General features: G+C 54.3%; 7 protein-coding genes across 11 annotated transcripts in view; 5 read left to right on the top strand and 2 right to left on the bottom strand.

Annotated features, from left to right (window-relative positions):
• Window positions 1-2,702: 2,702 nt before the first annotated feature.
• TM6SF2 (transmembrane 6 superfamily member 2) lies at window positions 2,703-10,783 on the top strand (the record flags this gene model as incomplete). Its single annotated transcript, XM_079917220.1, has 10 exons — window positions 2,703-2,901; window positions 4,533-4,636; window positions 5,044-5,141; window positions 5,211-5,314; window positions 5,718-5,800; window positions 6,443-6,567; window positions 6,750-6,851; window positions 7,182-7,274; window positions 7,927-8,046; window positions 10,577-10,783. The coding sequence occupies exons 1-10, from the start codon at window positions 2,807-2,809 to the stop codon at window positions 10,781-10,783; spliced, it is 1,131 nt and encodes a 376-aa protein (XP_079773346.1). The 5' UTR covers window positions 2,703-2,806.
• Window positions 10,784-12,329: 1,546 nt separating this feature from the next.
• On the top strand, window positions 12,330-16,796 carry HAPLN4 (hyaluronan and proteoglycan link protein 4; the record flags this gene model as incomplete). The annotated part of the gene is made up of 5 exons (XM_079918697.1): window positions 12,330-12,353; window positions 13,340-13,460; window positions 13,738-14,100; window positions 15,682-16,014; window positions 16,405-16,796. The coding sequence occupies 5 exons, from the start codon at window positions 12,330-12,332 to the stop codon at window positions 16,794-16,796; spliced, it is 1,233 nt and encodes a 410-aa protein (XP_079774823.1).
• A 7,790-nt stretch (window positions 16,797-24,586) lies between these two features.
• NCAN (neurocan) lies at window positions 24,587-43,167 on the bottom strand (the record flags this gene model as incomplete). Its single annotated transcript, XM_079919010.1, has 14 exons — window positions 24,587-24,844; window positions 25,097-25,279; window positions 26,029-26,173; window positions 26,901-26,983; window positions 28,115-28,273; window positions 29,612-29,725; window positions 30,735-30,851; window positions 34,885-36,345; window positions 36,543-37,139; window positions 38,046-38,339; window positions 38,890-39,017; window positions 39,128-39,302; window positions 41,805-42,212; window positions 43,095-43,167. 14 exons carry the CDS (start codon window positions 43,165-43,167, stop codon window positions 24,699-24,701), a joined length of 4,083 nt encoding a protein of 1,360 aa, XP_079775136.1. The 3' UTR covers window positions 24,587-24,698.
• Window positions 43,168-52,877: 9,710 nt separating this feature from the next.
• NR2C2AP (nuclear receptor 2C2 associated protein) lies at window positions 52,878-54,510 on the top strand. The gene is made up of 5 exons (XM_079919042.1): window positions 52,878-53,381; window positions 53,575-53,665; window positions 53,889-53,994; window positions 54,067-54,135; window positions 54,390-54,510. The coding sequence occupies exons 1-5, from the start codon at window positions 53,344-53,346 to the stop codon at window positions 54,506-54,508; spliced, it is 423 nt and encodes a 140-aa protein (XP_079775168.1). The 5' UTR covers window positions 52,878-53,343; the 3' UTR covers window positions 54,509-54,510.
• A 140-nt stretch (window positions 54,511-54,650) lies between these two features.
• RFXANK (regulatory factor X associated ankyrin containing protein) lies at window positions 54,651-59,408 on the bottom strand. 3 transcript variants are annotated; one of them, XM_079919034.1, is made up of 9 exons: window positions 59,275-59,408; window positions 58,569-58,762; window positions 57,250-57,333; window positions 57,044-57,109; window positions 56,685-56,785; window positions 56,379-56,504; window positions 55,916-55,982; window positions 55,424-55,504; window positions 54,651-54,788 (listed from the first exon to the last, which is right to left on the bottom strand). In XM_079919034.1, exons 2-9 carry the CDS (start codon window positions 58,753-58,755, stop codon window positions 54,718-54,720), a joined length of 783 nt encoding a protein of 260 aa, XP_079775160.1. In that variant the 5' UTR covers window positions 58,756-58,762; window positions 59,275-59,408; the 3' UTR covers window positions 54,651-54,717. The 3 variants fall into 3 exon arrangements, with proteins under 3 accessions (XP_079775160.1, XP_079775161.1, XP_079775162.1); XM_079919035.1 differs by having other exon boundaries at window positions 57,250-57,330; XM_079919036.1 differs by lacking the exon at window positions 55,424-55,504 and having other exon boundaries at window positions 54,672-54,788.
• A 370-nt stretch (window positions 59,409-59,778) lies between these two features.
• On the top strand, window positions 59,779-94,140 carry LOC307185163 (BLOC-1-related complex subunit 8). Of its 3 annotated transcripts, XM_079919019.1 has the most exons (15): window positions 59,779-59,812; window positions 60,057-60,230; window positions 63,720-63,832; window positions 67,084-67,194; window positions 68,681-68,756; window positions 83,353-83,452; window positions 84,895-84,995; window positions 89,658-89,740; window positions 90,268-90,471; window positions 91,684-91,818; window positions 92,610-92,757; window positions 92,929-93,062; window positions 93,151-93,244; window positions 93,403-93,514; window positions 93,810-94,140. In XM_079919019.1, exons 2-15 carry the CDS (start codon window positions 60,194-60,196, stop codon window positions 94,033-94,035), a joined length of 1,674 nt encoding a protein of 557 aa, XP_079775145.1. In that variant the 5' UTR covers window positions 59,779-59,812; window positions 60,057-60,193; the 3' UTR covers window positions 94,036-94,140. The 3 variants fall into 3 exon arrangements, with proteins under 3 accessions (XP_079775145.1, XP_079775147.1, XP_079775146.1); XM_079919021.1 differs by lacking the exons at window positions 83,353-83,452; window positions 84,895-84,995; window positions 89,658-89,740; ... (5 more) ...; window positions 93,403-93,514; window positions 93,810-94,140 and adding exons at window positions 64,295-64,359; window positions 70,657-70,786; XM_079919020.1 differs by lacking the exons at window positions 83,353-83,452; window positions 84,895-84,995; window positions 89,658-89,740; ... (5 more) ...; window positions 93,403-93,514; window positions 93,810-94,140 and adding exons at window positions 64,295-64,359; window positions 70,530-70,620.
• A 9,536-nt stretch (window positions 94,141-103,676) lies between these two features.
• The window catches only part of TMEM161A (transmembrane protein 161A), a 9,347-nt gene continuing 4,195 nt past the window's right edge, over window positions 103,677-108,828 (top strand). The window contains exons 1-6 of the mRNA XM_079919022.1: window positions 103,677-103,735; window positions 106,586-106,689; window positions 107,116-107,196; window positions 107,584-107,681; window positions 107,794-107,950; window positions 108,802-108,828. The exon at window positions 108,802-108,828 is cut by the window's right edge and continues 125 nt beyond it. Coding sequence (XP_079775148.1) covers window positions 103,733-103,735; window positions 106,586-106,689; window positions 107,116-107,196; window positions 107,584-107,681; window positions 107,794-107,950; window positions 108,802-108,828 — 470 coding nt within the window. The 5' untranslated portion in view covers window positions 103,677-103,732. The remainder of the gene's footprint in view (window positions 103,736-106,585; window positions 106,690-107,115; window positions 107,197-107,583; window positions 107,682-107,793; window positions 107,951-108,801) is intronic.

Below are 108,828 nucleotides of genomic sequence, written 5' to 3'. Positions count from 1 at the left end.
AGACCTGGCTGCACCTGGGCCAGGGGCATCAGGGACTCCCCTCCTAGCCTAGCGCACTGCACTGCAGAAGGAGGCTGGGGAGGGGTCTCCAGGCAGGGCCCATTCCTCCCTCAGACCCACAAAGCAGGTGGACCCAGGCACACCTGTGTCCCTCAACCTCTCTTGACAGGTGGCATTGACAGGGCCCCCCCCACACACACACGCACAACAAACCTGGCTAGTGATGGCTGCAGCCCAGGCTACCCTAGCTGCCCTGGGTCCTACAGCTATAGTGGACACACGAGTCCCTAGGGCTCGTGCCTTTGGGGGACAGCTTCATGGACGGATACACCGTACTAAGACATCACACATCTCCTGGAGGAGGGGAGGCTAGTGGGTAGCCCAGACCAAGGAGAGCTTGCCACGTCTCCAGCGCCTGTGCGTCACACTTGTGCAGAAACCACCTGGGGATCTTGTGCAATTGCAGCTGCTGAGTGAGCAGATTGGGCAGGGTCTCGGAAATCTGTGAGCCATGCTTGGAGTATCAGAGCCTGGCAAACTGAGGAGCCCCTACCTCTCATCCCCCTGCCTCATACAGGTACCCAGTAGGTCCTGCTCAACCCCTGTGAGCTTATGGGGTCTGAGGACTCAAGCTGGCGTCAGGCTCCTGGGCCAGCCTGCAGTTCACACAGTCATTCAGCAAACACTGAGCACTGACTGTGAATCACATGGATGGGATTTGCCCCTGGGCACCCACAGTCTGCTGGGGCTGTGGCCATTAACCTCTAACACAATCTGAGACTGATAAATGCCATAAAGAGGAAGTGGGAACTATGGTGGAGGTGGCCTGGGGGGTGTCTCAGTGAGGGAGTTCAGGGTCTGGAAGTCTCAGCAGCAAACCCCTGGCTGCCATGACACGTACTACCCTGTTTCCCCACCATGGACGCTGTGCCCAGGGCAGGGCAAGGGGGTGTGGTGGAGCCTGCCCTGGGGAGCCAGAGTCCTGAGCACAAGCGTATAGGTCTGGGCAGCCAGAGGTCCCAGTGATGGGGACCCTGGGCCTCGGTCCCAAACACCTCACTAAGTCAAGGTCACCCCTCCATTTAATTCTCAGTGACCAGAAGGCTCGCCAGACTCAGACCACGGACTTTAGCCCCAGCCACGGGGACAGTTGGAAGAGGAGGCTTCCAAATGCTGTGTGGGTGTGCAGGTATCTCCCAGATACAGGATGCGAGGCCAGACCCGTAGACAGAGCTGCACCAGACACCCCTGGCCCTCCAGGGGGAGAAGTGGGGCTGGAGTGGCAGGGAGACCTCCCTGGAGGAGGGGACACCGGGGCCTGCTTTAAGGGGTGAGGAAATACGAGAGGGTCCATATTGCAGATAGGAGAGAGGCATGTAGCATATTGGCACCACAAGAATTAAGAAAAGTCAAGAAATGAGGCTGGAGATTCAGATCAGCCCAGAGAAACCCGAGCTTCACGCATGAGCAACAGGCACCTGGGGAAGGAGGCTCTCAGGTCAGTGGCCAGAAGATCATCTTGTCACCCAGGCTCAGAGATGGGACCCAACTGCCCCATGGAGAAGGCGGGGGCTGGGCCTGGTGGGAGTTGCGGGGATGTGAGGGTTAGAATTTCCCCCCAGGGGATTCCCTGGTGGTCCAGTGCTGTGGCCCAGGTTCAATCCCTGGAACTAAGGTCGCGCAAGCCACATGGCACGGCCAGAAAAAAAAACTGGGCCCCCTAGGGCAGGAAACAGGTGGGCACCGCTCACCCTGTTTCCTGCACCCACAAGTACCACGTGGGCAAGAGTCCGAGGCTCCTTGGAGGGGTTGACAAAAAGTTGCCTCCTAATTCTCCACCCTGCAGCCCCCTCCCTGGTCCAGCCCTGCCCCCTTACATATGCCCCCGAATGGAGCCCAGCCTCCTCCAGGCTGTTCAGAACGCTCCCAAGCCCACCCCACCTTGCTCCATGACCCCACCACCAACCCCAGCCTTCAGTGCTTCCTTTCTGCAGCTCATCCCCAAGCCTGAGCTATTTTTTCCTGCCGGGAGCACCATTACGGAACTCCTCACCAAACTGACTCCATCCCCACTTTATAATCTCAGCCACCCCTTGGACCCCATCCCTTGGACCTCGCCCACATGAGCAGGGGTTCAGGCTACACGGAAGGAACACAGCAGAGAATCATGGAGTCCTTCAAGGTGTCCCCAACCCTGGTCCCTGACCGTCTGCCTTGAGTTGGCCCCCGGGACCAATTAAAACTTCACACCTGGACACATTTAAATTTGTCTGTGGCCACCGCATGAAAACTCAAATCTAAGGGCACTGAAGGGAGCTCTGCACCCAAGCGGATGAGGTTCCTCTGTCAGCGCGCACATACAATGCCCACTTGATCCTGGGCTGGAGGGAGGTCTGCGGAATGTGAAGAGTTAAAAGGGTCCCCCTTCGGGGTCGAGGTCGAGGCTAGGATGCCTGTGCCTTAGGGTGAAGAAAGAAGTGCAGAACGAGGTCCGGGGAACGAATTCCCTTAGACCGAAGTGGCCTCCAGGACGCAGAAGCGGAAGCATCCTGAGGCATCGTATTCTAGCATTAGTAGAGAGGGAAACCGGTTGGGCGACGGGGACTGCCACTGGGGACAGCGCAGAGTCCGGCGAGGCTATCAAGGCGGGGTGGGGCCACTGCGGGAGGGAGGGGCCTCGCAGGGCAGTCACAGCGCGGGGGCGACCTTTGCGCAAGGCGGGGCCGAGCCGGGCTGGGTCCCTGGCAGCTCCGCGCCCAGAGGCACCGCCGCGCAGAAACCAAGCCGGGGTCCCGGCACCGCCGCTATGGACATCCCGCCGCTGGCGGGCAAGGTCGCAGTTCTGTCGCTGGGCGCTCTCCCGTTGTCCTACGTGCTCAACCACGTCTCGGCGCTCTCGTAGTGCGTGCGGGGAGGGGCCGGGGCGGCCTCCTCGGGGGCTGCGGGGCTGGGCTGGGGTGTGGAGGGGGCGGGATGGAGGATGCGCGGGCTCCCCCGAGCCCAGCGGCCCCGCGCCGCTCCGGCCCGCGAGGACAGGGGCTGGGTCAGAAGAACCCCCCCAACCTCCGACCGGAAATCGCCTTCCAGCAGGCCCGGAGCTGTGTGGTGGAGCTGGGGGCGCTCCTGGGACGTTTGGGGCCTGGGGAGGAGGGACTTTGAGAAGCAGAGCCCCTAACAAGGCAGGGTTTTGGAGGGTTTCTGGTGTTTTCCCAGGGATGTGCCCAGCACAGGTTCCAGAGTCCCCAAGGGTCAAAGTATTGCCCCAGATAATGCCCCAGTGACCCGGCTCTTGCCACACACACGCTCTGCTGCACCACCCCTACCAGACTGTCACTCCATTGCCTGTCTCAGACCTGGGACTTTCTTCTCTTCAGAGCTGGCCCACCCTGTCCCTAGCCTCAGTTTCCCCTACATACCTCGACCTCCCCTGTCCCTATCTCCTAACCCTAGGCCTCAACCCTGTGGATCCAGCTACTGGGTACCAGGCAACCACAAGCCCCTCACACTCCCAAACCCAGTGCAACCCAAGACATGGGGTAGGGGGAGTCTTGACTGTGGAGTTGGTTCCTTGGGTACAAATTCCTGGCTCCATCCTCCTGGACCCTGAGTGAGACAGGTTGCCCCGGGAGCCTCAGTTTCTTCCCTGTGTAATGAACATAATTCTAGAGCTCATCCCATAGTTACAGTTTGGGATTACAAATTGTGTGCCAAGATGCTGGTGTGGTCTCATGTGATTACTATAATTGTCATGTTGGTTAGATGGGGCTAGGAATGGGGATCCTAGGGGTTAGAGGGGTTCAGGAGAAGGTTGGGGCCTGGAGAGAGTGTGGGGGGGAATGTGTGACCTTGGATATGTCTCCCACCCTCCCACCCTTGGCCTTGGTTTGCCAAGAGTTGGGGGCTGCCCAGAGACCTGGCTTCTGTTACCTCTGCAGCTGGTTGACTTGCCTTATCAGGTTGATGGGAACAGATCAGGGCAGGGGTGGGGTGGAGTTGATGGAAATATTTGCACTTTACCTGAGGAGTCAGGAGCTTCAGACCATGAGGTGTACAGAGCTGAGCACTAGAGACCCTCTGGCAGGTGTGGGCACTGGGACTGGCCACAGAGGGTCTTGGAGCTGTTGAATGACAGAGCAAGCAAACTGTCACACACATCAGCAAGTGACTGGATAAATCATATAGTCAGAAGTGTTGACAGATGCTCTCTCTATGCCTGGCCCAAGTCAGGCAATGATCCTTTCTGAGGAGTCAGGGAGGGCTTCCCTGGAGGAGGAGCAATGTAGATGGGCCATGAAGGATGAGTAGGAGTTTGCCAAGTGGAAAGGAGACTTTTGGAAGGAGTTTCCAGAAGAGGGAAACAGCTGGGGCAAGAGCCTGGTGCTAGGAAAGGGGAGTTTCAGGGAATGGCTTTCCTGGATGGACAGATGCTTCAGCCTCCTCACCTGGAGCTTCCTGGAGTCTGCTCTTGCCCTAGGGTGGGGCAGGACCTCAGAATGAGCCTGGCCTCCCTGACTTGGTTTTCCTCTCCACAGCCCCCTGGGGGTGGTGTGGATGAGCGCCCTGATCCTGGGTCTGCTCTTCTTGGCTATATACAGCTTGTCCCGAAGTGACATCTACTATGACCCACTCTATGCCGGTGAGTTGGTGGGAGGGTCTTAGGGAAGAGAACTGTCTGGGCAAGGGCCTCCTCCATCAGACTGGCAGCCCTTGAAGGGCCTTCATCAGACTGGAGAACCTCAGAGACTGGAGAACCCCTACTGATTGGGGAACCTCAAGGGGCCTCCCCCTTCTGACTTGGGACTCCTGAGTGCAGGGACAGTGCCTTTCCCATCAGCCTGGGGACCCCTAAAGGCAGGGACTGTGCCTCCCTCTGAGGTGGGCTGTGGGTCATGTGACTTGTGGGGTGGGGCCTGGGAGCAGGTTTGTGCAGAGGCTTTGCCCAGAAACTGGGTGGCCGGTCACCGACCTGCAGTCTCAGGCCCCGCCCACACGTGGTCTGTGCCCCGCCCACACCCTGCCCATGCCCTGCTACTCTCCCCGTAGTGTTCGCGGTCTTCTCTTTCACCTCCGTGGTGGACCTCCTTATCGCTCTCGAGGAAGATGGCTACATGGGGAGCTTCATGGCGTTCTACACCAAGGAGGTATGTAGGGAGCTGTCTGGGATGCCCGCAGCCCTACTGCCCGTCTGAGCCCTGCCCCTGCCCCTGTAGGGTGAGCCGTACCTGCGCACGGCACACGGGGTCTTCATCTGCTACTGGGATGGCACTGTTCACTACCTCCTCTACCTGGCCATGGCTGGTGCCATCCGTAAAAGGTGCGTGGGGTGGGCAGCGTGGCACCTGGACCCTGGGAAGGAGGTGGAGTCCTTAGGTGGGAGGTCCCAGGTTAGGATGAAGCCAGAAGTATCTGTAGGGGAAATCAGGAAGCCTCTCTAGGGCTCTAGACAGGAGTGGCCAGGAGAAGGATCCAGGGAACATCACAGGTGTCAGTGATGGTCGGTTCTCTTCTCTACCACCCTGTGCCTGGGCAGACACTACTGTCCTTGGACAGAGCATCTGACTGTTCATTCCCTCATTCAACTTCCTGTTGTCCCTTCTGTTCTGGGTGACACTGAAGGGATCCAGAGCTGGGGATCCCAGATTGGTCTCTGGACCCTGTCGGGGGCTCTGAGACTGGGGGACAGGGATCTACTGGTCACCCCTCCATCCCCTGCCCAGGAAGAGGTACCGGAACCTTGCACTCTACTGGCTGGGATCCTTCGTCATGAGCATCCTGGTGTTCCTTCCAGGAAACATCCTTGGTAAGGACTTGGCTCTGAGGAGTCGTGTCTCCCTGGGCTGGGTCACTGCCCTGTGTCTGGAAGTTCCCAGTGGATCCTGCATACCCTCTCCAATGTCTGCAGAGGGCAACCTCCTCCCCACCACATGCCTCTCCATTCAGAGCCTAAGCCAGCAGCCTTTCCCCACCTCCCCCCCATTTTCCTCTTGGAGGAGTGGAAGCACATTCCATTTCCTCCCCAGCTAGCTGGTTCCTGACCCCAGGGGCTTGGCCCAGAATGCTCTTGACACAAGAAGGGAATTTTAAGGTGGATCCAGAGGGCAGAGTGAAACCTTTGTAGGTAGGTCTTAGGAGGCGGAGCAGAGAAGGCAACCAGGGATGTGGGGATGGCTGTGCAAGAGGAATATCCAGGGTGTTTCTAGGGGGAGCAAAGAACAGCTGAAGTGTAAGAGCCATGTCCAGAAGGTAAATTGAGGCAGGCCAGGCTGAGGAGCATGGACATCATCTTATGGGCACTCGGGAGTCAGACGTGTTAGGGCTGAGCTAGGATGGCATTTGTGAATCACAACTTCCAGCCAGGTGCTCTGACATGGCCCAGCTAAAGGGTCCGGCCGGGCCTGGGGGATCCTCACTGCGTGACACCCTGTCTCTCCTACCATGGCAGGCAAATACAACTCAGAGATCAGGCCTTCCTTTTTCCTCACCATCCCCTACTTGCTGGTCCCCTGCTGGGCTGGCTTGAGGGTCTTCAACCAGACCCAGGCACCAAGCTGCTGCACTCCCAACATGGTGAGTCCCTTGCCCCTAGATAGGCCTTGTGCCAAATGCCTGAATGTCCCCCATTTGAGTTGCTTCTGGTCAAAGACGTTATCTCCTTGGAAAGATCTCCTTGGTAATTAGGGAAGAAGGGATGAGCCTTCATTGAGTGCCTGTTGGATACCAGACTTCTCATGCTGTTTCTCATGGGGCAGGTGGAGGAGGAACAAAGAAAGGGCCTTCTGCGGCGCCCAGTTGACCTGGCCCTCATCATCTACCTCATCTTTGCTGCGTTCTTCACCCTCTTTCGGGGCCTGGTGAGTCTGCACTGGCCAGCCTACCTGCCTCCAACTCCCCGTCCCCAGCCCATCCCTCACTCCTTTATCTTCATTATCCAGTGCAAAAAGGCCACTGCTCTCCCATCTGATCATCCAGGGAAGTTCATCGAGTCTGACCTGAGTGTTCCATCACAAAGCCCCATTCCCTGTAGCCTTCTCCCCAGCTCAAATATCTGTGGATTCTCAGCCAGAGGAGAGAACCAAAGCTGGGGCAGGCCAGAGCCAGGGGTACGGGCCTCTCCTGGGAGGCTGGGGAAGGCTTCCTCTGGGAGGGATATTTGAGGCTGTTGGTTTGTCTGTGGGCCCCAGGTGGTGCTTGACTGCCCCATGGATGCTTGCTTCGTCTACATCTATCAGTATGAGCCATACCTGAGGGACCCCGTGGCCTATCCGAAGGTGCAGGTGAGAGGGCAGATGGGAGGAGAGGGCCACGGTCCTGCCGTGGTTAGGGATCTACTGGGCCCCTTTGAAGCAGGTGCCAACAACACAAGTCAGACTGGTGGAAGCGCAAATGGAATTTATTGTCCTACCAAAAAAGTAGAGACATTCTCTTCAGGTATGGCTGGATCCAGGAGCTCAAGGATAGCTCTGTCTCTAGACTGTGTTTTCTTTACATGTGCTCCACTCCCAGGTAGTGCCTTTGTGGTATGGCAGAGACAGCCTTGGGTAGCTCTAGGCTTCCATTCTTTCTACTTAGCCACCACAGAGGAGTGTGAGCCCTTAATTCCTCAGCTTAATATAAGTCTCAGGCAGGCTCTGATTGGCCAAGTTTAAATCACATGCTCATAGCTGATTATTATGGTGTTCTGATTGGCCAGGCCAGGGTCACATGCTATTTCTGGAGTAAGGTGGGTGGGCTCAGTGTGTGGGAGTGGGATGGGTGGGGAAACCCAAGTGAAATAAAGGAGCAATTTGCACAGGGTAGGATGTGCAGAGAGCCCCTGTCTTGGGGGGGGTCTGAGGCTGGCCAGATTCTCCTTGGGTCCACCACCTGAGGGGTATCAGGAGACTCAACTGGGGCAGCCGCTCAATCCATCAGCTGTGTGTCCCCCAGATGCTGGTGAATATGTTCTACGTGCTGCCCTTCTATGGCCTGGCCATCTATGCCCTCATCTTTCCTGGCTGCTCCTGGCTGCCTGACTGGACCTTGGTATTTGCTGGAGCCATTGGCCAGGTGAGGTGGGGTGGAATGGGGTGGGGTGGGCCAGTGTGTAGGGAAGAAAGTTTCTGCCTGCTCATCAATTGCTTTTGTGCTCACCCTGAGCAGGGTGATACTAGGCCCCTGACAGGCTCCACCCCCAGCTCAGTACCCCAGGATTCCCTAGTGTGGGGGAGAAAGAGCCAGACACAGGCACCCCAAACCCCATGAGGTTAGAACTGAATAGAGGGAGGTAGAGAGTCTGAGAGGGATTCCAGAGGGGACAGATTTCTTAGAAAAGGGGGCATAGGCTTTTTTTTTTTCTCTATTGTACTTTACTATTTATTTTTTACTTTGTTGCAGCATGATTGTATATTCAAAGTACAATAAAAGAAAATACTCATTGTCTATTTCTCTTCTGGATATTATTATCATTGTTATTATTATTAGTTGTTTCATTAACGATGACTGTCAAAAGTAATTTTGTTGTACAGAAGAGTGCTATAAAAATCTGAGCCATCTATCAAAATTGCTAAGAACGTCTCATTTCCATCCAGCTCTTTAAAGGCAGAAGAACTACTCTTAACTTGGTTTCTTTGTTCTATTTTGCTTTGGAAGCTGTGTTCTGAGTCCGAAGGCTCTGATTACCGACGTTCAAAGTCAAGCTTTGGAGATATTTTTGCTATTTCAAAAGCTTTCTCATGCATAGGCTTTAAAAATTCTTACACACAACATTTGCCTCTTTATTCCATCTGTAATTTATTTTTTTATGTGACGTGAAGGAAGAATCTGAAAATTATATGTTTCTCCTTATGATACTCAATGATACTCAGTATCCGAGGTATTAAAGAAGTTGGACGTATCTAACTTGACAAGTTCAAGAAATTGGAAACCTTATTTCAGGAGGAGGGAAATCTTCTAACATTGTAAACCAGAAGGACTGGATTGATCTTGCTGAGCCCCCGCTATCATCCTACTCTCTGTTTTTATTTTGTGTATTACTATCTAATTATAAAGGGTTATTATTAAGGGAGAATAGTCATTCAAGCATATTCAAGGCTTTGTGTAGAAAATTTCTTTACTCCTTTTAAACATAGATTTTACTTTTTGCATAGTTTTAGGTAGCAAGCCAGTTAGGACTGTTCAGAATTTCTGAAGCAAAGAAAATTGCCATGAAGGAATGTTTTGGGTTTCATGAGGTTTCTGAACTCTAAACCCCTATACAGAAAAAAGGGTTTGGCTGGGCTTCCCTGGTGGCGCAGCGGTTGAGAGTCCGCCTGCCGATGCAGGGAACACGGGTTCGTGCCCCGGTCCGGGAAGATCCCACATGCCGCGGAGCGGCTGGGCCTGTGAGCCATGGCCGCTGAGCCTGCGCGTCTGGAGCCTGTGCTCCGCAACGGGAGAGGCCACAACAGTGAGAGGCCGGCGTACCGCAAAAAAAAAAAAAAAAAAAAAAAAAAAAAAAGGGCTTGGCTAACACTGTGCTAAGAGAGTTGACCAAACTTCAATTTGACTTCCACTTGAACTAGGTTGTAGTTTGTGTCCATAAAGATGACCCCAGCCCTCATGCTGAGACTTTGCTCAAGAAAATGTGATCCTGCCAAACCACAAAATGTACATTGTCTAACCCACCGTGCCAAACCATTTTCAGTAATTTTTCTACTTACCCCTTTTGTAATTTTCCATTTCTTTTTTTTTCAAATAAATGTTTCTTTTTTTTTTTTTTTGAGCTCTGGAAAGATATTACTTTTTTTTTTGAATTTTATTTTATTTATTTTTTTATACAGTAAGTTCTTATTAGTTATCCATTTTGTACATATTAGTGTATAAATGTCAATCCCAATCTCCCAATTCATCACACACACCCCCGGGGGCATAGGCTTTGATGTATGGGTATGAGTTCTTCAGGCAGGGAAGGGCATTCCAGGAATGGTAACAGCATAAGGATATGCACAGAGGGGGACAGTGATTTAGAGTCCCATAATGTGGGTAAAGGCAGAGACAAGATAAATTGACAGTTAGGTGCTAAGGGCTTTGAACTCTGGGCTTGGGGGCTTGTGCTGAGAACAATGGGGAGCTGTAGAAGGTGTCTGAGCAGTGGAGGGCCCAGTCAGAGCTGGGGGCATGTTTCTGGGTTTCTGATGGGAAGTGATAAAGGCTGGGTCCTGGCCAGGGCAGTGGGACCAGGGGGACATCCATTAGATATATTATTATTTTATCGATTAGGGGTAGAATTGAGAGGATTTGTATCGAGGCTGCCTGGGGTGGGGAAGACCGGGAGCTGGACTCAGGGCAGAGAAATAGGGTTCAGGGTCCAGCAGACCCTGAAGATCGTTCTAGTTAGGCAGCTGGGGAGAGGCTTACAGATAGATGGACGAGGATAGACAGGACATGTGGGGACAGGGATATTTAGAGACAGATGGATTGAAGAGGGGAGACAGGTAGGTCAGCAGAGCCAGTGAGATAGAGAAGGGGATATTTTGAGCTCCCCAGGGTGGGATGCTGGTGACGCTGGGGCTTGTTCTCTCCTGGTCTGTGACATCCATCCTCCCTTTTTGGCCACCAGGCACAGTTCTCACACATGGGTGCTTCCATGCACCTGCGCACGCCCTTCACCTACCGTCTGCCTGAGGATGCCTGGGCCAGCTTCTTCGTGTGCAACCTACTGTATGCTCTGGGGCCTCACTTGCTGGCCTACCGCTGCCTGTGGAGCCCTGCCTTCTTCCTACGCCCGCTTCCTGGCCCCCCAGCCCACCATGAGAAGCAGCACTGAGGGGGCTGTGGGACTCCCCAAGATCCTGTTTACATACCCAGCTGGCCCTGCCCCTGGAAGGGGGGGTTGGGTTTTTTAGAGGCAGGAGGTGTGTCTCTGGGTGCCTTCGGTCCTGGCTATGGTGATTTCAGGGTGGGATGGGGGGGGCCCAAGGTCCAGGTGTTCCATCAGAGAAGGCCATGGCCATGCTCAGCTGTCACCTCACCCAAACTCCACACTGGCACCCTCCCGGAATTTATCCATCATCTCCCCATGGATCCTTTCAGTAAAATTCCTTTTGATGCATAAAATGTTGCTCTGAGTGTTTCAGGGGGCAGGGGCAAGGGACCCTCTCCTCCGAACCCACGAGGGCCCACTCATCACTGCCAGCATAGTCATCAGGAGCGGGAGGTGCCGGACAGCAGAAGTCTACCTCTGGTTGGTGTACCCAGCCCCATCTTCCAGGTAGGGAAAACTGAGGCTCAAAGAGGACCAGAGACCTGCCTGAGGGCACAATCAGGAGAGAAGGGTCCAAAGTCTAAGCTCCACCAATAAATTATAATAACTAACAGTGTGGCACAGTTATTAAGCACCTACCATATACCAGGCCAATGGCTAACCTCACATGCTACATGCTGGATCTCACCGCATATTCCAGATGGGGAAACTGAGCCTGCAGGAGGTGAATGTCCTGGTCCCAAGTCACGCCTCCTGGATGCAGCTGAGTTAGGCAACGAGCCCCAGCCCCTTCAACCACAGACCCCATAAACCTGCCTCTGCTGTCTGACGGGCTTATATTTGGGGGAAACAAGCTGGGGAGGCAGCCAAGAAGCTGGGAGAAGGGCTCATTGCCTCCTGGTTTGATTTTTGAACTTGAGTGCAGGTTCAGGTTCAGGGGTAACTCCTGCCCAGACCACTCTGGGTCAGGGGGTTGATCCCCCTGCTCCCTGCCCTTACCAACACTTATTAGGCACCTATGTCTAGCCATTAGATCTTCACAAAAGACCCAGCACTCCATATCTCAGATGTGGAAACTGAGGCATAGAGTGAGGGGCAGAGTCCCTCTGCAGAGTGTATGATTGTTGTAGGGCCCGCATCCCGCAGAGTGAGCACCCTTTGGCTGCTGGGGCCCAGGACCCTTTGATGGTCACCCAGTGACAGATGGGAAAACTGAGGCGTGCAAGCCAAGCCCCTTTCCCAGGTTACTCAGCTCCCCTGCCCACGCAGGGCATCATCAGGCTCCCCCCTCCTCCATTTTAAAGAGCGTTAAACTGAGACCCAGAAAGTTTCCTCCGGTGGCCCAAAGTCAGCCAGCAGGGAGGCTGGTACCTGGCTCTGAACTCACTGTTCAGGGCAGTCCTTCCTCCGTCTGTGCCCATCATCACCTCTCCCCCAGCAGGCGCCACCACGTCCCCTTTAACGCCCCCCCCCCGTCCACCTCCCTCCTCCCCTTGCAGGCAGACGCCGGGATTGCGCCGCCTGCAGGGACCTGCCCAGTCCTTCCTGCGTGTGCAGGGAGCGCAGTCCCGGCACATAGGGGCCGCTGGTCGGGGGCCGCACCGGCAGAATGGTGAGTGGGGCTGTGGGTTCGGTAGGTCCTTCTCTGGGATTCTGTCTCTGTGTCTCTGATCTACCTCCCTCAGTGTTTCTCTCTTCAGTCCCTCTCTCCTCATCTCTCCCATCTCTCTGTCTCTCACCTGTATCTCTTTCCCTCCCACTCTCTCCCTCTCTGCTTCTCCTTCTCTTATTCTATGTCTCTCCCTACTTTTCTCTCCCTTTTTTGGGGGGGTCCCTTTACTCTCCCTCTCTCTGAGTCTCTCTGTCTTTCCCTACCCCCCCATCTCCCTCTATCTTTGTGTCTCTTTCCCTGTTGCTCTCTCTCCTTTCTCTCTTTCAGTCTCTGTCTCTCCCTCTCTATCTCTGTCTCTCTCCATCTTTCCTTACTCTTCTCCGAGTCTCCCTCTGGCACTCTCTTCTCTCTCTCCCTTTGTATCTCTGTCCCTCTCCATCTTTCCTTCCTCTGTCTGTGACACTTTCCTTCTGTCTCCATCTCTCCCTGCCCTTCTCTCTGTCTCAGTCTCTTTCCCCGTTCTCGCCTTCTTTCTGTGTGTCTCCCCCTCTCTGCCTCTACCACCCCCACCTGCACGGGTTTGCTGCAGTCTCCTGGCGCACTGATAACCTTGCTGCTGCCGCTGCTCCAGCCCCTCCTCCCTCCTCCCTCCTCCCTCCTCCCCAATCCTTGGCCTGGGCCAGAAAAGAAAGAGAGAAAGGTGCGGAGTTCCGAGGCTCTGGCGTTGGGGTCAGGGGGTCAGGTGGTTTGCCCGTGCAGAACTAAGGGAGAGTGAGTCCAGGGGCGTGCGCTTTGCCCAAGGGCAAGTGTGTGAGATCCTGGGAGAGTGGGAGGGTCTGTGGGTGGGAGGGTCTGCTAGCCTTCTCCTTGGGGGAATCCTCTGGGATCCTGGCTGGGCTGGGGACCTGGGCATGTAAGAAGTCCTCGCCGCGGGAAAGGAAGGCCAGGGAGTTAGTCTTCTGAAAGACAAAGGCCAGGAGGCTGCACTGAGCGCACTGTGCCCCCAGGTGTGTGCTCCGGCGGCGGCCCTCGGTCGCGGGGCGCTCTGGGCAGCTGCATGGGGAGTCCTGCTGCTCACCGGCGCCGCGGAAGCGGAGCACGGCCGGAAGAAGGTCGTGCACGTGCTGGGTGAGTCAGGGCCGTGGAAGCTGATCTTGCCCCGCAGAAGCCGTGGCCAAGTAGGATCACCAGGGTGCATGGAGCGGGGAGGACGGAGGGTGCTGGGCGGTCCTGATGGCCACAGTCCCCGCCCCCTCCCTAGTCCCCTTACGGAGCCCCTTTACCCTTCTGATCTCCTGATCCGCACCCAAGTTTTCTTCCCACATCCCTTTCCCTGGGTCCCCCTCCCCAGGTTCCCCTGCCCCGCCCCTAGAACCTCTTCTTAACCCTCTTTGGTTGCCCATAGAAGGGGAGTCGGGCTCGGTGGTGGTGCAGACAGCGCCGGGACAGGTGGTCAGCCACCGGGGTGGCACCATCGTCTTGCCCTGCCGCTACCACTACGAGGCAGCCGCCCACGGCCACGACAGCGTCCGCCTCAAGTGGACCAAGGTGGTGGACCCGCTGGCCTTTGCCGATGTCTTCGTGGCACTGGGTGCCCAGCACCGGGCCTTCGGCAGCTACCGCGGGCGGGCTGAGCTGCAGGGCGATGGGCCCGGGGATGCCTCCCTGGTTCTCCGAAACGTCACGCTGCAGGATTATGGGCGCTATGAGTGCGAGGTCACCAACGAGCTGGAGGATGACACTGGCATGGTCAAGCTGGACCTGGAAGGTGACTAGCCTGTGGGCAGGATGAGGCTCATTTCTAAGGGAGAAAAGAGGAGGGTATTGCAAAGGACAGAAATCAAATCAAGTTGGCCTGAAGGAATTCAGCGGCTTGGTGGGGTAGGATAATGGTTCTGATCTGGGATGATTTTGCTACCTGGGGATATTGGCAAGATCTAGAAGTAGGTTGTGGTGATATAGTGGGTAGAGACCAGGGATGCTGTAAACAGCCCACAACACACAGGACAGTCTCCCCACAGCAAAGAATAATCCAGTCCAAAATGTCAATAGTGAAGACGCCGGGAAACCCTTTGGTAGGATCCAGGCACAGTGAGATCCAGGCATTCACATCATGTCAGAAATCCTTCCTTCAGCTCTGTTTCCCTGGGTGGGCTCTCCTTGGACAAGTTTCCCCTGATGGAACCAAAAAGTAGTGCCAGGCTTCCACCCTCCCAGCTTGGCAATTGATTTCCTAGGAGTGCTAGCTAGAGCTCCAGAGTTGTCCTTCATTGGCCCAGCTTGAGTCATTTGCCTATCCATGGGCCAATCACTGTGCCTGGGAGATGGGATGCTCTGATTGGCTGACTGTGGAGCTGGGAAGTAGGGTTTCTCTCTGAAGAATTCCCTCCCATGTGGTTTGCCTTCTTCACTCCACCTCAGAAGATGCTAGAGAGATTTCAGAGCCCTCACTGCTGAACTTCCCAACAATAGCGAAAAACAACAACAATAACTGAAGCAGCTCTCCTTTATTGGGTGTTTTCTATGTGCCAGGAGCTTGACTGAAGAGCTCTCTGAGCTTTCATTTAATTTTCCCCAAAACCCTGAGGGAGATGGTATTACTCACAGAGGGGCAACTGGCTCAGAGAGGTTAGAGCCTTGACCAGGGCACATACCAGTGAGCGGCAGAGCCAGGACTGGAACTCTAGTCTGTCAGGCTCCAGCTCTTCTCTCCGGCTGCTGTTTGATCCTTCCTGCATCTGCTGAGAGAAGCATCTGCACCTGCACCCCCAAGGTCCAGCCCACAAACACAGACACACAGAACGCTAGTGAGCGGAGACGACTGTGATTCTGATAAGGGACGAGTTATAAGAACTGAAGGTAGAAGGGAAACCAATGGGAATTGTCCTGGACAATGCTGGAGATCAAAGAGGTCTTTGCCCCGGGTCAAACTTTCGTGGGCTCCCAGTGTGAGGGAGTCAGTTTTGTGGGCTCAGGATTTGACAAGAAGGAAGGTCCCAATGCTGGAAGAATGTCAGAAGCACGTAGAACTGAATGGAGGAGGGTTGTGGGAGCTGGGTTTTGAAGGATGCGTAGTAGTTCGACAGGTGGAAAGAACATGAACAAAGGTCTCCAGTGGTGGAAAGGAGGTGGACATGATTAAGTATGTCAAGGGGGAGGGTCAAGTGAATCGTAAGCTTAAGGCACAGCGAGTATGAGGGGTGTGAACTGGGGAAAGGCATGGTCAGCTCTGAGGCCATAGTGAGGGATGGCCTGAAAGGTCTAGGTTGAAGAGTCACACGGCACCACAGATGTCAGGTAGGTGGGTGAGAGTTGGGGGGTCCGAGCTGACCCTCGTGTATCCTCTCAGGCGTAGTCTTCCCTTACCACCCGCGTGGAGGCCGCTACAAGCTGACCTTCACGGAGGCGCAACGGGCGTGCGCTGAACAGGACGGCATCTTGGCGTCGGCTGAGCAGCTGCACGCGGCCTGGCGCGACGGCCTGGACTGGTGCAACGCGGGTTGGCTGCGCGACGGCTCGGTGCAGTACCCGGTGAGCCAGCCCCGGGAGCCCTGCGGCGGCCTGGGCGGGGCCGGGAGCGCCGGGGCTGGCGGCGGAGCCTCGGGGGGTGTGCGCAACTACGGCTACCGCCAGAACGCCGAGGAACTCTACGACGCCTTCTGCTTCACATCCAACCTCCCGGGTGCGTAGGCTCCACCCCTGGGAGGATGGTCCTGCCCTCCGCTGGCCCGGGCCCCGCCCCGCGTATGAGACCCCACCCACACACAGGTACCCCTCCCTCTCAGAGTCTTTACCACTCCGCCCAGGTCTCCCTCCCTGTCCTTCCTCTCCACACCCGCCCTCGGGGGTCCGAACCAGGAGATCCCTTCCCTAGTACTGCCTAGGCACGGCAATCAAACATCGCCTGGCACCAGCACTGCTCTAGCCGAGGCTGTGGTCCCGGGCTTCAGGGGAGGGGGTGTATCTGAGCCCTGAGGCTGAGGTCCTAGGCTGCAAGCGGGGGGGTGTCCTGAATCCCGAGGAAGCCGGGTCCCAAGAGCGGCCCTAACCACTCCTCCCCACCCCCCTGCAGGCCGCGTGTTCTTCCTGAAGCCGCTGCGGCCCGTGCCCTTCGCGGGAGCAGCGCGCGCCTGCGCGGCGCGCGGAGCGGCCGTGGCCAAGGTGGGGCAGTTGTTCGCTGCGTGGAAGCTGCAGCTGCTGGACCGCTGCACCGCAGGCTGGCTGGCGGACGGGAGCGCACGCTACCCCATCGTGAACCCGCGCGCGCGCTGCGGCGGCCGCCGGCCAGGTGTGCGCAGCCTCGGCTTTCCTGACGCCACGCGCCGCCTCTTCGGCGTCTATTGCTACCGCGCGCCTGGTGCACCGGACCCCGCACCTGGTGGCTGGGGCTGGGGCTGGGCCGGAGGCGGCGGGTGGGCTGGAGGTGCGCGAGACCCCGCCGCCTGGACACCGCTGCGCGTCTAGGCCCGGGCCGTGGACTACTGGGGCGCTTGGCGGCTGGCCGAGTGCCCTACGGCCACTTGGAGATGGACCACACCCCTGGAGACTGGCCATGCACCCTGCGGTGCCCTGCAAGTTGACCAGGCCTCCTGCGGTCCTTAAACCCTGGCCACACCCTCTGAGGTCCCCAGAGTCTGGCCAGTCCCGGAAGCCAAGTCCCCTGGAGTCCCCTGGAAATCGACCAAGCCCCGCCTCTCCTGGACAGTGGATTCCTCTCCTCTCCCAACTTTCTCCAGGAGACAGGGCACACCCTCTGAGAACCACTGGAGACCAACAGAACCCGAGGTCTCCTGAACACTGGAAACGTCTCGCGAGGTCTTCTGGAACTACCCCCAAGGTCGCCTGGAGGCTGGACCCCCGGGATTATCAGGAGACTGGGCACACGTCCTATGCATCTCCCTGGATACTGAAGACTGGTCCCCTAAGGTCACCGGGACACTGAACCCTCCTCCCTATCACCTGTAGAGAAACCAGAAACCTCAGAGTTCGTCAGTTGACCATGCCACCATGGTCACATGAAGACTGTGGGCTCCTGTCCTCTCCTCTAGGGTGACCTGGAGATTGGTTACTCCCATTCTCCCCCCTTCTCCCACGAGTCCCCCAGTTTCCATAGTAACAGGTCGTGTCCCCAGGTCACTGTGGAGAACAGCTCCACCCCTCCAGTTTCAGGGGACACCACCCTTGTCTGTCACTGTTAAGACAGATTGACACGCCCCAGCTGGCTCGCATTACTGGCAGCCGTGGCCCATCCCTTAGGTATCTGAGGGAGCAAATTCGTCTTCACCTGACGGCCCCTTTCCTGGCTGTCGCCTAAGAGACCATCTCCCAGGCCCAGAGACCCATAAAATCTATGTCATTCACTACAGAGAGAAGCTGCCCCACTTCCCATTGTTACCAAGGCGACCAGCCCAGCTTCTACCTGTCACCTAGAGTCACACAGCCCTTCCTTCATCAGTCACACCCATGGAGTTAGTACCTCCCTCCTCCAGCTGTAACCATGGACACCGCACGTTTACCATCTCACCCACATTCACCCCAGAGACCTACAACTTCACTCCCACTGTCCTCACCCTGACCAACAGCCATGGAGACCACCCCCTCCCCTAACTGTCCTGAGAGTGACCCAACATTCGGTTCTCCAGCTCTCACCATGGAAACAGGCTGCTCCTTTCCGCGGGGTGCCCCAGCTCCTTGCTACCCTCCAAGCTCCGCCCCCAAGCGGTTTGGACCCACCCCTCCGCCCCCGGCAGCTGTTGCCATGGAGACCACACTCCGGTGTCTGAGGTAACAGAACACCTGTCCCCCTAGGCTTTCCCTTGTCGGTAGGGCCCGCCCCTCCAAACTGTCACCATAGAGACTGTCAACGTCGTCCCCAGGACAACTGACTTCCCAGTTCTCAGGAACTTCTTACCATGGGCCCGAACTGTGTGCCCCATAGGGCTTAATGGCTGCCCCTTCACCAGATGGGCCCAGCTCCAGGCAGCATCTCAGACCCAGGTGGACTTCTGGAGCTGCTGGATATCCTCCGTTTGCACGCTAACTATATCCCAGACAACAGCTGTTCACGAGACACCCTTGCAGCACCCAGATGAACAAACTGAGGCTCTGGCGTGCCCCTACCCTTTGTGCTATGCAAGCAGTAGGCTCCCGCTTCCTCTCTGAGACCACACCCCCATTCTCACTGAGTTCCTCTCTCCTTTTCTAACCTCCCTCCCCCCACATTTTCCTTCTTAGAGGTCCAGGAGAGGTTGAATTGTCTTTAAACCTCAAAATCCTCTCTGAGCTCCATGTTCTAAAGGGTAATTTGTGCTGAGAAGTCAGGACCCAAACTCCCCAGTGTTAACAGCTAGCTCAGGGAGACTGTCCATGAACGAGGCCACCCCAGCTTTTGGAGACCCCAGTTTCGAGGTCTTGCCTGGAGTGGCACTGGGGTCCCTCCTGGAGCCCTCCATATTGTCACATCCATCTCCAGGAAACCCATCTGTGGGTTTTGGAACCAGGTGTGCCTGGGTTCGAATCCTGCCTCTATGACCAAGTGACAAAACCCCTGATCCTAGTTCCTCCTCTGTATCAAGGCTGTTCTAAGATCCCAGTGAGTACAAAGTGTACAGCAGGGGCTCAATAAATTTTTTTTTTTGATGAATGAGAAAATGAGACAGCTCGTGGGTAGTTACTTCAAAAATGCACTTTGGTGGACAAAATGTTTTTCAGCTGGGGGTGCTTGGTGATGATTCAGTTGGGAAGCGTCTCCTCTCATTCCTCAGGACCATTCCCTATCCCCAATCTCTCTCCCGTCCCTTCCCCCCCCCCCATCGTTGTTCCCTCACTCTGTCTCTCGAGCCACCTCCCATGGGTCTGGCCCTTCTCAGCCCTGTCCTAATTGGGTCACTAACCAATCCAGCGATTCCTCTCAGTCCCCTGGGAATGAAGTGTGTGAAACTGGGTGTTGAGTTCCTGCATCAGGAAGGCAGAGAAGTTGCAAATTTTCCCTGGGGTGGGTGTGGAGGTGCGGGTAGGGAGAGTGTGGGCCGAGGAGTATTGAAAGTTTCGTTTCGGGCATACAAAGAAAGGGAGAAGAGGAAAAAAGTGTAAATGTCTGATATGGTTGTAGAAGTGGGGTGGTCGTTAACTGCTCATGCTTCAATGTCAGATGGGACAGAACTCCTAGAGATTCCAACCACTCATCTGAAGCCAGGGTCCAGTCCCTTGGTTAGACTGCCTTGGGCTCCAGCTGTGCCTTAGCTTCCTTGACTAGAGGAATGGTAGGGGCATTTTTCTGGAGATGAGTGCATGAGATTTCTTTCATCCCGCCTTTTCCCTGCTGACATCCTTTCTCCCTTCCATGGGTTCCAGCATCCTGATTTTGCCTCGGGTATGTAAGTTTCCCTCCTCTCATTCTGTGAGTCAGAGGGGCTGACTCCACTGGGCAATGAGGGCTGTGGCTCATCTTCCTGGGCAACCCTAATTGGTCCAGGGGTAGACATGGACCCATGCAGACCAATGAGACTGCCTGGGATTTTGATGGACCAATAGGACCAAGGGAACCCTCTTTCTGCTGGGTCTCTGCATTGTTGGATTGCAGGTCTTTGAGGGTCCACCTGGAGGAGACCTAAGGATGGCAACCAGGGTAGAGCCACTCCTGAAGCTAGTTATTCAGAAAAATGTCTCCTGTCTTCCAGCACCCAGTGCACTTCTCAGAGACATCTAAAATTTCTTACATGTCCTTCAAAAGATGTTTTATATTCATTCAATCAAACATGCATATATTGTTTTCCCCCCATTTCTACACAAATGAAAATATGCAACATATATTTTTTATGTTGTAAAACTTCACATAATATGAAATTCACCATTGTAAACGTTTTAAAGTCTTCAATTTAGTGGCATTTAGTACATTCCCAGTGTTGTTCAACCATCACCCCTAACATTTTCATCACCCCAAAGAAAATCTCCTACTCATTAAGCAATCACTCTCCATTCCTCCCTCCCCACTCCATGCCCTGAAAACTGTTCATCTACTTCCCATCTCTGTGGATTTGCCTCGTCTTGATATTTTGTATAAGTGGAATCCTACAGTATGTGTCCTTTTGTGTCTAGCTTCTTTCATTCAGTATAATATTTATGGTTGAATAATGTTCATATATATGTATATATATCACATTTTCTTTTATCAGTTAATGGACATTTGGGTTGTTTCCACCTTTTGGCTATTGTGAATAATGCTGCTATGAACATTTGTGTGCCATATATACTTTATTTTATAAATTTATTTATTTATTTTTGGCTGCATTGGGTCTTCGTTGCTGCGCTCGGGTTTTTCTCTAGTTGTGGTGAGCGGGGGCTTTTCTTGTTGCGGTGCGCGGGCTTCTCATTGCGGTGGCTTCTCTTGTTGGGGAGCGTGGGCTCTAGGTGCACGGGCTTCAGTAGTTGTGGCTTGCGGTCTCTAGAGCGCAGGCTCAGTAGTTGTGGCGCACAGGCTTAGTTGCTCCATGGCATGCGAGATCTTCCCAGACCAGGGTTCGAACCCGTGTCTCCTGCATTGGCAGGTGGATTCTCAACCACTGCGCCACCAGGGAAACCCTCATATACACTTTTGAAGTAACTCTTATTTAACAATATATTTGGGGACTGGTTTCCTTCAGCATGTAAAAATCCGCCCCCTTCCCCCACCAGCATTCTTTTTTTTTTTTTTTTTTTTGCGTTACGCGGGCCTCTCATTGTTGTGGCCTCTCCCATTGCGGAGCACAGGCTCCGGACGCGCAGACTCAGCGGCCATGGCTCACGGGCCCAGCCGCTCCATGGCATGTGGGATCCTCCCGGACCAGGGCACGAACCCGTGTTCCCTGCATCGGCAGGCGGACTCTCAACCACTGCGCCACCAGGGAAGCCCAACCAGCATTCTTTTGAAGTTTGGCAAAGTAGTCCCTGTTTGGATGCACCATAATCTTTGTAATCAGTCTCCTAATGGTGGACATTTACATTGTTTCCCATATTTTGCTGTTAGTAATAAGTACCATGGTCATCACATAAGTGCAAGTATAACTGGAGGATGATAGCAGGAATTGTTTGATCAAGGCGTCAAAACTTGCCGGCCGTTTTGTTAGTGATCTCCAACTCTTCTTAGAGGTGGGGCCAATTTATAGCCCATCAGTAACAGATGTACCTACCTATTTCCATATGTCCTCAGTAGCATCATGTGTTATCACTTGTTACCTTAGCCAACCTGATAGGTGAAAAATAATATCTCATTGTGGTTGTCACTTGCAATTCACCTGTTATATGAAGCTGACTATCCTCCACTTTGACTTTAGATGCAGGAAGTTGAGTAAATCATAAATTATTCTCAGTTCAGGTACATTGTCATCATTGAAATATGCAAGGCCCCTCTCTTGTGAGATTTATTCGTTTATTCCCTTTTATTTATATGTCCTTATTTGTGTATCTTGGTGATCTGAAAATTGTGTATTATTTTGTTGAGCATATGTTGTAGTTTAAGAGCCATCTGTCCTTTTCTTTGAGCTTTTTGTTCATATCCTGTGCCCATTTGGCTATTGGATTATTGGGGTTTTTCGTATTGATTTGTAGGAGCTCTTTATATATTAAGGCAAAATTCCTTTATCTCTGATTTGAAGAATTGTTTCCAAGCTTGGCATTCACCTTTTGTCCTTGTTTATGTTGCCACTATTGCTTTAGAATAAAACCCAAACTTCTCATTACAGCCCATATTGCCCTGAGTGATCCATCCTCTGCCTCTCTGACCTCATCTCCCTCCACTGTCTACCTCTGTCACTCCGCTCCAGCCGCTATGGACTCTTTGCTGTTTCTCAAATGAACCATGTTCCCTTCTGCAAGAAGATTTTCACTTTTACTCTTCCCTCTGCCTGAAACTCTCTTCCTTTCTTCCCTTCTTTGTCTAGTTAATGCTATTCATCCTTTAGATTCCATTCACCTCCTCTAAGAAGTCTCCCCTGACCACCTCCCAGGGGTCACATCTGTTCTGTCCACCACTATCTCCCCAGCACCCAGCACAGTACACGGCATATAACAGCTGCCCAGTAAGTCCTTGTTGAGTAAATGAATGAAGGAAGGTGTCAGGAGGCAGGTTGAACTGTTAAAAAATTTTATTAAAATGTCCAAGGAGTACATTAATGTCCATAGTGTCAGATACCACAGACCCACGGAACACGGCAGCTGACAGCATAACCAACAGAATCCAAAGCTGTTCACGCGCACACACACTCACACGCATGCCACACACGCGGCACACGCAAACACACACGCACATCTCAAAGGGAAAGACCAAGAGACAAACCACCCACCTTAGAAAATATCAGAGCCCCCTCCCACCATGAAGCTGGGGTGGGGGCAGGGCGAGGGGCTGAGGTGGTCAAGGGTAAGGAGCATAAACCAAGACACCCCCAAAAAAGTTGCATCCCCAGAGCCCCCCACTCCAAACAAAGGAAAATTCTTTTGTGACATGGATGACTGAAGATGTGTTATTGTTTTTATATTTCTTAAACCAAGAGGAATTATCAAACCTAGAAGGCAAACCTATATCCCTGGGTTTTCTCAACAATAACCATAACATGGGACAGTGGATAATGTCTATAGCAGGGGACACTAAAGACCATGGTCAAGGATGCAGGTCTAGTTTGCACTTCTCAATCTTTTCCTAAATCTTCCTGTGTGTTAGAGCATGATTATGTTTCAATTCCTTCCCCCCAGAATAGAGAGCAGGGTTAGGAGTCAGCCAGAGGCAGGACCGAATCCTTATTCCTGTCTTGCAAGCCAGTGCCTTTCTCTTATCTGAGCCTCAGTTTTGTCTTGTGTAAAATGGGAAAGTAATGGTTCCTAAGTCACTGGGCTGTTGAGAAGATTCATGGAGGCAGTGTAAGTCCTTAGCATGGTACCTACTCCATAGTTGTCAATTATGATTAGTACTTCCCAGGAGGAATATAGGCTAAGCCAACACATTTCTTTCTCTACTGAACCCTCAGATGGACTATATATTTGCTTATTTTTCTTTCCTGCAGAGGGCCATTCTCCACTGTGGTTTTTAACACTAATCCACAGATGTTACCCAGACTAGAGAGGTTGAGAGTGGACAAAGGACGTGGAGGAAAAGCTGTGGCTCTTTCCGCCAGAGATCAGGAAGCTGAATCCCGACTTCCGGCTTGGGGAAAGTTTTTACAGGTTTCAGATTCTGGGGAGGAAGGCAAGGTGAGTTCTTTACTGCTTAAAAAATTAAAAAACTAAGAGAAAAATGTGTGTGTGTGTGTGTTTCATCTCTCTACATGACCGCAGGTAGATGTCACTACTTCAAGTTTTAAGCATTTCTAGTCCACCAGGCGATGAATGGAGGAGACAGGAATAGAGTAGGGGTAGGGGTGGGACCCATGGCAGGGGCATTACCAATGTCTGCTTGAGGGATGGATATGGGCAACGAGCTAGAAAACTTGGCACCTCCTTGGCCCAGGAAGGAGGTTCTTTGTCTCCCTGAGAGATGGAGGGGGAAGAAATCTGGGTTCGTTGAGCCCTAAACATCCTCTCATCTGTGTGTGTGTGTGTGTGTGTGTGTGTGTGTGTGTGTGTGTGTGTGTGTGTATAAAATTCACCACACATGCAGAACCACCAAATCTCAGCACTGGACTAGACCTGAGAGGGCAAGCAATACAGCTTCCCCTCATTGCCCACAAATTCCTCTGACTATTCTGACCCCTAACTCTGAGGGCACGGAGGGATGCTGTTCTAAAAACTTTCCTAAAATTCAATACATAGGAATTCCACACTCAGTTCATCCACCAAGACTAAGGACTGACTTAGGCTGAAGTCCAAGGTGAAGGAAGAGCTGTCATCAAGTTCAAGCCGTGTGCGTCCATGTAATTTTCTACTCCCAAAGCCAGTGACCTTCACTATAGGCTTCAGCCTGCATTTAGGACATCTGACAGTTTACTAAATCTGAACCTCTGGTGGTAAAAGCAATTCCTTAGTGCGAATCCAAACACACATTCTTGCACCCTTATCACAGCCTTATTTCCACAACTGGCAGTCAGCCTTGCCAACAAAAGACTAAACCAGTGCAAAGAATAATCTTTGCCGATTGTGCTTCCCTCCACTGAGAGATGCGCCCAGAGTTCAGCCTGCCTAGAACTGACTTTTCAGACACATGGCTACACCTGCCAAGAGGACCTTGTATATGTAAGAAAAAGGAGAGAGGAGCTTTTTACAAATGGTTATGTATGGGGGTATGCGGTTTGGGACTCAGGGGCTTCCGGACCCTCTTGTTTCTCTCTGGGCTCTGCCTCCCCAGGTGAAGGCTCCAGGGCAGGTGTGGGAAGGGGATTGTGCTTTCTTTTGCCTGGTTCTTCAGCAGAAATTCCCTTCTTCCTTCTCCCAGTCCTCTGCTGGGTGTTTCTTGTGTTTTCTGCGCTCCTTGCGCGATTTGTGGTGGTGATGCTGGTGGTGGTGTTGGTGGTGGTGATGGTGTCGCCGCATACGATGGGATCGTCTGGCTGCGGGGAAGTGAGGGACCACAGGGACGTGGCAAAAGCTGATGAGAGGTGGGTGGCCTGATGGAACAGGCTTCCTCGGGGGAGGGGGAAATGGAGGGAACACCAGGCAAGCTAGTAAGTTCTCACTTATCTGCAAGGCCATATTATCAGGCAGACATTCAACCAGATCAATGTGTGTAGTCATGAGATGCTTAATTGGAGACTACAAGTAGCTGGAAACTTTTGTTGGGGTGTCTGGCAGAAGCCACTTACGTTTGGTGCAGACAATTTGGGGCCGGTCCCATTTGCCATTGCTCCGGCATCGGATGATGGCCACATGGTGCTGGGCAAATCCTTCGTCGCACTGGTAGCGTACAGTGGCGTGGACATTATACTTGGCCTTGCGGGCACCGATGGGCAAGGCGTTCTCCACTGCTGGAGGGGGACCACACAGCACTGGGGACAGAGGAACCTCCAGTTAAAGAAGTGTATGGGACTGGGGCTGAACTGGTTTCATCTCTTGTTGAGATGAACCCTCAACAGGTCCCACCTTTTGCCCAGCTGTGACCTCAAAGGGCTAGAAGTGAATGTCTCCTCCACCCAAACCAGGAGATGCTGAGGGACACATCCTCCTGGACACATCCCACCCCCTAATTCTTGTGCATGATGGGAATGAAGGAGATGGGAGGCAAGAATAATCTGAGCAAATGAATGGAAAAAAGGATATGAAAATTGGCAAAGAAACAGAAGCAAGAATGAAGAAAAGTATAAGAAAGGTGGACTTGAGAATATACCTATACATATATATGTTTCCTTAATATGTAAAGAGCTCTCACAAATCAATAAGACCAATGAACTGATAGAAAATTAGGCAAAGGAAATGAACTGGTAGGTCACAGGAAATCAAATACATATAAACAGCTTATCAACATATGAAGAGCTGGTTATTCTCATCCTCGAAGACATGCAAACTATGATGACAATGAGATACTGTTTTTCAGGACTTAGATGAACAAAGAACAAAAAGTTTGGTAACACAGAGTTGGCAAGGGTGGGGGAAAAACGGGTACCCTCACATAGTTCTAAAGAGTGAAAACTGGGCTGGACTGACTCCTACATTTACAAACTTAAATAAAACAACGAACCAGTGACCGGCAGGAGGGAAGGTTGGGGGAGAAGGGGTGGGAGGGAGAGTAGCAGCATACCTGTGCCCTTCTTACAGACATAGGGGAGGTTGTAGTTGCAGGGGACATCATTCCAGTGCCCACTCTCATGTGACACCATCACCACACAGTCCTCCCCACCCGCGAAGAAATTGTCGGGCTGGTTCTCCCTCCAGTTCTCATATTGCTGTAAGAATGGGGAGCAGGGGGTGCTCAGGGGACATGCAGCCTGTCCCAGGCTCTGGCACTGGTACTGTGGGATTCCCCTGGCCAGACCACTCAAACTCTTAGGGACTCAGTGTTTCCATCTCTACAATGAGCACTGTTCTGCCTGCCCTGAGGGTGGCTGCCACTACAGTCCAAGTCAACCCTCCTCTAGCTGCGAGGCTGTGGTGCCCTCTTCCCTGGTCCTCCTGCCCCGGCTCACTCCCTGACAGTCTGTTTTCCATATGGGTCACTCATTGTTAGATAAATAGTTGAACAAAAAGGTGACCTCAGACTGGAAGTCCAGGAGAGCTTCCCTGAGGAGGCAACAGAAGAGCTGAAGGAAGACTCAAGGATAAGAACAATGCAGGCAGGGAACAGAGTTCTAAGCAGAGGGAATAGCTAATGCAAAGGCCCTGAGGCAGGACTGAGCTTGTCCTGTCTGAGGAACAGAACAGAGGCCAGGAGGGCTGGGGCTGCTTGATCCAGTTCAAGTGTAGTCAGAGAGTGGGCCGGGGCCAGTTCTCGTGGCAGAGGAGAGGAGGTGGATTTCTTTTCTAATTGTGGTGAAAAAGATATAATATAAGATTTACTAAAGTGAAGTCAGAGGGCCGGGTCATTGCAGCTTACCCAGAACTCTCCATTCTAGGCAGGGCCCAAGTCAACAATCTGACGGCAGGGACCCAGGCCCCCAGGCTGCCACCACTCACCAGCCCCGTGTTGTCCGTCCACTGGAAATCCCTCTCCACGATCCTGTCGTTTAGGCCGATCCACGTGTTTTCACGCCCAAAACCTGTGGGGTGTGGGGTGTCGTGAGGGCTGGGTACTTGTACCTCCCCCAGCCTAGGTTGCTGGCTGGAGGCCAGGTGGGGGGTGTGGGAGGGGAGACTCAGCCCCCTCCCCAGCCTGAAGGTGGGCTGGAAGGGGAAGTGGATGAAGATGAGAATGGAGGGGGGGAGTACCCAGAGCCCCTCCCCCAGTTTTGGGTTTGAGCTGGAGGGGAGGACCCCAGCCCCTCTGCCAGCCTGGGGGGCATGGGCTGGAGGCCACATCCCCCCATTTCCTAGCAGGCTGAGGCTCTGGCTGGCCTCATACTGGGGAGTGGGGTTGGGGCATGGAAAGGGCTGGAATTAGGCTCCTGGCCTTGTCACAATTTGTGGCTTAAACAAAAGGCCAGAGAAAACGATAAAAACAAGTCAGATCTTTGCAGAAGTGAGAGAGCAGGGGCTAAGAGAGCCAGCGAGCAAGGCTGACAGGGCAGGCAGGTGAATCTAAATGAGCCAATCAGTCACTGAGGAGGAAGCAGCTGGATGCATGTGTGTTTGATTACATAGAGGAAAAAAGCCAGTGAACCAGGGAATGAACAAATTAAAGAATTAACAGGGGATGGGATGGGGAAAATGTGAATAAATAAATGGATGAAAAAGGGTAGAAGGAATAATGAGTAAATCAATAAATGCTGGATTTAATTTATGGGACACCCCTCTTTCTCTAAATCTCTGCTCCTCCCTCATTTCATCTCCCGCACCACAGATGCTTCTCCATCACCCTCTGTCCCCTGGCCCTGTTTTAACTGTCATCAGTGCCCTGAGAACCAGCTAAATTTTAGGATAGACTTATTTAATTAGATATTTACTTGTTTGACTATATCCTCTTCAAGAACGTCACTCCCTAAGGACAGGACAATGTGTGTCTCTGTGCCTGGAACAGTGCCTGGCACATAGCAGGTGCTCCGTAAATAGTCAGAGAATGAATGAAGTGAATGAATGAACTGACAAGTGAATAAATAGACACTTGAATTAATAAGTGGTCAGGGCTTGCATTAATGAACATAGTTTCAGAAAGGTAGCGTCTTCAGGACCCGGGGGGGATCCCCTGACAAAGGGACTGTAAAGGCCACCCCTGCCCACCCCAGAGTCCCTACTGTTAATGAAGCCGTGTTCTTCGGATGAGTGGATGCTGGTCAGGTGGCCGGCTCGACGGCGGCAGTCCCTCTCGGCATCCTCCCATGCCCGCCGATGGGCGAAGTAGCGGTAGCAGTGGCCCTGAAACTTGTGCCAGCCATGGTCACAGCCCTCTGTGTCTGGGAGGTGGAAAGGGAGCATGAAGGGGGCTGGCCTCAAGCCGAGGCCTGCCTTGCCAGCCGTGAGCACACCAGCCCACCAGAGAGAGGCCCCAATCCAAGGTCACTGTGGGGCGAAATCAACCCTCTCCCTGGGCCCATCCCCCAGCCCCCACTCTGTCCCCCCACCTTTTCACCTCCCTCCTCCCATATTCACTTCTTTTCTCTGTTGCAGGAAGAGATTCAACTGGAAGACCATTACACACATTCCCTCTTATTCCAACTCTAATATCTCATTCTCTGATCTGGCCACATCCTGGGACCTCAGGAAATGGTCTCAGGAAGGCCTAAAATTTCCCTCCTGGGAAAAAACTCAAATAGACATTTCTCCCAAAAAGATATACAAATGGCCTACAAGCACATGAAAAGATGGTCAACAACGTGAATCATTAGGAAAAACGAATCAGAATCACAATGGGATACCACCTCATACCCACTAGGATGGCTATAATTTTTTTTTAAAACGAAAATAATAAGCGCTGGCAAGGATATGGAGAAATTGGAACCATCTTGCGTTGCTGGGGGGAATGTAAAATGGTGTAGCCCCTGTGGAAAACAGTCTGGCAGCTTCTCAAAAAGTTAAACACAGAATTACCATATGACCCAGCCGTTCTATTCCTGGGTACACCAAAAAGAATGGGGGGAAAATCAAAAAGAATGGAAAACAGGTATTGAAACAAAAACGTGTACATGAACATTCATAGCCGCACTATTCACATTAGCCACAAGGGGGAGACACCTCAAAGGTCCATCAAGTGATGAATGGATAAACAAAATGTGGACCATCCAATGGAATACGATTCAGCCATAAAAAGGAATGAAGCACTGACACGTCCTACAGCGTGGATGAACCCTGAAAAACATCAGGCTGAGTGAAAGAAGGCAGATACAAAAAGACACAGAGCGTATGACTACATTTATATGAAACATATAAAATAGGCAAATCCATAGAGACAGAAAGTAGATTAGTGGTTGCCAGGGGCTGGAGGGGAGGAATGGGGAGTGATGGCTAACGGGGACAGGATTTCCTTTGGGGCTGATGAAAATGTCTTGGAACTAGCTAGAGGTGGTGGTTGTACAACACTGTGAATGTACTGAATGCCACTGAATTGTACACTCTAAAAAGGTTAATTCTATGTTATGTGAATTTTATCTCAAGAAAATTATTCGCCTCCTGCCTGTCTGACTCACGGCCATGGAACCAGAGGCAGAGACCTGGAGCTCCATGTGTGGGAAGCTTGTGGTCCAGCACCCAACCCTGCTCCTGGAACTGTTTCTGGGGTCTCGGCAGAGACTCACCTTTCTCACAGAGGCTGCCCCCATAGCTGGGGAGGCAAAGGCAGATGAAGGCGTTGACCTCGTCGATGCAGGTGCCTCCATTCTCACAGGGGCTGGAGAGGCAGTCATCTATATCTGGAGGGGAAGGTGGGGCTGAGTCAGAGGTCAGCCTCCCTGTGGCTCCCAGTCCCCATGGAGAACCAGGCAGAAGATGCGTTCATGACCCTACCATCTATCCCAGACCTGAGTACAACAGCGGTGGTCTGCACTGATGGCCCAATGACTCTGGAGGTCAAGGGGGTGGAACCTCACACAACTGATGTGAATTAGCATCAATGAGAGGAGATGCCACTGGGCTGGCTGAAAGCCAGAGTGTGCAGGACGTTCCCCCTGACTCCAGAACAGTGGGTGGGTCTGGCAAACAGAAGGTGGGTCTCGCAAACAGACACATAGAATGTCGAAGCTGAAGGGTCTTCAGAATGTGGAGCACTTATAAGGATTTGCACAGAATCACGAAGTTGTTTGTAGGTACAGGGAGCAATCAGTTGAGCACCTCTTCTCCCAATCCCTGTGTAGATAGTGCCTGAAGCATGTACGATGCCAGGCAAGTCACTTGCCCTCTCTGAGACTCAGTTTCTTTTTTTTTGCAAAGTGGTGATAACAACTGCACCTCCACAGCAGTGGTTGTGAGTAGAGTCAATGGAAGAGCTCAAGAAATTATATCATTTATAATTATTGTTATAATTTCATAATTTTTCATATGTCTTGTGTTGGGCTTTGGAGCTAGCTTCCAACAGTTCTGGTGGTGGTGCCTATACCCCTGCCTACCCAGGAGAGGGTAGGCGATCCCCTGGGGCCCTTTGCCGGTGGGAGTATGAGCCTTACCATCCTTTTGTCTTCCCCTTCCCCACCCCTGCCTGGTAGTAATGGGAGGCAGCACACCAGAGCCTCAGCCCTGAGGATAAAACCTCAGATGGTTGTTGCTGAGGCTGATTTACTGGAACCAAGGAGTGAGGGAGGGGAAGGGAGCATCTGAAGCCAGCATTTTGTGATCCCTGATCCTCATGGGGATGGCTGCTGGGATAGACCCCAGGGCTCTGAGTCAGACAAGTCTGTGTTCAGATCCTGAGTCTGGCGTACTCACCGATCTCACAGTTCTCTCCAGCAAAGCCCTGGTCACAGCTACAGCCATACATGGTGCCATTGGCTTTACACGTGCCCCCATGCAGGCAAGGGTTGTTCTCACAGGGATCCGAGGGAACTGCAGGATGGACAGGAGTACGGGAAGGAGTCAGACCACCAAGTCTGCCTCCCAGGGAATCCAGACCTCAGACCCCTAAAGGCCCTCTCGTTCCACCCCTCTCTGTGGAGTCCCCTCTATAACTTCTCAATAATTGATTGTCAACTTCCTCTCACATGTCCCTGTGATGAGCTTACTCTTTCCAGGAACTGGCCAAAGCACCTGTGGGATGCCCTGGCTATGGCAAAGTCCTTCCTTGGACTGAACTAGAATGGGATTCCTGCAGCTTCTCTTAGGAAGTCTTCTCATAGAACATGGTTTAAGTGCCCTCCTTGACTTATCCCCATTTTTCTAGAAATACCCAACTGGTCATTGTGCTTCTCATACTTTGGAGCAAAGAAGTGGACATAGGTTCTAGATGGGGTATGAACGGCACTGGGACCAGTGGGAACCATCACTTCCTTCGTCCTTGTGGCTCAGCCTCTTCTGATGCAACCTCAGTGGTTACAGTGTGGAGAAGTGGTGGATTATAGCAGTAATAACCATAGGCTGTGCAGTCAGAGAGGCTGGTTCAATTCCTGCCTCTGCCACTCACTAGGGAACCCTGGGCAAATTACTTCTGTGAATTTCAGTTGCCTCATTTACAAAATGAAAATAAAAATAGCTCATCCTGGGCTTCCGTGGTGGTGCAGTGGTTGAGAGTCCACCTGCCGATGCAGGGGACACGGGTTCGTGCCCCGGTCTGGGAAGATCCCACATGCCGCGGAGCGGCTGGGCCCGTGAGCCATGGCCGCTGAGCCTGCGTGTCCGGAGCCTGTGCTCCGCAATGGGAGAGGCCACAACAGTGAGAGGCCCGCGTACCGCAAAAAAAAAAAAAAAAAAAGTAGCTCATCCTGCTCTCCCAGTCCTGACCGTAATGCCATGACTGGCTCTCTGTATATCAGCCTGGGGCCTCTTGAGGGGTCTCAACATTGCTTAACACGGATAGGGTTCTCTGGAGGCAGGAGGGTCACCCCTCCCCATCTCAGGGCCTCAGAGGCCTTGGTGAGTGGTCTCTGGACCACCCTGGAGTCTTGGAGGGGCAGAGCAAGAACCCCCATGTACCCCAGATGACCCCTATCCCTTGTCAGGACAGTGTCAAGTCTTCCACTGCAAGATACCAGAAATGAGACCCAGAGGAGGGCAGGGTCTAGCTCAAAGCCACTCAGCAGGACAGTACAAGAGCCAAGACTGGCCTACGGGGATCTGGAAGCCATTTAAGGCCCTCTCTCCAGGCCCTATAACGTAGAATTTGTTTCTGTTTTGTCCTGGTCTGGAGGCCCACAAGAAACTGACGATGACCTCCTCCCTGATCTTCTGGACTCCGCCCTCACCCTTAACAGGTTGTTCTCCCCACAGCTGCCAGAGGGAGGCCATGTAAACCTGAGTCAGGTCATGTCCCTCCTCTGCCTAGACTCCTCCATGGCTCCCCATTGCCCTCATAGGAAAAGCCAAAATCCTTACCTCAGCCCACAGGGCCTGGTGCAGTCTTCCCCAATATCTCCCTGCCTGATCCTCCTCTCCCTCCTTCACTTACTCCGCTCCAGCCACACTGACCCTGCTGTTCCTCCTACACACCAAACACGGTCCTGCCTCAGGGCCTTTGCACAAGCTATTCCGTCTGCCTGAACTGCTTTTCCCCTAGATCTCTGCATGGCTCCTCTCACCTCCTTCAGGCTTGCTAAAATTCATCCTAACCCCCCTTCCAAAACCAAAACCCACCCACTGGCATCCCTCATCCCTTGCTTTACTTTTCTCTTTTGTCTTTATTACTTTCTAACCTCCAATATAATTTATTAGGACCATCATTTCTTATCCATGCCTCCCCCCAGAGCAGTGATGTTCCACATGGCAGCCACGCACAGCTATTTAAGTTTAAATTAATTAAAATGGAATAAAAGTTAAAACGCAGTTCCTCAGTCACACTAGCCACATTTCAAGGGCTCAGTAGCCACCAATGGCTTGTTGCTATTGTATTAGACTGCGTAGCTCGAGAACATTTCCATCACTGGGAAAGTTCTAGAGCATTGTTCTAGAATGTCAGCTGCCAGAGGACAAGGGACTCGGTCTCAACATGGTGCCTGGAATACAGCAAGCACTCAACAGTTGCTTGCTAACTGCATAAAGGTAGCTGCTGGCCTGCCCGCAGTGACTGAAGCCGGTCCCTGGGGCAGTGGCGTGTACCACCACGGATGGCCAGAGAGGCCTGTGGCTATTTCTGTGCCTGGTGCCACCCTGGCACGTGCGGGCACATGCGTGGGGCTGCCAGGCGCCAGGACGTGTAAGCCCCACCAGGTGCCCCAAGCTGCTGACACCTGCCCACGGACTGGCGGTGACTCAGTCGCTTGCTGGTGCTGCATTTATTTTTGGCTTCATTAGCATTTCTGCTGCAAGCAGTAGGTGAGTAGGCGCCCAGGTCTCCCCCAGCACTGGCTGCCTCCCTCCACCCCGGCTGCCCATGGCTTGAGTCTGGAGCTGAAAAACCAACAAAGTCCAAGACAGATCCAGCCGTGGCCCTGGGGGCTCCTCTCAACACACTTTCCTTAGCACACTTCTTCGTGGTTTCCCTCCCACCTGACCATTCCTTCTCTAGTTCCTTTGGCCTTGGGCAAGCTTACCCCCTCCCCAAGACCTCAGGGCGTTTTATTTTGTTTTATGTCAATGAAATAAACATCTTAGAGCCCAGTGATTGAGACAGAGACTGTTGTCAGACAGCCTGGATTCAAACGTTATCCTTGACACTCCCCAGCTGCATGACTCTGCACAAGTCACTTGACTTCCCTGTGCCTCAGTATCCCCATCTGTAAAGTTAGGATCGTACTAGAACTTGTTCCTCAAGGACATTAAAAAGATTAACCAAGGTGATTCCAGTAAAGTGCTCAGACCAACCCAAGCACAAAGGCAGTCACCAATAAACATAAGCCTTTATTGATGCAAGTGCCCCTGCCCAGGGTCCACCTGCCTCCTGGGCATCTAAGAAAAGAAGATGCAGCCCCAGACACAACCCAGAGATGACAGGGTGGGTGATAAAACCCTGCATCCGCTGTTTCCATCACCACGACACTCTGCCTTCAAAAAAAGGAGCAAGTGTTATTGATTGATTGTAAAACCAATCCTGTTAATAAGAGTGTTTTGCAACTCGGAAAAAGTGTGCCTCTTAATTAGCTGCTTCTTCTTCTTTGTTTTTTGTTTTTTTTTTTTTAACGCTCACTTGACCGAAAGAATAGCTCAATATGGCAGGACCTAAAAACTAAAGGGCTGGAATTTGCAGGCTGCCCATAACGGGCAGACCTGGCCCCAGGAGAACAGGGTGATGGCTTTCTCTGGACTCCGCTGGGCATAGAGCAACCAAGGCACATGTGGATTTGGGTGCCAGTTGAGGTTTGACCACTGACTAGCTGGTAGTGACATACCTCCCTGAGCCTCAGTTTGCTGTCTACTAAATGGGGGTGATGCCCACCACTCCCACCCCTTCCCAGCACCCACTTTATCTGTGGCTTGAGGCCCCCCACGTTTTGCACCACTGAATTCCAGCTACGATTCAACACTTGTCCAGGAAGGCCTCCCTGCCATGCCTCCTCCCTCCGGCCCCACCCCAGGGGGGTTGCCTGTAACCAGCTCTGTCTTCCTCAGACTGAGGCATCGCTGAAAGCAGGACCCCAGCGTCACACAACACTGTCAGCTGAGAGTGGTCATGAACATGATTTGCTGACTGTACTCGTCCCCAAAACCAAACTCCGCCCAACACCTCGTCATTGCCTCATTGCTCGCTGTGCCTAAACACATCAAACGCAGCTTCACCTCCTGGCCTTTGCCCAGGCTAGTGCCTCTGCCAGGAATACGCTTTCTGTAATTCAACGCTGCCTAATGACCTCCCGCCTTCAACATCATCCCCTGCTAGAAACCTTCCCAGGCACCCAAGAACAATCCTTCCTCCCAGCTCTGGCCTACCCCAGCCCCTGGTTCCTGAGCACAAACACAGTGACCTGGATGAGACCACGAGCTTCCAACTCACCCTCCTCTGCACTCCCATTTGCAGGGGTTCCTGGCAGGGCTGGCTCCTCTCCACTTGCTGCCTCCGCCCAGAAGCTCTCCACACCCGGGCTCCCCGCCAGGACCTCCAGCTCAAACTCCTCTGGGCCCAGGGAGGCAGGCAGCAGGGTGCTGGGGGAGTCCCACGGCACTATAGGCTCCCCCGAGGAAACTGAAATGGGCTTGTCCTTGCTGGCTGCCGTCGGTGTCCAAGGAGGAAGAGCAGGCTCCCCTGAGGGGCTGCCCTCACGTGGAGGCTCCAAGCCTCTCAGGGTGCCCTGGGTCACCATCTGGCCCTCCGGCTCTGGATGGGGTTGGGAGTTTGAGGAGGCCATTGTGGACATGGCCAGGACCCCAACCTTGTCCCCCAGGTCCAGGGACATGAGGGACATCACCACACTTGTATCCACAGCCATTTGAGGGTTCAAGGTGGGGCTTTCAGCTCCCTCAACCACGTGGGATCCAGGTTCCCAATTCCTACCGGCACCACGGGTGTCTAGTGTGGCCATGGAATTCATGGGAGCCACTGTGGCTCCTCCATCTGTAGCAGCCGAAGGCTCCAAACGCGGGGTGACCTTGAGCATCAAGGAGACCCTAGGGACCCCCAAGGGCGCAGATGGGGAATGGGGGTCTAGCCCTTCACTGTGCAGTGACCGCCACATGCCCTGTGCCTCATCCATGGTGGCCTGCAAGCTGGAAGTGGGGGTCTCGGCTGTGTTGAAGACCGCAGGCTCAGACCCCAAGACGCCTCTGGCTCCCATGGGCTCAGGGGCCGTCTCAGTGGGAGTGACGGCTGCCACCACATTCCCATCCCCAGAAGCCTGTGGGTTGGATCTGGGGGGCTCAGCTTTGCTGAGCCCAGTAGGGCTGGTCCCCCCAGTTTTTCCGAAGTCTGCTCTGAAGGAGTTAGGACCAGCTCCAGCTCGTGTGTCTGTAGCTGCCTGCAAAGGAGCTGTGGGACTTCCTTCTCCAGGGCTGCTGAGTGTCAGGGATGTGGCCTCTCCACCTTGTCCCATCAGGCCCGAGGAGGAGGGCAGGGAATACACTTCTGGATGGATGGGATCCTGGGGGCTGGCCTCGATCTCTGAGGCAGGGGAGGGTGGGGCAGCGGCCATGGCTTCATTATACCCCTTTACCTCACTGGCATCGGTGGGGAGGGGCGTAGGGTGTGACAGGAGCCACAGTTTGTGGCCACGAAGCATGGCCATGACAGGGAGGTCTGGAGAAATGACTGTGGGAGAAGCCTCCCAGCGGGCAGTGCTGGGGCCCTTCAAGGGGTCGGGAGCCAAGGCAGTGGCCTCCGAGGAGGACCAGGGCAGGTCGGGGGTGGCTGGCCTCACACTGGGGCCCTTGGCTTCCTCTAGTTCCAGGCCAAGGGTGATAGGTGGGACCATGGTTGGGGGCCACAGCCAGGGCTCTGGGGGGCTCCTGCCACCAGGGGAACCTGAAACAATACCAACAGTAATTATAATTATCTCTCAGCAGCTTCTTCTGCTGATCGTCTCCTTGGCTCCAGGCCTGAGGAAGAGGGGTCTTCTGAGGCTTGGTGAGGCCAGGGGACCCAACTGTGATTCGGAGCCTCCTCCCCTGTCCCCCTTGCATCCCCAGGCAGGTCCCATCTCCCCCTTGGACCCCACTCACCAGCTCCAGGCACATCCACCTCATTGGTCAGCACAGCCCAGGGGCTTTGGCTCCGGCCACTCCCCAAGGCGTCAGTGGCTCCTGTGGCCAGGGGAGGCTCCACGTAATTCCCAGCAACCTCTGGGGTGGGGGGCTGGACGCTGGCCTGGAGCGCGCCCTTCAGCCCTCGCTGGGGTTCCTGTTGCTGGAAGTGGCGCCCGTTCAACCCTTTAAAGCGCCCCCTCCTCCTGGGCATGGGGCTGGCTGGGGTTGCCTCTGTGTGCCTGCCCACCGCAGTGCCTGCCTCCACGTTGCCGGGGGCGGGGGACACCGTGCTCAGCCACACCTCCTCAGCCTCCAGAGCAGGCCTTGAGGCTAGTGTGAGGCCCCCAGTGGCAGGACTGGGGGTCTCTCGAGACTCCTGCTTCTCTGCCAAGATCAGAGGCTCTTCTTCCCCACTGGACACCAGAGGCTCCTGGAAGTCTGGGGTGACCACCTCCTCCTCCTCCAGGCTGGGCTCCAGTTCTTGGGCGGGGGGCCCTTCTGCTGACAGAATCTCCCCCTCATCCCCAGACGACGGGGTCTCTGGGTTTCCATGTTGTGATGTAGGGTGATGAGCTGTGGGAGAAAGCAGAAGAGGCTGTGTTAGGCCCAGGGGCTGGCTGGGAAGTTCTGCCTGAAGTCTACCCACATTCCAGCATGCTACAGCAGAGATCTTCTATGTACCTCTGTCTCTCTGAGCCCCTCTGTCTCTCTGGGTTGTTTCTGGGATCCCCCCTGACTGAGAGACAGAGGCGCAAAGTTATCATCCTCACTGTTCAGGCTGGGGTCCACTGTCAAGGTCAGAATCAACTGGTCGCAGTAAAGGGTCAAGAGACAGCTTGGCTGGTGGGTGAAGCTGAGCAGTGGCCAGCTCTCAGGGGGCAGGTCAGACCTGGGCCGTGGCTCCTCCCATGGAAGAGAAAGCGCCTAATGGGCATGGCCTTCCTACGAAGAGATTCTTTCCCCCCCCCCCAGCTTACACATAAGACTCTGCTCCTTGGACTTGAGGTTTGCAGCTTCTGAGGGTGTGGCCCCACCCCAAGGGTGAAGGCCATCCCTGGTCCCATCCCTGGGGGTGTGGCCTTGCTCAGGGGTCATGGCTAGTTGAGGCATCACTTCCTCCCCAGTGGGTGCTCATGGGCAAGGCTCCAGGTGAGAACTGCTCCATCCAGCGGCGTGTCTCTCAGAGATCTCAGGAGACATAGCCCACCCACTAAAGAGGACTTCCCCCCAGAGCTTGGTCTTCTCTGGGGCTCGTCCTCCTCTAAGGCGGGGCTCCTACGGAAAGCTTGTCTCAGGGGTACGACCTTTCCCTGGGGGCGCGGCTCACCGCGCAGCAAGTTTTCTTGTGTCTCTCCCCTGCCTGGCCTCCACCTCTACTAGAAAGCCAAGCTCCCGGGGGCGCGGCCTGTATCAAGGTGCATGCCCTTGGGGCGTGGCCACCCGGGGACGCACACTCAAAGGGCGTGGCCTCACGCGCACCTCGGAAGCAGTAGGCGTCGTAGCGCTCTCTCGGCGCCGGGAAGCGGGTGCGGTTGGCGAAGCTATAGACGGTGCGCACGCCCGGGACTGGGCCCCCGCAGCGCCGGCGCGGCGTCTGGATCGGATAGCGCACGCTGCCGTCGGCCAGCCAGCCCGGGTCGCACTGGTCCAGGCCCTCATGCCAAGCCAGGTGCAGCTGTCCTACCGAGGCCAGCACAGCGCCCTGGCGGCGGCACTGGGCACGCGCGCCGGCCAGTGTCAGGCGGCGGGCCAGACCTACGTAGAAGACCTCGCCTGCGGGAAGGCGCGGGAGAAGGTCAGAGGGGCCCCAAGAACCCTCCCACGGAGCCCGGGAAGGGGGTCCCACCCCAAATAGCCCTGATCTGGCTAGATCTGGGTTGCAGCAGCCGCAGCTGCGTGCCCCCATCGCCAGAACATCACTGTCGTTACCTCTCATGCAGTGCTAAGAGGGGGCTTCACTTTCCTTTTCAAGTGAGGTAACTCAGGCCCCTTAACGAGTTGAGCTTCAGAGAGAGGGAGGGCCTTGATGAGGGGGGATCAGTGAGGAGGGAAGTAGGAAGAGGGAGGGGGGCAGGAAGGGGGAGAGACTCAGAGAAGGGGACAAGGCTTCAGAGAGGGAAGAGGCTCAGAGAGAGGGAAGGGGCACAGAGGAGAGGGGCTCAAGGAGTGGAGGAAGGCTCAGGGAACCGGTGGGCTCAGATCATGGCTGCAGGTTTAGAGAGGGATGAAACTTAGGAGAGCTAGGAAGGACTTAGGGAAGGATGGGGGTTAGGGAGGGTAATGGGGCTCAGGGAAGGGGGTGTTCTGCCAGCCCCAGACTTACCCCCCAGCTCACGGGCAAAGCAATACACATCGTAGAGTTCCCGTGGGTCTCGCCTCCCATAGTTCCTCACCCCTGGAAGGCTGCTACGGTCACCATAGCAACCAGGACGGGACTGGGTGATAGGATACCTGACAAGACAAGGTGGGGGTCCCTCTCAGATGTGTGCTCCTGGGGCCCCCAAGGACCATCTTTCTCCAGGGGCTAGCTCTCCATCTCCCTACCCTGTGTACCCCCTCACCGAACAGTGCGGTCAGAGAGCCACCCGGCATCACAGTTGTCAAAGCCATCCTCGAAGGCGGCCTGCAGGTGCCGCGGGGCTGCAATGGTGGCTGAGTTGAGACGGCAGGCATCCTGGGCCTCAGCGAAGGTCAGCGAGTAGCGATCCTGGGCTGCTCGGTAGTGGAACACAACACCTATGGGGAAATATCCAGGATGATTTATGCTGTAATCTTCAAGAACAGACCTCGCTCTTGCAGAATGCCCCCCCCCCAGTCTGATAATAACAGACCTGCTGCCCTACACTGCCCTGTACCATGTCTGTTCACTCAGCAACAGGCATAGTGCTAGGGTGATGATGACGGGGGATGAGACAGATATGCCCCCATTTTACAGATGAAGAAATGATAGCAATGGCCATAAAGGGCTAGAATTTGTTAAATATTTGCTATGTAAAAAGCATTTATAAGCATTATCTCATTGAAATCTTACAACAACCCTATGATTATCCCCATTTCCAGAGGAGCAAACTAAGGCTCAGAAAGGTTGAGGGACAGGTCTAAGGCCAATTAACCTGTATAAGGGAGAGCCAGAAGTTATATCCAGAAAGATCTGACTCCAAAGATAGCACTCTTCATGCCTAGGGTTAGGCTCTGGAGGTGACAGGAGGCATGGAGAAGAGTGAGAGAGAGATTCTGCCTTTTAGGAATTAAGTACATGCATACAGAGGGGAAGCAAAGGCAGCAATGGGTGATCAAATGTGGTGGGTTTTTAAAAAAATTGTATTTATTTATTTATGGCTGCATTGGGTCTTCGTTGCTGTACGCGGGCTTTCTCTAGCCGTGGCGAGCAGGGGCTACTCTTCGTTGCGGTGCACGGGCTTCTCATTGCAGTGGCTTCTGTTGTTGTGGAGCATGGGCTCTAGGTGCGCAGGCTTCAGTAGTTGTGGCACGTGGGGTCTAGATCACAGGCTCAGTAGTTGTAGCACACAGGCTTAGTTGCTCCGTGGCATGTGGGATCTTCCCAGACCAGGGCTCAAACCCGTGTCCCCTGCATTGGCAGGCAGATTCTTAACCACTGCACCACCAGGGAAGCCCCCAAATGTGGTTCTTGCTCAGCTTAGAAATGGAGTCACCGAAGGCTTCCTGGAGGAGGTGACATGTAAGCCAGGACATGAAGCATCAATAAGCTCACTGTGACTCAAATTCTGATTCAGGGATGAGAGAAATGGCTGAGCAAAACAAAGGTGTTAAACATTTTGCTCCATTTTATCAAACTGAGAGCTCCCAGAAGGCAGCAGCTGTGTCTCACTCATGGCTGTGTCTCCAGCACCAGGCTGGCATGTGGTAGCTACTCAATAAATGTTTGGCTGAATGAACGAACTAACCAAACCCAGAGGTGGAATTCTCTTCTTTCACGACTTATCAGTTTTCTTTGAGGTTTATCAGTTTTGAGAACAATGCCTTGGAAAGGGGATGATTGGTTGACTCCATAAAATATGCAGTGAGACACTGTTGGCTGGGCAAAGACTGTGCCCCAGAACAGAGGGTGCAGGGACTTTGCTCATGGCCAACATAGGTTAAGGGAAATTGACTTCCCAGTAGGAGTCCACAGGATATTCTCCACACAACAATCCATTCATTGGGCTTCCCTGGTGGTGCAGTGGTTAAGAATACGCCTGCAATGCAGGGGACACGGGTTCAAGCCCTGGTGCAGGAAGATCCCACATGCCTTGGAGCAACTAAGCCCGTGCGCCACAACTACTGAGCCTGTTCTCTGGAGCCTGCGAGCCACAACTACTGAGCCCATGGCCACAACTACTGGAGCCCATGCTCTGCAACAAGAGAGGCCACTGCAATGAGAAGCCTGCACACCGCAACTAAGAGTAACCCCCGCTCACTGCAACTAGAGAGAGCCCACGCGCAGCAATGAAGACCCAAAACGCAGCCAAAAAACCCCACAAATCCTTTCATTGATTCATTTGTCAAATATCAATTGATCATCTTCTGTGTGCCATGCCCTGTCCTAGGCCTTTGTTTAATAATTTAAAAAAAATTGTTTTTTGGCCTTGTTCATCTTGATTGGTTAGGAAAACAGAAACTACACTATTTCAACAGAAACAATTTAATATAGGAATTGGTTACATTGATGACTTATTTACTTAATCTATATTTTCAATCCACTTTTTAAAAAGAACTTTACTTTTTAAAAACATATATTTATTTTAAAAGGAAATTTGTATTCCTATATTAAATAGAAAGCCAATATCCTTTGCCTTATGTGAAAGTAGGTAACCATGAAATGGACTTAAAACAAGGTTATGAAATCCTATGAAATGCTGTGGTCCATAAGAGACTGAGCCAGAGGCTGCTCTCTCTTAGCTAAAAGAGAAAGAGAGAGATGTTAAAGAGAGAGGCGTACCCATGGAGACTTTGTTCCTGACTTCATCAGAAGAACTGAAAGCAAATCGCTGTTCAGGGAGTGATTTCTTTTTTTTTCTTTTCTTTTCTTTCTTTTTTTTTTTGCTTGTGGGATCTTAGCTCCTTGACCAGGGATCCAACCTGGGCCCTCGGCAGTAAAACTGCAGAGTCCTAACCAGTGGACCACCAGGGAATTCCCCAGGGAGTAATTTCTAAGGTGACATTCAGTGGATGGGCTTCCCCATCCCAGCCTTGGCCCCTCCCCTTCCCCCAACTGACCCGTCACTTCCAGGGGCACCAGGTCCTGCTCATCCTCGATGCCCCTCACCACCTGGCAGCGGTAGAGCCCGGAGTCGCTGGCCCTCAGTGGCCCCAGTAGCAAGGTGGCATTGACCCGGTGCCGGGGGTAGGCAGGTAGTGACACGCGTCCCTGCCAGCCCTTGGCCACTCGAACCACGTTGTCCTTGGCCACTAGGATGGGCAAGTCCTGCCGTTGGCCTGATGCAGTCCGCACCTTGGTCCACTTGATCCGAGGAGCTTCTCGGGCTGCACCTGGCCGTGGCCACAGGGTGAAGAGACAGGGCAGGGCCACCAGCTCTGCCAGCGCAGCCCGCACCGACCCAGACCCCACCTTCTGCATGTGGAGCCCCTTCTCGGCAGTGGCAGCAGCAGTGGCGTCCTGTGTGCCTGTGGTGGAGAAGGTGGAGAGAGGGCCTGACTGAGAAGCAAGGACCCTCTGACTGAGGCCAGAGAGGTTAGGTTGCCTACACAACATCACAATGTCGTACACAGATCTGTGACCTGCAACCCAATCTGTGAGCAGAAGAGGGGTAATGGGGTCGAATCCCTTCATAGTTCTGCCTCCTCTCAAAGTCCAGACCCTGGAGGCCAGGGATTTAACTCTCAGTGTCACTGACTCACTATGTGTCCATGGGAAAGTCACTATTCTGCTCTGAGCCATGGTTTCCCCAAAAGTTAAGTGATAGGCAGCCATTGGAAGAGAAACAGTGTTTGTGGAGTACCTTCTATATAACAGGCACTTTATAAATAGCAATCAGCTCATTTGATTTTCATAACCATCTGCAGAGGTAGCCATGTCTCATCCTCTTTTGGGGGAGTTGAGGAAATTGAGGCTCAGAGACATCATTATAATTGCGTAAGGCCACAGAGCAAATCAGGAGGCAGTGCTAAAGTCTGGGCTTTTGACCGCTACTGGGGAGATGCCAGGGAGAGGCACACAGACCTTTATTTCTATTGTCCTACCCATGGCAGGCATCACTAATCAATCTTCATACTATTCTCTCTCCCTCTTTTTTTTCTCTCTCTCTTCAGCTCATCTCAGCAAAACAGTGAGAGGCGGGAAACTCTAGCCTCCGCTGGCAATGACTAAAAATAACCTCTCAGGTGTCTTGTTCGCTTTTGACTGTTCAAAGACTTTTTTCATCTATTCTCATTTTATTCTCCAGACCAAGCCAGAGAACCAGCAGGAGAAGGCTCTCAAGTTAAAAAGCTGCCCCATCTTGTCAATTCTCCAGACCCCAACCTCTCCCAACCCACAAGCCAACTCACCCTGTTCCCCAGCCACAAAGAGCAGCATCTGGAGAATCAGGAGGCCTGAGACCCAGACAGACATGGCCCCCATCCTGGACCTGAAACAAGATGGAGAGGAAGGAAGGGGTGAGTACAACCCTCCTAGACATTTGGCATGAAAGGACTAATTCCTCCCACTCTACGGATCTGGAAACTGGGGCTCAGAGAGGCCAGTGTGTCACTCAAGGTCACACAGTCAGCAAGCCAGAGCTGAGCCAGAATCCGAACCCAGGACCAACTGACTTCAGAATCCGAGCAGTGAAGTCCTATGGTCAGAGCATGGGTTCTGGAGGGAATCAAACCTGGGGTTGTCTTTTGCCTGTTCCTTGCCGGGTGACCTTGAGCAAGTAGCTTAGCTTCTCTGTGCCTCAGTTTCTTTGCAGGTCAGATGGGGATAATATGAGGTAGTTGGAAGGGATAGATGAGTCAATATAGTCAATACATATAAAACGCTTAGAACTGCCTGGCATGAAGGAGTAAATTTCAGCTGCTATTATTATTATTGACTTTAACATAGCCAAGATCAAAGTCCCATTTTTCAAGTCAGCCTCCCAAATCAAATTGGGGGCTCCTAGAGAGCAGCAGCCAGTCCTAGTCTGCCTGGGGTCCCCAGTTCTGGCAGCAGACTGGACTCCAAGCCAGCCTGTAATCTGGGTTTGCTGACTGACACGATTCTCAGCTTCAATTCCAGGATTTGGTTGTCGCCAAGATTCTATTCCTGGTTTCTGGGATTTTTGAAGAGCTGCCAAGTCCCAGCTGGAGGAAGGGACCTCGCCCTCGCCCACCCCATCCTCCCCCTGAATCCATACTGACTGGCGAAGATGCCTTCTAGGTCCACAGAGAAACTCCAGTTGTGGGTCTAGACTCCTACAGGGGTTGTGGCACATGAGCATGAAGTGGACAAATAGTGAGCACTACCTGTAAGCAAGGCCCATTCCAAACACTGGGATACAGCAGTGCCCTCCCAAACCTCACATTCTTCCAGAGACTAGAAACCCTGGGCTGGTGGTGCGTCCCACCCCTCTGGAACCCCCTTCCCCTTCCCCCCCTGGGGGGGCTCAAAAGGTGGGGGCAGATGGGAAGTTAGAACATCACCTACAAACCCAGCCCTTGCACCCTCCTCCTGATAAAAGAATAGCCAGTGGGGATAGAGTCCAGAATAGGGTCCTGTGGGGGACAGCTGTCCCCACCTTAGGGAGGCAGGCCAGGGACCTGTCCGTGGTGCTGAACTCTGGGGCAGCAACGCAGTGGCACTACCCACCCCCTTGGTCTCTTTCTTGCCTTCTTAGGGCAGCATCTCGGGGTCCAGAGAGGGTGAGCGGTTTTCCTGGGGCTGCACAGCAGGGCAGAGGCCAGCTTCTGGGACGGTGCCCCTAACTACCGACCTGTAAACCTCAGCAACCTCTGCCTCCATCCCAGGCTGTCCTCATTTCTCCCCCTCGAAACCCTGAGCAGGGTGGGATCCCCTGATGGCTGTCCAAGGCCTGGATGGGTATTAGAGGGTGCGGCAGGACTCTGGGCTGCGCCTACCCCAAGAGAGTTTTAGGAGGGGGCAAGTTCAGAGAATTCTCATGCACGTGCACACACACACATACTCTGTACGGTTAAGAGCTCAGACTATATCCACATGACTTGGCTTCAAACCCTGCCTCTACTCCCTACATGTTGCATGATCCTAGACAGCTGCTTCATCACTCCGTGCCTCAGTTTTCCCAGCTGTAAAATGGGGATCAACCAGCACATACTTCAGAGTGTTATTGTGAGAATGGAATGAGCTAAGACTTGTCAAGTCCAAGAAATGTTCACTTAAACAACAGCTTCTTATACACAAAGCCTTGTGTACACACTCAAATATGCAATGGTGGTCCAACAAGGTGACACACAAAGGTTCAGTTGCACTCCCCCCCCATGCCCTCCCGCACACACTCCATCCCCTCCAGTTGCACCTCACACACCCACACCCCTTCTCTTAAAATACCTCTTCCCCAGGGCCACAAGAGGTGAGCATTTACACAGCTGTCTGGGGCTTGTCCCCTCATTAATAATGTATGAGCCTCATACATATGCAAGTAGGGGCCTGTGGGGCTTTGTGGGAGGGGTGGCCCAGGAGGGGGGAGAGAGAGAGAGAGAGAGAGAGAGTGTGTGTGTGCGCGTGAGCGCGCGTGTGTCTCCTCCTCCCTCACATCCACCTCCTGTCTCAAGCCACTGAGTGAGGGTGAGTTTGCCAGTAGGCATTTTTGTGTGTTTGTGCCTGGGTGTGTGTCCAGGCAAGGATATCCATGAGGTTGCCCCCTGTGGTGTGTGAACATGTACGAGTGTCCATAGCAGCAATATGCACTGGGTGGGGCGTAGGGGACCCAGTGTAGTCTCTGGATGTGTGGGTTCAAGTACCCCTCAGCAAGGGCTATGAGCACACGTGTGTATGTGTTACTGGGAGTCAGAGCGTATGTGTGTGCTCCTTGGAGAAGAAAGGAAACTGGGCTCAATAAATCATCCCAGGTTGCCCCTTGGAGACCTGAACCCCTGTCAGTGTCTCTCCCATTAGCTCCCCAACTCTGTACACAGACCACATCTCACACTCACCCACTCAGGGTCCACGCTGCCAATCACATGGAGAGGACCCTTGCTGCACACACGGGACACATACACAGCCACACACTCTAGGCTCAGAGCCTAGGAGACACACACACTCACAGATTCACAGTGACATTAACAAAGAGAGACAATATGGGCACTTACAAGCCAGGCAGCACGTCTTCTGCACAAAGACACACACCCACAGCCTCAGGCTCCCCACATAAACCCCTCGATGAGGCCACTCTGTCAGACACAGTTCCTCACACACACTCACTCACGTAGCTGCCAGCCCCTGGCACAGACCAGGCTGGATAAATTGTGGCTTTGGTGACTGGTGGGCACACATCATTTTGCCTGGTGAAGTGGCCCCCAGCACAAGTTTCCTGACAAAGACACAACCTTGGTCACATTAGAGTCACAGAGGACCCCGGGTCCCCCCATAAGCACATGCCTTCTCCCAGTACGGGGTAGACACACACACACACACACACACACACACACACACACACGCAAGTCCCTACCTCCTGGGGGACGCCTTCTGTTTGGAAATGTCCACAAGCCAACGAGGCTGCTGGGGTCTGGGGTCCCATGGTCTGCCCAGCCCTCACTCCCGGCCCTTGCCCCACATCCCCCGCTGGGGCCCAGCGCCAACCCTCTCCTCAGCCTGGCTGTCTCCCATTAATGCTGCTGAGAGGAACAAAGAGGAACAGGGATGGGGATTGCTCCTGCCCAGGCTGGGCCTGGGGTCCCAGCCCCCTCCTTGCCAGCGCCTGTGCCCCCAGGCCAAGCCAGGACTTCCACATGCATCCATGTGGCCAGATGGAACGGAAGGCGTGAGGCAAGGATCTGTGTCTAGCTGTGAGAACGTGGCCAGATGTGGAAGTACTGGGGTGGCTCCCCCCTAGAGACTGGGTGCTCTTTACGGGCCCGTGGGATCCATAACTGGGGGCTTTAAGAGGCTCTCAACTAGCATTAACCTCGGAGACACAACGTGCTCCCTGGGAGAAGGGACAGCACCCCAACTCCAAGTCCCAGGGAACAACAGGGACCACCTTGGGATGGAGCCCCCAGAGCCTCCTCCCTGAGTCAAGATGCGGTGACAAGACTTGAGCCAAAAAGACAGGGAGACTGCAGGGCACCCCTTCCCTGTTGGGGTTTACTCTCAGGGCAGACCCCGTCCATTGGGCTCAGGCTGGTCTGGGGGCCTCCTCCCCGCTGCAGTCCAGCCTGGAATCCTGCATTCATCTGCAAATTGGGAATCCCCACTTAAAATCTTGGGGTGTCTCAGCTCAGACACGGGGTGCCCTGTTCCAGAGTCCCCCACACAACGTGTGGATGTCTCCCTTTTCTCTCTAAACTCAGGGTGCCCCTTCCCTAGCCTTGGTTCCCAGTGCCTCCCCAATTCTAAGACCCACCCCCAGCCCGGCCCCTTCCCCATTGCGGGGTCGTCTCCGAATTCCCCAGACAACCTTGCCCCCAAATCCGAATCCCCTTAACATTCCCAAGCCCTCTCCCAGTGTGGGTTCCCTCCCCAACCCGGGGCTTCCCTCCCCCTCTAAACCCCCTCCCCATTCTGGGGGCTTCTCTCTGATCCCCCCTCCCCAATCTCGGGCTCTGTTTCTATTTTCAAGGACCTCTCCCTCAACGCGGCCCCCTCCCCACGACGGACCCCCACCTGGCTCCTAGCTCGGACGCATCCCGGGGCGGTCAACCGGCACAAAGGACGCGGTGGCTGCGCTCAATCCGCGCCGGGTCCACCCTTGAGCCCTGTGCTCCGCTCGCCCCAGCGCCGCCTCAGCGCTTATAAAGGGGCTGCGGGGCTGCTCTGCGCATGCGCTCCCGTCAGCCCGACGCCTCCAACTGCGCGAGGGAGGGTGTTCCCTCTGCCTAAAACCCCCTCCCTCTTCCTACGACCACTCACCCCACCCCGGGGAAGACTGTTCCTGACTTCCTCCCATTCACTTCGCCCCAGGTGCCACGTTAAGGGTCCCCAGACGCCCCGCAGTGGGGCCTGCTCCATCTTACAGATGGGGAAACTGAGACCCCAGGGAGATGAAGTCTCTCCCAAGGTCACGCAGAGGGGAAGGACTGAGCTGGGATTCCAACCCTGGTCTGCCTGACTCGGCAGGTTCACCCTGGAAGCAGTTTAGGCTACAGTTACTGTTTTACACCATGTATAGAGAGGAAGCTGAGGCTCAGAGAGGACAGAAAGCTCCCTGGTTCACACAGCTGGTAAGAGACTTGCAGAGTCAGAGCCCAGGTGTGTCACACCCAGAGCTGTTTCTGCCCGTGCCACCTAGAACTATCATTCATTAATTCATTCATTCCCTTATCTAGTCAACTTCTGTGGAGCACCTGCTGTGGACCGGGTACTGTTGTTACAGAAATACTTTTGCTTTGAGCAGGCAGCATGTGCGTGTCTTTGCAGGGAGACCCCGATCTTAAAAGGTCTGCAATAGAATATTATTCAGCCATTAAAAGGAATGAAGTACTAATATATGTTACAACATAGATGAATTTTGAAAACGTTATGATGAATGAAAGAAGCCAGACACAAAAGGTCACAGTATGAGTCCATTTATATGAAGTGTTCAGAACGGACAAATACAGAGGCAGAGAGTAAATTAGTGATTACCAGGGGCTTGGGGGAGGGGGAACAGGGAGTGATTGCAAATGGGTACAGGGTTTCCTTTTAGGGTGATGGAAATGTTCTAGAGCTAGATAGTGGTGATGGCTGCACAATAATGTGAGTATAGTTAATGCCACTAATTGTACACTTTCAAATGGTAGATTTTATGTTCCGTGTATTTTACCACAATGAAAAATGGAAATGAAGGAGAACAGATACTTTAAAAAATCAGCCCTCTACCCAGCTGGCCTTCCTTCCCAGGGTCTTAGTTTCTCAGCACTGAGAATGGGCTGTGGTAGTTGGAGGGTCTGTTCACTCCACCAGTGTCCTGCATCTGTGTGTATGTGCGTGTGTGCATCTCTGAGGGTGGGTTTCAGTCTGGTGGGGGGACAGACAAACAGGGAACTAGATGATTTCGGCAAGATTACCAAAAAAGGGGTGAGAATGAGTGAAGGACGAAGACCCCAGGGGAGCAAGGTTGCCCTGGAAGGTCTGTAAGTGTCAGACTGCTGTTCTGGGGGTGGGCTAGTGGTGGCCCTAGGGGTCAAAGTGACACAGTGGGGAACTATGCTCACTGTCCAACTTCTCATCACAGAGGAGGGATGGAAGTCGGGGATCACACTGATATAAGTGTCTGCAGGTGACAGGCGGTGGAGACAGGGATCTGGGTGACGTGCGTGGGAGCTGCAGCTTGGCCTCACAAGTCCACAGTTCAAAACCCCTCTCTGGGGAGTTCCCTGGGGGTCTAGTGATGAGGATTCGGCACTTTCACTGCTGTGGCCAGGATTCAATCCCTGGTTGGGGAACTGAGATCCTGCAAGCCGTGCGGCATGGCAAAAACAAACAAACAAAAAACCCCAAAAAACCAAAACCCTCTCTGCAACTCCTAACAGTGGTGTAACTCTGGGCCAGTCATTTCGTCTTTCTGTGCCTCAGTTTCCCTGTTGAAAACAGGGACAATTAAGAGTAACCACCTTACAGGGTTGCTGGGAGAATGAAATGGGAAGTAAACACACAAGCTGGGGGCTGCTATTGTACTGCTGCCCATTTTCCAGATGGGAAAACTGAGGCTCGGGGAGGTAGGACATGCACTTGAGGTTGCAGAGTATGGGTAGGGGCCAAGTGGGAGTCCAGGTTTGTGGCTTCAGAACCAAGTTGATCCCCATCCTGACTCCCCCCACCCTTTCACTCCCCCACCCCCTGGCTCCCCTGGCTGGTGCCAGGGCTGAGCTTAGAGGGGCTGGCCTGGAGCCCGGGAGCAGGCTGTTGCTGGGGGCTTGAATGAGGCAACCTTGCCTGGGAATCTGCCGGGCTCAAAGAGCTATTTATAGGCCGGCACTGGGAATGGGCCAACCACCCCCCTCCTCCAGCCTTGAGTGCTCTCTCTGTCTTCTCTACACTGGGGCCTGGGCCAGGGGCTGCTGCGAGTGCGGGGAGGGAGCAGGGGAGGGGACTTGTGAGCCAGAACCGGAGCAAGGAGGCAAGACCCTCCAGGACATCTGGGCATCAGGGGTGGACAGTGTCCCCCGAAGTGCTTTTCACACACCCAGGGTGACGTACTGACAGGGCACATGCAACCATATTCACTCCTGTCACATACAATGTTACCAATAACCACTGATACAAAGCCAGATGCCAGAGACACAGTGACAGTACAGGCAGCTCATATACAACCATACCCAGCCAGGCCACATATAAGTCACACTGGCCATACATAAGTCATGTCTGCTGCACAACCAAACTCACAGCTGTGAGCCCAGCTGCACCTAGTCCCTTCACACTCAAACACACCCATTGCTGTGCACACCCATCGGAACTTAGCCTTCCTGGCAGCCACAAACAGCCCACATTTGCCCCATGTCGTTTACACCCTACTATGTTTACAGCCGTGGCATTACCTACAGACAGCCAGCACCCAACCATGATCACTTGATACCAAGTTACCAACAGGGAGACAGTCCCCCCGGAGCCATGCTCACAGCACAGCCACTCATACTCAATGCTCAGCACGGCCAGTCGGCCAGTCGTGGCCCTAGGTGTTCTCACGTAAACTCAGCTTAATCCCTTCATGCTTGGCCGACCTCTCTCATGCCTATTGTCATCTCCACTTCCCCAGGCTCCCAGGCTTGCCCCCTGCCAGGACCAACAAGTCCAGTTGGAAACAAGTGAGCATCCGTTTACTCTGAGCTGGGCCCTGTGGTACTCATGCAGGCCTCGGTGGATAAATCAGACCCGGACCTGCCCCATAGAGGGGCTGCCAGCCCAGGGGACTCCATCACCCCCACCCCACAGACCCTCCAGGCTGGAGTCTTGGGGCAACCATTACACTTATTCCCCAGGGGGAACTGAGGCCTGAAGCAATCTGAGGGCTTTTCCCTGCCCTACTCCGGGATGACAAACTCATGGGAAGTGGGACCTGTTTTCTGCCATGAGTGTGGCTGCCTCCCCAGAGAGAGTCCCTACTGACCCATACTTGCTGTGTGACTTCAGCAAATCCCTGACCCTCTCTGAGCGTCCAAGTCCTCTCCTGAAAAATGCAGAGCTCAGCTCAGTGGAGAGAGTGAGCTCTGGAGAGAGCTCCAGAGTCAGACTGGGGTTCGTATCCCGGTTCCCCTCGGTGACCTTAGCCAAATGACTTCTTTGCTTCAGTTTCCCTCAGCCAACCAGAGTTACAGCTCCTGGCTCTTCTAGACCTCCCTCTGCCCCATCCCCTGGGGTGAGGGAGGAGGGAGTGCCTAGTCTCTTCTCACTAAGGCAAATGAATGGACCACTTTTGGCTGCCCTGCTGGGAGCTTAGAGTTGCTAATTCCCTGGAGAAACAGGAGGCTCTTTCATGACCAGGCACCGGTGGGGTGAGGAGGCGGGAAGGGGGTACAAGCTGGCTTTATCCCAGTGGGCAAGGTGGCTCCATGCCAAGACCAGGAGTGGCAAGGGGGGCCCTGGGGCCATGCGTATCCTCCCTGGGGAACCTTGGCAGCCAAGTGGCTGAGTGGCCGTATCCTCAGCTGTAAAATGGGAGTGACAGAGACCAGAACAGCAGATTTAATGATCCTGTGGATGGAGACAAACGTGGCTTCAAGTTAAACACAGGGTAGGCTCTCAACAAATGTCAGCCACTGTTGTTATGTGTCAGCCTGAAGAGCCCCCTGAATTCTCCAGCAGTCCTATAGATTTCCCTCCATTTCACAGATGAGGAAACTGAGGCTCAGAGAGGTCAACATATTTGTCCAGGATCACACAGCCAATGAGTGAGTGGCCCAACCAGGATTAGAACAGGATCTGGGCCCTCCATGGTCCATGCTCTTCCTAAATTCCTCTAGGGCTAGGGAGGTGTTTTTTGACACCCCAGCCCCGGCCCTGAGACCAATAGAGCCAGGTCTGGATGGCACCAGGCCATGACTGAATGCAGGAAGTCCTGGCAGGCAGGGGCTGATGGGGCGGCCCTTCCGCTGGTGTCCCAGTTTCCCAGCCAGCCTCCACTCCTGGTGTGGACTTGGGCAGACACTAGTAGGATGCCAGGAGAACCATTCCCCTAGCCCTTGAAGAAAGGGACTGGATCCCAGACCATTCAGTTAAAGCCAGGAACTGCAGCCTCCTGCCAGTGGCTGCTCTGTCTCAGAACCCTCCATTCATGCAGATTGGATGGGTGTGCTGCCCTTTCTCAAACACCTTCCGTGACTGCTTTAGGCCCAGCAGGATCTGGCTCCACATATTTTATTCAAATTCACGGTCTTTCATCCAACTAGGCCTTTGCTTATGTTGTTCACCCTGTCTGCCCCCCCCCGCCCCCCAATTTTTCTCACCCTGGTGAATTCCTGCCCACCCATTAAAGTGCAGGACAATATCCCCTCTCCCAGGAAGCCCTCCCTCCAGGTAGACCCCCTGCTTCCCTAGCCCTATCTCTCCCCCTGGCTCAGCCCTGGCCCCATGGTCTCTGAGTGTATGTGTCTAGTTCTGTCTTCCCCAGATTGGGAGATCTTCAGATATGGGGCTGGAACTGAGGCCTCTCACCGTCCTCAGAATCACTCAGCACAGGGTTGGGCAGTGGGGAGTGGTAGTTGTTTAGTGAATCAGAGAACCAAACTTTTAGCCGTGTATCTGAGGTTTTGTATAATCCAGTTTGGCAAACTCCTCTTCATTCTTCAAAACCCACCTCACATTACCCCTCCTCCAAGAAGCCTGTCCCAGGCAGCATTTACTAAGAAGACAGATTTGGAAACCGGGCCTCCTGTGTCCCAGTGGGGACACGCGAGGCTGATAAAGACTTCCAGTACAGTACTCGCACCATCGTAGCCTCTTCCTCAACTCTTCCTTTGGCCTCTGGGAGGCAGTGAAACGCAGGGGTTCCCAGGCGGCAACTGCAATCAGAGAATGAATTCGGCCGAGTTCATTCTGCCGGTAGGATGACATCATTATAAGAAGGCTCTCGGACACCAGAACTAGGGCTCTATACCCGCGGGCACCAAAGGACAGCTCTCCGCACACAGTGGACATACAATTGCTTTAAATGCCGGCCTTTTTCCTCCAGCTCCGAGGGATAGGCAATCACTGGACGAGGACCTTTTAAGAGGCGGGCGCTGAGGGGGCGGGGCTCAAACTAAACCGCGCCCCGGGAGCGGGGGCTGGGCGCGCCTGAGGCACTCTGCGCCTGCGCGGTGTTCACGCGGTTCCGGGTACTGATGTTGGTTTCCCAAGCTGTTTGCAGAGAAACTGAGGCACCGAGAGGGAGCGACTGCTCCCGAAACCCACAGGAAACCCGTTTCCCTTCCTTGGACCCACTGTGAAAGGCTTGGCCTCGGGTCATCGGCAGTGTCCCCGAAACTCCAAATTTTTCTGGCAAGGGGGTGGTCGAGGCGACATTTAGGACTGGAGTGACGGGGCAGTGACTGTTCTTGTGCCGTGCTACAGGTGAGGACGTGAAGACTCTGAGACTCTGAGCGTGAACAAGGTCGCGCTTTGGCGGCCGGATTTGAACCCGAACTGAGCCCAGCTCTTAGTCCTGCGAGGCTTTGTGGAACCGAGATGACCCACTCTTTGGTTTGTCCAGAGACAGTGAGCAGGTGAGAGCCCCGGGCGGGGGTGGGGTGTGAATGGCGGCGGGCAGTAGCGGACGGGGCCGTTGGCCTGGGATAGTCCCTCCCTAGTGGACAGAAATGGGGGAACCGGTGGCGAGGGAGGGGTGGGCCCAGTAGTGGGCGGGCCCTCGCTGCAGGGCTCAGCACCTCTCCACACGCCGATTCTGGTTGCCTCTAGGGTGAGTTCGGTGCTGAATCGTAACACTCGGCAGTTTGGAAAGAAGCACCTGTTCGACCAGGACGAGGAGACCTGCTGGAACTCGGACCAGGTGAGGCACCCTCTCCCTGGATCCTCCACCCCTAGTGTGAATCAGAATCAGGGGTCTGGGGCACCCTGAGAATTTGGGTGCACCCCAGCTGGACAGTTAGGTTGGCCAGGGAGGGAACCCGTGTTCACTGTGCTCCCCACCCACCATGGACTCTGTGACTGAGAGAGGCACAGCTGGGCTCTGAGTCTGGAGTGATCATGGACCTCTATTTCTCTGCTTCCAGGGCCCCTCCCAGTGGGTAATACTGGAGTTTCCGCAGCGCATCTGTGTCTCCCAGCTGCAGATCCAGTTCCAGGGGGGCTTTTCCAGTCGCCAGGGCCGCCTCGAAGGTACTGGAAGGCCCTGGAAGATGGGGGATTAGAGGGGGTATGCTGGCCTCACTGCTCCTTTCTCTGCTGCAGGTTCTCAGGGGAGTGAGGCTCTTAGCAAGATTGTGGACTTTTATCCTGAGGACAACAACTCGCTTCAGATATCCTGCCTCAGCCTCTGGGTGGGGTGGTCTGTGCCTCTGAAAGCTGTGGGCCCTGGCATGTGACCTCGAGCAACTGGCCTCTGGGTCTCCATTGCTTCACCTGTGAAATGGGCTGATGATAATCTGTTCTGTGTTAGAGTTTCAGAGGGACCCACAGTGTGCTGGGTCACCCAGCACATTTGTAGTACTTGAGCTGGGGCTGGTGGGTGGGAAAAGATAAGGCATCTGTTTCCCTTGACTGCCCTGCTTACACTTTCCCTGTGCCATCTGCTGAGGTGGACCGGCTGAAAGTGACATTTGAGGACACCACTGATTTCTTTGGCCGAGTGGTCATCTACCACCTGCGGGTGCTAGGGGAGAAGAAGGTGTGAGGCCACTGGGTGGCTGCCTCCTCCAGGAAGTTCTCTGGGAAGCACAGTGAAGTCCTGCAAGTTCTGCACAGAAGGTTTATTGGTTCCTCTTGGAAAGGGCCCCCTCCCACTGTCTGTCCAGGAGCTGCCTTTGAAGCCAGTTCTGGGTTCCCCCAGCTCTGGGTCGACCATTTTGTTCCCTGAGTGTCTGAGTCCCTGGCAGACGGCGTTCACTCAGGGGTGGCGGGCACCAGGTTGCTCTGGAAGAGTTTAAGGATGTGGTTCTCGATCACCTGTTGCACTGGAAACAGAACAGGGAAAAGGTGGGCCATGAACTTAACAGCGGCTGCAGAGGCACAGGCCAACCTGTACCTTCCCCTCAGGGTAAGAACAGGGGCCTCAGCCCTGGGACCTGGATGGAGGACCCATTTCATACACAGGGAAATCCAAGCCCTTGCCAGAGCACAGCTGGGAAGACAGAGGCCCCCCTCTTAGGAGCCTCTATTTCCCCTGAGTTTGTAAAGATGCATTTTTGGAGGCTTTTCAGAATTATAAAAATATTCCTTACCAAATAAAATTGTCCAATTGGAACTTTTATGAAAAGATGAGAGGGACTGTGAGGAATTACTTGTCTCAAATGGAATAAAACTCCTTCAAGGAAGGAGTGGGATATTTCCCACACACCCCCACATGACCCCAGGGGGTCAGTTCTGTTAGGATCCCCCCATTTTCTGAAGTGGGGAGTCAAACTGGGGTCTGCCTACAGCCCCTACTCATACCCACCTCTCGCCGTGGAGGGGGCTGGGCTCCATGGCCGTGTGAGCTGTGGCCCTCCTGGTATCCTCACCCTGCCAGGGGGCCTCCTTTGGGCCTCTCAGTGCCTACATGTCCCCCCATTATGGCCCCTGTCACTAGCCCCATGTGCCTCGGGCTGACCTTTCCTATATCCCAGGGCCACGGCGAGGTCCATTGGGGTGTAGCCAGAGTCTGCCTCAGTGGTGAGATCAGCTCCTCGGGCTGCAAAGCAGAGCAGACACTGCAGAGAGGGCTGGGCCTGGGGACCGGGAGCCCGGGTGGGGCACGGGGACTCGGGAGGTCCAGTGACTACCCACTGTGCAGCCACAGGTCTGCTGGTTGCTGTGTGGTCTTGGACAAGAGCCTGACCTCTCTGATGAATGTGGCCAATAGAATCTCCACCTCCGGGGTCTCTGAGGCACGCAGGGTGTGGGTTCTCAACCCAGTCGGCCAGATCCCTGTGCTATTCCTGCTACCTCCTGTCCCCACATCAATCCTCTGGGCAAAGCAGGCAGCAGCCACCCATCCCAAGAGCTGTTCAAGCAGAGCTCAGACCCTTCCCTGGCCCTCAGGATTCCTGCAGAGCCACGTGGGGCTCTAGGGCCCCTCAGGCTAGCCTCTACTCCTACTCACCCAGCAAGGCCTCCACGCACTTCACATGGTTCCCACGCACGGCATACAGAAGTGGTGTCCCTCCATTCTGTCAGGGACAGGGGTGGGGGCAAGCAACACTATCTTTTCCAGATTCTCACGACACCCCACACCCACCAATTTAATATGGTTCCTCCTGCTTGTCACTAGGCCCATCTAGCTTCTCCTTTGGGCCTCAGCTTAGATGCCCCTTCTTCCAGGAAGCCCATCCTGACTTCCCTTGGCTCTACAGGCAGCCTCTGGGCTCTTGCAGCTAGCTGTCTGTGTATCTGCCAACATAGTGTTATTCACTATACCTGAGCTGTTTATGTGTCGGCTATCCCCGCCCCCCCAAAAAAAACTGGGAGCTCTGTGAGGCTTGGGGATGGGTCTGTCTTGCATTCTTAGCGCCCAGGGCCAGCCTGGTACCCTGTGAGGTGCCCAGGGCCAGTGGGTGGCACCTTACCCAGTCATAGATGTTGATGTCCACGTCGCGCTCCAGCAGCAGCCCTACAATGTCTGTGTAGCCACCTGTGCTGGCCAGTGACAGGGCGCTCTCCCGCTCTTTGGCCAGGATGTGGGGGTCGGCACCCTGGGGGGAAGAGAGGGGGACAGTGACAGAAGGGGGGGCAAAAGGAGGAGTGGGTGCATCCCCTGCAATCTTGGGGTCTCCATGTTAGCTCCATCTTACAGACACAGCACCAGCAGACTCAGCTGAGACCCTGGCCCGCCCTCGAGTCCCCAGGAAGCCCCCAGCTGGGCTGGGACGCACCCATTCAAGCAAGAAGCGGACGGTCTCGATCTCTCCAAAGGCGGAGGCCCAGATGAGGGGGGTGAAGCCTCGCTCGTCCGGCTTGTTGATGAGGTTGTCTCCTGGCAGGAGGGGGGGTGGTACCACTGGGATGCACCCCTGCCCACTCTCCCCAATGCTGCAGAATTGGGGGCAGGGCAGGCAGCTGGGGTCAGATGTGGGGCGGGGAAGCATACATGTGGATGCACACACGGACATGCTCAGACACACGTACAGACATAGGTACACATGTGGAGACTCAGGTCATGTCAGCAGCCACATGCACCCATGTGAGGTCACACGTGGCACGGACACACCGGCACACGAGTGTGGGCACACACCTTTCCTCAGATGCTCCTTCAGTTGGCTCAGCTCCCCCTGGGCCGCGAGCTGGTGGATGGACAGGGCTGGGGGGCAGAGAGAGGTAGAGTCCTCACCTGTCCCATCTGAGCTCCATGCCCCAGTTTATTCCTTGTCCAAAGTTGCTCCTCTTAGCCCCTGCCAGCCCACTACTTCTCTCCCCCGTGGGGACCGGGGTCCCACTCACAGTCCAAGGTGGCCGGCAGGGCTGATACCTCATTCCCCCGCTGCCGGTTGGTGAGGGTCGTGGAGTGCTTTAGGGAGCTGCCTGCTGGGAGAGAGAGAAAGGGCCTCGGTTTCCCCTCATTCTCCAGTATGTCTTGGGCTTCAGACCAGACCCTGGGGGCTTGGAACTACCAGAGACAGTGCGTGGCTCCACTGTTCACTCACTCCATCCTCCCAGATACCCAGGGTGTGGATTTCTCCTCCGCCCCTGGCAAGATTCTGCACAAACGAGACAGTCCCTGCCCTCAAGGGGCCCATGGACAAGTTGGGGAGTCAGACAGAAATGGAGAAATAGAATGAGAGCTTAAGTTAAAATACATGTTCAGGAAAAATGAAAAGCAGGTGGAAGGGGGTGGAAAGAAGGGAGGGCAGAGGGTGAGTCCCTTTTAAAGAAAATGGTCGGGGAGGGTCACTCCAAGGAGGTAACACCAAACGAGAGCTTGGCCAGTTGAAGAAACCTGGGGAGAGGTGTGGGAAGAGCATTTCACACAGGGAATGGTAGGGACGAAGGCCCCAGGGCAGCTGAGTTAGACATGTTCAAGGATTCCAGTCAAAAGAAACCCCTGGGTCCTTGATAAGTCAAACAGAATTATCACCTGACCCAGCAATTCCACTCCTAGGTATCTACCCCAAAGAGTTGAAATCATGTGTTCAGACAAAAACTGGTATACGCATGTTCACAACAGCACTATCCAGTCACTAAAAGGAGAACCCAAATGTCCATCAATGCATAAATGAATAAACTAAATGTGGTCCAGCCATACTGTGGAATGTCATTCAGCTATAAAAGGGATGAAGCACTGACACACCATACAATGTGGATGGACCTTGAAAACATCTTGCTGAGTGAAAGGAGCCAGAACGGGAAGGGCCACATGTTGTATGAACCCATTTATATGAAATGTCCGGAACAGGCAAATCCATAGAAACAGAAAGCAGATTTTTGCTTCCCAAGGGCTGGAGGAGGGGAATGGGGAGTGACTGCTAATGGGCCTGGGGTTTTTCTCTGGGGGTGATGGAAATGTTCTAGGACTACATAGAGGTGGAAGTTATACACCATTATGAATGTACTTACTGCCACTGAATTGTAAGCAATTTTGGTTAAAATGGTAACTTTTATGTTACGTGAATTTTACCACAATTTAAAAAAATAATAAGCAACCCCTCACAGGGTGGAGATGGAAGACACATCCAAGGACACAAAGACAGAAGTCTCATCTTGGGCCTGACATTCCACCGTTCTTGTATCCCAGAAGCAGGAGTCCAGGGTAAGTATCCTACCTTGAGGTGAGGAGGTACCAGAATCTGGTTCAGGATTCCCAGGCTCCGGGGTGCAGGGAAAGAGACTGAGGACCACAGTGTCTGAGCCGTCAGGGGCCTCACCCCTGGGGTCTTCGGGGTCCCCAAATTCTGGGGTAGAAGGCTGCTGGGTCAGGCTGAGATCCTCTGCAGGCTGGGTGGGCTCCATGGGGAAGCTGGTGGAAAGGCCAAACAGGGAGAGATGGCAATAATTATTGACAACTCATTAAATAGGCACTGACTGCATACCTGGCCTCACACAGTGAGGGTGGGTAAACTAAGACTCAGCCGGGAAATTAAAACCAGAGTCCAACTGCTTCTCAGGCCCACTCCTCCCCAACACCAGAGCACATACAATATGCATTGCTTAAAAGCCCTGGCTCTGGGGTCAGCCATCTGGGTTTGAATCCCTCCACTTATAGGCTGTGAAAACTTGGGCACATTACTTAATTTCTCTAAGCCTCAGTGTCTTCATTAGTAAAATGGGGGAAAGGAGGACTAAAAAAATCATGTCTGTAAATATCTAAGCAGGAGGCCTGATACACGGGCAGATCTTAAACGTCCGCTGTGTTTTTGTTTTTTTTTTTTTTTGAGGGGGGGAATCCCTAGAATGAGTGAGGGCTCAACAAAGATGTGATTGGTTGCATCCCACCCGCCCCTCCCAAGTCAATCCAGGAGGTCCACTCACCTCCAACGAGCCTCCTCTGTCACTCCACGCCGCAAGCCCGGGTCCCCCCAAACTTGGGGGCCCAACTCACAAACTTTTCTCTTCCAATTGATGTAATGGGTAGCAAAATGGAGCCTGGACCCTCTGCGCCCTGGCTTCTTCTGCCGGGACAGAGAGCAACTTGATACGCGACCGCTACCCACACCGCAGAGTGCCTCCACTGCGCCTGCGCGCCCCCGCCCCCCCGAAAGTGCGGAAGGGCTGGAGCTGTATGAGCTGTTTCTGGCCCTTTAAGGCTTGGGGGGCGTGGCTTCCGCTGGGGCAAGAGCTATGGAATTGCGCCTGCGCTTCCTCGTCCCCGCCGCTCGGGAGGGAGCCTAGTAGGAACGGGAGGGGTGGGCGGGGCCTCAGAGGGCTCGCAAGAGTTCCCTGACCTTCTCCTCCCTCTCTCCCAATACCACCCACAGGTTTTCCCAGAGGGAGCCAAGTGGCTCCACCTTCGGACAGACGGCGTCCCCGTCCATAACAATGTCTCCTGTGCGGTCCTGGGGGCTCAGGAGTATGTGCAGGGATTTGGTGGCAGCAGAGGGGTACAAGAAGGGAGTTTATACGGCCCGAAGTGGGCACTGTGTGGAGTATTCCCACAATATGCCCCCGGAAAAGGGGTTCGGTAAAGGAGGGCGCCCTTCCCCTGCCTGAGTGTCCCTCCTGGAGCTTCAAGGGGTTCCCGGCCCCTCTTCACCCACCTGCCGATTGCCTCTTTCCCCAGTCTCTAACTCACAGCCCTTCTCCTGTCTGGGTAGACTAAAGATCGAGGAGGGCAGGCCAATGAGTAGCGGAACTGGAGAAATGCGGTGCCCCAGTTTCCCAGGGATGGTTTAGGCAGCTGTGTCCACCCCAGACTTCCGGTTCCTGTCCTCGAAATAGGGCCGCAGCCACCATGGAAGAACCGGAGATGCAGCTCAAGGGAAAGAAAGGTGGTGTGGGGCCCCGGGCGGGCGGAGGGGTCAGGAACTCGCAAAAGGGCGACCAGACTGGGGGCGGGAGGGGGCCAAGGCGCGGAGGGAGCGTTTAGGAGGTGTGATTGAACTGCCATGAAATCGCGGCTCGGCCGCTGACTAGTTTTGAAACATTTAGAAAGTCTCTGTGCCTCGATTTTGTCATCTGTAGAATGGAGAGTATAATAGACTCCCTCCCTCCCTCCCCCCATAAAATTGTGATAATTCAGTAACTTGATAAATATTTTTAAATTTTATTTATTTATTTTTGGCTGTGTTGTGTCTTGGTTGCTGTGCGGGCTTTCTCTAGTTGCGGTGAGCGGGGGCTACTCTTGCGGTGCGGAGGCTTCTCACTGCGGTGGCTTCTCTTGTTGCGGAGCACGGGCTCTAGGCGCGCGGGCTTCAGTAGTTGTGGCACACAGGCTCAGTAGTTGTGGCTCACGGGCTGTAGAGCGCAGGCTCAGTCGTTGTAAAACCCGTGCTTAGTTGCTCCGCGGCGTGTGGGATCTCCTCCGACCAGGGCTGGGACCCGTGTCTCCGGCATTGGCAGGGGGATTCTTAACCACTGCACCACCAGGGAAGCCCCCCAGGGAAGCCCCCAGTAATCTGATATCTGTAAAGCATTGGAAGAACGCTTGGGGCATGGCAGTTGCTGTGCGTATTGTTTCCTTTGTATTTATGCATTTGCATACGTTTACATCAACTTATCAAATATATGTAAATCACATAGTTACAAATTACAAAATGCCACAAGTTATTTTTAAAGTATAAACGTCTTTGATACTTTATTATATATGTTATTACTAGTTAATTTTTTCTTTTTTTTTTTTAACAAATTTATTTGTTTATAGTTTGTTTGTTTTTGGCTGTGCTACCCAGTTTGTGAAATCTCAGTTCCCCCACCAGGGATTGAACCCCGGGCCACAGCAGTGAAAGCCCGGAATCCTAACCACTAGGCTACCAGGCAACTCCCACTAGTTAATTATTTAGAAGTCACAAGTACATGTAATTCCATATCCTTCATATTAGCACTGTGAGGTGTAGGCTACTGTGCTCATTTTCAAAACAAGGAGGCCTAAGAAGGTAAGAGGACACATAGTTTGGAGGTGGCAGGCTGGGCTCTGCCTGAGTCAGGACACCGTGGTGAGCTGGACAAACCCAAACTGGACAGACTCATAGACATCCTCCCTTGACTCCCAGACACACGTGGGTTCTCTCCCTCACAAACTACACTGCCCTGCACAATAGCATAGGGTCCATCTCTGTAACAAACCTTGAGGTGGGTACCTTTATCATTCCGTTTTTGCATATGAGGAAACAGGCTCAGAGAAGCCCATGCCCTCACAAATCAAATTTTAGGTAAACATGTAACCTAATAAAGAATGAGAATTTTTACACCTGAAACTAACACAACATTGTAAATCAACTGTACTCCAATATAAAATTTAAGAAAAAAATAGAGTGAGATTTTAAGCATAAGGGAAATGAACAAAGTGCTGAGGCTGAGAGTGAAGGTGAAGGGACATCTGATTAAGCTTGGTGATTAGGGAAGGCCTTGCCCAGGAGGTGACATTTGAGCTGAGACATGAGGGATTAAGAGAAATGATGGTTGGGGGGGGAGGGAGGCAGTGTCAGTGGTGGGATCAACAGGTATGAGGGCCCTGAGGTGGCAAAGTATTCAGAGCTGTGCTGCAATACAGTAGCTACTGGTCACAGTACTTATGCATATTTAAATTAATTAAAGTTAGATAAACTTTAAAATTCAGTTTCTGAGTCACATCAGTCACATTTCAAGTGTTCAGTAGCCATATGTGACTAGTGGCTACCATATTGGGCAGTATAGATTACAGAAACTTTCCATCATCGCAGAAAGTTCTTTTCGACAGTGCCGAGAGTGTCCAAGGACCAGCTAGGAGGCCATTGTGCCTGGGGCAGTGGCTGAGGAGGGCAGAGGCGGGTAACAGCAGGTAGAACATACAGGGCCTTAAGGGCCATGTTAAGGAAGGCAGATTTAATTTCTGGCTGATGGGAGTGTTTCAACCAAGGGAAAGACATATCTGATATATTCTTTAGGAGCTCATGCCATCTGTTTTGTGGGGATTGGATTGTTGGCAGGAGTGGGCGCGGGGAGACCAGAGAGCAGCTGAGTTTGACATCCAGGTGGGAGGCGGCTATGTCTGGACCAGTGAGGGCAGTACAGTGTTAAGAATGGGTGAGTTCTGGGGCTTCCCTGGTGGCTCAGTGGTTGAGAGTCCACCTGCCGATGCAGGGGACACGAGTTTGTGCCCCGGTCTGGGAAGATCCCACATGCCGTGGAGCGGCTGGGCCCGTGAGCCATGGCCGCTGAGCCTGCGCGTCCAGAGCCTGTGCTCCGCAATGGGAGAGGCCACAACGGTGAGAGGCCCACGTACAGCAAAAAAAAAAAAAAAAAGAATGGGTGAGTTCTGGGCTCTGTTTTGTGACAGAACAAGCAGGGTCTGCTCATTGATGGGGTAGGAAGGGCAGGGACAACCAGCTGGCTGCTGTTTGTTGAAGCAGACCCTGGGATGAGGGTTTGTGTGTAGTCAACTTACCAAGAGAACCCCACAGAGGAGAGGGGGCAAATAGGACAGGGCCGCGGAGGAAGCTGAGCAAGGAGTGACCTCAGGTAAAATCCTGCAGAAAGAAGCCACAGTCTGTTCCCACAGGGGAGCTCACAGGGATGGGTCACACCCCTGAGTTGTTTCGACACACAGCACAGGACATGGGCTTTCCTACCCCTCGGTGGTCAGTCATGGCTGAGAGCCATCCACCCATGTAAACTTCCAGGCACTTTTGGGTCTGGTAGCCAGTGGGCATCTGAAGAAGAATCTTGGATTTTGTCACTGGGGTGAAAGGAATGTGAGTAGATCCGAGCAGGTGGTAGCAGTGTCCACTGTAAGTGGGTTTGGGAAGGGAAAGATCATGAATTCACTGGACACATTAATGTCATCAAGATTGAAGCCCTGTGCTCTAGAGCCCGCGAGCCACAACTACTGAGCCCACGTGCCACAACTACTGAAGCCCGTGCGCCTAGAGCCCGTGCTCCACAACAAGAGAAGCCACCTCAATGAGAAGCCCGCGCACCACAACGAAGAGTAGCCCCCCTGCTCGCCACAACTAGAGAAAGCCCGCACGCAGCAACGAAGACCCAACACAGCCATAAATACATACATACATACATACATACATACATACATTTATTTAAAAAAAAAAGATTAAGGCCCTTTTGTGACTCCCAGATGGAGTTGTTCGGCCCTGCTGTGACCATCTCCTGCAACCCATCACCGGGGCCACAGGTGACCCAGCCACTGGGAGGGACACTGGATACTCCTCTTTACTCTGGCTGGACTCACGGGTTGAGCAACCAGGAGTCTGATGCTTTGTCTCCTTGACCCCATCCCCCCTACCCTCCTGTCCCACTTTGCCGACTGTCGACCCTGGACCCAGTAACAGACAAGTTCACTGAGAGTGTCTACGTCCTGGCCAACGAGCCATCTGTGGCCCTGTACCGGCTGCAGGAGCACGTGCGCCGCTCTCTGCCTGAGCTGGCCCAGCATAAGGTGAGCCGTCCCTGCCCCAGCCACCGACCTCTCCCAGGGTCTGCACCTTGTGAGCTGGGGCCTACTCTGTTGGTGCAGGGGTCAAGGCTGGGACACCAGCAAGGAGGCATATGGTCACCAGCCGAGATAGGGGCTGGGTGGACAGATCTGGGGCAGATTTGGAAGAAGGGGACAGCAGGGTCTGCATTAGTTGTGACCTGTGTGGTGAGAAGGAGGCAGCCGTGTGAGGGAAGGATATGCCAGGCAGAGAGAACAGCCTGCTCAAAGGCCCTGAGCCATAGTCGCCATGTGTTCACAGAAGGCCCAGACTGATGGGGGGTGGGAGTGGCAGGAAGAAAGATCAGGGGCTGGAGGGGGCTGCTCTCTACAGCCATGGGGATTGGTGTTCGGGTGCTCCATCCCAGAGAGCTGGGAGGATGGAGGTCGCAGCCACCCCTGCTAACAGCCCCCAACCCCCTGCAGGCTGACATGCAGCGGTGGGAGGAGCAAAGCCAGGGAGCCATCTACACGGTGGAGTACGCCTGCAGGTGAGCGCCACAGCCTCCGCGCTGCCGCGGTCGCCCTGTTATGCCCCGGGTGTTCAGGGGCATCTCAGCCGGCTGCCCGTGAGCCTTGCCCTGCCTGAGTAGAGGCATGCGGATCTGGACTCACCTGGCCACAGGGCAAAATTCCAGCCCAGACCTGTGCTTCTCGCTATTTGCTGGCTTCTTCTGGCCCTCAGCCCCTCCCCATCTGTCACAGGAGGGGCTGATAAGGACTCCAGGAGGTGCCTCAAGGGGCCAATGTTTCCCACCCACAGTTGGGGACCACAGACTGGCTGGTGGGGTGGATGGCAGCTGGGGGGAGGGCCAAAACATGAACATGACTGTTTATTTTTTAATGCTTATTTCTTTCCAATTTTTTATCTTGTGGTTAAGATGCAAATTCATCATCTTAACCATTTTTAAGTGTACAGTTCAGTGGTATTAAATACACTCATAATGCTGTGCAACTATCCCCACCATCCGTCTCCAGAATTCTTTTCATCTTGCAAAACTGCAACTCTGTCCCCATTAAACACTAACTCCCTGTTTCCCGCCCCCCATTCCTGGCACCCACCATTCTGCTTTCTGTCGAAGAATCTGACTATTCTAGGAACCTCACATAGGTGGAATCATACAGTATTTGTCTTTCAGAGACCAACTTCTTTCACTTACTCTAATGTCTTCAAGGTTCATCCATGTTGTAGCATGTGTCAGAATTTCCTTTTTTAGGGCTGAGTAATATTCTATCATATGGATGGACCACATTTTGTTTATCCATTCATCTGTTGATGGACATCTGGGTTGCTTCCATGTTTTGGCTACTATGAATAAAGCTTCTGTGACCGTGGATATACCATTTATTATTTTTGTTTGTTTAACTTTCTCTAAATATCCAGATTTTTTAACCCCAAGTGAGAGACGTGCCTGAGAATAAAAAGCAGTAGTTGGTGTTTCTTCCCATTGTTGCAGCTTTGCCAGCCTTGCCTCCTGTGCTCCTGTTGGTTCTGTTCCCCATGACTGTATTTCATGACCTGGCTTGTTCCGTTTGCTTTAGGAGTTGGCGACTTTAATTAGGAGTGCTGTTTGCCCCTGGCTTGGGCTGTGGGTTGTTTTGGTGGAGGCTGGATACTCCCCAGCAGCTCTCGTCCGTGGCACTGTGCGGTTTGCCTGCCTGTTTCTGTTGTGTGGGCAAAGGTTCCTTGACAGGAAGTCGTGCCGCTGGGAGTTCTGCCTTCACCAGCCTTGGCCCTTCCGCTGGGACGGGAGGGTGACCCAGACAGATGGCATCTTCCTGAGGATGGTGGTCACAGACACCCTCCTTAGCTCCAGGAAGAGTAGAAAAGAAATGGGAGTTTTTCTCGCAGCTGCTGAATAGTTCCCAGACAGCCCAGAGTTCATCAGAAAGGTCCAGGTTCAAGGAATAACAAATCAGTCTGTACTTTCTCCCAGTTCCTCTAGCTGTGCTATCCAGTGCAGGAGCCCGGATCCCAGGTGGCTGTTTACACTTAACTTTTAATGAAATACAATGGAAGATTCAGCTCCTCAGTCTCATGAACCATATTTCAAGTGCTTAGCAGCCCTAGGCTAGGCAGGGGGCCAGTCTGCTCCGAGCTCTGAGCACTTCTCTTTAGTGAGATGTGAATTTCTCTAATGCTGAAAGACTGTTTCCTTTACGGACATGAAAGTGCCCTTTTAGTTGTCTAAATGCTTTATGCAGCATTAATGGTGTAAAACTGAAAGATGTTAAAATGGTATATTGGTTGGGGTGAACTATTCAGTAGTGAGCTTACGTTAGATAGCTTTTTTTTTTTGCGGTACGTGGGCCTCTCACTGTTGTGGCCTCTCCCATTGCGGAGCACAGGCTCCGGACGCGCAGGCCCAGCGGCCATGGCTCACGGGCCCAACCGCTTGACGGCATGTGGGATCTTCCCAGACCAGGGCACGAACCCATGTCCCCTGCATCGGCAGGTGGACGCTCAACCACTGCGCCACCGGGGAAGCCCTAGATAGCGTTTTATCAAGGTGGACGGGCACTAGGAAAGCTGACTACATTTGGTGGTGTCAGATGAGCAAGTTAACGGAGCGGCAACAGCTGACGCTCCCGCCTTTTGATCTCATAGCCATAAGCAGGTCCCTGACTGATAATAAATGGGAGTGATTTCTTTGTCTTTAACAGGACTTTAAAACGACCCTCTTATTTTTACTGCAGGTGTTGTTGCACAGGCAACTTTCTGGCGTTAGCAAGGCCCCACGTGGCTTGGTGAATATGTTCCTGTAGTGCTGTTGGAAGGGACATTTTCATTAGACATCCATCAGTGTAGCTTCACCACCAGAGCTTAGCACAGCTTTGCAGTAGTGCCCCTCTAATGGCGATGAGTCTAAACTCACCTCTAGAGCTTTTCACAGTCCAGTTGACAAGCTTCCTTCAGAGGCAGGAATAGGTTACCTAAGAGGAAAGCAAGATATTTTTGAGGTCACTTTTGCGTGCTTATAGCTCCTTCAAAGCATTAGATAGTCTAGCAGCCGTTAAGCGAAAGTTGCATGTTGCCATCCAGTGCTCTGTTGCATAGGGAAGTCTAATCTTTAAGCCCACAGTGAGCCCTCAGGGAGGCCCATGGAATCCTCCAGGTGCCTGATGAGTGCTGGCCGGCACAGGCATCCGCTGAGCTCTGGTTGGGGGGCGAAGAGAGCGTGGTGCCGCTGACTGGATCCATCCTCCCATTTCAGCGCCGTGAAGAACCTTGTCGACAGCAGCGTCTACTTCCGCAGCGTGGAGGGCCTCCTCAAACAGGCCATCAGCATCCGAGACCACATGAACGCCACAGCCCAGGGCCACAGGTAGTTCCCGGGACCGCCCGCCCCTGCTGCTCTCAGCCTCCTTGCTGTAAGGACCTTCGCTGCTCAGCCAGGAACTGCCACTTCTCGCTCCTTAGACAACTCCCTCTCTTCATCTCATGGTGGCCAGTGACTTCCTTTCATCCTTTGGCGTCTGTAGTGGGAGAGTTCAGTCACTCGGCACCCAGCTCCTGAGCTCTGCTGTGTGCCTGGCCCTGGGCTGGGTGCTGGGGACACGGTAGTGACCAAGAAAGGTGTGCTCGTGGCCTCACGGGGAGACACACAGCAACCAGGTAAACACGGAACACACAAGAACATTTCAGACACATGTGAAGGAGGAAAGGGCTGTGGGGGGCCTCTCTGGGGAGACGGCAGAGGTGTGAGCAGAGGCTTGAACAACCTGCAGACAGAGATGACCCGGGGTTGGTGCTCCAGGCACGTCAGTGGCAGGGCAAAGGCCCGGGGCCTGGTGAGCTGGGTGTGTTGGAGGAACATCTGAGGCGGGTGTGGCTGCAGTGGGTGAGCGAAAGGGAGACGGGTTCAGGGGGTGGGCAGGGGCCTCGAGGGCAGCTGGGAGGGCGCCCGGAGCTGAGAGAGGCTTTGAGCCAATGACCAGACGGTCTAAAAATGAAAACTACTTACAGTTCTTACATACCGGGGAGAGAGTTTTTGGAGAAGTAGCTCTTTTTGTTTTGGTTTTCATTATAACTTAATAAACACACATGTAAACACATGCACACGTGCTATAAGCCATCACTCGAGCTTGAGATGTGTCTGGCTCCTTCAGTGTGGGGTTCTGGTATGCCTGTCCCCGACCAGGCACTTAGAAAGAAAAAAAACTGTGTTGCTGCCTGTGATAATTGAGACAAAAGAACTGTCAAAACCAAAAAAGCCTTAAAAACAAAAAACAAGCAACAACAAAAACCAAAAAGGCCTTGCAAATGTGTAAGAAGGGATGTGCAGCAACCTGCCCTCTGAGGGTAGCGTGAGAGGGGTTCATGATGGTTCCCCTGCACCAAATAACCATCTGGCTCTGGCTGCTCTGGCCCGGGTGGGTGACAGCCATTGGGACTGGAGTTCACTGCGTCAAGCCTTGCACAGTGCCATACACACAGTAGGGCCTCAAAAACCATCGCTTTTACTTTTAACTCAGTTTCCCAGCTGCTTCCAGAAGCCCTGCTTCTGCCTGCTGTTGCGAAAATGCACCGTGCTTCTGAAAGGCACCAGTAGCAGCTTGCGTAGTAGCTACTCACCTGCTATTGCGTCTCTTTGCAAGCCCTGGGGGTTTGAAGCTCCCAGTCCTACGTGAGGCCCAGGCACGACCTCTGAAGTGGGTCGCTGGTCCCATTTTTACAGAGGATGCCCTGAAGGCTCAGGCCAGGGGTCTTGGGGGACTGGAGTGTGACCCCAATGCACAATCCAGCCTAGCCGAGCAGGCCTCATGGCCTCTGACCTCAGCCTCATGGACGCTGCACATGTTTTGTTCCAGCCCCGAGGAACCGCCCCCGCCCTCTTCAGCCTGATCCCGGAAGAGACTTGGAGGTGCTTTGGCCCCTCTGACTCAGGTCAGTGCCAAGTGGGGCCAGAAGCCTCTCTGTGCTCCTTGCTCTGAACTAACCCACGTTCTCGGCATCCAAGAACGGACCTACTTGACTAACCACTCGAGTTTTCTCCCTAGGCTTGTAGGGTGGTTTCATCCGTGGGAGGATAGAGGGTAGGGGCACCTGTGCCCTCTGCTGCTCAGGGCTGTTGTCAGCCCATCTCCCTTGTGCTTTCTCTGTCATCTTCCTGCCCCTTATCCAGGCCACAGGCCCTGTCCTGATCCCAAGGACCCCTGCCCCCCAAGACAGAGGGGAGCCCCATTTTCCATACCCTTCCACATGCCAGCTGCTTGCTTTACCCAAACACATTGTCTCAGGCAGAGCCCAGCAGGACTGTTATCCACCCAGCTCTGGAATCTTCATTCTACTGCTGACCTGCTGTGTGACCCTGAGCAAGTCCCTCCTCACTCTGGTCTCTGCGTTTCCCTTCTGTCAGAGTGCTCATTAGGCGCATCTGCATAGAGTGATGTGTATTGTAGCAGTCAGCTACTGCTGCATGACAAACTATCCCAAAACTTAGTGGCTTATGACACCAATCATTCGCCTGCTTACGGTCGTGCAGTTTGGGTTGGACTCAGCCGGGCAGTTTTGCTGGGCCCACCTGGCTGCTACCTGTGGCTCTTGTGGGAGCTTGATGGGGCCAGAGAGTCAGAAGTAGCCTCACATCTGGCCCTTGACCAGTGCTGTCTGCTGCTGGTGGGGAGGGGGGTGTCTGGTCCTCCACGTGGCCTCTCCAGCAGGACAGCCCAAGCTTCTCCTGGTGGTTGGGCGCCCGGTGTGCACGTGTTCATCCAGCCTTCCCTTGCTTCAGTTATGGCTGTCCCATTGGTCAAGGCCAGTCACGTGACCAGGACCAGATGGGCGAGGACTGCAGGAGGGCTTCAGTACTGGGAGGTGTGGTTGACCATCTGAGGAGAGCGTGGCACCAAGAAAGGCCTAGCGTCTTGTTATTCTGTGCTCATGCAGGGCAGACACAGGCAGATTGGAGGTACCCGAGGGACTGAGTGTGCCCGCAGCTTGTGTAGCTCTCACAGCCCCCTGCTCATTTGCTGTGATTGTGCTCTGTGCTGCGGAGGTCTCAGAGGGTCAAGGGAGGCGTGGCAGGGGACAGGGCCCCCACAACTCCTAGAGCAGCCGCCCCGAGAGCCAAGAGGCAGCAGAGTTCATGGGTGTGCAGTCAGAGTTCTTATCGGGCACTTGCTATGTGACAGGCTTAGCTCTGGGCATCGGGGTGATGAGGAATCCCACAGACTGTGGGGTCACTTGGGGGACATCTGGGAGGGCCTGGAGCAAGAGGGGCTGCCAAGGGGGTCAGCAACCCACCCCATTTCCCCACCCATTGTTGCCCACCAGTCTGGACCCACACCCCAAAATCTCCCCCATCCTATCCCCTGTGCCCTGGTGCCTCCCACCCTCAAGCCTCAAAGATGCTGCCCTCTCCACCCGTCCACAGTCAGTGTGTTTCTCCTGCTCCTGCCTGGAGCCTCCAGGCAAGGCGTGAACATCCTGGGTCATCTGCCGTCCCTTTACTGCTACTGCCGCGGCCCCTCAGAACAAACTGCTCTGTGGCTCCGCCCGATCCCACCTGTGTACCTACAGACCCTGCTCTGCTCCCCAGAATTGCCGCCCCACTCCCTACCTCGGAGCCTCCACTCCCACTTCTCCCCAGACTGCCCCCCCCCAAGGGTTGTAGGTGACCTTCACAGGATCAAGTCCTGGCCTCCCCTGCTTCTCCAGGCCCCGGGCTCTACACACAGCCTCATTTTACAGAAGAGGAAACTGAGGCTCAGAGAGGCGAGTGACTGGAAATGCCAGGATTCACACCCAGGCCCTCTGACTCCCAGTGCTTCACCTCTTCCCTCAGCCTCGCCCAGGATTTTCCTCAGACGCCACCTCATCAGGGCTACCCTGCAGCCCTAGGGGTCTCTCAGACCTCGCCTTGACTCACCTCTTGCCCCCCAGCCCGACCAAAGCTTGGACCCTTGGACACAGCCTTGTGGGACTTGGCAGGGACAGAAGACCAAGTAAGTGTGGCTGGAGCCTCTGGGCCAGCCATGAATGTCCTGAGACGAGGCTTTGCTGCCTCTGGATTCTTACCCGCCCCCACTGGCCATGGACACGGCCATGGCCCCTCGGACCAGTAACTGCCACCATGACAATCATGCATCTGCTGTGTGCCCAGATCTGTGCTGGAGGCTTCACAAGGGTCATCTTTCATCCTCAGACAGCCCTATCAGGCAGATGTCACCCAAATGCAGAAGGGAAGAGAGAGGCTCCAAGAGGTGGCATTGTTTGTGCGAGATCACACAGAAGAGTAGACCCCGGCCTAGTTTGGTCCCAGCCCTGCCTCTGACATGCTGTGTGACATGGGTCTGGCACCGACCCTCCCTGGTGCTACCTTTCTCCATCTCAACAAGGAAGGCTGGACTGGACCTTCTCTACAGGCTGAGGCAGGCATTCGTGTACCTGCCTGCCTGGACTGCATTCTGCCTCGAGCAGAAATGATGCCCACCTCAGGCTCAGACCATAAGGAGAAGCCACCCTAACTCCAGGGGTGGATGTGGGACCCTGGCCTGGCTAGTCAGAGCCCCCCATCTCCCAGGTCACAGTGATTGGTTTGAGATGGGCATGCGATCCAATGAGAGATCTTCCCTGAGGATTTTGCTGGAAAAGTACCATCTTCCTTCTGGGGTTGGTGAGCTCGGCAGATGGACCAGGGGACCTGAGAACATTGCCTGGGGCCCTGGATCCAGCTGTACCTGACACTAGAAAATCTCAATTCTTCAGTTTCCTGAGTCCCTAAAATTACTGTATTTGCCAAAATTGCTTTGAGTCTGTTTCTGCTGACTTGAGAAGAGCCCACGCTGATCTGATCCCTGCGAATTCCAAGCCTGGGAGATCATGGCCCATGGTTTGTACACCTCCGAGGCCAGCTGTGTGCCAACAAAGTGCCCAGCAAAATGTATAAAGAAGGGCAGAATTGAGTTGTCGAGGGTAGAGCCAGGGTGGGTCCCAGGCTCACTGCTCTGGGAGGATCCCCCAGTTTGGCCCAGAGAAGTGGTTGGGCGAGAGGGGTGGCAAAGGCCAAGGGCACCCTAGGGGAAACAGAGAGGGTCCTGGTGGGGTATCAGGGCTGTGGAGGGGCCTGAGGGCCTGGGAGGAGGTTCAGGAACACAGGAGGTATTAATAATTGCCTCCCACCACCAGGAAACAGGGTCAGCCCTCTCTCACCTCTCCTAGGGTGTACTGGGGGCCTGTGTGCTACCATCATGCCTTCCCCCTGCCCCAGCTCAGTTGAGGGGGAGGGAAGAGCCTCAGGTTCACACTGTTTTAGGCCCTGCCTGGTGTGTAACCCCCACAGAGTCACCCTCCCTCTCCACCCACTCTGAAGGCACCTCTCGTCCATCTCTCCTCCTGCCATGCAGCCATGTATCCATCATTGACGGTTCTCTCTGAGCTAGGCCCTGCCTGCCCAGGGGATGCCCTGGTGAGCCAGACAGACCAACCCTGGCTCCAGGGCTCAGACCCGCTGGACAGACAGGCAGCTAAGTGAGGTAACTGCATGTATCCCAGAGGCAGCCTTGGATGGCTCAGGCGCTGTGAGTTAGTGGGGGGCAGTCATGAGGTGCCCTAGACCTTCCGAGGGCTCCCTGTCACCCACGGCCCCTGAACATGACCTTAGCCAGTACTCTCAAAGAGGTTTGTGCAGGACTGTGGGTTGTTAGATGCCCCACCACCCCAAATCCTGGGGCTCACGGAGATGCTGGTTATTTGCTCTGCGTGGCCGGCTCGCCTTTCATGCCGGGCGAACGTCCGTCCCCTGCCGGCCGCAAGGGGGCGCAAGAGGCAAAGCCTTGGCCGGGCACTCCGCCTCCAAGCTGTTCTTAGCCCCTGATTCAAGCCCCCGTCCCCAGTCTTGGCCGATCCTGAAGGGTGCATCGTGACCCTCCGTCCTTTTTCACTTCATACGTTCTTGCTTCCATTTTCTAGAAAGCGAACTAAGGCTCTGCAAGGCCAGATTACGCAGCAACACCTCGCATCTGCCTCGACGCTCTGGCCGACTTACCCCCTCCCCCCCGCCCCGCCCGGAGTGAAGGGTGTGGGCATGCCCAGACCTAGCTCGCTAAGACTTCCCAGAAATAGGTGGGCAGCCAGGAGAGCGACAGGGAACTCTCCGTGCTACGGGGCATTCAAGTAGGGAGCCTAGCACCCACGGGTGGGGGTAACCTGGAAGGGCTCCCTGGGTTAAGTGTTGGAACTGTCCCCCCCACCCTCCACCAGTCTCCTTCAAATTTGTGGATGGAGTAAAAGGAGGCCCGGGAGGGCGGTGACTTGTCTCCAGTTGGTCCACAGTGGTCAGGATGGGAATCAGACTTGAGTTTTGGCTTTTTGTTCTTAGCCCCTGGTTTTTTTTTTTTTTTTTTTTTTTTTTTTTTTTGCGGTACGCGGGTCTCTCACTGTTGTGGCCTCTCCCGTTGCAGAGCACAGGCTCCGGACGCGCAGGCTCAGCGGCCATGGCTCACGGGCCCAGTCGCTCCGCGGCATGTGGGATCTTCCCGGACCGGGGCACGAACCCGTGTCCCCTGCATCGGCAGGCGGACTCTCAAACACTGTGCCACCAGGGAAGCCCCAAGTCCTAGTTTTTATTTCAGGCCTGCTCTGTACTCTGAGGGTCCTGCCCCTGGGAAGCCCCTTCCTGGCCCCTGCCTCATCCCCCAGCAAGGCCTCTGGATGCCCCAAGATTGGTCCGCATGCCCCTACGCTACTCAGACCCTCTCCAGGACTCCAGTTCTTCAAGAAACCCATGGAAACACCCCTATTGTGCTACCACAACACACGGCCCAGGCTCCGGGAGACAGAGCTGGACAGAGACATTTCTAAACCACGGGGTCAGCGCTCAGGTAGAAGGAGGGATGGGGGTGTCAGAACAACAGATGGGAGGGGGGATAGGTAAGGCTTTTGGAGGAGGAGGGGGCATTGGAGGCCGACCTTGAAATGCTTCTCCCCCCCCAGAGGAGAGACTACTATTGTCCCCACTTTTCACATGAGCAAACAGGCTCAGAGGGGTGAAGTGACTGGCCTGAGGTCACACAGCGAGTGGGAGTCAGAGCTGGGATGGGAACCCAGGGTCCTCGAACCCTGAAGCCCTACCCATTGGACCACACTGTCCTTGCCATGGAGGATCCTTCAAAGGCTTCCCCTGTTGACATTCTGGGAGAGGATCTGGAGAGGGGGACTTGGGGGGAGCAGCTTCTACACCTCCTCACCTTCCCATCCCTGTCTCTACCTTCCCCGTCTTCCAGGCCCCTTTCCCAGATCTTCCTCTCTGGCCTTTTCCATTCCCTTCTCCCCCGAAATCTCCCTTTCAACCCCCCAACCTCTTACTCCAGCACCTAAGAGTGTCCCCTCATCTGAGAAGACTGAGGTCGAGACTCTTGATTGGCCCAGTGGGGGGTGTGGGTCCACATGGGGTAACACAGCCAGCGATGGGGGAGGGTATAGGACAGGAACAGGGGTAAAGGCAGAAAGAAGGAGCCATTATAGGAAACGGTGTGAATGATAGAAGATGGTATGGACCGGAATGGGAAGGGTGTTTCCACCATGAGTGGTAGAAGGAGACAATGTGGCAGGGGCAGGAACACAGGAGCAAGCCCCAGTGGTGAGGGGGCAAGAGGTGTGGCCCATAGTGGGCAACCCCAGCTGGCCCAGCCCGGGCTGCTCCTAGAGCTGCTCCAGCTGCCGCCCTCACGTAACCAGAGCCTGCTTGTTGCATCAGAGGCAGGCAGGCGGTCTTGGGTAAACAGAGCAGCTCTCGAGGGCCCCAGGCCTCCCCAGCCACCTCCACACTCCCCAAGCCTTGTTCTGTGCCTTTGAGCCCAGGCAGAAGCCCCCAACCTGGCCTAGGCCCTGGTGTGTTCTTGGGACACCTGAGTGTCTGGTGTTGGACACTGAAGGGCAGCAAAGACGGGGTGGGAGAGGCAGGAACCCTGATCCCCACCTTTATGACACAGTGTGAACCCTAGTTTTTTTGGTCCAAAGAGAAATCTATGCCCAGGCTGGGGGTCCAAACTGCCCATGTCACAGATGGGGAAACTGAGGTGTGGGGAGAGGCAGGGTCTCTGTTCCCTTCTTCAGTGTCCCCCACATACTAATATCTCCACATATTCTCCCCTGAGTGGTCCAATCACCTCCTGTTGTCTTCTTAGAAGGTGGACACCAGGCAGCCATTGCAACCCACCTACTCTCCCCTTTCATCTGCCCCAGTGGACCCCCTCCCCCATCTCCAAGCCTCTCTTTGGGTGCCCAGCTCAATCTACTTCCACTCACTGCTCTGGCTTCATCTTCCCCCACCAAAGAATGTTCTGCACTCTTTCTCTGAACCTTTGCAAGTCCTGTTCCCTCTTCTTCTACCAGTGGCAAACTCCTACTCGTGCTTCAAGGCCCAGTATAAATGCTCCACCCCTCTTTGGGGGAAGCCCTCCCTGACCCCTCTGGCCCAGTTCTGATCCCACAGGGATAGGGAGTATGTGGTAGCTCTGCCTCCTTCAGACTGGGGGCTTCTCCAGGATTGCCCAGTCAAAAGTCATCTTCATCCTGTAATTCTTTCCACCTTGATTCACTCATTAATCCTGCTCTGATCCCCCTCTGGGCCTGGACCTGTGCTGGGTGGTGCTGGGATCCCAGGGAGGGGGTCCAGTCCTGGAAGCTGACCTTTGAAGTGGAGGAGGGCGCCCAGCCACCGAGGGGTCTGTTACCCTCCTGTCGAAGTACGTGGGTCACACATTCAGCTGCAGGAGGCACACAGCTGGGCGAGGTCCCTCAGCGACCCTAGAGCCCCTCTCTGCAGTCCCTCCATTTGGGTGAGAGCAAGGTTCAGGGTTGGCTTCGAGAAAGTCTCGGTGCCTGGGGCCTCAGGTCCCGGGTCGGAGTTACATTTCACTCAGTTTGAAGTTAGTCCAGAGTAGGAGATAGCAGGGGGTTACAGACAGGGTCCGAATTAGGGTCAGGCTCAGCAGGTCAGGGTCGCCCACTGACATCGGGGGAAGCCTGGCAGGTCTGAACCAGCTCCCTCCCGGGCCCCCCTCCCTCATTATACTATTCCCCACCTCAGAGTCTTCCCGCGTCTGAGTCCCGGGCCCCAGAACTCCCGGGACCCGGCCACGCCCGAGTGCCCGTCCGTCGCAGCCCGTGGCACGCCCTCTATGCAAATTTAAGCCCCTCCCAATCAGCTCCCGGGGGCGGGGCCGCCCACCCCGAAGGCCCCTGCGGCTGCCGGGCGCTCGGGGTTCTGAGCTGCTTCCTCCAGGTCGGTGCGCGAGCGTCCAAGGGTCCAGGTGTAGCAGGTGCGTGTTGCGTTGGGCCGAGGTTTTTGCGGTGTCCTTTGAATGGCATCTGTGGGCTGGGTTGAGTTTGAAAGTCCGAATGTCCTGCTGTACGAGGGAGAGTTGTGTCTAAGAGGTGTGCAGTCCTAAGATTGTGAGTTTGAGAGGTTATGTGTCCTGGATTTGTGTGTCCAAAGGGTATGTGTCCAAGGGGTGTGAGTCTGAGGGTTGTGTTCGGGGGGTGGGGCGGTCAAGGGTTGTGGTTCTGAGAGGTTGTGTGTCTGAAAGGGTGAGTGTCCCAGGGGTTGCATGTCTAGGAGTTATGTCTGAAGGAGTGTGTGTCATGTCTGAGGGGTTGTGTGTCCAAAAGGCATGTGTCTGAGGGTTGTGTCAGTTGGGGAATTGTGAGTCCAAAGTTGTGGTGCCATGAGCCCCTGGTATGCGACTGTGAGTTACAGTGGTCCCCTTTCCTGGGTCACATCCCTTTGTGCATCCTGGAGCCCCCTGTGCACAACCACGACCCCATGCCTTCCTGCTGTCGGTGTGCCCTTGTGTGTCGCGGCCCCAGACCTGCAAGTGGCATGACATCCACGTGTGCCTGTGACCGCCATGACCCTCATCCACCCCATGGGGTTTGCACCTCATGCAGTGAACGTGGGGCCTCAGCTGGGCCCACAGGATGCCTTTGTGGCTGAGGGCAGGATGGTGGGCCCAGACCCCTGAGTGGGGCACCACAGCTGCCTGGGCCACTTCCTCCCCGTGCCTCAGTGTCCCATCTGGGCCATGGGTATAGGAAGGATAGTCACAGCCCTCCGAGGTTGTCAGCACATGACAAGCCCGTGGCTGCATTACTTTCATGGTCCCCACCCTCTGCCTCTCTCAGGGTCCAGGGCAGCAGACGTTGCCAACTGGGGTCCCCGGCTATTCCCAGTCCCCAAGCTGCAGACCCAAGAAGTCAGAAATAGCTGAGGCCTTCTGCCTGACCAGCTGAGAATCCTCACTGGGGAAGGTCAGGACCTCTGGATCTTTGGCGTCGGGGATGAGAACTTTCAGGCTCTTGGGGTGAAGGAAACGGGGTTCAAAAAACTATTTAGACTCGGAAGGACAAGTGTATGGGGTTTGATTTCAAAGGTCAAAGGAGCTTTGGGAGAAGTCAGCCTTGCTCCCTCCTGTCCCCATACCTGCCTTCCACTACCTGTCTGAGTCCAGGAGTGAATCTTGGCCTCCAGGGAATGGAATTTTGGGACATTTAGAGTCCTGGGGTCTCACCTGCGAGAGCTGGGAACTCGCTATCTGGTCTGAAGCTGCCACTTTGCAGGAGGGAAGACTGAGGCCAGGTGGAAACACGCAGGCCCCTCAGAGAAAGGACGGGCTCAAGGCTGCCCCTCAGCCCCTAGGAGAACTAAAGCCAGGAGTGAGGGGCCCCAGCTTCCTCTCTCCTCTCTGTGTGACCTCAGACAAATCGCTACCCCTTTCTGACCCTGTGACCTGAGCAATTTGAGCCCGATCTTACTTCCCATCTCCAACTAATGATTGATTTCATTAAATCATTACCCAACCAGGCAGCCATCTAGAAAATGCAAATTAGAGGAGAAAGGGAATTAAAATCATTTGTCACCCCAACTCAGATGCAATGAGTATAGACATGTTGGGGGTCTGACCTTCTGGAATATTAGAGGCACATATGCACCTGGAGACAGATGTCATTTGTCAGAGAGTATTTATCACACTCCTGGGATCCCATGTGGGGGTGGAGAGGTCACCCCAGCCCAGGCCCATGAATCCGAGTGGGGTGTACACAGTGCTTGGGTCCCATTTCTCAGCCTCCCAAAGGTCCTCGCTGAGCCTGCATCTTGTGGGGGGGGGGGGGCTTGTGAGGCTGCTCACCGGCCCCAGGGAACTCAGGAATGAGTGTCTCAGATCCCACTGGTGCCCAGGCCCACTTCCCAGACTGGGTCGGCGAGGGTGAATTTGGGGCACGGCCGGAGAACCCTGTGGTATAAGCCCACGCTTGAGCGAGGATCTGGGGTCCCACCGTGTGGCCCTGGGAAGGAGCCTGCTTCCTCCTGTATAAAACAGGGCAGCCGTCTCCGCTTCACTGGGCTATCTGAGTCAAGCTGGTCCTGTGTGTAAGTGAGGTGGAGCATGGGCCCGGGCAGACAGCAGGCACTCAGTAACAGGAGGGGCCATCCGAACTATGACCGAGTGGACGTGCCTGTGAGCCCCATCCAGGTCCACCCGCACCCCACCCTCCACCAGGGGCCAAGCAAGCCTCAGGCCTGTCAGCTTTCCTGTCCTGATCTCCTCCAGGTTCAGGTTCACCAGAGGTTGAGGTGGGGTCCTCAGAAGGGAACAATCCAGGCAAGTTGTGATAATGAGTCACTGCTGTGGGCACAGGCCTGCCTCTGTCCAGTTTCCACAATCAGAGCCCCGACCCTCTCCCACTGGACGCTGTCCTGGCCTCCTGCTCCCAAAGGACTTCTCACCACAGCAGCCACGGAGTCTGCTGAAAATCCTGAATTGCACCACAGCCCCACCCCCACCCCCGTTCATACACCCTCCATGACTCTCCATTGCTCTACAGCCCACTCTTTCACCCTGATCCCCAAGGCCCCTTGCAGCCTCCCTGCCCTCTTCTGTCTCCAGATGCCCCTCGCTCACCCATACCTGGCAATACCATCCACGCCTGCACCTGGAACCCACCCAGCACATTCCCACCTCAGGACCTTTGCACCTGCCATTCCTTCCACCAGGCAGTCTCTCACCCACACCCCTTCATGGCTGGTGTCCTCTAGTCCTTGAGATCCCCTTTTCAAAAAGTCCCTTCTGGCCCATCTTTCCAAAGCAGCTCCCTCCCCTGCCACCTCCCCCACTGCCTCCCCCTATAGCTGTGGTCCCCAACCTTTTTGGCATCAGGGACCGGTTTCATGGAAGACAGTTTTTCCACAGACTGGGGGCAGGGGGCATGGTTCAGGTGGTAACGTGAGAGACGGGGAGCCGCAGATGAAGCTTCGCTTGTTCGCCCTCCACTCCCCTCCTGCTGTGCAGCAAGGTTCCTAAGAGGCTGCAGACGGTAGCGGTCCACAGCCCGGGAGTTGGGGACCCCTGCCGTATAGAATTTCATTGGTGAGGGCTCTGTCCCTGACAGTTTACGTGTCTGTCGTCTCCCCCACCAGACTGGGCAATGGGAAAGGTCAGACGGGTCTGTCCACTCCCTGCCCTTGCGTCCCTGGCACGTTGGTCAGCTCCCAGACATTTCTTGGCGAAGAAAGTGGGGACCAGGGATGCCTCAAAGGCCCCATCTTGGGTTCCCCACTGGCTGCGTCTTGGGTCTGCTGGGCTATGGGCTGAGTGTCTTCCTCTCAGCTCTGACAGATGTGCTAATTTCCCAAGCTGGGAGGTCTGGGCCTCTGGGGATGAATTTCTGGGGCCCTACGGGGAGATCTTTCTTTGGAACAAAGAGAGAGAAGCCTTGGGTTGTTCCTGCAGCTGCCACCGCAGCTTAGGGGACATCTTTGGGGGCCTTCAGTGGCCGAGGGCTCTGACCTGTGTGAGATAGCAGAGTTGGGTTCTGAATGTATGGTCTCTCTCAGCGCCAGGGGTAGGAGTCCCAAGCCCCACAGGAGGTGGGATGGGGCACGTCTCCATTTGCAGTGGCCATGACAGAGAAAATGGCCTTCTTGGCAGGACCTTCAGTGGACAGTGAGGGCAGCCAGGTTCTGCATGACCCCGGGACATAGTTTCCTTCCACGCGGGCACTGGAACCTTCAGAGGGTCAGCCCCTTGGCCTGAGAGAAGCATGAGCACCATCCAGTGGGCTGTCGTGCTGTGGGCTGTTTAGAGAGGAGTGGGGGAGCAGGGGCCCCCTCAAACTGGCGGCCTGTGGGCCAGATGGGACCTCAAATTTGTTTTGTGAACCATGAGGTATTTAAAAGAAAACGGAACCCGTTGCTGATGTTTCTTCCGTTTGTTAAGCAGTTGTTTGCTCATTCATTCAAGGAAGGGTGATTGCGGACCTACTGTGTGCCGGGCATTGGGAAGGCTCCATCCTTGCCCTCGTGGAACGGACATCTTAGTGGGGCAACAGGATCATCAAAGAAAGTAACAAAGAAGCACCAAAAATATCTGGTAGGACTAAGTGACACAGGGAAAGAGAAATCTGGTCCGGGGAAATTAGCACCTCTAGAAAGAGAGATTTCTGCCCAGGCTTGAAGGACGTGTAGCAGCCTCTCAGACCTGGGTAAGTCTGAGAAGGGCGTTCCAGGCAGAGGGCACAGCGGGGGCAAAAGCCTGGCAATGGGAAAGTGGCAGGTCTGTCTGGGGCTGGTGTTTCAGGTGCCTGGAAAGGGGCGGAAGGCGAGCTGGGAATCTGCTGGTAGATGAGGCCTGTCTAAAGTAGAGGGACACGTGGGTGAGTGCCTGAGGCGCCCCCAGGGCCCATTGGACAAATGGGGAAACTGAGGCTTGGAGCATGTCAGGCAATGAGTGTACAGTGGAGTCGATACCCCCATCTGGCTGTGCCCATAGCCACAGCCAGGCCATCATACCTCTCAACTCATGGAGCAGGCCTGGGGAGGGGTCTGTGGAGGTGGGTCTGAGGGTCCCCCACGGGGCCTCCGTTTCCCCATGAGTGCCAGAGAGGTCTATAAACAAAGGGACCCCCGCAAAGGGCCTCCTCCAGCTGGAACATTCTGGGATTCAGAGCCACACGTGGGTAACACACCCCACCCTCAGACCCCCACAGTCCCCAGAAATACCCCGAAGATCCCCTCAACCCCCTGCCACCTTGCACCAGCATAGCTTGTGTTCCCCATGCAGTGTCCGTACGTGCGATCCCTGAGATCTTCACACCCCACCCTCAGAACCCCCAGCCCCGAACCCACATCTCTCCCCTGGGGGGTGCTCCCACCCTGCCTCAGGAAGCCAGAGGGTGGGCGATACCCCTGCAGGGGATAGAGGCCCTATCTGTGTCTGGGGGCCTGCTTATAATGGGGGACTAGCATGGATTTGGGGAGTCTACATGTGTTTGGGGAGCTCTGTGTGTGTCTAGGAGGGTTGCATGTTGTTGGGGGTCGTGTGTTTGGGGGCGTCTGCATATATTGGGGGGTTTGTGTACATTCGAGGGATCGGCAGGTGTTGGGGGACGCTGTGTGTGTCTGAGGGTTCTGCATGTAGTTGGGCATCTGCGTGTGCAGAGGCCTCTGTGTGTGTTTGGGGGATGTGTGTGTTTGGCAAGCCGTGTGGGTTTGGGAGGGGTCTGCATGTATTGTGGACTGCATGTGTTTTGGGGACTTATGTATGTGGGTGTTGGGGGTGATGCATGTGTTTGGGGGGTCTCCCTGCGAGGGGAATCTCCCAACCCCCCCATCTGTACGTAGGAGGAAAGAGCTTTCTCCCTGACCCCCTGTCCCCAGCACCCTTCCTGGGTCTGCCCGGGGCCCTCACTCTGAGCTGGGCACCCCAGGGCTGAGGAGAGGTGACCCCAAGGCCTTCTGGGAGGGGTCAGGCCCAGTGACGGCAAAAGCTGCCTGCATAGAGAAAGAGGGCGATATTATCTCCAGAGAGCCCCCCAACTCAGGGAGGTGTCGCCGACTCTCCCCATCTTCTGGGGTAGGAAGCTGAGGCCCAGAGAAGTTTGGTTGCACAGTAGTCACTGCTAGAGCCCGCCTTCTCCCCAGGGCAGGTGAGGGACTCCAGGGGCTGTTGTGGGCTGAGCCAGCCCCTAGGTCACCCACAGTGCCCCCCCCCCACTACCTGGGCCACCATCTCCCCAGGCTCCCAGGGGAGGAGGCGGCCCAGGGCCCCGGCTCGGGGAGGAGGGGTGTCTCCAGCAGCTGGGGTGGGAGCCACTGGAGCCCTCAAGAGAGGGGAGGGGGGGTCCCGACTTTCCAAGGGGCTCTTCCTGTCGCCTGTAATGAGGTACTTGGGGAGCAGGTGATGAAACCACCGCCTGGGTTGCGTGAGGCGGGGCCACCGGCCTGATTTGCTGCAGGGCCCAGGAGCAGCGCCCCCTCCCCGCTTCGCCGCGTCCCGCGGGCCCTCATCTCCCCCAGGCCACCCACCTGCCTCTCACTTCTCCTTTCCTCCTCTCCTTTCCTCGCCGGCCTGGGTCCCCCACCAAACTGAGGCCTCTGAGCTCAAGGGTCTGGCAGCGTGACTTTGCCACTTGTCCCTCCATTAAAGACCCACTGGGAGGCAAGAAGGGGAACTTGCCTCTTCCTGATCTTTTCTCTCAAACCTCACTGCAAAGCCTTTGATATCAGGATTCTGTGACCCATTTTGTGGGGGAGGAAGTAGGGGTCTGATGTCTCCCAGCGTGTCACAGTAAGTGTCACTGTGGTCTTGCAAGATGGCACGCTGACTCAGCATCCCCAGTTCCAAGGCCCCTCTTCCTTCTGGCTTCTGGGAGGCCAGAAGCCAAGGTTGATAGATCCCTCCACTGCCCCCTCCTCCCCAGCTGGTGGGAGAAGGATTCTCCCTCCCATTTACAGGTGAGAAAACTGAGTCCTTCCACAGGGAGAGGCCAGCAGTGAAGGGTCAGTGGGAGGGTGGGATTCCTTCCAGACCCCCATCTCCATCACCAGGGAGCTAAGAGACCTCGTAGAGAGAGATGACAGTCATGGCCTGAAGGACTGCAGCGGTGTTTGTTGATGGACTTAGTGACCACAGGTATCACCTTAGAGGGTTTATGATGCTCCAGGCACTCATGAAATCTTCCTTTGTACCCCTAGTTCCCCCCTCCAGAACAACGCTCAGGCCTGAGGCCCCAGGCCCCCTCCCAACCCCAGGCATATGCCACCAGCACGTCCTGTCCCCTTGGTCACCAAACAATCCATCCTCTTCTGCCTACCTGCAGCCCCCGTCCCAGTTCAGGCCCCACATCTCCCACCTAGACACCTGCCCCAGCCTCTCCCGGCCACCTTGCTCCTTCGCAGACAGATGCTGTTTCTCATGGCAGCCATGACTAGGGACAAGGTTTGTTCTGGGTTTTGTTTTGGTTTTTGTTTTTTTGGCCGCGCCGCACAGCATGTGAGATCTTAGTTCCCAGACCAGGGATCGAACCCATGCCCCCTATGATGGAAACATAGAGTCTTAACCACTGGACGTTCAGGGAAGTCCCCAGGGATGAGGTTTTTAAAAAAATCTTTTGGTTGAGATAAATCACATAGAGAAAAATGCAAAAATCGTTGGAGTAGGGCTAAAAAATTTGCACAAACTGAACACATCTATGTATCCAGGTCCTGGCCCGGGGAACAGGACACCCCAGTCCCTGGACTCCCGCTGTCCTGTCACAGTACCTGCTCCAGGTGGCCACTGTGCTCATATCCATCACTGTAGGTGAGTTTTGCCTGTTCTGGAACTTCATATAAATGGAATCACATGGTGTGTCCTCTCTAGGGAGCCCAGTATTGCTGAACCGGCACATGGTCTGGGAGATTCACCTGTGTGGTGGCATGGAGGTGGAATGCATCCTTTTTCTGTGCTGTATAGTAGTCTTGCATAGAATCTACCAAAAATCATTTACCAGTTCTCCCATTGAGGGCATTTGAGTTGTTTCCAATTTGGGGCTCTGACAAATGAGGCTGCTGAGAACATTCTTGTCTGTGTCCTTTGGTAAAACACGGACACTTTTCTCTTAGGTGAATGTTGAAGGGAAGCATTGCTGGGTCAAAGGGTAGATGCATGTTCAGCTTTAGTAGGTGCCAGACAGTTTTCCAGAGTGGCTCTACTTCTTTCTTTTTCCACCAGCAATGCATGGAAGTACCAGGGGATTATTTAAACTGTAAAATCATATCCTGACCCTCCCCTGCCTCCAAACTCTCTGTGGCTCCCTAATGCCCTCAGAGTAAAACCCACACTAGTCACTGTGGCCCACAAGGACCTATGTGATCCAAGTGCCACAACTCTCCCCACCACCAGTCCCCTCCCCTCTCTCCCTTGCTCGCACTGTCCAGCCATAGAGATTTCTTTGCTTTTTTTCAAAATGCCAAACTCATGATCACTCTGAGCCTTTGCCCTTGCAGTTCCCCCTGCCAGGAACACCCTTGCACCAGATCTCCCCACAACTGACTCTTCCTTTGCTTGGCTGTGTCTTTCTTGGTCTTTGGGTCTCAGTTCAGATGTCACCTCTTCAGAGAGATCTTCCTTGAAATCCCTGGCTTCTAACATTGCCCCTTTCGTGGTCAATACTTCTCTCTTTTTAGACTTAGGTTCTGACCTACAAGAGCTTTATAAAATGACTTGGGCAGTTCCCATTGTTTTCAAAGGTCTGAGGTAGTTTAAAGAACATTTCACTTCCCTGTCCTTTAAGATTTGATAAAATAACCATAAAACTGTCGGGGCCTGTTGTCCTTTTAATGGTAGGTCTCAAGTCACTTTTCTAATCTTCTGTGGTCATTGGTCTACTTAAGCTTTCTACTTCTTTTGAGGTCAGTTTATCACAATGGTTGGCACTTGATAAATGCCAAGTATGGGGGGCAAAGAAAGGGGTGGGAGGTATTGGACTCTTGACTTCAAATGCCCACTCCCCTGTCCATCTGCTCAGGGCCCCATCCAGCCCTTCCACTGAGGCCCAACTACATGCTTCCTCCTTTGAGACGCCCTCTTGGATTTCTCCTGACTCTTCTTCCCTTTCCTGGGTCGATGAGTCCACCTGTGCCTCTCTGCTGGGCAGATGCCACAAGCTCTCTGCTTTCTAGCTGGACATTGGTGGGGGTGGAGGGGACATGCGCACAGAAGAGTACTCCCCTAACCTCAGCCTCCCCCCTCGTGCCCTGCAGATTCAGCACGCACCACCACCTCCCCCCAGCAGTTCTGGTCACGCCAACATCTGGAGAAGGGGCCGCCAGGTCTGTCTGCTGCCTGGGGTGGGGATTTGCATGTGAGTACAAATATATATGCACACCCTGGGCCTTCCGCCTGCCTCCGCATTCCTTGGCTGGCCCTTCACACCTGGGCCTGAGGCAGGTCAACGCTGAGTGGCTGGATTTGCATGCCTGTGTATTTCTGGGTAGGGAGTCAGCTGGGGGAGTCTGAGAGGAAGTTGTTGAGGGAAGCTGGGGGGAGTTCAGATGTGTCCCTGTTGACCTGCTCCCTTCACCAAATCTTCCCAGTCACCCCTCTGACTTGTCCTGAGGGTCTTCCAGTCTTGGGGAGAGGGAGAGAGCTGGATATACGACCCCCTTAGCCCCACAGAGTCAGAACTGGAGGGGATGGATGGAGGCTCTGGGAGACCAGAGTGAGGGCAGGGAGGGCTTCACGGAGGAATGGATTTTTTTGAGCTAGGTTTCTGAAATGTGTATCAGAGTTGGCCAGGTGCAGAAGGGGTAACAAGGGCTTTTCAGGCAGAGATATTTTGTTGAAGGTAGAGAACGGTGGGCAGGAGCTGATTGGGGCAGGGCCTTTCTTACTTTTTAAAAAATTTATTTTATTTGTTTGACTGCGCGGGGTCTTAGTTGCAGCACGTGGGATCTTCATTTCAGTGTGCAGGATCTAATTCCGTGACCAGGGATTGAACCCAGGCCCCCTGCATTGGGAGCGCAGAGTCTTTTTTTTTTTTTTTAATTTTTCTTTCTTTTTATTTATTTATTTTTGGCCGTGTGGGCTCTTCATTGCCGCGCGTGGGCTTTCTCTAGTTGCGGCGAGCGGGGGCTACTCTTCGTTGCGGTGCACGGCCTTCTCATTGCAGTGGCTCCTCTTGTTGCGGAGCACAGGCTCTAGGTATGTGGGCTTCAGTAGGTGTGGCACTCGGGCTCAGTTGCTGTGGCTCACGGGCTCTAGAACGCAGGCTCAGTAGTTGTGGCGCACAGGCTTAGTTGCTCCACAGCACATGGGATCTTCCAGACCAGGGCTCAAACCCTTGTCCCCTGCATTGGCAGGCGGATTCTTAACCACTGGGGAGCACAAAGTCTTAAGCGCTGGACCACCAGGGGAGTCCCTGGGGCAGGGCCTTGAATGGCAGGCTGAGGACTGGAGCTCCCTTTCTCCTGAGGGCAGTGAGGGGCCATGAGGAGTGCTTGAACAGTGAAGGGACATGGTCAGCTCTGTGCTGGGTAGATCCCTCAAGAACCAGGGCAGGGGATGACTTTGGTTCCTGGGTGAGGATTGGGGGCTCCAAGGTCATCAAAGTTCAGAAGACTCAAACCCCTGTGTGAGCCCATCTTTACCTGTCAGGCCTGGCTCCAGAGATGGCAGAGGACCTAGTGGCTTCCAGAGGACCCAAAGAGCCCTAGAGTACAGTGACTTAAAGTGCAAGATTCAGGCATAGCACAGAGGGGGCCTCACCCCCAGTCTCTGCCCAGATGGACACAGCCCTGGCCTCCCGGTAGTTTCCTGTCATCTCTACCCCTGCCCCCAACTGTCCTGCTTCCCATGGCAGCCATGGCCAAGTTTTTAAAGCCCTGTGCCTTCTTTTTTTTTTTTTTTTTTTTTTGTGGTACGCGGGCCTCTCACTGTTGTGGCCTCTCCCGCTGCGGAGCACAGGCTCCGGACGCGCAGGCTCAGCGGCCATGGCTCACGGGCCCGGCCGCTCGCGGCATGTGGGATCTTCCCGGACCGGGGCACGAACCCGTGTCCCCCGCATCGGCAGGCGGACTCTCAACCACTGCGCCACCAGGGAAGCCCCAAAAGTCGTGTGCCTTCTTGCTCAAAGCCCTCCCACGGCCGTATACCGCTCTTAGACCAAAACCCACAGGCCTCCCTGCAGCTCAGAGGACCCAGAGTGGCCCTGCCTCTGCAGCCTCTCCTGCTGGCCTCCTCACTCCAGTCTTATTGATGCATCTCCTCCCTCCTGAGGGCCTTTGCACCTGCCACTCCTTCTGCCTGGAACTTACTTCCTGTCTGGCTCTTGGGTCTCAGTTCAGAGAAACCCCCCCTGACCTTCTGACTCTTGGGGCTCCCCCATTATGTGAACCCTGCCCTAGCCAGGATGTCCTTGTCTAAAATGGGGACAGATTGAGAAGGGGCCAGAGTTGATCCTCCAGGCCCAGAGACTCATGTCCAAGTCCCATGTTCCCATGGGACCCCAGGCGTGGGGGGCATTTCCTGAGTCATCTTGGCACCGAGACCTCCCGGCCAGTGCCCTGCTTCTGTCCCCAGGGACCTGTCAGGGCGGGGATAACGCACCCCAGCCGTGGGAACTAGCCTGATTCCAGCCGGGGATTAAAATTAGCCCCAGAGGTTAAATTTAGCAAGTCAAGCTGGAGCTGGGGGGCTGAGATGGGGGCTTTCGTTGGACTGGGATTTGCATGGCTGTGACCGCTCAGAGACCCAACCCAGAGAAGGTGGAGGGTGTGTCTGGGGTCACACAGCGGGCCGCATATGACAGACTGGGGCGTCTCATACTTCCAGCCCTGGGCTGTGGGAAGATGAGGCACCCTGCTCAGACCCCTCGGGCTGGGGTGTGGGAAGCAGGTATGGCTACTCCCAGAGACAGACCTACATTTCCCTATACTTCCCAAGAGCTCATTCCCAGGCCTTGTGCCAGGTACTCTGTATTTCATACCCACCCCATTCACAAAACAGCAAACTGAGGCCGAGGGAGAGGCCTCCCTTGCTAAAGACCGCTCTTCTGTTCAGAGGCTGGCTGAGACCTGAGAGCAGACCCACTTCACCCTGGGCAAGCCTCAGCCACCTATGACATGGGAGGGATAGGGGAGTGGAGTGTGGTCATAGAGTTGGCAGAGGGGATCTCGGGGGCCAGGGAGCGGCTGTCTGTATAGTGGGGTGGGTGCCGCTGAACAGGCAACATGATTCCTTGATTCCAAGGAGTCCTGCATGAGGGCTGCTGGGAAAGTCCTGGACCGTCTCTCGGGTACACGCTGCCCTCACTGAGCTGCCCATTCTCACCCTTGGGGCCCCCACCAGGGAAATCCAAGATCCCCACGAGGAAGGTCCAGAGTTTCTCTCCAGTTTGCCTGGGCCCACCCCATCCCCCAGTCTGAGGGTTCCAAGCTTAAGTCTTTCCAGGGCATTCCCCCCTCCTCCCGCTGGATGGTGGGGCAGGGATAGGGTTTCTCTTATGCTTCCCCCCAACTTTTTATTTTATTTTTATTTTTTGGCCATGCCACGCAGCATGTGGGATCTTAGTTCCCCGACCAGGGATCGAATCCGTGCCCGCTGCACTGGAAGCGTGGAATCTGAACCACTGGACCACCAGGGAAGTCCCCACACACACACAATTTTTAAAATAGAAATCTATAATCACTGAGGGAGAAATGTTAGAAAATTCAAAAGATCAAAAAGGAAAAAAAAAAAAAAGACAAAAAGCCTACACATTGTATGATTCCATTTATACGAAGTGTCCAGAACAGGCAAAGCCATAGAGAACATAGATTAGTGGTTGCCAGGGGCTGAGGGGAGGGGAATGGGGAGTGGCTGCTAATGGGGCTGGGGTCTTTTTTTGGGAGGATGAAAATTTTCTGGAACTAGATAGATGTGATGGTTGTACAACGTCGTGGATGCTCTAAATGCCACTGAATTGCATACGTTAAAATGGCAAGTTTTATGTTATGTGAATTGCATCTCAATTTTTAAAAACGGGAAAAAACTCACCCATAAATTTCCACCCAGCGTTGACTCCCAGATTGAGCATTTCCTTCTAGTCTTTTTTCCACTCTCAGTACCGTTTTTCTTTTGTTGTTGTTGTTGTTGTTTTTGCGGTACGCGGGCCTCTCACTGTTGTGGCCTCTCCCATTGCGGAGCACAGGCTCCAGACGCGCAGGCTCAGTGACCATGGCTCACGGGCCCAGCCGCTCCGCGGCATGTGGGATCTTCCCGGACCGGGGCACGAACCCGTGTCCCCTGCATCGGCAGGCGGACTCTCAACCACTGCGCCACCAGGGAAGCCCCTCAGTACAGTTTTTAAATATATGTTTTATGTATTTTTAATATATGTTTTCTGGTAACCACAGCCCTCAACCTTGCTCATCAAAGGGCTATTGTGGGATTGAATGAGTTCAAAAGTGTCTGCTGTGTGGACCAGGCTTACTTTCAGAGGCTCAGGATCACTGAGCACCACTGGGTACCAGCACTGGATGGCCCTCCAACCTGGCCTATTGAGAACTTTTAAGCTGTCGCCAGTATTCATAACAGCAGTGCATACACAGCACCTGCCGTCTGCAAGGCAGATCTGAATGCCCTTTGTGGGTTAGCTCATTTTATGCTCCAGCAGCACTGGGCAATGCACCACACTGTTATCCCCGCTGCACAGACACGGGGTCAGGCTCCCTCTAGGTCCCACAGTTACCAGCTTGTTTTGCTTTAAAGCTTCAGGTGGGGGCACCCATACCTCTCAATCTTTCCCCCTTAGTCAGCCTTCTCCTTATAAAACATTGGTCTGAAGGTATTCAATGAGCATTTGCTGCATCCTGGGCTGGTCGAGGGTGTGGGCTGTGGGGATGACCCAGCCTGCCTTGATCTCCCCCATCATCTCCCTTTCAGCACCTGGCAGGGGCAGGAGGAAGATAGGGGGTAGACTGGGGTGCCTGTCCCCACTCTCCACCCACCTACTCTGTCCTCTTCTCCTCCCCCCCTCAACCACCAGACCAAGGACACTCCACCCAGCCTGGGACAATGGGGAGGAAGAAAATTCAGATCTCACGCATTCTGGACCAAAGGAATCGGCAGGTGAGTTCAGTGGGTGGGCCAGTGGTTCGGGGAAAGGCATTCCTGGCAGGGGACATGGCCTGGGCAAAGGTCTGGCCATCTGGGAGAACTGCAAGGGAATAAGGAGACTTGATGCAGGAGTTTGAGATGTAGCCTTTACTCATTCTCATGATGATTAATTCACTGATTCCCCTTGATGACTGGAGCCCCAGTCACAGGGGAGGTGGAACTCAATACAAATACACCCAACTCAAAGCGCTGGACCAGAGAGAGACACAGAACTGGGGAAGCTCAGAGAGGGAGTGTGGGCTCTGCCTGGAGGCCAAGGTAAACTTACCAAAGGAGAGGACATTTGGGCTGGGTTTTGAAGCATCGATAGGAGTTTGCCATGTTAAGAAGTGAGAAGGAGTAGTATAGCCAGAAGAACAGCACATGCAAAGGCATGGAATCACAAGGCATGTTCAGGCAACAATTAGGCCCCTCCACCTCCCCTCTCACCATCCCAAATCTTTGTCTTCTCCTGCCCCGCCTGTGGGTCCTGGGTCCAGGTGACATTTACCAAGCGGAAGTTTGGGCTGATGAAGAAGGCCTATGAGCTAAGTGTACTCTGCGACTGTGAGATCGCCCTCATCATCTTCAATAGCGCCAACCGCCTCTTCCAGTACGCCAGCACGGACATGGACCGTGTGCTACTGAAGTACACAGAGTACAGTGAGCCTCACGAGAGCCGCACCAACACCGACATCCTTGAGGTACCCCTGGGACCCACCTCCCTGGCCTCATGAAGCCCAGCACACTCTGCTCACTCAGAGCCTAGGGACTCTAGGTTTGCACAAAAGATGAGCGTTGCAATTTGGCTTTGCTGCTAGTCAAAGCAGGTTTGGGGTAATAGAGTGTCCCTTTTAGGGGCAACTTCCTGGATAGTGGAAATAAAAAACATCGAGGGCCCCACTATGTGCCCCTCACACACATCATCTCATTTGCTCCTGTTACCCATTTGGTGAGTACAGACACAGAGAAGAAAAGGTACCACAAAGCAAACAGACCTCACTGAGGTCCAGGAATGTTTTTTTTTTTTTTTGCGGTACGCGGGCCTCTCACTGCTGTGGCCTCTCTCATTGTGGAGCACAGGCTCCGGACGCGCAGGCTCAGCAGCCATGGCTCACGGGCCCAGCCACTCCACGGCATGTGGGATCTTCCCGGACCGGGGCACGAACCCGTGTCCCCTGCATCGGCAGGCGGACTCTCAACCACTGCGCCACCAGGGAAGCCCCGGGAATGTTTTTGCTTGAGCTGCTGTATCCTCAGGAGAAAGAGGCAGGAGCAGCCCCTGCATTAGCTGGGCAGCCCTCACACCCACGACCCAGGATGGGCAAGATCACTGTCACTTTGGATGTGGGCATCTTTACCCAGGGCGGGAAGCTAAAGCCACTGGGCTGGAGAGAGCAGCGGGCTAGGACTGCACCCAGGAAGCCCCAATCTGGCAGAGGGTGGGGAGAAGCTGGCAGGGGACAGGAGAGGCAGGGGTCCAGGAGTGCGCTGGTCACTGCTCCTATGTGGGTGGCAGCTTAGGAGAACCTATAAAGTTGTCCTCAGGTGCTCAGTCAGCTGACATTTATTAAGCACCTACTGCACGCCAGGCTCCGAGGCTGCACATGGGTGCAGAATGGAGGAACTGAATCACACTCAGAAGCAGTATTAGGATAATGCCAGCAGGCCTGGGTGCATCTCGGCCTCTACTGTGTGATCCGGGCCTCTCTGGTCCCAGGGCAGGACAGTCCCTCTCTCACACACAGTTGGAACTTACTAGGTGATAACTCACCGGGGTTTTTGGCTGGAGCAGGCTGTGCTTGCACCCTGCCTGCCCACAGAGCTGGATGGGATAGGTCCTCCCCTCTCCCGTAGAACCAGGTTCCTTGGCCAGGATGGGGGGAGTGTCACCCTGTTGTCTCCCCCTTCCACAGACACTGAAGCGGAGGGGCGTGGGCCTTGATGGACAAGAGCTGGAGCCAGAGGAGGTGATTGAGGGGCCAGGAGAGAAGCTGCGGAGGCTGGCAGGTGATGGGGGTGACCCAGCCTTGCCCCGACCCCGGCTCTATGTAAGTGACTCCCTGCCCCGCCATGAATGGGGCCCTTCCCCCACTTCTGAGGTCCAAATGGCTGAGGCCGAGATTGAGAGAGAGACTTAATTTGGGGGCAGGTTTCTGCCTGGGTGGGCAGAGAAGGCTTCCTGGAGAAGTGGGCATTATAGCAGGGGCTTTGAAGGATGGAAAAGAGTTCAACAGGCAGACAGTTTCTTTCTTTTTTTTTTTTAATTTTAATTTTAATTTTTGGCTGCGTTGGGTCTTCATTGCTGTGCGCAGGCTTTTTCTAGTTGTGAGCGGCAGCTACTCTTTGTTGTGGTGCGTGGGCTTCTCACTGCAGTGGCTTCTCTTGAGGCGGAGCTCAGGCTCTAGGCACGTGGGCTTCAGTAGTTGCAGCATGCAGCCTCATTAGTTGCGGCACACGGGCTTAGTTGCTCCGTGGCATGTGGGATCTTCCCAGACCAGGGCTTGAACCCGTGTCCCCTGCATTAGTAGGCGGATTCTTAACCACTGCACCACCAGGGAAGTCCCAGTTCCTTCCTTTCTTTGATTCATCAAACACCCTGGGAAGCCCCCTCAGGGTCAACCCTATGCTGATTAAGAAGCCTCAGCTTTGGGCCTAGCTGTCAAGGAGCGACAGAGGCAGACACAGGCTCCCCCAGCCATGTGGCGTTAGGCCAGAGGGAGGAGTAGTGAGGACTTACAGAAGGTGGAGGCTGGTGACTGAACTCATTGGGATTTTCTGTCTTGGACTTGATGCCCTCATTTCCACATTCCTCAGCCAATCCTGTCCTCTCTGCCCTCAGCCAGCAGCTCCCACCATGCCCAGCCCTGACATGGCATATGGGGCCCTGCCCCCACCAGGCTGCGACCCCAGTGGGCTTGGGGAGGCCCTGCCTGCCCAGAGCCGCCCATCCCCCTTCCGTCCAGGAGCCCCTAAAGCTGGCCCCCCAGGTGAGCATGGGGCATAGGCCCTGGGGGAGGAGGGGTGGCGGTCCCAGGGGGGCTGTGCAAGGCGGGAATATTGGCTCTGGCCCTGCTTGGCTGTGGGCATCACTCTGGACCTCAGACTCCATTAGATGACATGGCCACCTGCCCTCTCTCTGGGGGTCTCCTGCTCCCCAGGCCTTGCGCACCCTCTCTTCTCAGCAAGCCACCTTGGCAGCAAGACACCACCGCCCCTGTACCTGGCAGTGGATGGGAGGAGGCCAGACCTGCCTGGTGGCCTGGCTGGGGCCCGAGGGGGACTGAGCACCTCGGTGAGTGAGGGGAAGGTGTGGAAGGGCTGTGGGGGCAGGGTGGCCTGGGTGTGGGCCTCAGTTTCCCCTTTCCCCTGTCTCTCCACAGAGAGGCCTCTATGGTAGCCTGCAGAGTCCGTGCTCCACTGCCACCCCAGGACCCCCACTAGGGAGCTTCCCCTTCCTCCCTGCAGGTCCCCCAGGTATGCACCCGCTGTGGGAGGCGTCCACACACCTGCCTGCTGGGGGTCCACACTCCCCCGCCCTCCAGAACTGAAAACTGGCCTGTGGGGTGGGTCAGGCTTGGGCAAGGGGCTCCCTGAGGTCAGGGCCTCAGTTTACTCTTCCTGCCCCCACCCAGAATATGGCCTGGGAGACCCCCCTCCGCCCCCAGGCTTGCTGCAGCCCCCCACCCTGGCCCCCTGGCAGCCCTCCAGGGGTGATGGGCCTCCAGTCACCCCCGCCCAGCCCAGGTAAGTGCCCCGACTGCCTCCTTGCACGCTCCCTCCCACCCCGGGTTCACGGGTGGGGCTCCTCCAAGTCTTCCAAGCCCCAGCCACTGCTGACCCCTGGTGGCCACTCCCGGTTCTGCACTTAGCCCCTCCCGACTGGTCCTGGTGGGGATGGGCGGCTATTTTGGAGGCCCCAAGAGGGATGGCCACCCCCTCCTTTCCCAAGGTCCTCCTGCCCAATCTTTGCCCAAGCCATGCCACTTACATGGCTTTCCTCGCTGAGCTCACGGCCCCGCTCCTCTCTCTCTCTCTGCAGTGGGGGCCGCAGCCTGGGCGAGGAAGGCCCTCCAGCCCGCAGTGCCTCCTCGCCCACCCCACCAGTCAGCATCAAGTCCGAGCGCCTCTCGCCGGCCCCTGGAGGCCCCGGCGACTTTCCAAAGGCCTTCCCCTACCCCTTGCTCCTGGCCCGGCCCCTGGCAGAGCCCCTACGGCCTGGGCCCCCCCTGCGCCGGCTGCCCACTACCGACGGCTGGCCTCGGTAGTAGGCCCGGGGGTGGCACCGATTCTGCCCCTCACACCAGGCGAGGTGAGGGCACGCGGGGTCCCAACCTCCCTCCCTGTGTCCTTGGAGAAGACCCAGCAGTTACGACCCTCTCCACGGCAGGGGCCTGGAGGGGGGAAAGCCTGGTTCGGATCCAAGGTTGGGGTGCTCGTTTCCCCCTTCCCGTGTGTGTGTATCCATCAATAAAACACACGGGGCATCCGTGAACAAAACCGTCGCTGCTCAGAGCCACACCCCCGCCCGGGTCCTCCCATCTCTTCCCCAGCGGCCTCAGTCTTGCCTTGTCGTGTCTTGGGTACACACTCCAGAACCTGACCCTGAGAGGAGGACTCCAGTGCTGCTTGGGAAGGGGGGTGGGAGGGAGAAGCGGGATCGGAGTTGGGGGGGGACGGGGACGTAAGGGGAGGAGCCCTGGAGGGGGCGCCAACGAGCAGGTGACGCCGTGCTCAGCCCGCTGGGGGCCCTAGGGCACCACATAGAGTGGGCACCTAGAGTGGTTCCGCCCCAGTGGTGATGGGCTGGGCTATTTGCGCTCCAGCTCCTGAGGGTGTTGGGTCGAGGGCTCAGGCTGGGTTGCAATCACTTGCAGCAAGAGGCAGTGGGGAACCGTGAATGTTGGGCTATGGGAGCGCTGGAGCGGCCGCTACACTCTTCATCTTTTAAATGGGCATATCCCTTGATCTCTTGACCCAACGATTTCCACCGGAGGGAGGAGGGAGCCAGGCGTTTACCCACCCACTTTGGGGTGGTGCAAACTCCCTCCATTTCGTCCTGTCCTGTGTGAGGGCAGACTTGGGGGTCCAGGAGGGAGCCAGAGGGAGCTCCATTTGTTCCTCCCCTCCAACCACCCCCCAGGTGGTCTCAGTGGGATCTTTATAACACTCAGATCTGTCCCTTGACCTTCCTGAGCTCCTCAGCTGCTCTCACCCACTCTGTCTCCTGCCCTGAGGCCCTTAGAAATACTTGCTGTTCCAAGCTAGGGCCATGCTGGTCCTTCCTCCTGGGCCACCTCCTGCAACCCTCAACTGGCCTCCTTTTTAGACTGCTTCCTACCCTCCAAGGCCTAGCTCCCTGACCGCTCCTGCAGGAAGCCCTCTCACTGCCCCAAGCTGAGAAATGGCTCTGACAATTCTCAAAGGGTCTGCTTAGTGGAGATCACCGATCTGGACGAGAATGTGAAAAACACACGGTGTTGGTATCAGTGTTTATAAGATTTGTATGCCCCTACCCCACCATCATTCTATGAAGATCCAAAGCTGATTGGTCCAACTTGGCTGTAATTTCAAGACTCTTGTCCCCTGTCACCCCAGCCCTCCACAGAGGACTTCTTCAGTAAAATTCAATGCCTTGCATTCCACCATTAGCGCACACAGACCTGGATTGGATACAGAGGCAAAAATGTGTGCAGCCTTTGAAAAAAGTCACCTCCCTTTCTCCTATAGTCCCCCTTCCCAGCCAAGACTTTCGGTGGACTCCTTTGACGGGTAGGGAGAGAGGGGAAAATGTATACAGTGCCTGACCATTTTTTGTGACGTGAGCGCACTTGCTTGAGCAGCCATATATATAGCACCATTCCTATGCAAGATCCAGCCTGGACTTTGTTCTCCAATCTTCCTGGTCCTTGACACCTTCATCCCCTGTGAAGTTGGGGCTTTGGAGCCCTAGTTTCCAGGGGAGAAACATGGCACGATCAAGGTTGGTGAAAGCCTCCCTCCCTGGGGCTTCTGTGGCGTGAGGTGGAGGTGGGGTCCAGGAACAAAAGAGGCAAGAGACCGAGGGACGGTGGAGGGACACTCCAGGGTGTATTTGGAGGTAGAGCTACCAGGACCTGCAGATGGCTCGGATGTGGGGTAAAGGGTTTCATGGGCAACTCGCAGCCCCCTCTTACAACACAGGGAAACTTGCGGAGAATGCAGAGTCTGTAGGATGAACTCAAGGCCTCTGTGGAGTGTTTAAGTTAGGCTGGAGAGCTCTCTCACCCAACTCAGATTCAGGTTCTAAATCCTCCCCACCTGCTCCCTTCTGTCCCTTCCCACCCTCAGAGGAGGGGTGAGGCATTGTCTCCACCCCAGCCTATGACAGTAGCCTCTGGGGATCCAGCTGAACACACAGCCCCTGCCACCCCAGCAGCACCATTGCCACATGCACCATGGTCACCACGCAGGTGCAACTTTCTCCAACTGGGTTACCCTTCTGGGGATCCCCTTCCTCAGGTCACAAGGACCCTGGCCATACACATGGGGTGGATGAACCGCCAAGCTGGTGGCGCCCCGCGGTGTCGCAGTCACAGCTCCCCATACAACCAGACGCAGGACCAGGGACTTGGAAGGAGGAGAGAGGCCAAGGCAGCAGGTCCTCTGGGGGAAACTGAGGCATATCCAGAAAGGGCCCCTTTTTCAGCCTCTGGATCTTACCCACATTGTGGATAAGGTGGGCCAGTCTCTGAAGTCAGTGCCCACAGGGTAAGTGCCGAGTGTGGAGTTCATAAAAATGTGGGCTGCTTTCAAACGCTGGGGAGAGGGCCTTCCCCAGTGGCGCAGTGGTTGAGAGTCCACCTGCCGATGCAGGGGACACGGGTTCGTGCCCCAGTCCGGGAAGATCCCACATGTCACGGAGTGGCTAGGCCTGTGAGCCATGGCCACTGAGCCTGCGCGTCCGGAGCCTGTGCTCCGCAGCGGGAGAGGCCACAACAGTGAGAGGCCCGCGTACCAAAAAAAAAAAAAAAAAAAAAAAAAAAAAAAAAAATGTTGCATTCAAACACTGGGGAGCCCCAGGGCCGTTTGGTGTGGCTCTGTGTCCTCATCCCTGGGAGGCTGCACTTTCACCATCTGCCGTTAGGTGGCGCCCAGTAGTGCCCTTTGGATTCTGAACTCCCCGCTCAAAATTTTAAAATAAAGTGGAAATAAGAATAAGTAAATAAAATATATCTTGGCTTCCAGGGAGTCTGCCCCATGTTTTTAGTCTATGAGACTGGGGAACCAAAAAGGGCTGTGTCACATGTCATGTGTGTGTGACTATACATGTACAGCTTGAGGTGCTCTGGGCCATAAGGGGACAGTGGACATGCTACTAGGTTCTGGAAAGGCCTCTGGGTCCAGACCCTAGCTCTGCCCCTGCTGGCTGTGTGGAGGAGGAAGCAAGGAGGGTTGTGTGGAAGTGTCCTACTGCTAGTCTTTCTAAGGACACCATGGTGATGTTGGCCAGGGCCAATGTCACTATCAGATGGGTTCCAAGTCTCTCAGGGGCTCGGTCACCGGTTGGAAGCACCATGGGAAGTATGGCCTGGGTACGAACATGATGATGGAAGTCAGAGATCTGAGAGATGCATTTTTGAGAGCACCATAGAGATGCATTTTAGAGAGCACCATAGAATGAAACAGTGTAGAATGAGAGTGTGGACCTCAGTGTAGACAGAGATTGTGGGACATTAGCATAAACAAACATAGGGAGTGTCCAGTGAGGATCAGGGAAAATGGAATACCCAGTGTAGGACAGAATGTGGGTTCACCCAATGGAGAATAGACGAGGAAGACTGTCCAATGGAGAACAGATAACATAGCACATGAAATGTAGAATAGGAAGTGAAGAACAGTCAATGTAGAACCGAGATGCTGAGCAAACAACGAGGGATGGAGTACATGGGCCAAGAGAAGACTTTGGCATTTGTTCTGCGTGAGGTGGGAGCCATGGATGATTGTGAGCGGAGGAGGGACACGGTCTGGCTTAAGTATCAACAGGTGCCCTCAGGCTGCTCAGGGGAAAACAGACAGCGGGGGGTGGATGGGAAGCGGGGAATGGAAGCCACAGGAGACCAGGGAGGAGGGGACTGCAGGTGGGAGATGATGGAGGCTGGATTGGGCGGAGACTGTGAAGGGAAGGAGGCTGGTTGGGACAATGGTTACACATGGAAGGTGAAGCCATCAGGAGGGGCTAACAGGTCAGGTATGGAGCAAGAGAGAGAGTTCAACGCCAACTTCAGAGTTTGGGGATAAGCACCTGGAAGATGGCGCTGCCTCTTCTGCAATGGGGAGGCTGCAGAGGGAAGATGCAGAGCTCCTGGGGCCAGGATGTGTGTGAGCTGGCTGTGGCTCACCACATGGGGGTGCTGTGATGCCTGGACTCATAAACCTTATGCCCATAGACGAAGTCAGGGTGTGAATTAGATTCGGGCCTCTCAGAGTCTCAGTATCTTTATCAGTTTAATGGGGACAATTGTCCCAGCACCCTGACCTGCTGGAGAAAGCACTCGAGTCAGCCCCCCAGCTTGATGAGCAATAGGTCTGCAACAAATGTCCCCCTTTTTTTCTTGGTCCACCTTCTCTGACACCCTCCCCAGCTTCGCTGGATCCCACCTGGATGCTGTAGCTCTGAGGGGTGTCTCATGACACCCATGTAGGTCCTGGGAAATCCCAGTGACCCTCACTGCCACTGCCACCCACACTCTCTCAAGCCAATGGTCTGAGTCCAGAGGACCAAAGTCACAAATAGTTAATCCCCTGCAAACAGACATCCACATGGGCTCATATACAAAGACAAAAACACCCACAGAGACAAGGCAATCAACTATACACAATCCAGCCAAAACAATCTTGAGGGAAAAAAATGGAGCTGGAGGAATCAGACTCCCTGACTTCAGACTATACTACAAAGCTACAGTAATCAAGACAATATGGTACTGGCACAAAAACAGAAATATAGGTCAATGGAACAGGATAGAAAGCCCAGAGACAAACCCACGCACCTGTGGTCAACTAATCTATGACAAAGAAGGCAAGGATATACAATGGAGAAAAGACAGTCCCTTCAATAAGTGGTGCTGGGAAAACTGGACAGCTACATGTAAAAGAATGAAATTAGAACACTCCCTAACACCATACACAAAAAAAAACTCAAAATGGATTAAAGACCTGAATGTAAGACCAGACACCATAAAACTCTTAGAGGAAAACATAGGAAGAACACTCTTTTTTTTTTTTTTTTTTTTGCGGTACGCGGGCCTCTCACTGTTGTGGCCACTCCCGTTGCAGAGCACAGGCTCCAGACACGCAGGCTCAGCGGCCATGGCTCATGGGCCCAGCCGCTCCGCGGCATGTGGGATCTTCCCGGACTGGGGCACGAACCCGTGTCCCCTGCATCGGCAGGTGGACTCTCAACCACTGCGTCACCAGGGAAACCCGGAAGAACACTTTTTTTTTTATAAATACAGTTGTTTTTTTTAATAGTTTTTTTTTTTTAGATGTTGGGGGTAGGAGTTTATTAATTAATTAATTTATTTTTGCTGTGTTGGGTCTTCATTTCTGCGCGAAGGCTTTCTCCAGTTGTGGCAGGCGGGGGCCACTCCTCATCGCGGTGCGCGGGCCTCTCACTACAGCGGCCTCTCTTGTTGAGGAGCACAGGCTCCAGACACGCAGGCTCAGTAGTTGTGGCTCACGGGCCCAGTCGCTCCGCGGCATATGGGATCCTCCCAGACCAGGGCTCGAACCCGCGTCCCCTGCATTAGCAGGCAGACTCTCAACCACTGCGCCACCAGGGAAGCCCCCGGAAGAACACTCTTTGACATAAATCACAGCAAGATCTTTTTTGACCCACCTCCTAGAGTAATGGAAATAAAAACAAAAATAAATGGGACCTAATGAAACTTAAAAACTTTTGCACAGCAAAGGAAACTATAAACAAGATGAAAAGACAACCCTCAGAATAGGAGAAAATATTTGCAAATGAATCAACAGACAAAGGATTAATCTCCAAAATATATAAACAGTTCATGCAGCTCAATATTAAAAAAAAACAAACAACCCAAAAAATGGGCAAAGACCTAAATAGACATTTCTCCAAAGAAGACATACAGATGGCCAAGAGGCACATGAAAAGCTGCTCAACATCACAGATTATTAGAGAAATGAAAATCAAAACTACAATGAGAAAAAAAAAAAAACTACAGTGAGGTATCACCTCACACCAGTTAGAATGGGCATCATCAGAAAATCTACAAACAACAAATGCTGGAGAGGGTGTGGAGAAAAGGGAACCCTCTTGCACTGTTGGTGGAAATGTAAATTGTTACAGCCACTGTGGAGAACAGCATGGAGGTTCCTTAAAAAACTAAAAATAGAATTACCATATGACCCAGCAATCCCACTACTGGGCATATACCCAGATAAAACCATAATGCAAAAGGACACATGCACCCCAATGGTTCATTGCAGCACTATTTCCAATAGCTAGGTTATGGAAGCAACCTAAATGCCCATCAACAGATGAATGGATAAAGAAGATGTGGTACATATATACAGTGGAATATTACTCAGCCATAAAAAGGAACGAAATTGGGTCACTTGTAGAGATATGGATGGACCTAGAGACTGTCATACAGAGTGAAGTAAGTCAGAAAGAGAAAAACAAATATCGTATATTAACGCATATATGTGGAATCTAGAAAAATGGTACAGATGAACCAGTTTGCAGGGCAGAAATAGAGACACAGATGTAGAGAGCAAACGTATGGACACCAAGGGGGGAAAGCGGGGGGGTGGGACGGTGGTGGTGGTGGGATGAATTGGGAGATTGGGATTGACATATATACACTAATATGTATAAGATAGATAACTAATAAGAATCTGCTGGGCTTCCCTGGTGGTGCAGTGGTTGAGAGTCCGCCTGCCGATGTAGGGCACGCGGGTTCATGCCCCAGTCCGGGAAGATCCCACATGCTGCGGAGCGGCTGGGCCCGTGAGCCATGGCCGCTGAGCCTGCGCGTCCGGAGCCTGTGCTCCGCAACGGGAGAGGCCACAACAGTGAGATGCCCGCGTACCGCAAAAAAAAAAAAAGAATCTGCTGTATAAAAAATATTAAAATAAAATTTTTTTAAAAGTGGAAAATTACCATTAAGCAAACACACAGGAATAATTGTTGCAATCAAGAATCATCAATGGGGGCATCCCTGGTGGCGCAGTGGTTGAGAGTCCGCCTTCCAATGCAGGGGACACGGGTTCATGCCCGGGTCTGGGAAGATCCCACATGCCGCGGAGCGGCTAGGCCCGTGAGCCATGGCCGCTGAGCCTGCACGTCCGGAGCCTGCGCTCCGCAACGGGAGAGGCCACAACAGTGAGAGGCCTGCGTACTGCAAAAAAAAAAAAAAAAAGAATAATCAATGGGCTTCCCTGGTGGTGCAGTGGTTAAGAATCCGCCTACCATTGCAGAGGACATGGGTTCGAGCCCTGGTCCGGGAAGATCCCACATGCCGCGAAGCAACTAAGCCTGTGTGCCACAACTACTGAGCCTGCGCTCTAGACCCCGCAAGCCACAACTAGAGAAAATCTGCGTGCAGTAACGAAGACCCAACACAGCCAAAAATAAATAAAAATTAAAAAAAAATCATCAATAGATGCTAAAATTAGAGGTTTACGGTATGATGAGAAACAAGATATTTGGTCAAGAAGTACCTGTCCACAAGATACCTATTCATTACAAAGGGAAAACTAGTAAATTTACCATGGGGATGTCTGTCAGATAAATGATCAAAGATGACAGCAGTAATGAGACATAGTCCCCAAAATACAATTTATTCACTGTGAAGTCCCCTGCTTTCATTTTCCTTGTTGTACTTGAAAGTTGCTAAGACAGTAGTATTAAATGTTCTCACCACACACAAAGAAAAGATCATTAGGTGATGGAGGTGGTAACCAATCCTATGGTGGTAATCATTTTGTAATACGTGTGTAGCACATCATCACTTTTAAACTTACACAATGCTATATGCCAACTGTATCTCAATAACGCTGGAGAAAAATATACACAATCTAGGCTTTTGTTTAAATAAACTGTTTAATTTAGAACAATTTTAGATTTACAGAAAAACTGTGAACATAGTACAGAGAGTTCTCATATACCCCACACCCAGTTTCCCATATTATTAACACCTTGCATTAATATGGTACACTTGTGACAATTAATGAACCAATATTAAAAATTGTTATTCCTTAAAAAAAAACACAACTGGGCTTCCCCGGTGGCGCAGTGGTTAAGCGTCCGCCTGCCGATGCAGGGGACACGGGTTCGTGCCCTGGTCTGGGAAGACCCCACATGCTGCAGAGCGGCTGGGCCTGTGAGCCATGGCCGCTGAGCCTGCACATCCGGAGCCTGTGCTCTGCAACGGGAGAGGCCACAACAGTGAGAGGCCCGCGTACCGAAAAATAAAACAAAACAAAACAAAAAACAACTAAACATGATCCACTCACAGGCCTCATAAAGACCCTCAGGCAGTCACACCCACGTAATACGTCCACACTCAGGCAAACACACTTATCCACAGAAACAGAGCTGAAAAACTTGGGCTCGAAGCCCTTTCCTCTAAGCCTTGAAACAGAAAACATCAGATTCCTGAGGCTGACATTTAGTCCTTGATCTAGCCACGCCTGCAGCTGACAATGCTTTTGAAGTTTTCTGTTACGTTAGCTAAATTTTTCCCTTTTTTGCTGGAGCCCATTTAAGTTGGACTTTTTTTTTTTTTTTTGGCTTGCAACCAGGGTTCTGGCTGATAGAGATAAATAAGTCTTTTGCCAGGTGAAAAAAAAGGGGGGAGCGGGGGAGGAAGGAGGCACCCCAAGATGGAAGATGGCATTTACAGAGGCCTGGAGATATAAGAAAGCGTGGCCTGTGGCTAGCTGTATTATAGCGCGTACAATAGTGTTGGTGGCAGATTGAAGTCAGGCAGAGGGGTCTGAATTCAGTCTGAGCAACTGGAATCTAGTCACTGAGGGCCACCGAATGTTCTTTTTTAATTTATTTTTTATTTATTTATTTTTGGCTGCCTTGGGTCTTCCTTGCTGCGCATGGGCTTTCTCTAGTTGTGGCGAGCGGGAACTACTCTTTGTTGCAGTGCGCGGGCTTCTCATTGTGGTGTCTTCTCTCGTGGACCACGGGCTCTAGGCCCGCGGGCTTCAGTAGTTGTGGCTCGGGGACTCTAGAGCGTAGGCTCAATAGCTGTGGCACTCAGGCTCAGTTGCTCTGCCGCTTGCGGGATCTTCCTGGACCAGGCCATGTATGCAGGCAGATTCTTAACCAGTGCGTCACGAGGGAAGCCCCCACAAAATATTCTTCTTTTTTTTTTTTTTTGTGGTACGCGGGCCTCTCACTGTTGTGGCCTCTCCCGTTGTGGAGCACAGGCTCCGGACGCACAGGCTCAGCGGCCATGGCCCACGGGCCCAGCCGCTCCGCGGCATGTGGGATCCTCCCGGACCGGGGTACGAACCTGTGTTCCCCGCATCGGCAGGCGGACTCTCAACCACTGCACCACCAGGGAAGCCACCACCAAATATTCTTGATCAAGGGAGTTCCACGCTCAGAAATCCCCAGCGGGAGACAGTGATTGGTTGAATAAGTGTATTCCACTCAAACGTGCGAAATACGTGCAGGTGAGGAGACTGAGTCTCAGAGACCCCGGTCACCCTGGGGTCCCAGAGACCCCGGTAGGAGCTCGTTGAGCAACTGTGAACTACAACTTCCGGCATGCAATGCGAGAGACTCCTTGTCCTCCTGATTTGCCCCCCGGCTCCAAGCCTGACGATTGGTTAGGTGGGCTGCTTGTCAGACCAAAGTCTGGTTTTGATTGGTCGAGTTCCGAGCGGGGCTCCGAGCTCCAGGCCCATGGGTCCCGGCACAGCGCTCCAGCAGGCAACATGGTAAGCCGGCGACTCTTAGCATGGGGGGCCCTGAGGGGCTAGGGGTTCCGCCGAGGGGGGTCCAGGGAGACACCGAGGGGACCGGGATCCCTTTGTGGGCACTGAGGTCTCTGAGGGCTTTGGGATCGCGCTGAGGGCCGTGTTTCCCTGTTTGGGGTCAGGGTCTCACTGCGGGACCTATGAGGGGGTCGGAGGTTGTACAAGGGAACTGGAAGGCCTTGAGTGTTCTGGGCTTCTGACAAGTCTCTGGGGGGCCCTCTAGGGGCCTGGGGTCCTGCTGAGGGTGTCGTCCCGTGGAGGGTACTGGGGATCTGAACACCTTCGGAGCCCCGTGAGGGAGATCTGGGGTCCCCCGGGGCCCACTCTGGGGATGGTGTCCTGCGGGAGCGTGGGGGCCACGCCGACAGGGTCCATCGGGGCTCCCTACGGGTGTGGGGTGTGCCGAAGGACCAGGGAGAATCCTGAGAGGAGGGGGCCATGCGGAGGGGATCTGGGTGGGCTCAGGGCGGGGGAGGGTCCCAGAATTGGAGACAGCACAGTTGGAACCCTCAGGTCTCACGTAGTTCTGGGTCCAACCCATTGAGTTTATTCTTCAAGCTTAGCCTGGCCCCTGTGGGTCAGGCTGGTGCTGGGCGAGGGCGGAGATCCCCCAGCCCCTAGGACTGGACAGAGGGAGAGACAGGATGGAGGGGCCAGGAAGGCGGCCTGAACTTGCCTGGGGTGGGGGGTGACCCCGAGGAGGGGCGCTGGAGGTGGGTCTGAAGTAAGAGCATTGATGGAAGGGGCTGATAAAGTGGATGTCGTTCCAGGGTGCGGGATGTTGTGGGAGGTGAGGGGAGGGGCTCTCGGAAACGGGATGGAGGAAAGTCGCATTGATGTTACTTAGCAGGATTCTGGGATCACAGATCCAGGGAAGAGCTTTGAGCAGAGGAGGGACATGGGCTGATGGGATGCTTCAGAGATCTTTGGAGATCTGCAGAGCGTGGACCCTAAGACTGGAGGCTGCTGGGGGTGGGCGGTGAGAAACATCCCTGGACAGACCTCGGGAGCCTTAGGTGGAGGGATGCATGTCTTCCCTCCTTCCCTTCTCTTCCTTCTTCATCCTTCCTCCCTCTTCTTCTCCCTTCCTCTCTCTCCCTCTCCTTCCTTTCTAACGTCCTTCCTCTCCAAGTGCTGGGATCGCAGTTTGAACCATGGGTCTCCTCCCTGGGAGGTGTCCAAGGGTAATGGGGTCAGCGATGGAGAGCCCGGGGGTCTGGGAGGGTCTCTGAGACCCGAATGGTTGGGCGCAGAGGACGCCGGGGGAGAGAGCCAGGCAGTGAGGCGGGTTGGTCCTGAGCTGGGTCTGCCTGGCCTTGTGGGCTGAGGAGCAGAGTTGGACGTTTACTATGAGACTGGGAAGGGCCTGGGCTGCCTGGAGGAGCCGAGAGCAGTGTCCATGGGAGTGATGGGTGGGTGCTGGGGCCTCCAGGGAAGGGCCTGGAGGAGGCATGGTCTGGAGCTTGGCAGAGAGGTTCTGCCAGGGGATGATGGGTCACAAGGGAGAGGTGTCTGGAGAGCCAGGGAGACTGGGGAGCAGCTGCTGGGAGGTGCTGGGTTTCCAGGGAGGAGTGGAGAAGGGGTCCTGGGAGGAAGGGCGGGGCCGCTTTGAGGGGCCCAACTGTGCTCTGGGTCATTAATGCCTGCTAGCCAGTCTGCACTTGGGTGGGGGGAGGGTGAGCAGTGAGACCAGAAAGATGACGCCCCACCTCATTACTGAAAAAACGTTCCTGGCCTCAGTTTACAAGTCACAGCATAAAGAAAATATCCTATTAGTCTTTTATTTTAATGATGGATTTCTCAGCAGTCATTCTGAATTACAGTGCTAGCCATCACATTAGAGCTTTCCCTATTAAATTTAGCTTATTTTTGCCTGATTAAAGGATAATTTTAACAATTAGTTTTAATATTAATGTAATCTTTATTTCATTTTAGTTGTTAATACCATAATACTAGCAGACAGCCCTCCTGAGCACTTAATTTTACATAATTACGAAAGCAAATTGGTATTTACTGCATTGAAGCAGGAAAACCCAGCTTCAGACTGATTACCAAAAACATTTTTTCTAAAATGTTTTAAAATAAGTATATGAAAATGTGTTATGAATTGTTGTTTAAAAGTTTGTTAGTAGAACTTGGTAAGAAAATTCCTAATTAAAAAAAGTCATCCCACTCAAACGTGTAAGTCTTTATCCTGAAACAGGTAGTGGGCCAGAAATAGATCGCTTTCCTCCTTGGCTGATTACAAAGGGAGGGAGAGGGAGAGAGGGTGACTTCAATTATCAGGGATAATTTAAGATGGGAAAGACTTGGGGGACAGAGCCACCTGGGTGAACGTTGAAACTACAAGCTCACCTGAGACACAGTTACAAAAACTGCATCCGTGGGACCGTGGGAGAAGAGCGCTTCCACTGGGTGTGCCCGGCTCCTTGTAGGTCCAGAAGGTGGTCGTGAGAGTACACGAAACAAAATAGGAAGCACCCCATTTCCAGATGAGGAAAACTGAGGCTTGGGGAGATTTAAATCCTTAAATCCTTAGCACAAGGAGGAAAGCGGGCCCCAGTGTCTGCTCCAGCACGTGCTCTCCGCCGCCCCACACCCCAGCCAGGTGGTGGGGAGGGACGTGCGTTTTGCTGGGGCTCCCAGGGTTGGGTCTGAGCCCACCCCAGGACCTTTCCCCAAGAAGCAGCTTGAGCCAGGGTGGCCCTGCCTCCACAACCTGGCCCCAGAGTCTCTATAAATAGCCGGGCTTCCGAAGCGTGAGCTTGTGATCCTCTGGCTGGCACTGCCCTTCATGTTTCCTCCCCGCAGGCTGTCCTTGGAGTGCAGCTGGTGGTGACGTTGCTCACCGCCACCCTCATGCATAGGCTTGCGCCTCACTGCTCCTTCGCGCGCTGGCTGCTCTGCAATGGCAGGTGAGCCACACCCCCTCCCCGGGCGGTGGGCGGAGCCCCTAAGGCCCCGCCCTCCCTGGTTTTTCTCCTAGCCCCGCCTCAAGCCCTGAAAGGTGAGGTTTTTTTTGTTTTGTTTTGTTTTGTTTAAAACAAACAACTTTGTTGAGATGTAATTGACGTACGATAATCTGCAAATATTTGAAGTACACAGTTGGATCAATTTTGACAGATTGTACACATCGCTGAGACCATCTAAATACTCAGACGAGCAGCTGCTTCCCCCACTCCTGCTCTCCTTCATCCCTACTCTAGCTGTAGATCTGTTTCCTGAAACTCTTTTTGTCCCGGTTTGGGTTTCGGACCCTTTCTGAGAATCTGGTGGAAATTGTGAACTCTCTAGGGCAATTCACATGGCAGTTCCTTTCCTGACTGCCTCTCTGCCCTTAGTCTCTTCCGATACAAGCACCCTTCCGAGGAAGAGCTTCGGGCCCTGGCGGGGAAGCAGAGGCCCAGAGGCAGGAAGGAGCGGTGAGTGAACCCCCAGTCTTAGGTAAGTGGCTCCCTTCCAGGGGAGGCCATGAGGGCACAGGGCCTTACCTGCCCACTTCCAGGCACTGCTCTGGGCACAGGAGAATTGGGGACACCCCAGGCTGAGGAGATGGTCACTGTCATTCACTGGTTGCCTCCAGTTGGCGTTTAATGCTTATTGGAAGTTTGCTCTGGGCCAGCCCTCTGGGTGGGTGGTGGCCACCACCCTGGCATTCACAGGACATCCAGGCTGGGGGAGAAGGTACCTCCTAGGCCTCCTGTGCTCTGAGGGTGACATGGTAGAGCCTCCCAGGCTGGGGTGGGGTGGACTGCCAGGGGAGGGGAGGATGGAGGATGCTGTTCTGACACATTCCCCCCTCCTCCCAGGTGGGCCAATGGCTATAGTGAGGAGAAGCCGTTATCCGTGCCCCGTGACACCCCTTTCCAGCTAGAGACCTGTCCCCTCACAGCCGTTGATGCCCTCGGTAACAGCTGGGTCCCCAGCTCCCCTGGCCCTTGGCTCACACCCTGGTGGGGTTGGTGGGGGGAGCATCTTGGGCGGGCTAAGCTGGGGACTCAGTTGCATCCTCCCCGCAGTTCTGCGCTTCTTCCTGGAGTACCAGTGGTTTGTGGACTTCGCGGTGTACTCGGGTGGCGTGTACCTCTTCACAGAGGCCTACTACTATGTGCTGGGCCCGGCCAAGGAGACCAACATCGCTGTGTTCTGGTGCCTGCTCACCATCGCCTTCTCTATGTATCCTTCCTCTTAGCTCCCCAGGTGGGGAAGGTGGAGGCCTGTGGAAGCTGGACCCCAGGCTCCTTGTCGCCCCAGAAACTCAGTGGTGTAAAGCAGTCACTATTTTATGTTTGCCTGGGCCGGGGCTCAGCTGGGTTGCCTCATATCCGCTCCAAGTGGGCTTGCCTTTCAGCGGTCTAGAGCAAGCTTCCTCACCACAGCGGCCAGGAAGGAAAAGGGGGCCCTGCAGGCCTCCTGAGGCTTTGCCTGAAGTCGGTCCACCCAACCCCTGTCCATTCTCTGGGTCAAAGCAACTCAGTAGTCCAGAACAGATGCAGGGGCTGGCAAAGAGACGTCCCTTCCGTCATTTTTTTAGGAAGCTGCATAGAGAGCAGAGGCAAAACTGTGACTTTGAGGACCCAAGTCGGAGACAATGTCCTTGTGGAATAGGCTTGCAAAGCAGGGCAGATTGGAGATAGAGACTGGTGTCTCTATTAGCCTGTCAGAGGAACGGGAAACTCAGGAGCTGTGAATTCAGCCAGGCGGCTGAGTGAGTCAGGGAGACTTGACCTCCTGACAGACAGACAGACAAACAGAGACAGAGTTGGCCATTTCTAACTGACCACAGGCAGTGTGATGAAGCCAAGCTGGAGGCCTGGCTCAGGACCTCCTGCTCGCTGATGACACAGGCCTGAACAGCAGTAAGCCTTGTGTCCTGGGCTTGCCCGGCAGCTCACTCCTCTGCTCCCCAGGACTCTAAGCCTGAACTTCCATGTTAGTGCTCTGGAGTTGGGGGGTCACTGGTTGGGGGTGGTGGATGGGGGAGGGGTCACTACAGGCACTGGAGGCCTCCTTAGCCCTGCCCCCAGCAAGGTGTTCCTGACCGTGACCCGGCT

The sequence above is a fragment of the Stenella coeruleoalba genome (genome assembly GCF_951394435.1).
Source record: "Stenella coeruleoalba genome assembly, chromosome: 3".
Taxonomy (NCBI): domain Eukaryota; kingdom Metazoa; phylum Chordata; class Mammalia; order Artiodactyla; family Delphinidae; genus Stenella; species Stenella coeruleoalba.
Note: the sequence above shows the minus strand (reverse complement) of the source record. Positions and strands in the feature narration are given on the sequence as shown.

What these genes read in the sequence shown, in the direction of transcription:
- LOC307185163 (XM_079919019.1), top strand. Translation starts at nt 60,194, where the DNA reads ATGGAAGAACCGGAGATGCAGCTCAAGGGAAAGAAAG. An exon ending in GCCACAGCCCAGGGCCACAG is followed by an intron (nt 67,195 to 68,680) that starts GTAGTTCCCGGG and finishes GTTTTGTTCCAG; the next exon opens with CCCCGAGGAACCGCCCCCGC. An exon ending in GCTCATATCCATCACTGTAG is followed by an intron (nt 83,453 to 84,894) that starts GTGAGTTTTGCC and finishes CGTGCCCTGCAG; the next exon opens with ATTCAGCACGCACCACCACC.
- RFXANK (XM_079919034.1), bottom strand. Translation starts at nt 58,755, where the DNA reads ATGGAGCCCACCCAGCCTGCAGAGGATCTCAGCCTGACCCAGCAGCCT. An exon ending in TGGTACCTCCTCACCTCAAG is followed by an intron (nt 57,334 to 58,568) that starts GTAGGATACTTA and finishes TCTCTCTCCCAG; the next exon opens with CAGGCAGCTCCCTAAAGCAC. An exon ending in ACATCAACATCTATGACTGG is followed by an intron (nt 55,983 to 56,378) that starts GTAAGGTGCCAC and finishes TGTCCCTGACAG; the next exon opens with AATGGAGGGACACCACTTCT.
- NR2C2AP (XM_079919042.1), top strand. Translation starts at nt 53,344, where the DNA reads ATGACCCACTCTTTGGTTTGTCCAGAGACAGTGAGCAG. An exon ending in TGTCCAGAGACAGTGAGCAG is followed by an intron (nt 53,382 to 53,574) that starts GTGAGAGCCCCG and finishes GGTTGCCTCTAG; the next exon opens with GGTGAGTTCGGTGCTGAATC. An exon ending in TCGCCAGGGCCGCCTCGAAG is followed by an intron (nt 53,995 to 54,066) that starts GTACTGGAAGGC and finishes TCTCTGCTGCAG; the next exon opens with GTTCTCAGGGGAGTGAGGCT.